At 36.5% G+C, this 144,179-nt stretch overlaps 6 protein-coding genes across 12 annotated transcripts; 2 read left to right on the forward strand and 4 right to left on the reverse strand.

Moving 5' to 3' along the window:
* The first annotated feature begins 621 nt into the window (after positions 1 to 621).
* LOC128211473 (folliculin-interacting protein 1-like) lies at positions 622 to 14,120 on the forward strand. 3 transcript variants are annotated; one of them, XM_052916299.1, is made up of 13 exons: positions 622 to 777; positions 3,477 to 3,594; positions 3,812 to 3,913; positions 4,808 to 5,515; positions 5,808 to 5,980; positions 6,364 to 6,534; positions 7,255 to 8,472; positions 8,721 to 8,828; positions 9,271 to 9,442; positions 10,101 to 10,162; positions 10,433 to 10,568; positions 11,198 to 11,307; positions 11,717 to 14,120. In XM_052916299.1, exons 1-13 carry the CDS (start codon positions 692 to 694, stop codon positions 11,796 to 11,798), a joined length of 3,246 nt encoding a protein of 1,081 aa, XP_052772259.1. In that variant the 5' UTR covers positions 622 to 691; the 3' UTR covers positions 11,799 to 14,120. The 3 variants fall into 3 exon arrangements, with proteins under 3 accessions (XP_052772259.1, XP_052772278.1, XP_052772268.1); XM_052916318.1 differs by lacking the exon at positions 622 to 777 and adding an exon at positions 891 to 1,115; XM_052916308.1 differs by lacking the exon at positions 622 to 777 and adding an exon at positions 1,157 to 1,327.
* Positions 14,121 to 15,767: 1,647 nt separating this feature from the next.
* Positions 15,768 to 34,334, forward strand: LOC128207472 (putative E3 ubiquitin-protein ligase UNKL). 4 transcript variants are annotated; one of them, XM_052910423.1, is made up of 16 exons: positions 15,768 to 15,918; positions 17,945 to 18,154; positions 19,442 to 19,728; positions 20,168 to 20,303; positions 20,622 to 20,739; positions 20,985 to 21,069; positions 23,712 to 23,887; positions 24,407 to 24,499; positions 24,710 to 24,874; positions 25,269 to 25,494; positions 25,866 to 25,991; positions 26,736 to 26,893; positions 27,126 to 27,356; positions 27,910 to 28,005; positions 28,849 to 29,016; positions 29,347 to 34,334. In XM_052910423.1, the coding sequence occupies exons 1-16, from the start codon at positions 15,848 to 15,850 to the stop codon at positions 29,521 to 29,523; spliced, it is 2,523 nt and encodes an 840-aa protein (XP_052766383.1). In that variant the 5' UTR covers positions 15,768 to 15,847; the 3' UTR covers positions 29,524 to 34,334. The 4 variants fall into 4 exon arrangements, with proteins under 4 accessions (XP_052766383.1, XP_052766392.1, XP_052766376.1 ...); XM_052910432.1 differs by having other exon boundaries at positions 15,769 to 15,918; positions 25,866 to 25,979; XM_052910416.1 differs by lacking the exon at positions 15,768 to 15,918 and adding an exon at positions 17,734 to 17,846.
* A 5,514-nt stretch (positions 34,335 to 39,848) lies between these two features.
* On the reverse strand, positions 39,849 to 46,542 carry LOC128203654 (probable methyltransferase-like protein 24). Of its 2 annotated transcripts, none has more exons than XM_052905167.1 (7): positions 46,045 to 46,542; positions 44,923 to 45,098; positions 44,494 to 44,622; positions 44,165 to 44,239; positions 43,268 to 43,415; positions 41,291 to 41,410; positions 39,849 to 40,309 (listed from the first exon to the last, which is right to left on the reverse strand). In XM_052905167.1, exons 2-7 carry the CDS (start codon positions 45,090 to 45,092, stop codon positions 40,118 to 40,120), a joined length of 834 nt encoding a protein of 277 aa, XP_052761127.1. In that variant the 5' UTR covers positions 45,093 to 45,098; positions 46,045 to 46,542; the 3' UTR covers positions 39,849 to 40,117. The 2 variants fall into 2 exon arrangements, with proteins under 2 accessions (XP_052761127.1, XP_052761118.1); XM_052905158.1 differs by having other exon boundaries at positions 45,394 to 46,539.
* A 17,261-nt stretch (positions 46,543 to 63,803) lies between these two features.
* LOC128203664 (uncharacterized) lies at positions 63,804 to 67,781 on the reverse strand. The gene is made up of 6 exons (XM_052905182.1): positions 67,155 to 67,781; positions 66,681 to 66,859; positions 66,231 to 66,356; positions 65,920 to 65,994; positions 65,012 to 65,159; positions 63,804 to 64,302 (listed from the first exon to the last, which is right to left on the reverse strand). The coding sequence occupies exons 1-6, from the start codon at positions 67,233 to 67,235 to the stop codon at positions 64,111 to 64,113; spliced, it is 801 nt and encodes a 266-aa protein (XP_052761142.1). The 5' UTR covers positions 67,236 to 67,781; the 3' UTR covers positions 63,804 to 64,110.
* A 34,842-nt stretch (positions 67,782 to 102,623) lies between these two features.
* LOC128203679 (probable methyltransferase-like protein 24) lies at positions 102,624 to 120,709 on the reverse strand. Its single transcript, XM_052905202.1, has 7 exons — positions 120,384 to 120,709; positions 106,053 to 106,228; positions 105,583 to 105,711; positions 105,253 to 105,327; positions 104,672 to 104,819; positions 103,571 to 103,690; positions 102,624 to 103,262 (listed from the first exon to the last, which is right to left on the reverse strand). The coding sequence occupies exons 1-7, from the start codon at positions 120,471 to 120,473 to the stop codon at positions 103,071 to 103,073; spliced, it is 930 nt and encodes a 309-aa protein (XP_052761162.1). The 5' UTR covers positions 120,474 to 120,709; the 3' UTR covers positions 102,624 to 103,070.
* Positions 120,710 to 129,927: 9,218 nt separating this feature from the next.
* LOC128203687 (probable methyltransferase-like protein 24) lies at positions 129,928 to 138,054 on the reverse strand. Its single transcript, XM_052905214.1, has 7 exons — positions 137,346 to 138,054; positions 136,875 to 137,050; positions 134,599 to 134,727; positions 134,270 to 134,344; positions 133,401 to 133,548; positions 131,544 to 131,663; positions 129,928 to 130,516 (listed from the first exon to the last, which is right to left on the reverse strand). Exons 1-7 carry the CDS (start codon positions 137,424 to 137,426, stop codon positions 130,325 to 130,327), a joined length of 921 nt encoding a protein of 306 aa, XP_052761174.1. The 5' UTR covers positions 137,427 to 138,054; the 3' UTR covers positions 129,928 to 130,324.
* Between the last annotated feature and the right edge of the window lie 6,125 nt (positions 138,055 to 144,179).

A 144,179-nucleotide genomic window follows, 5' to 3' on the forward strand; every position in this document is an offset into this window, starting at 1 on the left:
GCGGAGGGGGGGGGGCATGCCCCCGGACACACTAGAAATGTGCGTATCCCTGATTTAGGCCTAGGCAGGCCCCTGTATGGTCCGAAAGCTGGCAACTATACATTTTGGATATATAAAGCTAATAATGATAATACTACATGAAAATGGTCGTAGCTTACAAGTATACATGTTGGTTTTAGTTTGTCTTATGATTGTTATACTACATTTATCATGATTGCAACTGGCACCTATACTATATTATTCAAGTTACTTAATTATACAATTTAATTAATTGATTCAGTCACGTAGTCTAATAAACATAATACAGAGCACGAATTCCTGGTTTCACCACTACATTGGATCATTAGAATGTCGACTTGGTAGAAAATATGATTCGAATGCATTGTAATGTACTGTTTTAGATTTTAGTGATTATTTTTTTACATTTTAGACACGGCGGACGTTTCAATAAAGAACTGAGTCGGTTTTAGTCACACTATATTATGGAATTACCTTTCTCCCATATTTAGAATGAATTGAACTTAAACCAGTAATACGTATGAACACAAAGTTGAGAAATATTTAGATTATTGATTATTACGGCTAAAATCCTTTATCGAAACGGAAACAATTGACCGGATTAGTTTTTGCCGTTTTGTTTAATTCAGTATCATGTGACGATGAAAAATGGTGGCTCAAAAATGAAAACAGAATGGCATTTTTCCAGAAAATATTCAATTCTTCGAAACTAAGACGTCAAAACAACCAAAAACCACATTTCATTGATAAAAAATCTGAGTAAGTATCCAAGGACATGTCATCTTTACCATGGTGTTTATTATTTTCTTATCGAAGATTAGTGATTAGAAATAGTCACGAGACTATCACAAGATCAGCGAAGATGACTGATAACCACAAAGATACCCGATAAGTATAAACGGCTCTTTACATAAGAAAGCGCAATTTATTTACTGTTTTAACTACTTGGGTGCTTCTTTTTGAGTGGAAACTCGTGAAGAAAACCAGATAATTGCTTTGTGTGTGTCACAATACAGTGTTCTCATACTCATCAATATTGATTATTGACTATATCTGCCCACATCACATGGACTTGATATGGGACAGTCATATGATGTGTGAGTGTTCAGTTACTTTCACCTTAATCCATTGTACATGATATTGTGAATGAATGAACATTTTTGTAGGACAAGGAAATACTGTATTTTCATTATAATTCTTTTCTTTAAATTAAGCTGGACTAATTATATATTGACATGGTGTACTCTTTGAGTAGACTGGAAGAATTCAAAGAGAAGCTTGCTTCTCAACTATCATGTTATTCTAAAAGGTACGGTGATAAAATACATTTATTCATTATTTTTATCTTGTGATGATCAACATTATTAATTATTTAGATGTATAAAAATGAAAACCAGTGTTAGAATACATTGTATTAAAAAGCAATATGTTTTGGTTAATTATTGTTTCTGCTGAAAAGTTGGTGGTGATTTTTTTTAAAAAAAGTCCAGCAATCATGAGCACACAGCTGTTTGTATTTATGTCTTCCTCATTTATGGGGAGACATATTGTTTTTGCCTTCTCCGTCAGTCCCTCAGTCAGTCTGTCACCACGTCACACTTCGTTTCCTCTCAATAACTATAGAACACTTAGACCCAGGTACTTCATACTCAAGTTATGCTAGTTGGTCATGACAAGAAGATGACCCCATTTGTTTTTGGGGTCTCTAGGTCAAAGGTCAAGGTCACCGTGACCTTAAGGTGAAAAAACGGTTTCCACTCAATAACTAAAGATCCTTTTGGTCCAGGTACTTCATACTTGGTATGCTAGTTGTTCATGACTAATAGATGACCCCTACTGATTTTGAGATCAAAAGGTCAAAGGTCAAGGTTACCTTCCAGGGCTTTGTCTAAAGTACCCAAAGCAAAATATAAGATATTTTTCCCAATTATCAGAAAAAATCCCCATCAAAAATTTAAAAAAAAATAAAAAAAATTATAAAGTCTTTTTACATGTACTGGTTCATTTTCAACGTCCTAATAAATTATGGAAATCATTGATTTTCACATTCAGATATCTGAAATATTATCTGTCATGATTGATTTATTGCAATAGATATTTACACCCAAGGATTGATATTTCAGCCATTTTTGGTCTTTTAAAGAAAACAAACTACCGGTACGGTAATATAAAATCAATTCCTAATTTGCAGGAGACTAGACAGCTTTTTCTTATAACTGAAAAATTTACCAATTTCAGCATTTTCACGACGCAAAAATTCCCAAAATGTCCAGGGTCTTTCTCCCAAACTGGGCAAAAAAAGCCCTGCCTTCAGGTAAAAAACGATATATGCTGGCAGTGACCTTAAGCTTAAAAATGGTTTCTGCTCAATAACTAAAGAAAGCTTGTACCCAGGAACTTCATACTTGGTATGCTAGTTGTAAATAACTAGTAGATGACCCCTATTGATTTTGAGATCAGTAGGTCAAAGGTCAAGGTTGCCGTGACCTTGAGGTGAAGAAACGGTTACTGCTCAGTAACTAAAGAACACTTGCACCCAAGAACCTAATACTTGGTATGCAAGTTGGTCATGATCCCTTTTGATGTTGTGATCAGTAGGTCGAAGGTCAAAGTCAGGACGACCTTGAGTTGAAAAATGGTTTCCGATCAATAATTGAATAATGCTTACGCCCAAGAACTTCATACTGTGCAAACTTTGTTTACATTTTCCAAGATTAATCAACGACACTTTTTTCTCTTCACTATTTAATACGGGTGAATAAACCAAACTTCACTGTTGGTTCGTCTCAAGTCCAAAATTACAAATTTCATGTTCATCATTAATTTTTCTCAGCTACGACCACACAATAGGGGAGACAGGCGCTTTTTTAAAAAGCAATCTCTAGTTTGTAATGGACTGTTTATGTTAGAGATTTTTTTATTTGTATACACTAATTGATTTAAGCTCTATTGTGAAGACAGCTGATTGTATTAATCAAAACATTACTGGGATTCCTGGGCAGAAACCAGTACTACGTCTTTTTTGAGGGGCCATTAGAAACGACCCCTGTTGGGGATCAAACTCACAACCTCTTGAGTGAGAGAGAGACCTAAACCACTATATCATTCTCACCCCTTAAAGTTTTTTCAAAAAGCTTTGTCTGCTTTAATGAAAAATATAGTTAATAAATATGAAGCACAATTATACCTGACAGGTTTACTTTGTTAATGCATCTTTTGCACAACCTGGGTTATTGAGATTTTACAAGTTTGAAGGGAGATCAATCAAAAGTCTTGTGGGTGAAGTAAGGACAATGTTCTTCCCTAGGGTGCAGTATAAGTGAATAGCATTGCAATTTATCCACACCATAGATATATAGCGGTTCAGCTCCTCTTTCTTGTAACCTTTTTCATATTGAAGTTAATGAGTAAACAAATACAAAGGAAATACCCTTTAAATGATACAATTTTGATTTTAGCGGGAAGAAACCTCAATTTGATGGGAAATCTTTGCGAATTGTGTTGTTTGTGGACAGTGATGTTAAAGGAAGAAGGCTGATATTTGATTCAAAAGCTGTGGTGAAAGAAGATGATAAGGTATTTATAAGCTGTTTATGTTGTTCTCTCTTAAATCAAGTCAAATTAGTGCTATGGTCGGTGTAGCGATGAAAATATTAAAAACATAGATTCTACTATGTTAATGTTTAAACAAAAACTATTTTCCTCCTGAATATTTTATTTTTAATTAGTACTAATTTAGGCTTATGCCTACAACCTTTTCACTTTTTCTATTAATTTATTTCTTAATCTTCAGGGATGCAAGAGAGGAAAATGTAATGTGAATCAGAAGCTGCGTACAGTGTCAGAGGACCGTGTCCAGAATGCAGTTTCTAGGCAGAAAAACTACAGCTATCAGGTATGTATATATTAAAAGAATAAATCAGCCACACAATGATACATTGTTCAATGTATTTTTGGAATGAATAAAAACATATTTTCTAATAAACTGTGGACTGCTTCATGACTTTGTTGTTGTTTTAACCATCTCACAGATAGAACAATGATTGATAAGTATTTGCTTTTGTCGCACATTTTTACATTACACAATGTATAAATAAATGTTATATTTTATATGAGATTTATAAATAATATAATTAAATACTTCATGTTTTTTTTTTTAATTTGATGTTTGGATTGATGTCTACCATATTCAAATTAGAATGAAAACATTCATAAAATATATGTTAAGTGTATGATACATGCATGGATCATGGTCATTATCAGGTGTTCATAAACTAGTGATTAAACACCTTGTTCTTAAATTGATAAACTAAGATGTCATGTGCTTCAAATGTTATCAGAAATGATTGTTCAATGATATTACCCTATGCATCATTTAAACATTGTTATCAATAAGACAACAAGAAATTGAAATTAAAATGTTATGTTGTAGTATTCACCCCTGCTGACAGCAATTATTGATATAATACTATAATCACATGACATAAACATAGTCACAAGGTAAACATGTGATTTCTTGTGGTAATTTTGGTTAAACAGTATTATGCACATACTGATTGATAAACATTAAAGTCAGTTAATATCTACATATTCATGTAAGGGCCTTGCCACTGCAGACATATTAGAATATTTGCCTTAAGTATGCAATGCACTGACAATAAAAACTGTTGTTTTTTTTCTGAAAAAAACAATCTTATCATGCATTTTACTTTATTAAAATGAAGCATAGTTGTATGTAAGGTTAAACTTTATGAAATGAAGGATTCAATAAATGTTTGTCATTTTTCAGCCTCAGAAGACAGGATCTGACAGCAAGAAGTTGGAGGAGATAATGTTTGGAGCTGTGGGTGTGGCCTACAAGGGCTCATCTTTCAAGGTCCATATCACCAGCTCACCCTCTCAGCTCATGCTTACAAAGGTCTTCATCCCGGAGAAACCAAAGAGGTTGTCCACGGCTGACAGTGAGGACTGCAGTTTCTCCAGTATCACCGACATCAGCATCACCGCACCCAGGGCGATATCTCAGGGAAGTGATGCTAACTCAGGGATAGCTCAGAGTATTCCTGTGGACGTTCCCTCACTCTCTCCACGCCAGAGCTGGATGCGAAGCATCGACCTGCTTGATGAAGACAGTGGCCTTGCCTCCCTCACATCTAGTGGTAGCTTTCAGGGCAGCTTTAGTGGCAGCCAGAACAGCTATCAAGCCAGGAGGATCACCAGGGGCCAGAGCACCTCACTTGATGGCCATGGACGGAGGGGCAGCCACCATGATGTGTTCCCAGAACTCTCAGCTAAAACACCTAAGAGAGTCAAAATTGCCATTGGTTGTATCTTTGACACCCAGGAAGATAGAAATGAGCCAGCCAGTAGACTGTTCGAGAGTTTCTTCTTTTCACATATTGCCCTGCTAGAAAGTCACCTGGAACAGTTACGGCGAGAAGTGGAAAGAGTGTACTACACAGGCCAGAAGCAGATCTTCTACCCAGTTGTTATTGAGGTGAGCAAAACAAATGAATTATAGTAAAAGTACATAGCACCTTACCACAATGTGTTAATATTATATGCAAGATAAAGTGCTGTAGATGAAACCATAAGCCTAGTGACAAATTGAAAATTCAGTCAAATTCTTTTTATATACAAATTGTTTTATGTATAAATTTATCTACATTTGTTAAAAGCTTATAGTTTATAAATGTGATTCAATTTTATTATTTTTTCAAAATGCAAAATATATATTTATGGAAGAAATTTTTAACAAATTGAATTAAGGGATATCATTTTTTATGTAGGCATATGAGAACTTCAAGCGTGACATGTGTGACTTGTACACAGCACAGCGGCTGACTGAGCCCATATGGCTAACCATGATGTCTTATACCAGCTACCGATACATGCTCTGTGACAGATTCCTCAAGGAGTTTGTCGGCCTTGTGAAAACCTTTGAGACAAAAAATAGCAACTTGTAAGTTGTAGTCTTTATAGACTTATTTGTACATTTCAGTTTCCGTTTTCCCCAAAGCTTATATGTTAGATATAGCTATCGTATTACTTCAGCATTTCTAAAAAATATTTCAATTTATGTATATAAAATTTTCTTTTAATCTTGGATATGATTAAGTGAAGTGCTGCATAAATATATGTGTTTGTCTTATAACTGATGTGGCTTCATAGATTGATGTAATAAATGTTAAGTACTATAATGCTTCATTCGCTTCGAAGTAATTGTTTAGTTAATGTCTTAGTGTCTTTTATTACCTTATTTTTATACAAGTTCTTCAAAGTGTTGTCACTCAGTATATATAAAATTATTTGTGTTATTCAGCCAATTCTGATTTTAACTTTCAGTTTTATGAGTTCACTGTTAACAGCAGTTCTGACGCATCACCTGGCGTGGGTTCCCACAGTGATGCCGGCAGGGGGCACACCCACGGGCACGTACCTTGGCAAACACTCAGCCAAGTGGGTTGACACCCTGGCAAAGTCTCATCCATACAACCCTCTCTGGGCACAGCTTGGGTTAGTTTCAGTATGGAATCAGTAGGATTTAAATATGTTTATTATGACATCATTTTGCTAATACCAATTTGCAGTTGATTCCCTTCATACTTACATGTAAATAGTTCAGAAATTTACTAAAGGTATTGGTAAGCATCCAGTGTAAGTCTTATGTAAGTGTACATGTATATTAAATGTTATTTGTAAGCGTCATTGAATTTCTTAATGTATATAGTATTTATTAGCAAGTTCTTATAAAGGTGACTGTATTAGTATTAAGTAACTATAAGATTTAGTTCATTAACTTGCGCATCTCTAACCAACCTAAGTACCTAAGGCCAAAAAAATGGTTTGTTTGGGGTAACATCAATTTCAGGTAGGGTAGGTAGTGTTTTATAAGGCTTTATGTAAGAACGTTATTGTCATCATTGCAGGATTGTAGTGAGTACTTTTCTGTATAAAGCTTTTAAGGTTTTAAACTACATATTGAAGCACACACTTATTTTTTTTTATACCAACTGACTGGAGGGTTGTCGCCTTTTTTGCAGGAAGGGTCGGGTAACCTGAACCTAATGTTTTTTAGGCCTTATATGATGCTTACTTAACTACTATTATAAAAAAAATACTGACTACCTGAAAATGCGAATGTTTACTAAGTAGGACAGATTTAACCATTGTTCTTGCATTATGCTTATACCTCATGTGACATTTGCCTATATTTCTTAAACTACTCCATTACAGTGACCTATACGGTGCCATAGGATTTCCTCTGAAGTTGTCCAGAACTGTGGTAGTTGGTAAGAAAGCTGACATTGTGAAGAAATTTCTGTTTATCTTGAGTTACTTCATCCGCTGTAGTGACATTCTTGAGACCTCAGACGTTGGCTGCCTCGATACCTATCTTGACAAACTAGACTTTGATGTTGAGTCCCCGATGGATAGTGCCAAAACCCTTCCAGCAACCACACCAACCAATGTTGATTTTAGAACTGTTAATATTGGCAGTCCAACTCCAGTGAATGAGGACAAGGGGTTTAACTTTGATAGTTGTGGGTCATGCCACCCTTCCATAAAATCCTTCCAGTCATTGCCATTAGATTCCCTGTTGAGTGTGAACGAAAAGGAATCCAGCCCTGGGACAGACTACAACAGCAATCATGGTTCTGTTGTGATGAACCAGACATGTGAGGCTTGTAATGCAAACAGGACGGGTGGGAGTAAAGTGGGAAACAGTGTTTTTTATCTCCCAAGTGTTTCTTGTATCTGTGATAAAGTTGCTGGTGCTAACAGTGAAAGCAATAACATGAAGGACAGTGATAATAGAGCCATGATTCAGAAAAAGAAGGAGAATTTAAGACTTGTGCTTCCAGAAAGTATATCAACTGAATCTCAAAACAATACTGAAAATAAGGAGTGCAAACTGTCAATGGCAGAACATCTTGATAGTCCCAAGCGTGAGAAAGTTGGTGTTAGCAGAAGAAGTGCCCAGCCCCAAGAATTGGAAAGAACACACATATCTGGTTATGATATAAAACTTCCTGAAAATGTAGAAAAGGTTCTCACAAAGAAAGAAATACAGTCAGTGTTCCTTCAAAACAAGAGTGATAGCATGTTTAATGAGTATTTTGATGATGAAACTATTGAAGCCAAAACTATAGATGAACTAGATGAGAAAGACCTAGTGGTGGACTTGCCAACATCGAAAAACCACCTTAAATCTAGGTACCACTCCGGTGACTCAGCTGTGGCAAAGTTTGATGAAGATCAGTGTAAAACCCCTTCATTACCTGACCTCACAGCAGTAAAACCCAGCCCAACGACTGGAGTAGATGGCCCCCACAGAGCTAGACTGGGATCAATGGGGGCTGAGAATCCTTACAAGTTCAGAAGGTCTTCCATCTCCAGACAGATATCAGAGGCCTCCACCAAGACCGTGAAGAATGTGCAAGGAAAGACAAGGTAGTCATAGTATGGAAGATAGATTTTATATACAAATACTGCAATAGTTGATGACCTTTACCAAAGATATGGGTTATGTAAATAATTGTTTCTAAGATTTGTAAGATGCATTCAATTTGGAAATAGGTTTTAATTTTTGCATTGTTGCTGTTAAAAATATATACTGAAAGAAATAGAGATGAGGAGCCAAATACAGGTGCTTAAATTCAAAAGGAATGTTCTTGATCATTTTCATGTGCATTTTTCAGGCCTTTAACGCCAGCTGAGGTAAAACATCGCCATATATCATCTAACAGCAGCTATGACCTGGACCTGCTGGATCCACGGGCCTACTGTCATGAACTGCCCATGCCAAAGTAGGTACACTAAAGATATACGCATAAAAGAATCACTAAAGATGTACATATAAAAGAATCACTAAAGATGTACATATAAAAGAATCACTAAAGATGTACATATAAAAGAATCACTAAAGATGTACATATAAAAGTTTTTATAAAAGAATCACAGATTTGTTTTCGTTTGTTTGATATTAGTGTGAAAGTTTAGTCTACAATAATAAACACATGTGTTATTAACTTATTACACTTCTAGGATCAGATGAATACAGCTCTCCAGAATAGAGACATTATTAAGACTATCAAATTCTATATGCTTCTTAAGTAGCATGTAGGCTGGTTGTACAAGAATAGTGATGATGCCAACTATTTTATCCAAAAATGTTATAAATCCATTAAATAAATAATTCATTTAGTATATTTGAAATACATCTCAATTTTATTTGTTTACTAATTACAGTCCTGGTGTGGAGACAAGCAATTGTTCTAGCCAGAAGCAGTTTGACAAGAATTTTGGCTGGTCATTGCTGGCTGATTTCTCTAACCACTATATGTCCGACTTCGTACTCCAAGGTACCTCTGATAAACACTACCAGGACAAACTCAACAGGGACATCCGCATGGCAATGCAGGTCTGAGCTCAAGTGTTTCAGTCTTTAATGAATAAATTGCTATGATACTTGAAGTTATATCTGTCCAAGTAAAATATTTTTTGTCCGGCATATGTAACTGCCAGATGAAAAAGCGATGAACTTGAATGTTTGTGCTAATAAACTATTGAATTGTATTGAATTTAATTGATATGTTAAGTAATTAATTTCCTGAAATCAACATATATCAGGGTTCCAACGGTCAGTGAAAAGTCGGGGAAAAATGATTTTATTTTAAGGTCAGGGAAAAGTCAAGGAAATTTTAAATTGATCAGTGAAATTGGCATATGTCAGGGAAATTTGGAACCTGAAATCTGGGACCAACTCTCTCAGGTTGGACCAATCTTATTTCGAGCTGAAATCAATGGCCTTGGAAACAATTTGTAAAATAGAAGAAAGAAAAAAATAAGATGAAAATAAAAAAGCAAATATGAGAAGAGGTGGTTAGAGTTAGTTAGTACGAAGAATAGAGACCAACATGATTAGTTATACTCATAGATGACCTATGAAGCTCCTTTAAAAACCAATAGTTGGGTCTGTCAGGGAAAAGCAGGAAATTTTACTTTATATGATTTGTGGAAACCCTGTATATAGCAATCATTCTTTGGCAAGTGGTATCAATACTGTCTTGATGTTTCAGTATTCTGTCCTAGATGAGCCAATAGCAGAAGCTGTGGTGGTGGTTGCAGACACAGACGCATGGTAAAATAAGCATTTGATGAATTTCATTGTATACATGTGTTTCTTCAAAGAAAAATCCCTACTTACACCACATATTCTGCATTTTTTGGTAGCCAGTAACATTTCTTTTATTTTTTATAAAAGACAAGATTATTGTAATTATAAATGGTGTACCAGTTCAAATCTAATTCATAGTATTATTAGCCATTGGCTTCTGTAAGTTGATTGCTTTATGCTTAAGTTTAAAAACAGCAAAATATAGTTTAATGCAAACTCCTGTTTTCTGTACAGTACAGTACGTGTGTTCAGCAGCCAACATATAGACCGGCCGGAGAAGTATCCCCAGTCGTGCATGTCATCCACTCTTGTCTCAAACCTAATAGACTCCCTCGTCAGTATGGCCAGACTTAAGATGAGCCCAGAATTTGTAAGTTGGTTTGAAATTTTATGAATGGCTTATTATTTATCAATACATTTTTTACAAATTGTATGTTATCCAAGGTACAAAGAAACATTCATAGCAGGTACAAGCAACAGCATGGGATGATTTCAGTTGCATTTTATTGTGTGTTTGAATTGTTGGACATTTAAATCTACCTTATTGTCTAACATTTGCTAGGGTCAATAACTTCACTTCAGTCTGTGTTTTTCCCACCTTTTATGAATCCGTCCAGGACCCTTGGAACTGAAAATAGCGACAAAATGCCTAAAATCATGAATTAATTCACCATAGTTTGTTTCAAACAAAGAAAAAAGGCGCCCTTTTAGCTTCTGTGTTAGAGAATTTTATAAGTTTATGATTGACCTTAATAATATCTGTACTACTTAATAGTTTTTGAGTCTCAATTTGGTGATATATTTTCCTTTTCCAGATTTTTATTTTCAGTTGAAAAAAAACAACAAGAGTATTCAACCACTGTTTTCAAATGTGATTTTTAAGCTACAAGTTTTTCCTATCACATACTAGCAGCTTGGTGAAGTTTGAATGATAAGACAATACTGTCATGTCAGGATGTACCGGAGTGTCTCTTCCATTACATGTCGTCTTTATTTCAGTGTATGTCACATCTAGAGGACAGATTGCAGGAGATCTACTTTAAGTCCAAGATGATGGCTGAATACCTCAAGAAAAACAAAAATGTCAAGGAACTGTTAAAAATTGTTGAGTAGGTGAATTTGTTGTGTTACGATAATCAATGGTACCATAGTATTTACCCAATCTGCAAAATTATCCTTTATGGGGTTTTCAATTAAAAGCTACATGGCCACAAATTTCCCAGTTATAAAAGCGCAGAAATATCGCTAATATTTTTTTTATCTAAACTTAATCATACTTAATGCTTTTATTTTGTTTTGATCACTCAAATTTGATTAAGTTTAACATAATATTGCATTCAAATAAATATCTTCTTTTGTGCATCGATCTAAATTTGATGCTGTTCAGATATTCCCTGATTATATTTTTGCGTACATACAAAGTCTTGTAATAAATTATTGCATTTCTGACACCAATCTTTTTTTCAGAATCACATTTGCTTTTAAATTTATCATTTATTCTGTTCATTTTATCTTTAGGTTTGATCGGAGTGACCTACCTCTGCTTGCAGCCATAACAGGAACACATACGACAAACTTTCCACTTGTCTGTCTGTCATGAGAAAGGCGCCAGATACCTATGCTGGTGGCTTGTGGACAGCTCAGGAGACAAATCATATCCATGGCTCTACATGATTTAAAGGCAAAGAAATACCATGACTATAACAGACTCAGTTGTTTAAATTTCAAACAACTGAGTCCATTATAGTCATTGTATAACTGCCAGCTGTGTTTTCTAGGGGTTTATGGCATGAAATTAATGATATTTAATGTGTTGGATAATCAAATCAATTTTATAATCGAAAATGAAATCTAGATGGACATCAATAATCGATTATCGTTTCGAATCAGAAATAATCAAGAGTATCTTTTCATACTGAATGTCAGCATATAAATGTCATTTATGTTTATTTTGACAACTTCTTTGTGCTGTATATTTCGAAATTGGCAACAGTGTCAAAAGAATAAATTTAAACAAATGGATTTTTTTTGTATGTTCATAGAACCAACTTCAATATATGTTATTATGCCTCAACAAATGTTACACATTGTATGGTTTTAAAAACATTTAGTAAGATTCAGGTGAAAATTGATAATGGAGGTTCAAACTGACTGTCGCCCATGTTGTTCAATAATATTTGATTATTGCTTCATCACTATTTATGATATTAATGCATTTTAAAATGTGGGTATTCAGAGTAAAATAAAGAAGGACGTTCACCACCAGATATCATTAAACAACTACATTCTTCTGCTATGTGCATGTAATAGTTGGAGTGGTCAGTTCCTTGAATAGTTGTGTATGATCTGTGAATTTGAGGTTTGATTGGTGAATAACCTGTAGTGTTGTGTGATTGGTGAATATCTGTAAAACTATATTTTATGCAGTATTGTTTGCAGTATTTATAAAGCGTGCCTTTATGTTGCTTTAATAAGCCATATCTGTATTGTTACATCTGAATGATATTAAATTAGCTTTTTAGCACACCTGAGCACGAAGTGCAAAGGGCTCAGCGTGAGCAGTTGTGGTTGTGTGATTGTCCGTGGTCAACCTTTTCCTTTAAACAACTTTTCCTTCTGAACCCCTTGGGCAATTTCAACCAACCTTTACAAAAATTATTCCTTCATAAATAATTAAATATGGTTCCATGCTGATCTTTGGTTGCTTTGGCAACTAAAATGAAGGACTGAAAATCTTCTTCTCAGAAATCCCTGGCCCAATTTCAACAAACTTTCACAGAATGCTCCTTAAAAGACACTGTATCAAATTCCGTCACCCCATGTTGAGTCATTAAAAAACATGTTGCTAGGGGATGGGGCTACTTTTCATTATATATTTCTATTTGGAAAACTTTGTAAATCTTCTCCTCCCATTTAATAGTTACTTTGTTTTATTATCATTGAAGATATCAACTTCAAACCTCATTAACTTATTCACAGTAACAATGTGCCTTTTGTGACAAGTAATATAACTTCAACTAAAATATTGTAGAGTGATGGCCCTTTAAAACATTTTAACAAATACAAATTCTTCATGTTTTTATAAGCCCATCTTACGGGCGGGAGGCATCCAGTATGTTGTCCGATCAATAACTAAAGAAACCCATAAGTCCAAGCTTGTCAGCAGTATATGGCCATCTTTTGCAATTATATCATTATTTTGGATAGTTAGCTGGAAGTCTTTTTGCATATTTAATTTTGCCCAGTGCTTGATTTTGCAGTAGATAATCTCCATGGGTGGTATTTAATATGCAACCTCAGTCAATCTTATGGTCAAACATCATTCACTCCATTTACTCTATAGGTTCGTTATTTATATCGAGCAATCTTATTAGCTACAGCGTTCAGATCTATATTGAACACCACCCCATATTATCCATATGAAAGTAGCAAATCCAAAAGTATGAAGGCTGTTGTCCTTAACTACTCAGTGCCATTGTACCACTTATTATTTGCTCAATAATGCTAACACAATCAACCACACTGAAACATGTTGCGTGTCTATACCTCAAAGGCAGCATTTATTGGGTGCCCAACACTACCATGTACTTACCTTTCTTACATATAAACTGGTATTTTTAGCATTTCATTATTTTCTGTGATTCTCATGTTGAAACAGAAACTTAAATCTCTGTGCTGAATTAAGTGAGATAGATGATATTTTATTTCCAAAATATACAAGTTTTTGTATACACAAATGTATACAAGTATGTATTTTAATACATTATTGATGTGTTAAATCGTATGTTATTATAGTAATAAGAGTAATGATAAAAACGTTTCAATAATTATGTAAAAGTTAGTGTTAATATCAGGTCTTCTTAATGATTAAGCCAGCACCAACTAATCATTCAGAGAATCAAAAATAAAAGCTTTAAAATTTGCGGGTTGTTTTCATTACTAAATAGAAATTTGCCGTTTGTATTCTGTTTAATCAGGGTGATCTGAGCTCTGATGTGAGTCCGTCCGGTGACCCCATTGGACGAAGCATGGGCTTGACAGTTAATAGAGAATGGACTAAAGATTTTAACATAGAATCTTATAATCTTTGTGATAAACTGGTCTATTTATTTTGCTTGCTGTTGCTAGTTTATTCGTTCATGAATAGTTGTAACTTTGTTTAGAGCAGATATTGTTAAAATAGAATGCTTGAAAACTATATTACCCGGTACATTTTGTGCTTTCCTTTACTGTTTGTAGGTGCAATATTTGAATAAAAATGTATTGTTATTACACTTGTTCATTTTGTATGATAGAGTGCCAAGTTCATTCCCAAGTAAATGTGTTTTTAATCCCCCCCACTCCGTGGGGAGGGGATTATAGGAATGCACTTCGTCCGTCTGTCCGTCCATCTGTCTGTCCGTAACATTTCGTGTCCGGGCTATAACTTACTTATGCATTGATGGATTACCATATTACTTGGTACAAATGTTGTCCTCATTGAGACGATGTGCAGTGACCTTGACCCAGGTCCATACCTCAAAGGTCAAGGTCACACGAGACATTTAAAGGTCAGAGTACACCTGCTCGTGTCCGCGCTATAACTTACTTATGCATTGATGGATTTCTTGGTACAAACGTTGTCCTCATTGAGACGATGTGCAGTGACCTTGACCCGGGTCCATACCTCAAAGGTCAAGGTCTCAAGAGTCATTTCAAGGTCAGGGTACACATGCTCGTGTCCGCGCTAGAACTTACTTATGCATTGATGGATTACCATATTACTTTATCGAAAATACTTAAGGCTTGATATTTCATCGATGTTATAAATCAAGGACTCATTTTCCTTCTTTCTTTAGCCAAAATAACCTTGACATTGATCTTACCAACACTACACACAATATAATTAACTATATAACAAATATCCTTTTATAATATGTTCATATATCCAAGAATATTTAGGTTACCGATCAAACGACTTGTATTTCCTATATTCCCACTGAATAATTTTGGTCAGATTTAACGTACCAGTTAGGTTGCGAGATTATTTTTTTTAAAAACAACGGCCGGGGATTTGGCCGTCCTTTAGACTGCCTTGTTTTAATTAATAGCAACGTGCCACCAATTTTCCCATTTAGAAAAAGCATAGCCATTTTTAGTTCTGATCATTAAAGTCAATTGAGTTATACATATACATCATAATGCACTAAAAATAATTTGGCATCAACCTGTGTTGTGCGCCTTTAATGAAGGTTATGCTAGTAGAGAATAGTATTAGTGCCATACTGACATATGAAAGCAGAAATGTATGTGAACTTATTAGTACATGTTGGCATATGTTGCTCCGCTGTTAACGTCCAAGAGATGATGTATAAAACTGACAAAAGATAACAAATGATTTTATTCACTGTTAGCCTTGATTTCGGGAAAAATAAAACAACTACAAAGTGAATTAACCTGGTTTGGAAAATTGTTATGATTTGTGACCTGCTTACGTGCCACAGAGCATTAATAATTGTAGTAAACAGATCAATGTGGAGCAGACCACAGTAGCATTTTCCGATTGTTACTGATTGTGCTGAATGCAATACAGGGTTAGTTGTTCACGAAAGTTGTTACTTAGTTTTGTGTCGTTATTCTGAACCTTAATGAATTAAAGTCGATAGTTTAATGGAAATGTGTCCGTTAGTAACGGAGTATATATGTAACAAACGGGAGTCCTGCAGCTGTGAACTGCACAGGTAATCAGTAGCATATATAAATATTGAAAATATTGATCTGCAAAGTAAACTGGATGTATATTACGTTTTATCCGAAGTTGGACCAGGTACGATGCTGAATCATACACGATCTATATAACATTGAATGCAATCATAACAATCATTGTTCGTGAAAACTGTTCACCAGAGCTTGAATACTTCTATAGTTGAAGCACATTTTCACCCGCTGATATACAGTTTTAATATCAGCCGTATACATGTTTGTGATTAAGGGCCTTAGTCAGTGGGAAAGACCAAATATTATATGTTTCAAACGTTCCATGTTTTATTTATTATGAGGAAAACTCCTTTTCAATGGGTAAAACGTTAGGTAAATCCTTCGGAAACATGTTTGAGTAAGGATGTAAGTAAAATTTACGAAGGAAGTTTGTATTAAATTTTGGCTCAAAAAGCATAAGCATTAATTCGGAAAAGTCCGTCGACAATATAAATATGTTTAGTGTGTCGAAGTGCTTCAGACCTTGTTGTTTCTTGATGATATGTTTCCAAATAAGAAATATACTCAATAATGTAGTGAAAATAATTAATTAGACTAACTTCCTGGTTACAAAAATGCATTAACAGAAGCAGAGAAAGACTTTCTTTATCATTTATTTTGCTTTACATAATCCTACCCAGGTTTAAACCAACCTTTGTTCTATGGAAGGCCTTGAAGGACACCGTGATAATTTCCTTGATAAAAAAACACTAGAGACAGGATCGCTGATGATATGTAGCGCTAGTCATCCATCAGAGTGCCGGTTAAAAACATGATGAAAACGGGGGCAATCACATAAAATGCTCGCCTGACCCGGCTCATTGTCCCGGCTCATTGCCCCACATTTATGCCTCATACGCTGGGATGGCGTTGATTTTGTAAGACATGCGTCACCCTGTAGTATCACATCCAGTGAAGGGATTATATTGGTTTACAATTATGTAATAGGGTGATAAAATCCTCATGTGCTTATCGGTTTAAAATAAATCAACAATGGAAGCGCTAAGTGAATTTTCAAATGTCCACTTCATTACATAATTATATCATTTCGGTTTTGTTATTTTTACATGTTTTACACTGTCATCTATGGGGGTTTTAAGGTTATTTCTAATACAGTCGTCAGATTACGGGTAATATAACCCAACCAATTGCAAGATGGCAAATTTGGGTAGCATGCCCTCTGCACATTTCGACGGTCTAATCAAATGTGAAGATATAGACAGTGTTGTTGAGCATTGAGCATATGTTTCGAGTTTCAAGTTTTATTTATAATAAACCAGAAGGTCGTAGACCAACGGGGCATAAAGTGCACAATGGTGACAAATACGAATATTATGTACGTGTGCGATAACATATTAACTAATACATTTTATCATGACAAAATTAGATTAAGAACATGCTAAATAATTAAACTGTAGACCTCCGTCATCTTAACAACAATAAATTTCATTTTGAAATCATGTACAAAAAAACATCACGAAATCGGCAATAAGCCGCCCCTAGTTCAAGTTCATCTTCATAAATTAACCCCGAGTTATTGCACGTTAATTAAGGTATACCCCTCGAAAAAGTTCAAGAAAAGGTCAAATATGGCGTTGAACATGCAATATATCTCAAATGACTTATTGCAAAACAAGTAAGTTTAATTTCATGTTAAATCTAACTGTTTTCTTGCGACTGTGTGCGTTATTGCCAAAATGCACGAGAAAATGTACTCAATGACATGAAAAACATATGATCTGCAGGTGCGCGCCCAATTAGTTTGTACCATGTGACTAAAACTGTCCAATGATATTACTCTTTACCCTGACCTGCGCAATTAAGATGCGCCATAGAAAATAATGACAACAACAAAAATGCCGTCGGAGAGTCCGGCTCTTCCGACTCAAACGGAAAAACCACCACATTACACGTAAGTTTGTCGAGATTTTTGCATTTATTCCGTTGTTAACATATTGTTCTTTCGTTATTTTGAGATGTCATGGCTGATCAATGCTTATCTTCTTTCAGGTACTTGAAAGAATTTCGCACACAGCAATGTCCGCTCTTTCTCCAACACAAATGTACACAGCACAGGCCTTTCACTTGTTTTCACTGGCATTTCATGAACCAGCGGAGGCGAAGACCTGTTAGGAAAAGAGACGGGACATTCAACTACAGTCCGGATATTTATTGTACCAAATATGACGAAACGACTGGCATGTGCCCTGACGGCGACGAGTAAGAAACTTTTCATTCATTCTCGTTCAAAACTTTTGGTGGGAAGTTGTTTAAATATAATTGCCGATTAAATTGATACGGAATAATGACAACTTCTTAATATACATCAGCTATGTATAAGCATATAAAACATTCGAAAAAAGAGTGTGATTTAGCGTATAATGTCGTCCATATGATTGGTTTTCTTCGCAAGAAAACTTGACATCTTGTAAACAATGGCCGCCATCTTGTTTTACTCTTGATCGACCATGGCCTACTTCCTTTGTTGTGCAATTTTAGAAAAGACGTAATTTATTTTTTTGGTCATTTGTTGAGATAATCGTGGCTTGCTTTTGTTATAAGTTATATCTTGTTAGGGTTTGGAACTTATTTTACAGACTCTGCTGTGAGAATTTTATCCCTGATTGAAACAAATCTTTTGTAAACAAAGGAATTGATTTGTGTCTATTATTAGATTGAATACAATGTTCTGGTTGACCAAACAAACATTCCCTTCTTATCTTGAAAATTAGGCTTCAGGGAATATTATGAATGCCACTGTACAAATAACTTTACTTGCTCAATACTTGATGATGTCATGAAAACAAAACTTGGCCTTTACCTTGACCTAACTAAGATGTGACAGTTTTAAGACCAGAAGAAATTCTTATTGAGTTTAAGGAAATGAATGAAGTCAAGATAAAAAAATCTTTTTCGCGATATTTGTTAAAATTATTATGTTGTCATCTATTGGATGGCAAAATAATATGCATGTATGAAAAAAATAATCTGACCACATGGAATACTTATTTTCCATAGTACTTATGTCATATCATTAAGAGCTGTATACATCATGTAAATGTAGTTCTGTATTAGTGTTAGGTCATGAAGTCTGTCAATCTTGATATATCTGGTTCATTATCTGTCATGCATTGTGTTTCTATTAGAAATAAAAACAAATTCAGTACAACATATCTGCTGGGCAGAAACATACTGCCTTTGGACACACATATGCAAATCCATATCCAATGACCATGGTTTGGGTACATTCTAGACATTGTATATGGATTTTAAAATTCTTTTAAAACACAACTGTCAACCTTCTTCCCTGACTCTTAGATCTTTGAAATTAAAATTGGTACATGTAACAGTCACATATTGTCATAAATTAATAAACACATATGTCATCAACTTTGAAGATCAGTTAAGTTGCGATTTAAATCTAAGTTTAATTGAATGGCTATTTTATGAACATTGATGCAACTATAAGCTGTTATGTTTAACTATTGTGATTTTGTAATCTTCCAGATGCCCATTCCTGCACAGAACAGCAGGTGACACAGAAAGAAGGTACCACCTAAGATATTACAAGACCGGCACTTGTGTTTATGAGACAGACTCAAAAGGCAATTGTGTTAAGAATGGACCGCACTGTGCATTTGCCCATGGTCCAATTGATCTGCGTGCTCCTGTGTATGATATCCGTGAACTTCAGGCAATGGAGCAAAACTCAGATATATCAAGTAGTCCAGGAACACCTAACAGTGGCAGTTTGGAAAAAGACAGGCTTTTATTGGAGGATCCAAGATGGAATGGTAATCCTTTGGATCATTTTGATGAATAAGCTTTTGTTTTAATGCTGGTAAATAAGTATTATTTATAATTGATAGTAAATTAATGACTTTGATGAATTTATGTTTATAAATAAGTTACATGTAAATAGAATAATGAATACAAATAAGTAATGAAAGTAGCTGTCAGGTATAACTTGAACTTGAGTCCTTGAATTTTGAACTATTTTCGTTCTTATACTAATCAATGCTATAATTTTATGTTCTGATATCTAGTATGTGGCAAATGCTTTATCTAGACTATGTGGATGAATAGTAAACCTGATACATTTACAAAGAATTAATAACATTTTACAAGCATTTTTGAATTACTTGTAACATTTAACAAGCAGTTTTTAATTCCTTTTTTACATGTAATTCAAAAGTGCTTGTAAAAGGTAATAAAATCCTTGTTTATCCCCAGATACAAACTTTGTACTTGCAAACTACAAGACAGAAACCTGCAAAAAGCCTCCTCGTTTGTGTAGACAAGGATATGCCTGTCCTCATTTCCACAATGCCAGAGATCGTAGACGTAGTCCGAAATTGGCTAAATACAGGTAAAATTAATGATGAAAGTAGAATACTAAATAATGCATGCTTCAAATTTGATCTACTTATTCATGTGGGAGTTTAAATAAAGATTCGATCTGGATACACCAAGTAAAAAAGTTCGCTATTGATTGAACTTTTTGCTGCCATTTCAAAGTCTTAAGCCTAGCAGTTTCTTTATTAAGTTAATTCAACTATTAAGATTGTAAATATTCACTGAAAATATAATGATCAATAATTTGATACTGTAGGGACCTTAAATTGATTGAGCTTGTAGAATGGTCATTTTTATGTCTCTTTACATACAATGTATGAACCACGTCCAGGTCAACGCCATGTCCAAACGTGAAGCATGGTGATGACTGGGGTGACCCGACTCAGTGTGAGAATGGAGACAACTGTGGTTACTGTCATACACGTACAGAACAGCAGTTCCACCCAGAGGTAGGCTCACTCTCATGAATTTTCATGCTTTGAAACATAGCTGCATGAAATATTTGTCAATATGTCATTTTGAAGTAAGTTTCCATTTTGTAATTAGTGCCAAGTAACTAAAATTTCCATTTTGTGTGATAAGTGCCAAGATACTAACAGTACCATCCTTAAGTTCATTACTACATTGTGATCAGTACCGGTATTCTTTAACTAATAGTGCAATTTTGATAATCTTTGATATTATTCTTTTTTAGATTTACAAGTCCACAAAGTGTAATGACATGGTTCAGACAAACTTTTGCCCAAGGGGACCATTCTGTGCATTTGCACATGTAGAACGTAAGTATTGCCATGTGTAAGCCAGCCATCATCACTATGTTTAGGTCATTCAGTATCAATATGTGTAGGACGTTCAGGATCACTATGTAAAAGACAGTCAGTATCACTGTGTAGGTCAGCCAGTATCTCTACGTGGAAGACGGTCAGTATCACTGTGTAGGTCAGCCAGTATCTCTACGTGGAAGACAGTCAGTATCACTACTTGGAAGTCAGTCAGTAACACTGTGTAGGTCAGCCAGTATCACTAAGTAGGTGAGTCATTATCACTATGTGTAGGCAAGTCAGTATCACTATGTGTAGGACAGTCAGGACCACTATGTGTATGTCAGTCAGTATCACTCTGTGTAGGTCCGTCAGTATCACAATGTAGGACAGTCAGTATAACTATGTGTTGACCAGTCAGTATCACTCTGTGTAGGTCCGTCAGTATCACAATGTAGGACAGTCAGTATAACTATGTGTTGACCAGTCAGTATCACTGTGTAGGTCCAGCAGTATCACAATGTAGGGCAGTCAGTATCAGTATGTGTTGACCAGTCAGTATCACTATGTGTAGGTCCGTCAGTATCACTATGTATAGGTCAGTCAGTATCACTATGTGTAGGTCCGTCAGTATAACTATGTGTTGACCAGTCAGTATCACTATGTGTAGGTCAGTCAGTATCACTATGTGTAGGACAGTCAGTATCACTATGTGTAGGTCAGTCAGTATCACTATGTGTAAGACAGTCAGTATCACTATGTGTAGGCCAGTCAGTATTACTATGTGTGGGTCAGTCATTATCACTATGTGTGGGCCAGTCAGTATCACTATGTGTGGGTCAGTCATTATCACTATGTGTGGGCCAGTCAGTATCACTATGTGTAGGCCAGTCAGTATCAATGTGAAGGTCAGTTATTATCACTGTGTGTGGGCCAGTCAGTATCACTATGTGTATGACAGTCAGTATCACTATGTGTAGGACAGTCAGTATCACTGTGTAGGTCCAGCAGTATCACAATGTAGGGTAGTCAGTATCAGTATGTGTTGACCAGTCAGTATCACTATGTGTAGGTCCGTCAGTATCACTATGTATAGGACAGTCAGTAACACTATGTGTAGGTCAGTCAGTATCACTTTGTATAGGACAGTCAGTATCACCATGTGTAGGACAGTCAGTATCACTATGTGTTGGCCAGTCAGTATCACTGTGTAGGTCAGCCATTATCACTATATGTTGGCCAGTCAGTATCACTATGTGAAGGTCAGCCATTATCACTATGTGTTGGCCAGTCAGTATCACTGCGTAGGTCAGTTATTATCACTATGTGTGGGCCAGTCAGTATCACTATGTGTAGGACAGTCAGTGTCACTATGACTAGGTCAGTTATTATCACTATGTGTAGGTCAGCCATTATCACTATGTGTTGGCCAGTCAGTATCACTATGTGAAGGTCAGCCTTTATCACTATGTGTTGGCCAGTCAGTATCACTGTGTAGGTCAGTCAGTATCACTATGTGTGGGCCAGTCAGTATCACTATGTGTATGACAGTCAGTATCACTATGTGTAGGCCAGTCAGTATCACTGTGTATGTCCAGCAGTATCACAATGTAGGACAGCCAGTATGTGTTGACCAGTCAGTATCACTATGTGAAGGTCAGCCATTATCACTATGTGTAGGTCAGTCAGTATCACTATGTGAAGAACAGTCAGTATCACTATGTGTGAGTCAGTCAGTATCAGTATGTGTAGGTCAGTCAGTACCACTATGTGTAGGTCAGTCAGTATCACTATGTGAAGAACAGTCAGTATCACTATGTGTAGGTCAGTCAGTATCACTATGTGAAGAACAGTCAGTATCACTATGTGTGGGTCAGTCAGTATCACTATGTGTGGGTCAGTCAGTATCACTATGTGTAGGACAGTCAGTATCACTATGTGTAGGTCAGTCAGTATCACTGTGTAGGTCCAGCAGTATCACAATGTAGGACAGTCAGTATCAGTATGTGTTGACCAGTCAGTATCACTATGTGTAGGTTAGTCAGTATCATTATATGAAGGTCAGTCAGTATCACCATGTGAAGAACAGTCAGTATCACCATGTGTAGGACAGGCAGTGTCACTATGTGTAGGTCAGTCAGTATCACTATGTGTAGGTCAGTCAGTATCACTATGTGAAGAACAGTCAGTATTACTATGTGTAGGTCAGTCAGTATCACTATGTGTAGAACAGTCAGTATCACCATGTGTAGGACTGTCAGTATCACTATGTTAAGGCCAGTCAGTATCACTATGTGTGGGACAGTCAGTATCACTATGTTAAGGCCAGTCAGTATCACTATGTGTGAGTCAGTCAGTATCACTATGTTAAGGCCAGTCAGTATCACACTATATATACAATGTCCTTACATGTTGATTACATTGATAATAGTTTGAAAAAATAACACTTTTAGAAATGGGAATAGTGCAAAACATAGCTTTCTCTTCTAATCATTGATGTGATTGTTTTTAGTCTTGACTCCCCGCTCCAATTCAATTGATCTTTTAATATGTATAAAAGTGGAAGGCTTGAATGTATTATTCTCGTATAATTCTGTTACAAAGTAAAATGGTAACAGTTCAACTCAATTTTTTTACGCTCAGATTTTCTTTCATTTCAGAGGAGATCACAACACAGAGGGAAATTATTCAGCAAGGATCGTCTTTCCTGGCGGCGATGATATCAAACCTGTTACCCTCTTCTAGTGTACCTTCGAGTGTTTCCATGCCGAGTATGGCCAACCTTCCACACTCCCTATTGTCAACTAGTGCTCCTACTTCAGTCTTACAGCCGGTGGTGTGTATTTTTATTTCTTGCTATTGTATTATTGACTTTTAACTTGTCATGTTGTGCAAAAACTTAAACCTTGGCTGTTACACGAAAATACTTTCAAAATAATCAAATATAATTTGATAGATATGTCCTCAGAGACTTTAAGCACTCTTTAAATAAGGCCTTAAAAGTTATGCCCCTTGTTGAACTGAAATAGAATAGAGTTAGGCTTAAATCTGCTTCACCCTTGATTGTTTTACATTGATGATGTTTTATTGATTTTTTTGTGATGCAATATTAATTACTAGATACATGTGTATTTTAGTAATTGACTATTTAAGTCGAAATTATGTACACAGAGTCAAGCAATATTTTCACCTTTCCAAAAGCCAACCACCACAGCCATTATAGTACCAGTTGAACTGTTACCTTGTTTAGTTTCACTACAGACATGTAGAATATATCAAATAAGTGAAATATACTCTGTTTTTGTACATATATTGAATATCTCAGATGTTAATTGGTTTATTTATTCATTTGCAGTTAGAAGAAAGTATAACAAACGGTATATTTACAAATTCTTGGACCAAGATGCCTGACCCAATTGGCAAAGAGAGGACTTACTCTGGAAATTCAGTGAGTGTTGGTGGTATTTAGTAATTGGTTTTTAGACTGTCTTAGGGTTTCTTGGCTGTGTTTGACATTTAATTAACTTAAAATCTTTGTGTGGTCCTACCGGTACACTGTATCTTATAAGAACAGAATTACTTTACTTTTTAAATTCTACTTTGTTAGTCTAGCTGGACAAACTGGCCCATTTCATCACACCTTATTGCTATTGTACAGGTCGTAAGCACAACCAGTATAGGGAGCATGTCCAACCACCATGTGGGAAGTCCCCTGCCTGACCCCATAGGCAAGGGCCGGTCCAACAGTATCTCGAGTAGTGTGGCATCAAATGACAGCTTCTACCAAAGGATTATAGGCTCAGAAAGGGAAGACTTTAATCAGGTACATATGTTTACTATTTAACATACATGCATATCCATTAAATGTTTGTCATAGTTATGTCATCCTTGTTAAGAATGTAAATCTGAGTTTCTTTAATATGATTTTAGGCTCAAGGCCTCATATACTCAAATAACATTATAAAATCTTGAATCTTTTAATGAAATCATGTTTGTTTGGAAGATGCCACTGTATTTTGCTGTCATGTCATGTTGAAAGATGAATTAATTTTCTATTTTGTTGTTGCGATAATTTGTATCTTATCATGATTGTCACTTCTGTTTCAAAATTTTGTACTTTATATATAACAATTCTTTGTAGGTTTGGTGTCACTAAATGTGTTTATAAACTGACTTTTATTTTTTTTTGAAATTTTTCATGCCTTTGTCTGTTACAGATTAAATTACGTCAGCAACTGCAAGCAATAGACAATGATTTTAACCTTGATAGTACAGAAAAGGCGAAGAGAAAGCAGAACCTAATGCTAGTGCACAACATGAATTTGTCATGCAGTGTGGGGCAATCAGGGATGGCAAACTCTGTGACGATTCCCATGGCAAAGTCCATGTCTCCATTCGCTCCCTCATTCTACCCTCCCAGGGATACAGTAGGATCTGTGATAGGTGAGCAGAGATCATTTGATGCAATATGGTGGGAAATGGTTGAAGTAGTTACTAGTAAACCACACAACTAATATTGATATTGATTTAAAAATAAGCCAGAAAATTGTTTTATAATGACGGTTATAATAACACAGCTGGTATGCTGCATTTTAATACAAAAACTTTAGGCTCTCACTTTTCTGAACCTTGTTTAAAAAAATTGGTATTAAATTTAAGAGCCTATATAAATGCCCATAGAGAAAGCCACGTAATAAATGAGCACACTGTTTTACGGACCGCACTTTCTTTAGATAAGTGTTATTAATAATTTATTGCACACCGTATTAAGTTATTACATCGTTAAAGACGTGTGTGTGTGTATGTGTTCATAGAGCAAGCATTAGAGGACATAACACTTGATGATATTGACATCAACGCCCTGGAAAAGGAGCTCGACAACGATACCAATTCTCTCAGTAGCTCCATATCTGCGGGACTCTCATCAGGTATGCAGTATGGTAATTATGTTTGAATATCTCTGTAGAAGTAGTTTAGAAGCCATTTATTTGGCTTTGTTGGTATGGTACATGATGTCAGCAGTGTCGTTTCTATTGGCAATATTGTCCGACGATTCTGATCCACTTGAATGAGTTCAAAAATTATAACATGGCTTAAATTATCAAACTAAAATGACATCGAATCGAAAGTGCATGTTTTAGCTGTTTCAGTTTGAAGATCTCTTTTACGTGACAAAGGTCACATGTGTAACCAGATGTCAAAGGTCACATATGTATCTAGATGACAAAGGTCACATGTGTATCTAGATGACCAAGGTCAGATAGGTATCTAAATGTCAAAGGTCACATAGGTATCCAGATGACAAATACCACATGTGTATCTAGCTGTCAAAGGTGACATAGGTATCAAGATGACCAAGGTCAATTGATATCTAAATGTCAAGGTCACATAGGTATCCAGATGACAAAGGTCACATGAGTATCAAGATGACATAGGTCACATGGGTATCTAGATGGCAAAGGTCAAATAGGTATCTAGTTATCAAGACACATTGGTATCCAGATGACAAAGGTCACATGGTCATCTAGATATTAAAGGTCATATAAGTATCCAGAGGAAGAAGGTCACATAGGATATTTGTATTAGATGGCATAAAGAATTGGCACTTTGATGGCAAATTCATTCATTCATAGGGGCCGAAGGTCACATAGTCAATCATACCTACCATATTTATTACATTCCAGGTTTTGGATCATCGTCCATACCTATTGGGATTCCACCTTGCAGTATCCCACGTGGGAGTGTGGGAAGCCTCTCCCAGTCTCCAACCTCGCCGTATGGAAGTTTCCCACACTCCATCATACCTGTACACACACCAAAGGAGTCACATAATGATTTTAACGTGGGTAGACATTTTTATTTAATGTTTTACAGTACAAATTGAATGCAGAGCTTTTAAAAACAAATAAGAATTAAGTGTAACATTTTATAGGCTGAGAACATGGCTTATTTACATGTATGCCATTTTTTTTAGATTGATGATGTGTCAAATTCTTTACTGACATGTGCTGTATAGGTGTGTAAGTGGTATTCTCAAATCTAATTTACATGTCTGAAATCCATTTCTTTTCCAGAACTACCTAGGCCAACACAATCACATGAAGTTCTCTGGAAGCCCATTTGCTGAGGTGAACTCTATGTCTCCCAGGAGTGGCCCCGGGGGCCCCCACTCCCCCCTTTACTCCCAGACAGTGAGCAACAACCTGTCAAATAACCATTCTGACGTGCAAAAGCTCCAATCAGATGTGATCGTCTACAAGACAAAGCTCGACCACTGGGAACAGGCTTACAACCAGGCCAAGGCGGTAGGAATATTTTGTTAATAATTTGTTGGGCATGTCTTCAAATGACAACCTTAAGAATGTAAAGAAAAATACACTATAAAGAATGAAAGTAGTTTGAACTTTTTCAAAGGATTACACATATGTTTCTATGCATTTAGACAGTTGAGCTGTACTCTTGGGCATGGCTATTGCCTCTCATTATGCAAATAGCTGATTATTACTGTGTGTCACATCAGTTATTCTTTCATACACAGGCTGTTTTTGTAAATAAGGTTAGTAAACTATTCAGAAAAATATGCATGATGGATGGTATTTGCATGATCTGTTAGTGAAAAAATCTCAGTGCATGTGAAGGGTTCAGTTTACTCTAGCGGACATGTATTATAGCATACTGTACTTTAAAATATCCTCTTAATTATATATGTCTTGAATCTAGTACCATATTTAATATTTATTAGTTAATTTGCATGTTATGTTCTTTGTTTATGCCATAGAAACACTCCTTGTTAAGGAATAAGCAGACTGGTTCTGTTGTCACCCAGATCTAATACCTACCAGTACTTGTTTGTTGCAGGCGTGTGAGGCATGGAAAAAGGAGGCCGATGAGAGTTCCCGGAAGGTGAAGACCTTAGAGGATGAGCGAAACACAACAGCTAAACAGCGTGATGAGGTGAGACACTCCATGTTCATGGAAGGCTTTACTTTAAACGGAGCTGGTTTATACTTTGTCTATTTTCTTAACTGAAAATATACTCCAATGTTTGTATTTAATAGAATGATTTATTGCTGGAGTGTAAATAAGTTTTTTCGTGCCCTTGAAGAGAGATATATAGAAGTCCCACTGTCTAACTATCAGTTGGATTTCAATAAAATATTAACAAATAGTAGAGCACCACGGATGTGTGTTGCACATAAAGTTGGTGCTATAATCTTAAAGGTCAAGGTAATGTTCCGAAATGTTGATACTGCAATAGTTTGAATTTCTTTTCATTCAGTGTCTCAGCCATACTTTTTTTTACTATGAAAAGGAATTAAATCTTATTTCACAGTTTGAAGAGCTGATGATCAGGCTTGGCATGCATAAAATATATGATCTGGTCAACAGAAAGGAAAAGGTCACCCTTCAAGCTTAATATTGCCCAATATAGATATAAACCTACCCGGTATTACCTTTAATACCCATAACTTTTATAATGTTTTGAAATCAAACTCACATATCTAAAACTTTATGTCCGTGTATCACACATAACCTTCATCCTTTCACCTCATAGGGCAAGATTACACAAGAAGATATTTTATTGAAATTCTTTAAAACGATAAATAGGAAGTCAATTACACATTGTATTCAAAATATATATTAATTACAAATACAAATTCTAACAAAGACCAGTTGTTTGTTTGCTTCCTGTGAAAGCTCTTGTTCTCTAAATTACTGTACGAGTTAGTTTGTAGGACTTACAAAGTACATATGGAATGACAAAATGAGTTTCTATACCATTGATTGTCTTGCTAGGCCCTTACACAGTGCAAGAAGCTGAAGGAAACCCAGATGAACTCAGGGAAGTCACTAGGCAACTACACACACAAAGTGCCCGCCACGGGCGACCTAGACTCCATGAAGTTACCACAGTTAAGACATCTACAACAACAGCTCCGCACTGACCTTGAGAAAATCGAACAGGTACATTACCAGTTAATAAGTCAGTAAATATTCAATGTGTTTTTCCAAAAAGTTTTTATCATTTTAATATAATAATGCCTGGGATTTTATGACTATTGATACTTTGCATTTATAGAATTATGTTACCATGCATCTGCAAATTAGTTCAATGGATCTTCTGATATTGCTGAAGGAAAGGTATGCCTATAATCGGAAATAAGTACAATATGTTTAGGATTTTTTTTATCATAAGATAACTGAAAGCAGCTATGTACTTCGACTTTGAAAAAATATCCATTATAACTTTGTTTGTTTATTTTCTTAGTTCAGGTTAGACTTATTTTCTTGCAGGTAATTTACAAGCAGTCTGCAGTGAAATGTGTTATATGTTCGGAAAACAACCGGAGTATAGCAACCACACCTTGCAACCACTGTGTTATGTGCGACAAATGTGCCCCTACAAAATCAGAGTGCCCAATGTGTCGGGTCCAGATTTCACAGAGGGCTACAGTTAACTATCATTTGTAATGATGGTGTTTAATAGGGATGTGGTTTTTTTTTCAATTTGAAATTGACTTTTAACAAATTAGCTTCATAAGCTCATAGATGAGTGATTTTTTATTCTATGAGTTTAGAATAACAAATTTTCTTCAAATTTGTATAGGTTATGTAAATTGATTTAGGGTTTATATTATAAATGTAAATTTAATAGGATTTACCAATTTTTTATTCACATGTTACGTATTATTGTTAGATGATGCCATTAATTGACTATTTTAGTTTAAAGTATATTTTTTGTTGAGATGTTTAAAGCTTCACCAATTTGTAGTATTTATGATTTTTTTTTTTTATATCATCAACTAGTGTTATCAAAATGTTCATTGCTTTATTTTTGTAGCATTAACTTTGGCCAGAGAATGATAAAGACAAATATCTAAGGTTGAAATTGTTTTTTGTTTGTTTAGCTTTAGGATAATATTTTGTTCCATTTTGTATGTGTTCTACGTAATTCAAGAAACATGTACATTCTGAATGGAAGGTATAATTTGACTCAGTTATTAACTTACATATTTAATTGAATACTAAAATGAAACTGTGCTGTTTATTATGATTTATTCATTATTTGCATTGTGACTCTCTGTTACAGTTTTAATATAGACTAGGAAGTTTATTAATGAATTGTTTCAAGTCAAAACTGTTTGCCATAAAGTGTCTGTAATATTGTTAAGATTTTCTTCATTTATAAAATTAATGATTTTTGCAATTATCACCTTTCATGAACATGTTTGGGCCATTGTATGTTTCATTTAGGTTGACAGTGTATATCCAAGAACAGAATTTTTTAGCTTGTCTGTTTTGGGAAGAAAAAAGTAGAGTGATTGTGATAGCCTTGCCTTTGTTGGCATAAGCCGCATCTTTTGCTTTTGTTTTTTAACACTTTAACCCGGGCCATAACTCAATCATAAAACAATCATTATATTCACATGAATTTAATGAAACAAATATGTACATGTATTGCAATCAATGCCTGTTACTGTTATAGATTTTGAGTTATGGCCATTTTTGACTGAAAATAAACAGATTAGCGTTTACACCAGCTTATGATTTTTGTTTGAATATTTTATCTGTTTTGTTGGTGTGTCGACATTTAGAAGTTTGCAGTATTTGATTAGCAATATGTTTTCAGATTAGTATTTATAACATCTAGACACCTTATTTTAGTTATAATTGATTTGATATTTAAGTTTGTGCGTTAGATCTAATTTCGATCAATATCATTGAATCTCATTTACACTCATGGACCTACATTGTGCATTGGTTAATTAGGTTTTAATATAATATTTCACTTCTAGCTTTAACTGAACACTTTGCATTACTTTTTCCTCATCTGTTTAATCACAGTTGTGAACATATAGAGTCGTGCATTTGATTTCATTGAAAATTACAAAAAAATATCAAAAGTTCATGTTTGTTTGATTTTAATAGCATCTTGTGCTGATGTATAGTTAAATTTAAAATTTAGAACCATTTTGTACTTTGCTTTCTTACAAATTGGTTTTTATTATTTGTTTGCCATGATGTTTCATTATTTAAAATGCCTTTGTTTTACTGTAATTATGACACTGTTTTGTCATTGTCACATGAGTTAGTTATCATTTTGTTATGAATGAAATAAGTGTTCAAATGTTTTAAGCATTAAAATCAGGTTCATTCTAATTATGCAAGCTCTGATGTTGTTTTGAATGTGGTATCTTGTAAAGAAAGGAGTGGAATAGTTTGTGATTGGCTGATTTTATGTGTCTTGCCTGACCACATTTTGTAACATGCATTTTAATTGGATGTTGAAGAAATGTAACGCTCAGCTGCCGGTCAGCCGAGATGTGAGTGGACCAGCCTTCTTTTGTTTGTGCAATAGATTTTAATATACAGAGGAGTTCATTGTCTTAAACGTTGGTCCTCTTGCCTTATAAATATAATGATTTATCAAAACTTATTTTTGCCTTTCATAAAAATATGGATTGATAACATTTCCTCAATCTCAAATCTAAGATAAATCTGATTTTGTTTCCATATGGGTCTATCAGTTATAATCATAACCATCCACCTCTCCTTAGTCATCGGAACACAAATTTAGACTTAACAACACCTGCAGACCAGGAACCCATGTGTGTACAAGATATAAGTAGAACTAATGAAATGAATAAATATTTAAATGGATAGTGAAATGTATCATTTTATTATAGAAACACTCAGTCATGTGCTTGAAAAGTACTTATGTCATTGATATAATATTATAAATATCTGCCGACAGCGTCACATAGTGGCGAAACTATTATTGAAACCACGAAGAGATAAGCTATGTTTATTTAGCACATTGAATGATGTTGATAAAAAATACAGGGTTATTCATCTTGATAACAAGTAATCGGTAATGGTTATAAGTATATATTTATAAAGAAGATGGTTTAATGTAAAACATGTCACATACCTTTTCTTTTTGTTATTGCGTACTTATAACCCTTAAACCAACTTAGTGATCGAGATTATAGTTTATTTACTGGCCCAACCTCAGTTTGAATATACTGATTCACCTTATTAAAATCCAAAATTTCTGACTGCTGATTTACCAAGATATGGCAGATTTAATAAATACTGCCACCCCATTGGACAAAATATAATGTAGAACCTTAAATGTTGATTATAATCTAGACCACTATGTTGCTTAGTGTTAGAAGTATAGGATAATTTTGATCAGATGTTCCCCAAGTGATCAACAGCTTCAGGTTTTGTCCTATTCAGTCAAATTGCCTACATAGGTTGTAATTGTGATAAGTCTGTATCTGAAATATGCAGCTGGTAAATACAATAAGAGAACATGTATATTTGTCTCATCAGATCTCATTAGTGTAGACCTGGGGCCATATTCCTAAAGCTTCTTACGATTACAAGTACATTTTTCACTTTATTGCATTTTTTAGATATTTTAACAACGAAAATTTTAAGTAACCTTTTTTCATTAAATTCATTTATAAACCTTAATTATTTGGAACTTTCTTGCATACTTTTATTTTTTTTGTGTGAAACACTAGATGTTCTGTAATTTTAATGATTTTTTTCCCACCAAGATGCTATATGAATACGGCTTCTGTTTTAATGCGTGTTGTTGTATTCTCTCTAATGTCGAATTTCCGGAAACTGTATGTTTTGTATGCAAGAATTATGGAGGAAACAAAAGATTCAATTCTTGTTCAGAGTATTGTTAAAAATACATTATATTGAAGGAAATGGAGCAAGATCTAGTTCTTTAGACTTATATTTAATAAATGACAAAATTCTACAAAATTTGATGCAAATCTATGCCTTTCATAACAAACGAAAATCGGTGACATTTTGCATCTAAAATGCATAAGCTAATAATTTAAGGTTGTTGCATACTTCCTCATATGGTAATACAGCTAACCAAAGGTTGTGAGTCGCATTGCTTAGAAATTTGAAAAAATGTGGTATTTTTTTATTTTAGATAAAGCAGATTATTTTTTTACATTTAAGTATGCAAGATTGACAACATCATGATGAAAGTATTTGAACCTTGTGTTATACAGAATTCTGGCTGACAATAGCTTGGTTATTGAAAATGTAATAGTATTACATCTATTGTTCACAGATTTAAAACTAAATAATCAATTTCAATAGTTTCCAGACATAAAATCCAAATTATTTTCTGTTATTGTTTTAGATAAGATTTACAACATTTTATTTAATTTGTTTTGCAAAAAAATGGCATATAATTATATTTATACTGTAATGTCTAAAACACTCTCATAACCCTTTTTCAATTGTGAACTGGTCTAGTATACAATGAGCCAATTTTCTGATAAGCCAGGGTTGAGCCAAAGTTCTGATAAGCCAGGGTTCTTCCAATGTCTCAGGTACATGTGTATTGTGTTGTCCTTCATGTCACAAGAAACTAATGCTGTTGTGTATATTCAATGTACCAGGATTGCACACATTTGTGCAAGAATTGATTAGAGTAACTCATGCAATTTTATTCTCAAATGAAATCATGTAATATCATTCACGATTGTTGGAGTGTTTACGCCTATGTCAACCAATGGAAAGTATATGGTGACATTTGACTCTCATTACTTCATGTTTAAGCCATTTTCCCATTCAAATATCTAAGAACATTTGCAAACTTTTAGCAGGACATTTTTTCAATACCTGGGTTGTGAACGTTTCAGTTGAAGGGAGTTTTTTGAATTTCTTTGAATATCTTTGAATTTCATATAAGTTCATTTTGTTCAGTTTCAAGAAAGGTTGTTAGGAGATATTTCTTAAATTTCACATGTTATGTTTGAGCACTCTTCTATGATAATGGCTTGTTTCTAAGAACACACTTAAAACACTGGTAAAAGAAGTATTTCACACATCTCCTCCACTGTCGTCTGCATGATCGTTGGGACTTGCTTATGGAAATCTGTTCTATAAAATGTTACAAGCATCTAGTTTCTCCGGGTAACATCACTTGAACTATTTAGTTGACTGTGTTAGATGCTGAATATCTGGCTGCTGTATGGTACCAGAATACTTCATTTGCAGTCATGGATTGTTTTGAAACTAGGATATGCTTTACCCTCAATTACTTGTGTGTTTTATTAGCATTCTAATGCTTAAAACAAATGTCTTATGATTATGTACAACGAGTTTAATTATTATTACATATAAAGTAGCAGTTCAGTTTAAGATAACAATCTTCCTGCTCGTGTTTTTTGAGGTTCTATTTTGAATGAGCTATCACAGTTTTTGTTGAAAATAAGAAATAAAATTCAAAATCAGAATGTTTTTGTTTTTCTATAAGACTTAGATTGTGTCATCGTTTCTTGTCAAATGCAGGACTTAATGCATGATGTTGTGAACGATATTCAACATCCTGGACTTCAGCGACAATATTTAAGCATATAACAACATTTGTTGATTGGTAGCAGCCGTCAGTCTTGGTTTTAACACTATTTATGATTTACACACTTTATTTCGTCATACAAAAAGGTGCATTTTACCAAAATATGAGCGAGACCTTTAATTGGTTTAATCGTATTGTATTGTTAATAATCTACACATACCTGATATATATCATTTCGACACACAATATTATTATACAATTGGGTTCGGCCACAAGTTATGACAACATTAGAAAATGGTCCTCCCCGAAATGTGTCCGACTATCGTTAGACTTGAGTAGTTGACAATATCAATTTGCATGTGAATATATAAGTAACTTATGGTAATAAGTTTTAGGTTCAAATAAGTACGAGTTTGACTTGAGAAATAGGTAAACGGAAGAAAGAGAGAGAGGAAGAAAGATAGGAAGAGAAATGGTATCTGAAACGAATCTGTAGTCGCCAAGTCCACGTGGGCTAATCCTACAAGTATGGTAGACAGGCATCCTATTGAACTTCAGTTGTCTTTAATCTTTTAGATGCAACAATATATGTATGCACTCTTTAAAAAATGTATAAATTTATTCCGTTCGTCACTCAGATTAGTGTATCCCGTAGTAATTTATGGGCATTCAGTGGGTGTTATTGCCAAGTCTGAAGGAATAACTGACGCCTTTGTGTAGGAAAACGACTACTTTTGAAAAGGAAGAGTTCAACATCTTCGATTTCTGTACCACAAACACAGTTAGGGGACGTTGCGATATGATTTGTAAAGATCGAAATTTATGTTGCTGCAATTGTTACGCATTCGAGCATGATGGATTGAAGCGGATCTTTCGCCTTCAATATAAAATGTAGGGACTTTGGGAAGGGTCACGGACACTACGGACCATGGACATTACGGACCAGACATTACGGACCAGATTTAGGGACACTACGAACCAGATTTAGGGACATTACGGACCATCTTCAGAAACTTACGGACCATCATTTATTATGTTTTTAAACATTTGTTTGTTTTTAATTTATTCACTCATTGGTCTTAAATTTGTTAATAAATACTTGAATGTTAGTGCTCAGTATGAAAATTATCTTTAATGTAACTGAAAAATCACAGGAAATTCCAATGTTAAACATCAATGTATTTTTAATAAAATATTATAATAATTTGAATAATAATGAACGAAATATGTGTTTATCCTATAATTGTAAATGTGAATATTGTACGTGTTGTTACTGAACGCTTGCACACTTGGAGGAAATAATTGTTCGAGATAAGATGGTAACTTGTTGTGTTTGTAGTTATATACAAATGTCGGTTTTTGAATTGTTCTTCTATCCGTAAGGGACAACCAGCCAATTTCTTAAATTAGGTAGTAGTTCATCTGAGCTTCCGAGTTGTTTGATGAATTTCGTCCGTCCGTCCGTGATCATCTTTCGTAAGTTTGTTTACACTGAGGTCACACTGCTGGCCACATCGTCAATAGTACTTGATCACCCATCGTCCATACGTACGTGATCGCCCATCGTCAAGACGTACGTGATCGCCAATCGTCCATACGTACGTGATCACCCATCGTCCAAACGTATGTGATCGCCAACGTTCATACGTACGTGATAGCCCATCGACAATACGTACGTGATCGCCCATCGTCCATACGTACGTGATCGCACATCGTCTATACGTACGTGATCACCCATCGTCCATACGTACGGGATCACCCATCGTCCATACGTACGTGATCACCCATCGTCCATACGTACGTGATCGCACATCGTCCATACGTACGTGATCACCCATCGTCCATACGTACGGAATCACCCATCGTCCATACGTACGTGATAGTCCATCGTCAATACGTATGTGATCGCCCATCGTCCATACGTACGTGATCGCCCATCGTCCATGCGTAGGTGATCACCCATCGTCCATACGTACGTGATCACCCATCGTCCATACGTACGTGATCACCAATCGTCAATACGTACGTGATCACCCATCGTCCATACGTACGTGATGGTCCATACGTACGTGATCGCCCATCGTCCATACATACGTGATCGCACATCGTCCATACGTACGTGATCGCCCATCGTCCATACGTTCGTGATCACCAATCGTCCATAGTACGTGATCGCCCATCGTCCATACGTACGTGATCACCCATCGTCCATATGTACGTGATCACCTGTCGCCCCAACGTACGTTCGCGAATAACCGGAAATGGTCGAATAACCGATTGGCGAATGTACGAAAATAATAATTTAAAACAGTGTTTGTCACGAATATACATGCATAAAAAACTTCAAGGTGTGATTTCTTCACATGTTACCTTTAAATCTTACAACAATACACAATCTGAATTCCCAACTTCCAACTGGTTGGTAGTTGGATACTCGCGAATAACCAACTGGAAATGTTTGAATATCCGACTGACGAATGTAGAAAACATACTCAAATAGAACAGTGTTTCTCACGAAGGTCCATATGCGTTCATGCATAAAAAATTAAAAATGCATTTGACGTGTGATTTCATTACATGTGTACCTTTTATCCATAAAACAAGACAACATCTGAATCCCCAGCTGGTTGGATATTGCGAATAAAAACAAAACCTGGACATGTTCGAGTACGTAGCTTAATAATTATCAACATCAACATCTATCTCTGATTGTACGAATCTCCAACTGGCAACTAGCAGGCAGCTGGATATCCGAATCCCCAACTGGCAACTGGGAGGTAGTTGAATATTCGAATTGCCAGCTGGCAAGGAGCAAGTAGTTGAATATTCGAATCCCCAACTGGCAACTAGCAGGTAGTTGAATATTCGATTCCCCAACTGGTAACTGGGAGGTAGTTGAATATTCGAATTGCCAACTGGCAACTAGCAGGTAGTTGAATATTCGAATCCCCAACTGGCAACTAGCATGTAGTTGAATATCCGAATCCCCAATGGCAACTAGCAGGTAGTTGAATATCCGAATCCCCAATGGCAACTAGCAGGTAGTTGAATATCCGAATCCCCAACCGGCAACTAGCAGGTAGTTAAATATTCAAATTGCCAGCTGGCACCTAGCAGGTAGATGAATATTCGAATCCCCAACTATCAACTACCTCCCAACTTTACCGTCATCGTAGACCTACGATTATTTTGAAAAATACTAGGTTGACGTCATTAACGCTCTTGACGTCATTCCAATGCCTCCGGTGTGCGCCAGGTCTGCGTTAGTGACCCTGTTCAGACCCCTGTAACTTTTGCAAAATACATACTATTTTCAGGATATTGTCAGTGTTTGTAGTGGATACTATCCGCGTACTGTTAATGTATACTAGTATTTGAATGTATAAATATTACACGATATTTGTTATATGAGAACAATCCTGCTGATTTTGGATCATCCCTCGTACAATACCCGCGAAAGCATAATTCTATTTGTCTTAATTATTAAAAAAATGAATGCTTCCAATAAAACAACTAAATAACGGGATGTTTGACCACAAAGTTCACAAATCACAGCTTTCACGAATTTGTAAATACTGTGGTCACATAATTCACCCGTCGATTTGTTAAAAAAAACATGTGCACGGTCAAATAGTGCACTGAATACTGAATCATATTTTTTCTCAGAAAGATTCCAAGATCTTGCCAGCATCTCATACATGTGTGACTTGTGAAATGTTGAATCAGTTCACAATTTAGCTCATATGTCCATTCGAACGTCTGTCCGTCTATATCTTTGTCTGTCTGCATGTTAATGGTCATTGTCCAAACGCCTGACGAGTTTACTATTTTTCAATTTTCTGTATAATTTGCTTGCACAAGTATAAAACCAATAACACGAAGGCCAATTTCCGCAATATTCGCTGAAATTTCAAAATAACATAGAATATCATAAATTAAAGCTTTAAATCTTTTATCTGTTTATCTCGTGTGTTTTTGTCTTTTTTGTTGTTGTCTAAGCAAATTTTCAAACCCGTATTATCCACCTTGCTGTACATATGCGTTTTGTCTCTAGCAACATGGGAACAATGTTCAGATTGTTAATTGAACGGTTTTAAGGATAAATTGAGCATTCTGATGCATTGGATTATTCATGGTTGTTTTTTTACCATATTACATTAAAACTTCTGTCGACGACTTTGACAATTTGGAGGAGGGAGGGCCTTAGAGCAGGATACATCCCTCCCTCAATCCGCACGACATGTTGCTATGGCGTGACGTGCTCAAAGTCATCATCATTATCATCATTATCATCATTATCATCATAATCATCATCATCATCATCATCGCTTCCGACGCCGCAGGCGTCGAATTTCTTCTTTTATTTTTTTTCTCTTCTTATATTCTTAATCCTATTATCGTTATCATGATTATATGAAGTTAAAATAACTTAACATCACACGGGTTCGATCTATAAAAAAGTATATGAATGTCTGTATTTGTCGCCATTTTGTATAATTTTCGGCAACATGGGTCTCTAATCTTTTGGTTTGCTACAATCTTTTGGTTAATAATTGTTCTGTTCTGTTCTGTTCTGTTATATGAGATGAGTACTCATTAAATCCAAGTTATTCCCATACAAGGCTGAAATGTATCTCTCTCAAATTAATTTAATTATATTAAATACTTGTTATCTTTTCAAAAAATATATGAAATAAACAGAAAGTATATTGTACACAAATCCATGATGAAAAATACATGCTCGAAATATCATAGGGGAAACAAAGTTTATTTTGATGAATCTAGGTCACCATGCAGATGAAACTAGATTATTAAAAAATAACAGAAGAAATGGATTGAACAGTTACACTGTGGGACTGGTTGAATTTAAACTACCTTCACATGTTACACGAATCTATCTGGAGCTTATTAAACCACAAAACTTCATATTTCATTTTCTATGAAAGGAATTATTCATGAAACAGAAATAAAAATAAATAAGCATATGATTACAAGAAATAAAAAGAGGAATTGAGCATTTAAATGATCTTACTTTTTATATATTTTAGATTCAACTACATCTAGATATTGTTTTTCTAATATAATTTTTTTAGTTGTCCAAAGCCGGTGAGTAACACGTACATAAATGCCGGATGCTCGTCTGGGCGGTGGGCAGTGAAGATGAGCAAATGTTGACCTTTCTTTCTTCACCAGCGCTATCCTGGCTAGCAATTGTTTAAACTATCGAAGCCATTGCTCATTTAATCAATATATTCGAGTATTGTCAACAAAAGCAACGACAAAGGGATAATGTCAATATTTGTTAAATGGACTTGTGATTTTATTACATTCCAAACGATCTTGGTAAACAATGTTGAAATTAAAAGTTGTCAGTTAATCTTGCGTAACAGTCATAAACACGTAACATGTGCTTGGACAACGGGAAGAGTAAACACTATAACCACCCCATTGGTAAATGTTCAAGTGTATTTAACTATAAAACAAAACAAACAAGCGCATCAATAAAATTTATAGGCCAAAAATCCTATTTAATATATAAAGCGGATTTGTAACATTCAAAGTACAGCGGAATCGAAACAACACCAACGTCAGAACATGTCCCCTCTGTGTGTGTCTTCTTCAAGACGATCACTGATAGTCTTGGTTCCAAGCTTAATATAACATTATGCCTAATAAATCATACCATGAATAACTTATTCAATCTGCAGTACACAGGGATGGTCAAAATGGATCAGTCACTTTAACAAAGCTGATCTCGTGGCAGTTTGACCGCTGTTCCATTTTACATGCCGACACAAATGCACAGTTAGGATTCTGATGGGTCCAGAATATGCGGTATCCTAGATGGTAGAGGTTTCTCAGGACGGTCAAGGCCCTGTAGTACTGCTCCCATTCTACTTCTGTGCCATCCAGCTGGAAGGAGTACAGAATGCACGTTTTTAACAAGAAAGCTTATGACTAAGCATATGTTTCTACTATCATTTATATACTTTTATTGGTAAATCATGCTAATTTGGCAATATTTCTGTAAAATTTTCGTTTTTTTTCGACCGTACGTGGTAAAGAGAATAATTCTTGAAAAACTTTCGCTTGCTGTAACAGACATAGTCTCAATGACTGGATATCGTGTACGTCCATACCTTTAAATAACTTTACTTAGTTTTAAAAACTATGTACCTTGCACTCGTGACCGTATGAAAAACTATATTTTCACTCGTGGCTTCGCCACACGTGAAAATATGTGTTTTATGTATTGCTACTGAATAAGGAGGGGCTGGCCATGACAAGTTCAACTAAGTGGGAGACGTGAATAATAAACCACAGTCAGTGAAAAGGACATTTATTCAATGTCAAAACTAAATAATAAATACGAGTTTGACATCCTCGTAAGATATTATTCACGACTAGCACATTGGGCTATGCAAAATATTTTGCTCAAAATATGCAAGCACGTATCTCAGAAGATTTTTCTAGAATGGCTGATGCGGGAGGCTAGCGATAGGCTGACACCCACCACGCGATCACTGGTCACGGCTTGGAACGCTGATAAGCCAAGCACAAACCACGTGACCACTGGTCACGGCGTGGAAAGCTGATAAGCCACGCTTTAGATGTAACCGGTTAAACCCGCACATTTAGCAAGGGGTGATTCAGTTCAACCCGCAGATCCATAAAACATTTTATGTCGGCATAAAATAATATTTATACCACTCGTGAAATAAAATACGATCTTACACTGAAATAAACAAATATTCTCTATATCGTGAACGTGCATACCTTAAAATAACTTTTCTTTACTTATTATTTATAAGAAAGTACCTTGCACTCTTATTGGTTCAACCCTTCTTTATCTAAGCGCTCTAAAAATACTTTGTATCTCTGAAAACAACAAACCGCTAAATGGAACTCTATTGCCAGGTTATTGGTTCCCGTCATGTTGGCTGTCTTTACGATGTCGACAAGAACTCTCCATTCGTATAATTCCACGTCCATTTTCAATATAGATATTGTTTTCTGGAAAACCACAAATGGTTGTGTAATCATTTAAAGTGAGTTGAAGTTAAACATTAATCGCATGGAACAAGACATTTTCCGACTACAGTAGCAAACGCATGCAAAAGACACTTTAAAACTTCAGTAACGAATGAAAAAGACACTTTGAAACTTCAGTAACGAATGAAAAAGACACTTTGAAACTTCAGTAACGAATGAAAAAGACACTTTGAAACTTCAGTAACGAATGAAAAAGCCACTTTAAAACTTCAGTAACGCATAAAAAGACACTTTCAAACTTCAGTAACGCATACAATAGACACTTTTAAACGTCAGTAACGAATAAAAAAGACACGTTGAAACTTCAGTAACGCATGAAATAGACACTTTTAACTTTAGTAACGCATGAAAAAGACACTTTGAAACTTCAGTTATGAATGAAAAAGACACGTTGAAACTTCAGTAACACATGAAATAGACACTTTAAACTTTAGTAACGCATGAAAAAGACACTTTGAAACTTCAGTTACGAATGAAAAAGACACTTTGAAACTTCAGTAACGAATGAAAAAGACATTTTGAAACTTCAGTAACGAATGAAAAAGACACGTTGAAACTTCAGTAACGCATAGAATAGACACGTTTAAACGTCAGTAACGCATATAATAGACACTTTGAAACTTCAGTAACGCATATAATAGACACTTTGAAACTTCAGTAACGCATGAAATAGACACTTTAAACTTCAGTAACGTATAGAATAGACACTTTGAAACCTCAGTAACGCATGAAATAGACACTTTAAACTTCAGTTACGCATATAATAGACACTTTAAAACTTTAAAAACGCATAGAATGGACACTTTGAAACCTCAGTAACGCTTGAAATAGATACTTTAAACTTCAGTAACGCATGAAAAAAAAGACACTTTGAAACAACTTTTGTAATGAAGGTATAAAACAAGACACGTTGACACTTAGTGCGTTCAATTTTGATGGTATAAACTTATTTGGGATTTAAATCGGTTTCACGAAATGTGTATTTGTTTTTATCGTTTCAAATAAAATAAAACCAGATACAGCTTTTGTTAAAACGAAAACCGTCTTTCAACCTATTGAGACTCCCTCCGGTGGCAGTTTCGTCGGTTCGTTCAATTTGAAAATTAGTTCACAGTGATCCAACACATATTTAGTTAAAACAGGCAAACCATCATCTGCTGCAGTATCATTCAGAAATAATTGCTACATGCAAAGGCTCCACCAAGTTTTTGAAACTGTGCACAGAACCATGCGTTTGTTACTTCAAGCTTGTTTTCCAAACCACCAAAACCCTTGAAACAAAAAACGGAAACTAAAATGCCCTCGTTGCAGGCACAAAATGCAAGACCCTGAGCAGTCTGTAACCAACGCATGAAACAAGGCACTTTGAAACTGAGTAGCGTGCGCAGAAAAACAGAATACTTTTTTAATTGCAATTACAAACGCATGCACCGAGACATTTGGTAATTTCAGTACTACTGCTGACCGTGGTATTGATCCATATAGATAATTATTCCCTGATCATTATGGTATGGGGATCCTTTTTGTTCTCAGTTATAAACGCATGTGAGAGCACTAGTAGGAATTGTTAACTTCAGTCGTAAACACATGCAACAAGACTTGAAGTCGGCTTAAGGAATACTTACAACAATACAATAGTGCTTACCTAACTAAAATAAGACTTACGCGTCGTCTCTTGTTATTTCAAAACAGTTAGGCCACATACATATTATATGGTTCATATTGCAGATGTTTTAACTGTGTAATGAGTCTAAGCGTTATATAAAATAACTATATTTTACAGAAACCAAAACACAAGTAAATGTGTGAAGTCCGTACATTGGCATGTTGGAGTTTTTGCCGTATGGTGTTGTATGTAAAGAGTTGCCACTCGTCTGTGTTGGCCTTGATCGCCTCATCCTTGTCCGAGATGCCGAGGGAGTGGAAGTAGTTCTTGTCCGACCGCTGGTGATCGTCCATGTGCATGCTAAAATAAAGGTCTATACCGTAAATGAACATTCGCGAGCCTTTATTTAACAAGGGTGTCCGCTGTTCTTGTAAACAGTTTTTATACCCATTTTCTATCTATGCTATTCCCGGACGTTTACAATTGGCTGGTGCATTATTGAAACCTATGTATTAATATTATAACATGTAATATTATGATCTTGAATGCATTGCAGGTCTTTTGTTTGTCTGTTTATATTGGATAATCTATTATGTCGGAAAATAAATAACCGCAAGTGTTATTTTTGTTTATCATAACCGACTTTAAATAAAAATTGTCTTATTTAACTTATCTTATTAGTGATTATGAAAGGCATTGCTTTAATAAAAATCCTCATTTAATCGATACATGTACTTCTTTTGTACTGAATTGTGTTTATTATGCACCAGTCAGTTGTAACAACGCCCCCCAGGCCCAGAGAATAGCGGGGACTTTGACTTTCGGTCCAGCTAACTCCGGGTAAAGTCCCCGCTCTGCAGGGACGAACTTATGATAAAATCCCCGCCAAATGCCCCCGCACCAAAGGGACCTTAGGTAAGGCCCATTCCCTGCTAATTTTCCGCAAAGACAAAACCACCGCATTCACCCGGTACTGCGAGGCCACCTGAAAGGTTAAAACACGGTCCATTTCCCCGGTATACTCCCGGACCTGGGGGGGGGGGGGGGGGCGTAGTTACAACTGCCTGGTGCATAAATTGGAAACTCAAAGCATAAAATCGAAAGATTACCTTGGGTCGAATGAATGCACACTGCAGCCAAAGTGTTTTACTGCCGCATCGTCAAAGCTGAAGTCGTTGTTTATTCTGAAATGTTGAAATGTCTATATGTGTATCCACCATGATGCATGACGTTCTGACTTTTACTAGGTATAAGTAATTCGTGCCTGTCGCAAATGGTATTCAGGCATCCGATCTACAATCACAGATTGAATATGCACGGTGACCTTGTATTATTTAGATATCACTTTAAAGGTCAATATTATTATAATGCTTTTATATATTATGATAAACTTAATTGTATGACGGGTACCTTAAATTAGTTTAATATTAATCCGTACCCGAACGAGTAGATGATGCAGGGCTTAGGTGGCCGGAAGTGTGCGTCGTCACAGATGTCCCAGCCTCCATCTTCATAGTTACCCAGGCGGACCTTCCGGCGACACATGTACTGCACGTTCTCCAAATATCTTCAAACGGAAATTATTCACAATGTTACATGTTGATGGCTGGATGCAAAACTAATCTGATAGACTTTAAAGCAGCTTATCAAACCGTACCATTAAAACCCATTGATATTGAATTCATCTGAGGCTGTTGTCAACATTTTCATATTGTTCCCCGCTCAAGAATCTTCACTACAGTTGGCCGACCCATGGATAACTGTGTAATGCCAAGATAACAACAGTAATTATTGTTCCTTTTTTCCAAGGGCCAGTTTTAAAGATGCTTTGGTTGGTTGATTTGGCAACTGGTCTCAACGGGCTTACCTGTGGTAAAGGGCTGAAAGGTCTTCTCTACTGAGGGTTTTCAATAATAAATCCTCCGGAATAAGAACCGATGCGTTCCGATGAATACCGACAATGAACTGCGTGTCCCGGAAGTCCGCAGGAAGGCACTGTATTTCCGGTTCAGCTTCAGTAACGACCATCGGGAACATTGTTACCTGAATTCAACAAAAACACTTCTAAAGAACTAAGACCATGTTAAGTCCAGATCTAAGACTAAAATAAGATAAACTATTGTTGTAAATAGCGTTCTTACTATTATAGAAAACAGATCATTACAACGTTCATAAAATGGTATAATGTTTGAATACACCCTTTTATCACTTGGTGTTGTCATTGGTATTTCCACGTTTTTTTCATTCGATTTAAAGCCAAAATCTTCCTTTTACTCAATTGATTGATGAAAGACGTGTCAAACCACTACTGTCTATGTGTTGAAATATACACAATTACCTTGTAAGTTACAAATAAGATAGGCACGGAAATCCCTACGATACACCACTGAAGAAGCAAACTTCTCCGTGCGATCGCCATTATGTGTGCAAGCAGCTGATATACATGTATATCTAATTTGAACTTAAATACTTGACGTTCAACACGGTTTTCGCAATTAATGCACAAAACCTTATATATAATATAGTCACCAAAGTTCAGCCTTTACAACACAGTCTCATAATCATGTATCACCGTTCTCAACACGATTTGCTTGAAGCACATTAACGTTTCCAACTTGAATCAACCATCATTCACTTGGCTAGACTATAGAAATAGTTTTCTTTTCTTTTCGTTTCAAAAGTTGGAAATGTATCACAGCACTGCCACAGTCCGTTATGAAATGGCGACGAGTTGAAATTTATTCCTTTGTATGAGCTAATACGCTTCGAGACGGATACGCCAGTTGTGTATACTTTATAAACATCGAACAAAGCATCTGTTTCATATTAATGAACAAAAAAATCGTCTAAGACTTGAAAGAGCAATATATGCATACACTAAATCTGTATATCAGACATTATGCATCCGACAAATCACAATCGATACACTGTATAAGGAAATTTATAGAAACTAGTTTACGGCTGATATGGTGACATATTTCTGCCATACCCTTGTAATTGTAATTGTAGTTCTGGCGCGTATGGAATGGCGCCCTTATACTGTTTTTGTTGTTCCTTGTATATAGTATAGTCACCAAAAATCAGTCATGTATCATCGTTCTCAACACGATTTGAAGCATATTAACATTTCCAACTTGAATCGACCATTATTCACTTTATTCTAGACTATAGAAACATTGTCTTCTTTATCGTTTCAAAAGTTTGAAATGTATCACAGCACAGTCCGTTATGAAATGGCGACGAGTTGTAATTTATTCCTTTGTATGGGCTGGTACACTTCAAGACGGATACGCCAGTTGTCACTTTATGAACATCGAACAATGTTTGCAGAACAAATTAATGGATACCCATGCTGTGAGTTATAGTAAGTGCCTGTTATTAGTCCTCTAAATTGTTCAGAACATCCGACATAAATGATACTATTTGTATTATCCCAACAATCCATCAAGTACACACTCATAAATGACACTTGAACCACGATGACTAAGCTCGTACCAGGAAAGAAAAGAGCATCTGTTTCATGATACTGAACAAAAAGATTCGTCTAGGGCGTGAAAGGACAATATATGCATCATGTGCATACAATAACTCTGTATATCAGACGTAATGCATCCGACAAATGACAATCGATACACCATACAAGGAAATTTATAGAAAATAGTTTACGGCTGATATGGTGGCAGATTTCTGCCATACCCTTCTAATGTTCCTTTCGCCAAACAAATATGTAGCAAAATAATGAAACTGTCCTACTAAGAGAATTTCAATTTACGAATAGCGCCCTAATGCTGTATTTGTAGTTCTGGCGCGTATGAAATGGCGCCCTAATACTGTATTTGTAGTTCTGGCGCGTATGAAATGGCGCCCTAATACTGTATTTGTAGTTCTGGCGCGTATGAAATTGTGCCCTAATACTGTATTTGTAGTTCTGGCGCGTATGAAATGGCGCCCTTATACTGTATTTGTAGTTCTGGCACGTATGACATGGTGGCTTAATACTGTATTTGTAGTTCTGGCGCGTATGAAATGGCGACCTAATACTGTATTTGTAGTTCAGGTGCGTATGAAATGGTGGCCTAATACTGTATTTGTAGTTCTGGCGCTTATGAAATGGCGACCTAATACTGTATTTGTAGTTCTGGCGCGTATAAAATGGCGACCTAATACTGTATTTGTAGTTCTGGCGCGTATGAAATTGTGCCCTAATACTGTAATTGTAGTTCTGGCGCGAATGAAATGGCGCCCTAATACTGTGTTTGTAGTTCTGGCGCTTATGAAATGGTGGCCTAATACTGTATTTGTAGTTCTGGCGCTTATGAAATGGCGACCTAATACTGTATTTGTAGTTCAAGTGCGTATGAAATGGTGGCCTAATACTGTATTTGTAGTTCTGGCGCGTATGAAATGGCGACCTAATACTGTATTTGTAGTTCTGGCGCGTATGAAATGGCGCCCTAATACTGTATTTGTAATTCTGGCGCGTATGAAATTGCGCCTTAATACTGTATTTGTAGTTCTGGAGCGTATGAAATGGCGACCTTATACTGTATTTGTAGTTCATTTATTGAAAACATATCATTAATTCTAATTACCAGGTGAAAAATGGCCTAAATAAGCTACAATAAAACTCTATTCAGCAATCGTAGAACAAACTTGACGTTTATCTTCCCTGCGTTTTTCAAGAAAAAGACAAACGCACATTCTACTCAAATGTGTGATCTTTGGATGCCAGGTGGTCTCATATGCTTCTTGTATCATTTGAAAAGATTTATGTTTACAAATAATATAGCTTTACTGATATTGGTCTTGAAAGAAAGCAGGTATTTGATCGTCCGATATAAGTTGAAGTATTTTAAGATTAAATACACAAACCCTAATAACTGTTTTTATAATATGCTTTTGGTCTTTTCAATCAGCAAGTAATTCTCTCAAACGATACTGAAATTGAATGGGGTCACCCGGCATCAACACGTAGCATTACTGTCATAGTCGGTTGATATTTTTAAAATATGTGCACATTGGGTTAAAATTGTGAATCTGTACACTTGCAGAAAATATGATTTAGTAAAAGCTCAGAACTCACTCTGGATTCATCCAAAATGGCTTCAAATTTCAAGATGGCCGCCATTACCATAATTATGTTAATATATAATTGTGGTGCTTTTTGTGACTTTTTTAACTGAATTTCATTTTACCTATGTATGATGAGGACAAGATGACCGCCATGAATATCTTACTGAATATTATTATCTCTAAATATGGCAGACATTGAAAAAGATACTGTTTAGTTCAATGTATATTGCTCTTGTTCCTAATATATCTTAAATTAAAGTGCTGCATTGACTATCTGATGGAAAAGGTCAAGGCCATTTCAAGGTCATGGAACGAAAATGCCACAACATTTGATTGTTCCTGTATAATTTTCTTGCTTTTGATGCTAATGCAATTTGTGTGTATCCATTTTGTGATGACTTAAATGTAAATTGATTTTTTTTCTATTTAAATCAGTCTACTTTTGTGAAGTCGTTAGCATAATTTAGTAAACTTCTAGTGTTATGGTTTGGGTAAGGACTCTAAATTAGCTAAAAAGTTGCTCCCCACGTGGTCTAAAAGGTACATTAACTTGTTTGGCGGCTTTATAGTGCTGCAAATCAGATCACATTACATGACTATACAGGAGTAACTGGTCTATGTCTGCCAACATGGAGTTTTATATACCAAAATGTTCGCAATGGTATTTAGTTTCTGAAATAGTTAATCTTTTGGCTCAAGACCGATGCAGAGCTGAGAAATCCAAGATGGCGTCCAAGATGGCCGCCAAATAAAAAACATTTAGTGATTATTCGTATTTGCCTATTTCCATTACTACATTTGAGTTTTCAATGACATATATCTACTGATATGTTAGTAAGTATATAACCAATGCAAGATAAGTGTATTTAATTACTATTTTTGTCATTTTTGTTTAATTATTTAGCTAAAATATGCTTAATTTTATGCTTAAAAATGGGTTGGGGTTAGCATTTTTATATGTAGACTGAAACAAACATCTGTGTTTTTCTGTTTAAATGACAATACAGAATATTGGTCTGCATGTATAATGTTTTCCTGAACAAATGTTGTATAAATGTGTATGAAATGACATCGAAAGTCAGATTTAATTTATCACATGGCAGTATATGAGTAAAATTCACGTTTTAAAGTAATTTAGTACTAACTGCAGTACGTTGTGTTATAAATAACGCGTGCTATTTATAGTTATATTACACTGGAAACAAGTAGTGGCATTCTTTTTATTCATCGTCAGAGCTTTCGGTGTCCTTGACCAAGACGGATTCAAGTGTGTTAACGTTCGTGCACATCATGTCGTCTGTGTTAGTGTTTTCTGTGCAAGAACATGCCACTGTGCATGGTTGTCTGTTTGCAAAGCAAACACATGTTTCGCTACATATTTCGCATCTGCAAACGAGGTCGTTCAAGAGTTCCGGTGCAGCGGCTGGCTGACTCATCGTTTTTGGTGTCAACCCATCTTCGTCTATTTCATATCCAAAGTCGGTAAATGGAGGAAGATCGTGTTGTGCTGTAATGGCGTGTCTCCATATCCACAACTGGATCACACATCTTTGCAGATGAAGATTGAGGCTGTCTGCGGTTGGGGGAATGTTCCTGGGATGAACAGAGGACTTGGCTTTGATGCATCGTAAATGGTGAAGAGTTTGTTGCACGTCACTTCCCCCGTACAAACTGATTACAAACCTAGTGCATGCTGTTCTTTGAAGGTCGGAAAGCAGTAATTCGTCGCCCAAGTTGAAGAGAGGTTGGTAGTTCGACGCGCGCTCCGTCAGCAATTTGAATGCTCTTCGCTTTCCCTTTCCGAAAATCCGCTGGTAGTATCACATACTGTGATGCAGAAAACTGACAGCATAATATTTAATTGGTATTTAGGCAGTTTGTCGATCAACTGGTGGACTGGAATAAATCGTCTACCATCCGTGTGTAGAGTAACCCTTCCAGTTGACATATACAGATGAGCAGCGCCTATATATCGATAATGATGCAGCAAGAGCACAAGAACATCTGTGTCTGGAGAGTGGATTGCTATACAAGTTGACCCTTTATCCGCCTCATACTTGGCATGAAGTATCATTACAGTGTCTGCTTCCTCTTGGTTAGTATCGAGTATGGGTTGATTGCAACACCCATTTGTGGTGACAATAACGCATGGTGTGCTTTTACCACCATTGATCAAGAGGACTTCCTGGGCTTTTAATTTAGTACATGCATGTTCGGCCATGTATCCACTGTAAAACTGGATCAGTCTCTCCTTATTCTGCCCGTTACTCAAAAACATTTTCCAGTCCTTCGGTACTCTAAGCTCACCCCGGACATCAACATTTCTACAACCACTTTGGCTACAATCACCTCTGTATTTTCGTGTTTCCGTTTTCAAGCCATTTATGCTATATTTATCGAAAATTATATGGATTTTCGTTACTTTGGGTGATATTTCACGGGCTTTGCTGAGGGTATATTGTTGAAACCTAGCTCCCATGTCAGTGAATGTCCATTTCTCACTGTTCATAGGTAATGTCTGTACAATAGCCATACCATCAAATATGACTACTTCTGGGTTGTCTGTCATTTCTCGTGTGTTTGGCAACAGTTCCTCCAACTTGGTCATGAAGTCTGACTTCTTTGTTTTGATCATATTTCCTCCATCACTGAACATACTCAATGGTACGTTCAGACGGCACCTTCTTGTATGCATTTATTGCCAATAATCTTTGAAACATTGCTGCCCCATTAATGATTTCTGCCTTTTGTTTCTTTGTTTTTTCTGCTTCATGTCTGACATGGTTTTTACATAACTTCTTTGCATTGGAGCAAACACGTTTTTCTCAGGTGGATCTGAGCCGTCACCTTTTGCAATTAGCCTTTCAGACACAAATGTTCCGAACATCTGATATCCTCTTTCTAAACATGTTGTCATCGATTGCTGAACTTCCTCTGTAGCATGAACACCTATCGCAAAATTAACAAGCTTTTCAGGCGCGTTGGTTAGATCGAAAGGGTCGATGACATTGTTGTCAAAAAGGTTAGCCATTTTTGTTACAGTTTTGTCATAGTTGTCTCGTTTTGCTTTCGTGTCATTATGGTGTTTGGTGTTGTCCTCGACGTTTCGGCTGTCTATGCTTTCATGAAATACCGTGGAATATCGGGATGCTAGAGGTCGTCCCAGAAAGCAACGTGGAAGGGCATTTTCTCTTAGTGTCAGTCCGATGATTCCACCGGACCCCTTAAGAGCTTTATTTTGAGTTACCTCGAGCTTGTTGTCTAACCAGACATTGTTAAACTTCCCGGGTGCCTGTTTGGTTGTGTAAAGACCTGCAAGAAATCCCTCTTCGACTTCCGTCGGTAGCCTGTTCATAGTCAGAATTTGAATTGCCATATACTAAGCATAAATTGTAGGATTGGAGGCAAACAGTAAAGGAATAAGCTGTAATTTGGCATGTTGATGTACTTTCCAACTTGGAGACCTTGTAGAAGCCAGGATAAGTTTAATGGGTGTTGATACTCTTGATAAATAATTGTCCAATACCCGTTGGGGATACTTTCCGACCTTCCTCTCTGAATTCGTCGAGCAGAGGCACCACATGAGTCGCAATAGCTTCGCAAAAACTTTCTATTTCAGGCTCTGGATAAGAATCATCATTCATACATCTGAGTGTTGACAAGACCGATGTAACGTCATGATGTAGATGTTTGTTGTTGTTTATACACCAGCTTTCAAAGTTAATGAGCAGACGGCTGTATAACACTTCGTCAATCAACTTGGAGGCTGTCAATGCCGGTCGAAATCTTTCCCAGTCATGATGTTGGCTGCTGTAGCTTGGGCATATGTGCCAGCATCGGTTAAAAGATGCTTCAGACCTGCTTCCCCGTACAAGTAGCCGATTCCAGCTAAAATAGACATGAGAAGGTGCATCCCACCTTCGACGGGAATAACACCTTTCAGAGAAATGTCTTGACGCCATCCAATTTCACAAGCTTTTGACAGCAGTCCCATGTCAACAATTACAGGAATATGACTCTGTCCTAACTCATGCATAACCTCTTTGGCCCGAAGAAGTGCTGTGTACACAGTGCTGTAATATGTTGGTTTGGCCATGATGATTGGGTTGTAGGCGATAGTCGAGATCGTTTGATTGTCTTGCCCAATTGACTTTGCGAAAAAAACACTCCAGTTTAGAACTTTTTTTATCTTCAGCTAAGTCATCACAAAAGACGGATGTCCGTCCAAATGTGTATAGCAACTTCTTCAGTCTCGCACTTTTTACAGCATTGGGCTCTACTGGATTTATTTCGTCTAGTGTTACAGAGCTTTCGAAAACGGGAGTTGGTCTTTGACTCGGTTTCTTGTAAGCAGTGAGGCAGCATAAACTACCACCTGGTAGGCACTTTTTGTCGAATGTCCTTCTGGATGATTTTCCTAATCGTTGACTGATTCTGTTTTCAACACTTGTACTGGACACTAGAATACTGGTCATTGCATGAGTAGTCCTTTTCTCATCAACCGTCCTCTCATTATGGTCCAAATTATCTGCCACTGCGACCACAATTTTACCCCCCCCCCTGTTTGGAAGCAATGTTATCCGGTACAATTCCTCCAGATGGTGTAACTTTCTGTGCGGCAATTGCTTGATGAGCAGCCCAAGGGCTGACATGTCTTCAATAAAGTGGCGGCTGTTGAATTCGTGGTAGAGATGAACTCCTAGCAAGATGCTTCGGTGATGGGGTTGACGTAACTAGAGTAGTAATGTCACAACCGAGTGTTATACATTTTCTGTTTGTGGTTTCCGATGCGGCATTGAAACATTTCCTGTCTGATAGCCAACATACACCTTTATAAAGCAAAAATCTGCTTGGGCAGACATGTTCATTTCATCAGGTGAATAGTATTCAGAATGATAATCCATATCGACTGTAGAATTATAGTCTATTACTCTTCTTCGTATAATTCCAATCGCTTTATGCACAATAATTTCGTCTGTCTGTGATTCTGATTCTGTGGTGTTCTAATAAGAGCATTCGTTGTCATGTTGAATGATTTGTTCGAACTGTTTCGCTTCTCTAATGGCCTCACCTATCGTTTTATTAGACGAACACACTAAATCGGATTTGCCATGCTGGTGGACAAATGCTATCTCAGGCCATATAGCCCCAAGCAGCTTCTTCAAATAAGCTCTATTATAACTATGTGCAGTTGTACACCCCTCATCTGTTGCTACTTGGATGAATCGTTCTCTTAACGTAGACAAGTAATACACTTTATTTTGGACTACAATCGAGTACTGGTACTCTTCTTTTAGCATCTCTGCTGCCTTTTTATATATTTCACTATATTTGTCAGATTCATTGAATACAGTTTTGGGTGGAGTACGGCCATCAGTGCGTGCAAGTGTAGTACGTCGCAAGACAGCCTTTTATCCTGTGAAAGCGGGCTTCAACTGCACAAGATCACCATTTGCAACAGCACTTAACCGATCGATAATTGTTTAATCAGTGATCTGTAGAGCAGTTTTTAACACCTTGTGATATATGGAATTATGGTCTGTAGAAATAGAACTTTCAACATATGACCAACTTCGCGAATAACCTTGTGATGACGATTTACAGTTAGGGTCACATTTACATCCACAAATAAAACAATGTTCTTTCCATTCAAAGTTATCGCTGCAAGATCTTGTTTTTAAATGTGTTCCAATATTTTCCTTGTTGGCCATATTCTAAACCCAGCGTTATTCCAGCCGATGGTTCTGAAAGTAAATATGTTTAGATTGAGAATGATATGCAACATGTTCTCTTATACATGTATGGATGCTCCTCAGGGAGTTTGAGTAAGAGTGTTTTTGCTTCTTTATAACAAACATTACGATCTCTTTACAAAATGAGTTGACATTTATTAAGTTGTCCAACAGGCAACAGTATATGATTTTTTACATAATATTGAGTACATCAAATTTTCTATATATATGAAAACATTGTTTTTCTCTCAACATGTATGAATTTTGTTATAATATTGGTATTCTACAAGTTACTAATGTACTGATAAATTACTAATCTGTATTTGAGTTTATACAAATGTACATAATGCATGAATTATATACCTCCATATGTTATATGAATATGAATCAGTTTTATTCTGTGCGTAAAGTGTGGTGGTGGTCGATTTCTTCATAAGTGTTTGGCTCATCAATGTGGCTATGCTGTTCACAAGAAAGCTTCTAGATGGATTCCCTGAAAATTATATTCATTCATTCTTATTTTACATAGATATAGCTTGACGCCATCTTTCGAACATATTGGATATATATTTTAACGAGTTTTATACAGAAAATACTTCGTCAAGAAGGATAACTCGTATATCCAGCTACTAGTGAGTATCCGATTACTACTCAAGTTTCTTAAAAAAGAGGTCATGGGGTGTATGACAAAAGAAACAAACATACCTAGTTTTTCACCCTTACTACTTTCCTATTTTTTATTTGCTTAAATTCGTATTATTTGAATTCATATATTGTACATTTTAAAATCGCTTATTTCTGTTTCATACTCAATTGACACTCCAAACTGTACTCAAACTGTCTCTTAAAGATATTGAATGTGTAGCAAACAATAAAGAAACATACTTTATCAATTCTATGAAATGATACATACCATAAAAATGACTTGTCTCCAATAATATCAATAGCATCAAATGTGAACACTGACTTACAACCTTACAGTAGATTTTTCCATGGCTTAATTATATCAAGGGGTGGTCGGGGGGGGGGCGCGTAACTGCTCAGATATATTGTAATCACCAGCAAGTAGTTTACTGATAATCTCAAAGGTAAATGTAGCATGCGCCTTCTGTAAAAAGAAATAAATTAAAGAAGCAACACAGTTTTATGAATTATATTCAATCTTTTTTGAAATGTAATATATTATGATGGGTCTGACCTCACATGAAATTATGCAAACTTACCCCCCCCCCCCCAGTATTCTTCAAAATGTAGTTGCCACCTTGGCAAACAAATTATGAATCATTAAAGAGTGAATTTAAATGTTTTAATATGTGTCAAGTATAACTATGAAGTGTGAGAATACTTAAAAACTAATTAAAAATAGTAGATATATAGTAGAAAAAGCGCAGTATGAGGTACCGCTGAAACTCGTTTTAATTACTCCACCCACATCATATACCTTACTGCAACAGGACATCTCACTAATTTTAATTAAAATGCCACATACATGAATGTCCATACTCTGTACTTCCATTTAAACTGAGAAATACATATGTTTGTTTATCCTCTTTCAGTCTGCACATAAAAATGCTAACCCCAATCCCTATTTTGCGCATAATTTAGCATATTTTAGCAAAATAAATAAACAAAAATGACAAAGACAGTATATAAAAAAACGTATATCGCATTCGTTATATAACTTCTAACATATCAGTTGAAAATTGTCATTGAAAACTCAAATGTAGTAATGGAAATAGGCAAATATGAATACTCACTAAATGTTTGTGTTTTGGCGGCCATCTTGGACGCCATCTTGGATTTCTCAGCTTCGCATCGGCATTAAACAAAATGATCAGCCATTCCAGAAACTACAGACCTTTGCGTTATATGAACAACAGTTTGTTATATGAAACTTGCTGTTGGCAGACATAGACCAGTTAGGTGCTCTATACCTCTCGAAATTTGCATTAAATGAGCTAATGGCTGCTAAAAAGTGTCTATCTGACACTGAACATGCTTATGTGTTTGTTTTGCTCTGAATGATCTGTATGTTCTTTACCAAGATATAGTCTATTTCACATTCATTAGACTCAATAAAGCTGCATATGGGTGTGTTGGGCTCTGAATGGGCTTAATGGTTGCCAAACGATAAATTTGGCACTGATTATGCTTAATAAAAGTCCAAATGTGCCGCTCTTAGAAATGAGTAGGCTTTATTCGAAATGAACATATGTAGCTCGGAATGGGCTTATGGTTCCTAAACTATGTTTTTTTTCACATATAAGGCTTAATTAGAGATGTACAGGCATCGTTTGACTCTAATTAAATGGGCATCACGGTTGTCAAATTGTGGTCTGCTTGGCACTGAGTAGCTAAATCGAAGCTGTATACATTTTTGTTTTGTCTCTATAATCGCTGTACGGCTGCCATCAAGTGATCTATTCGATGCATAGTTTGCTTAATCAGAGCATGTTTTTTGCTCCAAATTGGGCTTATGGTTGCCACATGTAGTCTTTTGGCACTGAAAAGGCCTCATTAGAAATGCACAAGTTGGTTTGCTCTGAATCTGCTTCATTGTTGTAAAAATGTGGTGAATTTGACACCTTGGAGGTACATATGCGTTCGTTTGGCTCTGAATGTATGTTATTGTAGTCAACATTAAAACGATAGAGAACTGAGCTGCCTTAAGAATAGAGGTTTGTTTATGCTAGTTTATCAAATGCTTTACTGTCACCACTAAATGAATTGTCAGACGCTGGCCGGATTTGTATAGAAGCTTTATGTTGTTAAAAATGCCGATCGGAATACTGCCTTGGTGTTTACTTGACAAGGGATGGACTTAACTGTTTGTTTGACACTAGCTAAACCTTTTTGGCTGCAGAATTTGGATTAACTGGGCACTTAATTGGCTTGCGAAACTATAAAGGATTTCTTTAGACTTATATATAGGTAAATATATATATATATATATATATATATATATATATATATATATATATATATATATATATATATATATATATATATATATATATATATATATATATATATTGTGAGTTTGGCACTAAATGGACTGGCAAAGGTGTTTTTTTGACACACGATGGGTTTGAGAACAGTTAGTCTATGGTGGCTGTATGGCATATTTGGGTAGATGCATCGTAGCCAAAATATGGACGAATGTATGTATTTTTTCTTAACTGTAATCACAAAAGTGATACAGAGGGCTGTTGGGACATGTTGTGTATGCAATAGACACTTTGAAATTGCGCCCTTATGAGGGTTGAGGCACTCAGTGGATCTGTAAATACGATTTGCCTTTCTAAATACGTATTCGACCTAGGAAAGATGTTGTTTTGGAGTTGTTAGGTACTAGAACAAGAAGACATCGTAAGAAAAAACTGGATGAATTTTAAAAGTGATACCTCCAGATAGAAAGGACTACAGGAAACTCATACAAATACTGTATGGGCTTGTTAAGCAGAATACAAAAGTGTATCAATAACAATTTTCATTCCTTCCTTGTTTACTGTAAAGCCTGCAAGTGTAAAATAAATACCCCGCAATCAATTGTTATGCTTTTATGACATGAAATACCATAGGTAAATTTACCCCGTGTGTACATTAACGTCCATGTGCACATATTTGCACCTGGGGTGTATATGCCCATGAGGGTAAGTTTGCCCCTGAGGGTAAATATTGTTATATAAACGTAACAGTTTACTTAAAGAGTCAAACAATATAATAAATTCATCGTGGAAACTGCTCATATTTGGTAATAACCTTGGGTAACATTCATTTAAATAACACTAAGTTGTTTTCATGGTATCTTAAAAACATTTAAAAGTAACTGAATATATGCCAGTTTCTACAGACCCTTGTGTAAGCAAATAAGTTGAGGTATAAAAACTTCACCCTTAATATTATTTTAATTAGAGGAAAATACTATTTACAAATCGACGCTTTTTGACCAAAAATAAAAAAATAAATGAACTAAAAAAGAAGATAATGATATGGGAAAAATGTGGGGAATTTTTCATACCCTGACCATGAAATGACCATATACCTGACCTTTTAAAGTGTTGTATGTCAACTTAAAGTACCATAGCCATATTCATTCTTACCTAAGTCAAGTAATTTGTCATATTTAATCATAACATTTTCACTGAAATGAAATTTCATGGCAGCCATTATCAACGCCATCTTTGATTTATCGATCCACACCCTGCATTGGCAATTTATGCCATCACTTCTATACAACATGCTTTGCCGAGCATGTTGAATTTTAACATTGCTTGCAACAAACTACTTAAATCAATCACTCTTGACCTGATTGTCACTCCAGACTTATGTGTGGTCATTTCATATAATGATTATAAGCATGAGGTGAAAGAAGCTTTTTGTTGCTATTGGAATCGTTTTATTGTTATTTTCTAAATAGAGTCTCAAAAGAATATTTACTGCATATGTAATACATGTTTATAAAACAAATCTAGAAAATATAAATGAATTTTAAGCAGTTAACAGGATTTGGGTCCATTACATTATCGAACATTTTAAGTTTGAAATTGATGGCTGCCATGCCATAAAAAGATCATTCTGTAAAAAAACATATATGAATTTTATATTGTTTTTTGGTATTTTTTTTTAAAAAAAAGTACATGAATCAACAGGAATAATGTTTTTACTGAGGTAATATAACAATTTATTTATTATGACAATTATACTTTTTACAAGGGTGATGGCGGCCATCTTTGATTTTGGTCGCCATCTTGGACGAAATATAGGTTAGTATTGACTATTGAGCTTTTTTAACATTTACATGCAATTGTGTCATCATGCAAACTTTCATCATTAAAACCAAAAGTGCACAATTTTGATTTTTTTGTAACGATATGAATGAACAATCAGTGTAATCAACAGATAATCAGCCTATTGTGAGTCGGTTACCTTTATAAACTGGTAGTAAAGTATAAATATCATGAACACGACCATTGCCAGACATAGACAGTTCCTCAAATAATGTAGCCGAAAGTTCAACATGCTTAATTAATTCTTAACCAATAAAAAAACGTTCACATTTGATTATTTATTCCAATTCGAATCATCTTCTTAGCTCGTAGTCCATCACGATTTTGTATTGCACATACTAGTATACAAATGTATACGAATGTAAATGTTTACACATTAGCGGTTAAGCTATACCATCCTTCAGAATAATAGCACATGAATATTGCAATGGATAGTTCCGCCACTGTGTGAATGATTCAACAGTCACGAATTGTTTTTCGAATCCATTCCTTAATTATTTATTATTATGACTATATCAACACAAATCGTTATGTGGGCTCCATTCATATTATAGTTGTATAGTCGTATTGTACTCATTCAAATGAGTGGCAGTCTGGTCGAAAGAACAAAAAGATAGATGAAAAGCCACAACAAACTTCAAGAGATGCTATTGTCTGTGCGGCGCGAGTGCGCTCACCACTGTACACAGACGACAAGAGGGTCGTATCAAGCGGACGGTCTCGACTCATTCTCCTAGTAGTTATAACGTATATCGTGCGATCATTGGAGCTACAATACTCTGTTATGTCTTTCGTCAAAGTACCAATGACTGGAAAATGTAGTCAAAGGTTGAGTTTGATCTCTTGTAAAACGCGTTCATTCATTTGTAAAATAATTCTTTCTTGAATTTCATAAACAAATAAGAAAATGAAAGGTTGCAGCTAGGATTGCTGAATCAAGACATATAACTTTGATAAGCAGTAAAAAATCTTCTTAAAAGTAAATATCTCACAAATTTTACAGGAACAAAAATAGTTAGCTAAGCTAAACCGTGTTATAACAGACTAAAGTAGTTTCGAGAAATCGGACCCTGGTGCTTATGAAATGACTCCCTAATACTGTATTTGAGGTTTTGGTTTGTATGAAATAAAGACCTTGTGCTGTTTTAGTAGTTCTGGTGCGTATGAAAAGGCGCCCTAATAGTGTACTTGTGGTTCTGACGCGTATGAAATGGCGTCCTTATGCTGTATGTGTGGTTCTGGTGCGTATGAAATGACGCCCTTTTACCGTGTATTTGTGGTTCTGGCAGGTATGAAATGGCGCTCTAATACGGTTTTTGTGTTTTTGGCGCAAATGTAATGGCGCTCTAATACTGTTTTGTGGTTCTTGCGCTTATGAAATGGTGCTCTAATACTATTTTTGTGGTTCTGGCGGGTATGAAATGACGCCGTAATACTGGTGCGTATGAAATGGCGCCCTAATGCTGTATTTGTGGTTCTAACGCTTAATAAAAGCGCACCAAATGCTGTAATTGTGGTTCTGGTGCGTATGAAATGGCGCTCTAATTATGTATTTGTGGTTCTGGTGCGTATGAAATGACGCACTAATGCTTTATTGGTGGATCCGGTGCGTAGGAAATGCTGCCCTTATACTGTATTTGTGGTTCTGGTGCGTTTGAAATGGTGCCCTTCTATTGAACTTGTGTTTCTGGTGCGTATGAAATGACGCCCTAATGCTTTATTGGTAGTTCTGTTGCGTATGAAATGATGCCCTAATGCTCTTTTTTTGTTCCGGTCCGTATGAAATGGCGCACTATACTGTTTTAAATGTTATCGTGCGTATAAAATGACGCCCTTATACTGTACTTGTGGTTCTGGCACGTATGAAATGACGCCCTAATGCTGTATTGGTGGTTCTGGTGTTGAGGAAATGGCGCCCTTATACTGTACTTGTGGTTCTGGCACGTATGAAATGACGCCCTAATGCTGTATTGGTGGTTCTGGTGTTGAGGAAATGACGCCCTTATACTGTACTTGTGGTTCTGGCACGTATGAAATGGCGCCGTAATGCTGTATTGGTGGTTCTGTTGAGTATGAAATGGTGCCCTTATACTATATTTGTGGTTCTGGTGCGTATGAAATGGTGCTCTAATACTGTATTTGTGGTTCTGGTGCGCATGAAATGGTGCCCTAATACTGTATTTGTGGTTCTGGTGCGTATGAAATGGTGCCCTTATACTGTATTTGTATTTCTGGTGCGTATGAAATGGTACCCTAATGTTGTATTTGTGGTTCTGGTGTGTATGAAATGACGCCCTAATGCTTTATTGGTGGTTCTGGTGTTGAGGAAATGGCGCCCTTATACTGTTTTTGTGGTTTCGGTGCGTTTGAAAAGGTGCCCTTTAACTCTATTTGTGGTTCTGGTGCGTATGAAATGGTGCCCTAATAATGTATTTGTGGTTCTGGTGCGTATTAAATGGCGCACTATACTGTTTTTACGTTGTCGTGCGTATGAAATGACGCCCTTATACTGTATTTGTGATTCTGGCACGTATGAAATGGCACCCTTATGCTGTATTTGTGGTTCTGGCTCGTATGAAATGGCGCAATAATTCCATTTTTTTGTAGTTCTCGCGCATTAGAATGGGTCTTTAATTCTATTTTTGTTGTTCTGGCGCATATGAAATAACGCCCTAATACTTGTGTGCATGAAATGGCGCCCATAAATGCTGTATTTGTTTTTCTGATGCGTATGAAATGGCGCCCTAATACTGTATTTAATTTTGTACCTCTGGTTCGTTTGAAATAGCGCCCTTATACTGTACTTGTAGTTTTGGCGCGTATGAAATGGTTCCCTTATACTGTACTTGTAGTTTAGGCGCGTATGAAATGGTGCCCTAATACTGTATGTGTATTTCTGGCGCGTATAAGATGGTGCCATAATACCGTATTTGTATTTCTGGCGCTTGTGAAATGGCGCCATATTACTGTATTAGTAGTTCTGGCGCGTATGAAATGGCACCCTAATGCTGTATTTGTATTTCTGGCGCGTATGAAATGGCGCCCTTATTCTGTACTTGTAGTTATGGTGCGTATGAAAAGGCGCTATAATTCTGTTTTTGTAGTTCTGGCGCGTATGAAATGGCGCCCTTATTCTGTATTTGTATTTCTGGCGCGTATGAAATGGCGCCCTTATACTGTATTTGTAGTTATGGCGCGTATGAAATGGTGTCCTTATTCTGTATTTGTATTTCTGGCGCGTATGAAATGGCGCCCTTATACTGTATTTGTAGTTATGGCGCGTATGAAATGGCGCCCTTATACTGTATTTGTAGTTCTGGCGCGTATGAAATGGCGCCCTTATTCTGTATTTGTATTTTTGGCGCGTATGAAATTGCGCCCTTATACTGTATTTGTAGTTATGGCGCGTATGAAATGGCGCCCTTATACTGTATTTGTAGTTCTGGCGCGTATGAAATGGCGCCCTTATTCTGTATTTGTATTTCTGGCGCGTATGAAATGGCGCCCTTATTCTGTACTTGTAGTTCTGGTGTGTATGAAATGGCTCCCTTATACTGTATTTGTAGTTATTGCGCGTATGAAATGGCACCCTAATGCTGTATTTGTAGTCCTGGCGCGTTTGAAAGGCAAAGGTTTTCATTGAAAAAACATTTGTGTTAGTACTACCTTAGAACTTGAAATCCACATATTTTAAAAACTTTATTTATAATATACTTGTGGTTATTTCAATCAGCAAGTAATTCTCTCAAACGATACTAAAATAGAATCGGGTCACCAATGATCAAAATGTTACATAAATGTCAGTGGAATCAACATATACTCAACCTATTTTGGAGTCGATTATTGGAAGTAAAGTATAAGTATCATAAACACGATCAGTGCCACATATAGACAGTTCTTAAACGATGTTGCCGATGGTTCAACATGTTTACTTAAAACCTAAGCCAAAAAACAACATTGTTTCTTTTGATTATTTATTCCAATATCGTACTCATCTTCTTAGCTCGTGGTTTACGATTTCGTATTGTACATACATACGTTCATACAATGAATACGAATGTAGATGTTTACCCAGTCCAGTGTCCAAGATATACAATTCTTCAGAGGGATACCGCTTGAATTTGGGAATAATGTATGATAAATGTTGTTTAGTTATTGCACATTTCTCAACAAAAGCTTGATATTTTCGCACGACTTTGTCTGCAATTGGCTGGATATTTCAGTAGCCACCATGCCATCGATTAGTTGAGTAATGTGAGGAAGAAAAAAAGCTATCAATTCGGGAAATCGCACTTCAACATAAAATTTGAGCATTTGATGCACACCAATTGATTTTTCTTTGATAGATCCTTTGCTTCATTATAATATCATTTTTTTATAAAATAGTTCTCCTCAGATGGCTGTAAGTTTCATTCATATCATAGTTGTATTATATGTTTTCAACTTAGTGTGAGCCTAAACGAAAGAATATCTCAACAGCGAAACTTTTTTGTCCAAACACAATGCGGGAGGCATATAGTGTTGGTCTTATAGGTACGTATGCACGTGCGTCCGTGTGCCCGTAGGTACCAAAACATTGTGTGACGAACTATGCGTGCACACTTTGGAGACAGACAACTCACATCATGTGCAGATCAAAATGTTACCAGAATTATGTCCCTTTGTTATTTTACTCCATGTATATGAAATAGATATAAAAATAAATAAGCATATGATTACAAGAAATAAAAAGAGGTATTGAGCATTTAAATGATCTTACTTTTTATATATTTTAGATTCAACTACATCTAGATAATGATTTTCCAATGCATATATTTTTCAGTTGTCCGAAGCCGGTGAGTAACACGTACATAAGTGCCGAATGCGCGTCTGGGCGGTGGGCAGTGAAGATGAGAAAATGTTGACCTTTCTTTCTTCGCCAACGCCATCTTGGCTAGCAATTGTTTAAACTATCGCTGCCATTGCTCATTTAATCAACATATTCGAGTATTGTCAACAAAAGCAACGACAAAGGGATAATGGACTTGTGATTTTATTACATTCCAAACGATCTTGGTAAACAATGTAAATATTGAAAGTTGTCAGTTAATTTTGCATAACAGTCATATATACGTAACCTGTGCTTGGACAACGGGAAGAGTAAACACTAAACATTACATTGATAAATGTTCAAGTGTATTCAACTATAAAACGAAACAAATAAGCGCATAAATAAATACATATCTAACATGTCTATAAAATAAAAATTAAAACTCAAAACTTTTATTAATATATAAAGCGTATTTATAACATTCAAAGTACAGCGGAATCGAAACAGCACCAACGTCAGAATATGTCCCCTATGTGTATGTTTTCTTCAAGACGAGCACTGATAGTCTTGGTTCCAAGCTAAATATATAACATTATGCCTAACAAATCATACCATGAATAACTTCTTCAATCTGCAGTACACAGGGATGGTCAAAATGGATTAGTCACTTTAACAAAGCTGATCTCGTGGCAGTTTGACCGCTGTTCCATTTTACATGCCGACACAAATGCACAGTAATGGTTCTGATGGGTCCAGAATATCCGGTATCCTAGATGGTAGAGGTTTCTAAGGACGGTCAAGGCCCTGTAGTACTGCTCCCATTCTACTTCTGTCCCATCCAGCTGGAAGGAGTACAGAGTGCACATTTTAACATCATGTTGATGACTTAAAGCATTTGTTTCTTTTATTGTTTACATATTGTTAGAGGTGAAATCATGTTATTTTTATGGCAATATTTCTGTTAAACTTTAGGCATCTTTGACCGTGGTAAAGGGAATAATTCTTGAAAACTGTACTTTCACTTTGTTTTAACAGACATAGTCGCATTGATTGGATGTCGTGTACGTTCACCCCTTAAAATAACTGTTCTTTACTTAATATTATCACGGACCTATAAACAGGATAATTTTTATATTGCAATTACACACGCATGCACCGAGACATTTGGTAATTTCAGTACTACTGCTGAACGGGGTATTGTTCTATATCGATTATTTTTCCCCGGCCATTATTGTATGGGGATCATTTTTTTGTTCTCAGTTATAAACGAATGTGAAAGCACTAATAGGAATTGTTAACTTCAGTCGTAAACACATGCAACAAGACTTGAAGTCGGCAATATTCTTAAGGAATACTTACAACAATACAATAGTGCTTACCTAACTAAAATAAGACTTACGCGTCGTATCTTGTTATCTCATAACAGTATGGCCAAATATATATCATATTGTTTATATTGCAGATATTTTAACTGTAAATGAGTCAAAGCGTTAAATAAATTAACTATATTTTACAGAAACCAAAACACAAGTAAATGTGTGAAGTCCGTACATTGGCATGTTGGAGTTTTTGCCGTATGGTGTTGTATGTAAAGAGTTGCCACTCGTCTGTGTTGGCCTTGATCACCTCGTCCTTGTCCGAGATGCCGATGGAGTGGAAGTAGATCTTGTCCGACCGCTGGTGATCGTCCATGTGCATGCTGAAATAAAGGTCTATACCGTAAATGAACATTCACGAGCCTTTATTATACCAGGGTGTATGCTGTCCTTGTAAACAGTTTGTATACCCACTTTCTATCTATGCTATTTCCGGACCTTGACAATTGACTGGTGCATTATTGAAATCTATGTATTATATTATAACATGTGATATTATGATCTTGAATGCACTTCAGGTCTTTTGTTTGTCTGTTTATATTGGATAATCTATTATGTCGGAAAAAAAATAACCGCAAGTGTTGTTTTTGTTTGTCATAACCGACTTTAAATAAAAATTGTCGTATTTAACTTATCTTTTTAGTGATTATGACAGGCATTGCTTTAATAAAAATCCTCATTTCATCGACACATGTACTTCTTTTGTACTGAATTGTGTTTATTATGCACCAGTCAATTGTAACCCTACCCCCCCCCCCCCGGTCCAGAGAATAGCGGGGACTTTGACTTTCGGTTCAGCCAACCCCGGGTAAAATCCCCGCTCTGCAGGGACGAACTTATGGTAAAATTCCCGCCAAATGCCCCCGCACCAAAGGGACCCTAGGTAAAGCCCATTCCCCGCTAAATTTTGCGCGAAGACAAAACCACCGCATTCACCCGGTACTTCGGGGCCACCTGAAAGTTTAAATACGGCCCATTTCCCCGGCCATCCCCAGTATACTCCCGGACCTGGGGGGGGGGAGGCGTAGTTACAATTGACTGGTGCATTTATTGGAAACTCAAAGCATAAAATCGAAAGATTACCTTGGGTCGAATGAATACACACTGCAGCCAAAGTGTTTTATTGCCGCATCGTCAAAGCTGAAGTCGTTGTTTATTCTGAAATATTGAAATATCTATATGTGTATGAACCATGATGCATGGTGTTGAGCACTATTACTAGGTATAAGTAATTCGTGCCTGTCGCAAATGGTATTCAGGCTTCCGATCTACAATGTGACCCTGTACTATCTAGATATCACTTTAAAGGTCAATATTATTATAATGCTTTTATATGTTATGATAACCTCATTCGTACGACAGATACCTTAAATTAGTTTAATATTAATCCGTACCCGAACGAGTAGATGATGCAGGGCTTAGGTGGCCGGAAGTGTGCGTCGTCACAGATGTCCCAGCCTCCATCTTCATAGTTACCCAGGCGGACCTTCCGGCGACACATGTACTGCACGTTCTCCAAATATCTTCAAACGGAAATTATCCACAATGTCACATGTTGATGGCTGGATGCAAAACTATTCTGAAAGACTTTAAAGCAGTTAAACTGTACCATTAAAACCCATCGATATTGAATTCATCTGAGGCTGTGGTCAACATTTTCATATTGCCCCCCGCTCAAGAATCTTCACTACAGTTGGCCGACCCATGGACAGGATGAGAGTATTTTATAACTGTGCAATGACCTAGCATTAAAAAGATAAACAACAGTAACTATTGATCCTTTTCCTAGGGCCAGTTTTAGAGATATTTTGGTTGGTTGATTTGGCAACTGGTCTCAACGGGCTTATCTGTGGTAAAGGGCTGAAAGGTCTTCTCTACTGAGGGTTTTCAATAATAAATCCTCCGGAAAAAGAACCGATGCGTTCCGATGAACACCGACAATGAACTGCATGTCCCGGAAGTCCGCAGGAAGGCACTGTATTTCCGGTTCAGCTTCAGTAACGACCATCGGGATCATTGTCATCTGAATTCAACAAAAACACTTTTACAGAACTGAGACCATGTACATTCTTAGTTCAGATCTAAGACTAAAATAAGGCAAACTGTGAATAGCGTTCTTACTTTTATAGAGAACAGACAATTACTCCGTTCATAAAATATGATATAATGTTTGAATACACCCTTTATCGCTTGGTGTTGTCTTGGGTATTTCCACGTTCTTTCATTCCATTTAATGCCAAAAACATCCTTTTACTCAATTGATTGATGAAAGACGTGTCAAAGCACTACTGTCTATGTGTTGAAATATACACAATTACCTTGTAAGTTACAAATAAGATAGGCACGAAAATCCCTACGATACACCATTGGAGGAGCGAACTTCTCCGTGCGATCGCCATTATGTGTGCAAGCAGCTGATATACATGTATATCTAATTTGAACTTAAATTCTCAATTGACGTTGAACACGGTATTCGCAATTAATGCACAAAACCTTATATATAGTATAGTCACCAAAGTTCAGCCTTTACAACACAGTCTCATAATCATGTATCACCGTTCTCAACACGATTTGCTTGAAGAACATTAACGTTTCCAACTTGAATCAACCATCATTCACTTGGCTAGACTATAGAAATAGTTTTCTTTTCTTTTCGTTTCAAAAGTTGGAAATGTATCACAGCACTGCCACAGTCCGTTATGAAATGGCGACGAGTTGAAATTTATTCCTTTGTATGAGCTAATACACTTCGAGACGGATACGCCAGTTGTGTTTAAATTATAAACATCGAACAAAGCATCTGTTTCATATTACTGAACAAAAAAAATCGTCTAAGGCTTGAAAGAGCAATATATGCATACACTAAATCTGTATATCAGACATTATGCATCCGACAAATGACAATCGATACACTGTATAAGGAAATTTATAGAAAATAGTTTACGGCTGATATGGTGGCATATTTTGCCATAGCCTTGTAATGTTCATTTCGCAAAAAAATATGTCGCAAAATAATCAGACTGTCCTAATAAGAGAATTTCAATTTACGAATAGAACCCTAATGCTATATTTGTAGTTCAGGTGCGTATGGAATGGCGCCCTTGTACTGTTTTTGTAGTTCTGACGCGTATGAAATTGTGCCCTAATACTGTATTAGTAATTCTGCGCGTATAAAATGGCGCCCTAGTACTGTAATTGTAGTTCTGGCGCGTATGAAATTGTGCCCTAATACTGTATTAGTAATTCTGGCGCGTATAAAATGGCGCCCTAGTACTGTAATTGTAGTTCTGGCGCGTATGAAATGGCGCCCTTATACTGTTTTTGTAGATTTGGCGCGTATAAAATTGTGCCCTTATACTGTATTTGTAGTTCTGGCGCGTATGAAACGGTGCCTTAATACTTAATTTGTAGTTCAGGTGCGTATGGAATGGCGCCCTAATACTGTATTTGTAGTTCTGACGCGTATGAAACGGTGCCTTAATACTTAATTTGTAGTTCTGGCGCGTATGAAACTGTGACTTTATACTGCATTTGTAGTTCACGCGCGTATGAAACTGTGCCATTATACTGTATTTGTAGTTCTGGCGCGTATGAAACGGTGCCTTAATACTTAATTTGTAGTTCAGGTGCGTATGGAATGGCGCCCTTGTACTGTTTTTGTAGTTCTGACGCGTATGAAATTGCGCCCTAATGCTGTATTTGTAGTTCTGGCGAGTATGAAACGGTGCCTTAATACTTAATTTGTAGTTCTGACGCGTATGAAATTGCGCCCTAATGCTGTATTTGTAGTTCTGGCGAGTATGAAACGGTGCCTTAATACTTAATTTGTAGTTCTGACGCGTATGAAATTGTGCCCTAATACTGTATTTGTAGTTCTGGCGAGTATGAAACGGTGCCTTAATACTTAATTTGTAGTTCTGGCGCGTATGAAACTGTGACTTTATACTGCATTTGTAGTTCTGGCGCGTATGAAACTGTGCCATTATACTGTATTTGTAGTTCTGGCGCGTATGAAATTGTGCTTTAATACTGTATTTGTAGTTCTGGTGTGTATGAAATGGCGCCTTTGTACTGTATTAATTTTGTATTTCTGGCGCGTTTGAAATTGTGCCCTTATACTGTATTAGTAATTCTGGCGCGTATAAAATTGCGGCCTTATACTGTATTAGCGATATGGTTCGTATGAAATGGTGCCCTAATACTGTATTTGTTGTTTTGGCGCGTATGAAATGACGACCTTATCCTGTATTTATAGTTCTGGCGCGTATGAACCTGGGACTTAATAATGTATTTGTAGTTCTGGCGTGTATGAAATGGCGCCCTTATACTGTATTTGTGGATCTGGCGCGTATGAAATGGGGACCTTACACTGTATTTGTATTTCTGGTGCGTATGAAATGGCGACTTTATACTGTATTTGTAGTTCTGGTTCGTACGAAATGGCGACCTTATACTGTATTTGTAGTTCTGGCTCGTATGAAATGGCGACCTTATACTGTATTTGTAGTTCTGGTTCGTATGAAATGGCGCCCTAATACTATATTTGTGCATCTGGTACGTATGAAAGTGCGCCCTAATACTGTATTTGTAGTTCTGGAGCGTATGAAATGGCGACCTTATACTGCATTTTTTGTTCTGGCGCGTATGAAATGGCGCACTATACTGTATTTGTAGTTTTGGCACTGATGAAATTGTGCACTTATTCTTTATTTGTAGTTCTGGCGCGTATGAAAATGTGCCTTAATACTGTATTTGTAGTTCTGGCGCGTATGAAACTGTGCCTTAATACTGTATTTGTAGTTCTGGCGCGTATGAAACTGTGCTTTAATACTATATTTGTTGTTCTGGTGTGTATGAAATGGCGCCCTTGTACTGTATTAATTTTGTAGTTCTGGCGCGTTTAAAATTGTGCCCTTATACTGTATTAGTAATTCTGGCGCGTATAAAATTGCGGCCTTATACTGTATTTGCGATATGGTTCGTATGAAATGGTGACCTTATTCTGTATTTGTTGTTTTGGCGCGTATAAAATGGCGACCTTATCCTGTATTTGTAGTTCTGGCGCGTATAAAACTGGGCCTTAATACTGTATTTGTAGTTCTGGCGTGTATGAAATGGCGTCCTTATACTGTATTTGTGGATCTGGCGCGTATGAAATGGCGACCTTATACTGTATTTGTAGTTCTGGCTCGTACGAAATGGCGACGTTATACTGTATTTGTAGTTCTGGCTCGTATGAAATGGCGACCTTATACTGTATTTGTAGTTCTGGCTCGTATGAAATGGCGCCCTAATACTGTATTTGTGCATCTGGTGCGTATGAAAGTGCGCCCTAATACTGTATTTGTAGTTCTGGAACGTATGAAATGGCGCCCTAATACTGTATTTGTAGTTCTGGTTTGTATGAAATGGTGCCCTAATACTGTATTAGTGGATCTTGCGCGTATGAAAGTGCGCCTTAATACTGTATTTGTAGTTCTGGCGCGTATGAAATGGCGCCCTAATACTGTATTTGTGCATCTGGTGCTGATGAAAGTGCGCCCTAATACTGTATTTGTAGTTCTGGAACGTTCCAAATGGCGCCCTAATACTGTATTTGTAGTTCTGGCTTGTATGAAATGGCGCCCTAAAACTGTATTTGTGTATCTGGCGCGTATGAAAGTGCGCCTTAAAACTGTATTTGTAGTTCTGGCGCGTATGAAAGTGCACCCTAATACTGTATTTGTAGTTCTGGAACGCATGAAATGGCACCCTTATACTGTATTTGTAGTTTTGGCTTGTATGAAAAGGCGCCCTAATACTGTATTTGTGGATCTGGCGCGTATGAAAGTGCGCCTTAATACTGTATTTGTAGTTCTGGCGCGTATGAGACCGTGCCTTAATACTGTATTTGTAGTTCTTGAGCGTATAAAATGGCGCCCTAATACTGTATTTGTAGTTCTGGCTTGTATGAAATGGCACCCTTATCCTGTATTTGTGGATCTGGCGCGTATAAAAGTGCGCCCTAATACTGTATTTGTGGATCTGGCGCGTATGAAATGGCGATCTTATACTGCATTTATAGTTCTGGGTCGTACGAAATGGCGACCTTATACTGTATTTGTAATTCTGGCTCGTATGAAATGGCGACCTTATACTGTATTTGTAGTTCTGGCTCGTATAAAATGGCGCCCTAATACTGTATTTGTGCATCTGGTGCTTATGAAAGTGCGCCCTAATACTGTATTTGTAGTTCTCGAGCGTATGAAATGGCGCCCTTATACTGTATTTGTAGTTCTGGCGTGTATGAAATGGCGTCCTAATACTGTATTTGTGGATCTGGCGCGTATGAAAGTGCGCCCTAATAATGTATTTGTAGTTCTGGCGCGTATGAAACTGTGACTTAATACTGTATTTGTAGTTCTGGCGCGTATGAAACTGTGCTTTAATACTGTATTTGTAGTTCTGGTGTGTATGAAATGGCGCCCTTGTACTGTATTAATTTTGTACGTCTGACGCGTTTGAAATTGTGCCCTTACACTGTATTAGTAATTCTGGCGCGTATAAAATGGCGTCCTTTTACTGTATTTGTCGATTTGTTTGGTATGAAATGGTGCCCTAATATTGTATTTGTTGTTTTGGCGCGTATGAAATGGCGACCTTATACTGTATTTGTAGTTCTGGCGCGTATGAAACTGTGCCTTAATACTGTATATGTAGTTCTGGCGTGTATAAAATGGCGCCCTTATACTGTATTTGTGGATCTAGCGCGTATGAAATGCCGACCTTATACTGTATTTGTATTTCTGGTGCGTATGAAATGGCTACCTTATACTGTATTTGTAGTTCTGGCTCGTACGAAATGGTGACCTTACACTGTATTTTGTAGTTCTGGGTCGTACGAAATGGCGACCTTATACTGTATTTGTAGTTCTGGCTCGTATGAAATGGCGCCCATATACTGTATTTGTGGATCTGGTGGGTATGAAAATGCGCCCTAATACTGTATTTGTGGATCTGGTGCGTATGAAAATGCGCCCTAATACTGTATTTGTAGTTCTGGCTCGTATGAAATGGTGCCCTAATACTGTATTTATGGATCTGGCGCGTATGAAAGTGCGCCCTAATACTGTATTTGTAGTTCTGGCTCGTATGAAATGGCCCCCTAATACTGTATTTGTAGTTCTGGCTCGTATGAAATGGCGCCCATATACTGTATTTGTGGATCTGGTGGGTATGAAAGTGCGCCCTAATACTGTATTTGTGGTTCTGGCGCGTATGAGATCGTGCCTTAATACTGTATTTGTAGTTCTTGAGCGTATAAAATGGCGCCCTAATACTGTATTTGTAGTTCTGGCTTGTATGAAATGGCACCCTTATCCTGTATTTGTGGATCTGGCGGGTATAAAAGTGCGCCCTAATACTGTATTTGTGGATCTGGCGCGTATGAAATGGCGATCTTATACTGCATTTATAGTTCTGGGTCGTACGAAATGGCGACCTTATACTGTATTTGTAGTTCTGGCTCGTATAAAATGGCACCCTAATACTGTATTTGTGCATCTGGTGCTTATGAAAGTGCGCCCTAATACTGTATTTGTGGATCTGGCGCGTATGAAATGGCGATCTTATACTGTATTTGTAGTTCTGACTCGTATGAAATGGCGACCTTATACTGTATTTGTAGTTCTGGCTCGTATAAAATGGCACCCTAATACTGTATTTGTGCATCTGGCGCGTATAAAAGTGCGCCCTAATACTGTATTTGTGGATCTGGCGCGTATGAAATGGCGATCTTATACTGTATTTGTAGTTCTGGCTCGTATGAAATGGCGACCTTATACTGTATTTGTAGTTCTGGCTCGTATAAAATGGCACCCTAATACTGTATTTGTGCATCTGGTGCTTATGAAAGTGCGCCCTAATACTGTATTTGTAGTTCTCGAGCGTATGAAATAGCGCCCTTATACTGTATTTGTAGTTCTGGCGTGTATGAAATGGCGTCCTAATACTGTATTTGTGGATCTGGCGCGTATGAAAGTGCGCCCTAATACTGTATTTGTAGTTCTGGCGCGTATGAAACTGTGACTTAATACTGTATTTGTAGTTCTGGCGCGTATGAAACTGTGCTTTAATACTGTATTTGTAGTTCTGGTGTGTATGAAATGGCGCCCTTGTACTGTATTAATTTTGTACTTCTGACGCGTTTGAAATTGTGCCCTTACACTGTATTAGTAATTGGCGCGTATAAAATGGCGGCCTTATACTGTATTTGTCGATTTGTTTGGTATGAAATGGTGCCCTAATACTGTATTTGTTGTTTTGGCGCGTATGAAATGGCGACCTTATACTGTATTTGTAGTTCTGGCGCGTATGAAACTGTGCCTTAATACTGTATATGTAGTTCTGGCGTGTATAAAATGGCGCCCTTATACTGTATTTGTGGATCTAGCGCGTATGAAATGCCGACCTTATACTGTATTTGTATTTCTGGTGCGTATGAAATGGCTACCTTATACTGTATTTGTAGTTCTGGCTCGTACGAAATGGTGACCTTATACTGTATTTGTAGTTCTGGCTCGTACGAAATGGCGACCTTATACTGTATTTGTAGTTCTGGCTCGTATGAAATGGCGCCCATATACTGTATTTGTGGATCTGGTGGGTATGAAAATGCGCCCTAATACTGTATTTGTGGATCTGGTGCGTATGAAAATGCGCCCTAATACTGTATTTGTAGTTCTGGCTCGTATGAAATGGTGCCCTAATACTGTATTTATGGATCTGGCGCGTATGAAAGTGCGCCCTAATACTGTATTTGTAGTTCTGGCTCGTATGAAATGGCCCCCTAATACTGTATTTGTAGTTCTGGCTCGTATGAAATGGCACCCATATACTGTATTTGTGGATCTGGTGGGTATGAAAGTGCGCCCTAATACTGTATTTGTAGTTCTGGCTCGTATGAAATGGCGCCCTAATACTATATTTGTGGATCTGGTGCGTATGAAAGTACGCCCTAATACTATATTTGTGGATTTGCGTATGAAATTTGACAAAAACAAAAATAGTGAGCTTAGTATAATCTTGATATTACAGACTGTAGTTTCGAGAATTTGAGGCCTGGCGCGTATGACATGGCGCTCTTACTATGTATTTGTAGACGTAAAGTGAGTGTAAGGAGGTTTAAGTGAGGTTTAAGTGGCTGATTTCGAAGATGGCGGCGAACATGTAGAGAACATTGGTTTTGGGCCATATTTCCAGTTGGTAAGTATTTGCATCTGTAAGGATCACATTCGTCGAAGGTTTTCCGTTTGCGTTAGGACTACCTTAGAACTTGAAATGAAAATCCGAGATAAGTTTTAAGACAGCAGAGCCGAGCTCACCTAATCATTTATTAAAAACATATCGTTAATTCGAATTAACAGGTGAAAAAATGGCCTAAATAAAATACAATAAAACTCTATTAAACAATCGTAGAACAAACTTGACGTTTATCTACCCTGCGTTTTTCAAGAAAAAGACAAACGCACATTCTACTCAAATGTGTGAACTTTGGAGGCCAGGTGGTCTCATATGCTTCTTGTATCGTTTGAAAAGATTTATGTTTACAAAAAATATAGCTTTACTGATATTGGTCTTGAAAGAAAGCAAAACATAGGTATTTGATCGTCCGATATCAGTTGAAGTATTTTAAGATTAAATACACAAACCCTAATAACTTTTTTTTATAATATGTTTTTGGTCTTTTCAATCAGCAAGTAATTCTCTCAAACGATACTAAAATTAAATGGGGTCACCAGGCATCAACACGTAACATTACTGTCATAGTCGGTTGATATTGTGCAAATAATTTTATGTGCACATTGGGTTAAAATTTTGAAACTTTGTACACTTGCAGAAAAAATGATTTAATGAAAGCTCAGAACTCACTCTGGATTCATCCAAAATGGCTTCAAAATTTCAAGATGGCCGCCATTACCATAATTATGGTAATATATAATTGTGGTGCTTTTTTGTGACCTGAATAAATTCCTTGTTTAATGATATTTAATGATTTTAGATGTTCAAAGTGAACTATTTAAAAATTGATGCAGGTACTCCTCGAAACAAGATTTTGGCACTCATAATATCCTGGAAAACAATTGATACACCGGTCATTACAGCAAAGATCCATATAATTTCATAAGATTATGCTAATGCCGACGAAATAATCCATTTAATGTGTTGCAGTATTGCAGATATTTTTAACTGAATTTCATTTTACCTATGTATGATGAGAACAAATAAATACAAGATGGCGTTCAAGATGACCGCCATGAATATCTATCTGAATAGTATCTCTAAATATGGCAGACATTTAAATAGATACTGTTTAGTTCTATGTGTATTGCTCTTGTTCCTAATATATCTTAAATTAAAGTGCTGTATTGACTACCTGATGGAAAAGGTCAAGGCCATTTCAAGGTGATGGAACAAAAATGCAACAAAATTTGATTGTTTCTGTATTTAATTTTCTTGTTTTTGATACAAATGCAATTTGTGTGTATCCATTTTGTGATGACTTAAATGTAAATTGATTTTTTTTTATTTAAATCAGTCTACTTTTTGTGAAGTCACTAACATAATTTAGTAAACTTCTAGAATTTGGATTGACTGGACACTTAATTGACTTGCGAACCTATAAAGGATTTCTTTACACTTAATGATTTAATATATATAGGTAAATAGATATAGCAGAACAAGCGTTTAGGTTGGCACTTGATACAGTTTTATACATGTAGCACATTTATTGTTATTTTGGCACTAAATGGACTGGCAAGGTGTTTTTTTGACACACGATGGGTTTGAGAACAGTTAGTCTATGGTGGCTGTATGGCAGATTTGGGTAGATGCATGGTAGCAAAAATATGGATGAACGATTAATTTTTCTTAACTGCAATCACAATAGTGATACAGAGGGCTGCTGGAACATGTTGTGTTTACATCAGACACTTTGAAATTGCCCCCTGATGAGGTTTGAGGCACTGGGAAAGATGTTTTGTTTTATTTGTTAGGTACTAGAACAAGAAGACATTGTTAGAAAACACTGGATAAATTTCAGAAGTGATTCTTCCGGATGGAAAGGAATACAGGACACTCACACAAGTACTGTTCGGGCTTGTTAAGCAGAATACAAAAGTGTATCAATAACAATTTTCCTTATTTCCTTGTTTACTGTTAAGCCTGCAAGAGTAAAATAAATACCCCACAATTGTTTTACTTTTATGACATGAAATATCATGGGTAAATTTACCCCGTGTGTACATTTACGTCCATGTGCACATATTTGCACCTGGAGTGTATTTGCCCATGAGGGTAAGTTTGCTCCTGAGGGTAAATATTGTTATATAAAAGTAACAATTTACTTAAAGAGTCAAACAATATAATATATTCATCTTGGAAACTGCTCATATTTGGTAATACCCTTGGGTAGCATTCATTTGAATAACACTAAGTTGTTTTCATGGTATCTTAAAAACATTTCATTTAAAAGTAACTGAATACATAAAAATTAGAAAATGCCAGTTTCTACAGACCCTTTTGTAAGCAAATAACTTTAGGTATAAAAACTTCACCCTTAATGATATTTTAATTTAAGAAAAATACTTTTTACAAATCGACACTTTTTGACCAAAAATAAAAAAAATAAATGAACTAAAAAAGAAGATAATGATATGGGAAAAACTTTGGGAATTTTTCATACCCCGACCATGAAATGACCATAAACTTGACCTTATAACGTGTTGTATGTAAACTTAAAGTACCATAGTCATGTGAATATTCATCCTTACCTAAGTCAAGTAATTTGTCATATTTAATCATAACATTTTCACTGAAATGAAGTTTCATGGCAGCCATTATTGACGCCATCTTTGATTTATCGTTCCACACCACGCATTGGCAATTTATGCCATCACTTCTATACAACATGCTTTGCCGAGCATGTTGAAATTTAACATTGCTTGTAACAAACTACTTAAATCAATCACTATTGGCCTGATTGTCACTCCAGACTTATGTATGGTCATTTCATATAATGATTATAAGCATAAGCTGAAAGAAGCTTTTTGTTGCTATTGGAATCGTTACATTGTTCTTTTCTAAATAGTGTCTCAAAAGAATATTGACTGCATATGTAATACATGTTTATAAAACAGATCTAGAAAATATAAATGAAGTTTAAGCAGTAAACAGGATTTGGGTCCATTACATTATCAAACATTTAAGTTTGAAATTGATGGCTGCAATGCCATAAAAAAGATCATTCTGTAAAAAAACATATTTGAATTTTATATTGTTTCTTGGTGAGATTTTTTTTTTAAAAGTACATGAATCAACAGGAATAATGTTTTTACTGAGGTAATATAACAATTTATTTATTTACGACAATTCCACTTTATACAAGGATGATGACGGCCATCTATGATTTTGTTGGCCATCTTGGACGAAATGTAGGTTAGTATTGACTATTGAGCTTTTTAACATTTACATGCAATTGTGTCATCATGCAAACTTTCATCATTTAAACCAAAAGTGCACAATTTTGATTTTTTTGTCACGATATGACTGGACAATCAGTGTAATCAACAGATAATCAGCCTATTGTGGGTCGGTTACCTTTATAAACTGGTAGTAAAGTATAAATATCATGAACACGACCATTGCCAAACATAGACAGTTCCTCAAATAATGTAGCCGATAGTTCAACATGCTTAATTAATTCTTAACCAATAAAAAACCGTTCATATTTGATTATTAATTCCAATTCGAATCATCTTCTTGGCTCTTAGTCCATCACGATTTCGTATTGCACATACTAGTATACAAATGTATACGAATGTAAATGTTTACACATTAGCGATTAAGCTATACCATCCTTCAGAAAAATAGCACATGAATATTGCAATGGATGACAAATGTTGTTTCTTCTACTGTGCCGGATAGTGCCGCCCTTGTGTGAGTAATTTAGCAGTCACCCTGCCATCGATTAATTGAGTACTTTCAGGAAGAAAACATCTATTAATTCGGGAAATCTCACTCTGAACAAGTTTACTGATTAAGTGAAGCGTTCATGCAGTAAATGGACGAGCATCTTTTGTCAACTTTTAATCGAGCAATTCACTCGACCTGATAATATCTCATAACCGTTAGCCCACTAGGCCCAGATCTGAGGGGAAATTCTGAGAAATGGGGTAACTGGGTAGGACTGAATTATGGTTTTACGAATCAATTCCTAATGTTATTCATTATGATGATTATATCAATACAAATAGTTTTGTGAGCTCCATTCATATTAGAGTTGTATTGTACTCATTCTTATGAGTGGCAGTCTGGTCGAAAGAACAAATAGATAGATGAAAGGCCACCACTAACTTATATGGTTGCTTTTGTCTGTGCGGCGCGAGTGCGCTCACCACTGTACACAGACGACAAGAGGGTCGTATCAAGAGGAAGGACTCGACTCATTCTCCTACACATTTAAGAGGAGTTGGGTTTATGATGCATAATTTAGCATTACAAGCTCAAATTTATTGTCAACATTGTGCACACATCCCTTATAAACGGTAAAGTGATTAACCACGGTCTTTGACTCTCTCTCTCTGAAAGGTTGCAGCCCAGTGAGGATTGCTGAGTCAGTCTTATAACACTTGCATTCCCCTATTATATTCGAGGAGCGTTTTATAAGTAGTGGTTACATAGCTTCAAAATCACGGTTTCCTCGGGTGATCTCTTGAACTGAGAATCATAAAAAATGTGTTTTAGTACTCTATGATACACATAATAAACAAATAATCAATCGCTCGACTGGCCAAAAAAGGCAGTCCAAATACCAAGTAACTATGCGTGCGCATGCATGTTTAGCATTCAACTGGAAAGGGTAATGATTTTTTTTTATCGGCCTATCCACATTTTTTTCACGATTTCTAATTGCACAAGTAGTTTAATGCGATTGAACGGGAACATAGCATTTCATACGGAGTCATGCTGAGTGAACTATGTATTACAAGATTCGCGGCTTTCTGTATAAAACGCATAAGAAATCGAAACAGATCTCGCCAACGTGTAAGGCGAAATGGCTCTTCTGTACTGTACGTATCATTGTTTAAGGAAGGAAGAAAGGGCATAAATGATGAGCTTCTGCCCGGCCGGACAAATTCGGGCTTGTACAAAATCTTCAAAAAATGGTGTTTTGGCGCTATAGCACTAACAGTTCGTGTAGTTTTGGCGCGTATGAAATGGCGCCCTATTACTGTCGTTGTGCTTCTAATGTGTAGTATGAAATGACGCCATAATGCTGTATTTAAGGTTCTGGTTTGTATGAAATGACTCCCTAATGCTGTATTTGTGGTTCTTATGCGTGTGAAATAGCGCCCTTATACTGTATTTGTGGTTCTGGTGCGTATGAAATGACACCCTAATGCTGTATTGGTGGTTCTGGTGCGTGTGAAATGGCGCGCTTATACTGTATTTGTGGTTCTGACGCGTATGAAATGGCGCCCTAATGCTGTATTTGTAGGTCTGGTGCGAATGAAATGGTTCCCTAGTACTATATTTCTAGTTCTGTTGCGTGTAAAATGGCGCCCTAATACTGTATTTGTGGTACTGGCGCGTATGAAATGGCGCCCTCATGCTGTATTTGTGGTTTTGGTGCGTATGAAATGGCGCCCTTTTAGTGTAATTGAGGTTCTGGCGCGGTTATATGGCGCCCTTATACTGTATTTGTAGTTTTTTGCGTATGAAATGGCGCCCTATGTTGTTTTTGTTGTTCTCGTGCGCATGAAATGAAGCCCTTATACTGTATTAGTGCATCTGGCACGTATGAAATGGCGCTCTAATACTGTATTTGTGGTTCTGGCGAGTATGAAATGGCGCTCTTATACTGTTTTTTGGTTCAGGCGCGTATGAACTGGCCCTCAAATACTATTTTTGTGGTTCAAGCGGGTATAAAACAGCGCCGTAACGCTGTAATTGTAGTTCTGGCGCGGCTGAAATGGCGCCCTAATACTGTGTTTGTAGTTCTGTTGCGTGTGAAATGGCGCCCTAATACTGAATTTGTGGTTCTGGCGCGTATGGAATGGGGCGCTTATACTGTATTTGTGGTTCTGGCTCGTATGACATGACGCGTATACTGTATTTGTGGCTCTGGCGCGTATGAAAGGGCGTCCTCATGCTGTATTTGTAATTCTGGTGCGTATGAAATGGCGCACTAATGCTGTATTTGTAGTTCTGGCGCGTATGAAATTGCGCCATTACACTGTATTTGTAGTTCTGGCGCGTATGAAATGGCGCCCTTATACTGTATTTGTAGTTCTGTTGCGTATGAAATGGCGCCTTAATGTTGTATTTGTGGTTATGATGCGTATGGAATGGTGCCCTAATATTGTATTTGTAGTTCTTGCGCGTATGAAATGGCACCCTAATGATGTATTTCGTGCGTATGAAATGGCGCTATATACTGTTTTTGTTGTCCTCGTGCGTATGAAATGGCGCCCTACTGCTGTACTTGTATATCTGGCGCTGCTGAAATGGCGCCCCAATACTGTATTTGTAGTTCTTGCTTCTATGAAATGGCGAGCCATACTGTTTTTGTAGTTCTTGCTCGTATAAAATGGCACCCTATACTGTTTTTGTTGTTATTGTGCGTATGAAATTGCGCACTAATACTATATTTGTTCTTCATTGTTCGTATGAAATGGCGCCCTAATACTGTATTTGTAATTTTTGCGCGTATTAAATGGGCCCTTATACTGTATTTGTTGTTCTGGCGCCTATAAAATGGCGCCCTTATACTGTTTTTCAGTTCTGGCGCGTATGAAATGGCGCCCTTCTACTGTATTTGTAGTTTTGGCGCGTACGAATTGGCGCCCTTATACTGTATTAAATTTGTAGTTCTGGCGCGTATGCAATTGTGGCCTAATACTGTATTAGTAGTTCTGGCGCGTATGAAATGGCGCCTTATACTGTATTTGTAGTTCTGTCGCGTATAAAATTGTGCCTTTATACTGTATTTGTAGTTCTTGCACGTATGGAATTGTGCCCTTATACTGTATTAGTAGTTCTGGCGCGTATGAAATTTCGGCCTTATACTGTATTTGTATTTCGGTCGCGTATAAATGTGTGCCCTTATACTGTATTTGTAGTTCTTGCGCGTATGAGATTTTGCCCTTATACCGTATTTGTGGTTTTGGTGCGTATGAAATGGCGACCTTATACTGTTTTGAGGTTCTGGCGTGTATGAAATTGCGCCCTTATACTGTTTTGGCAGTTCTGGTGCGTATGATATGGCGCCCTAATGCTGTATTTGTTGTTCTGATGCGTATAAAATGGCGCCCTAATGCTGTATTTGTGGTTCTGGCGCGTATGAAATGGTGCCATAATACTGTATTTATAGTGCTGTTGCGTGTGAAATGGCTCCCTTATACTGTATTTGTGGTTCTGGTGCGTATGAAATGGCGCCCTAATACTGTATTTGTGGTTTTGGTGCGAATGAAATGGCGCCCTTATACTGTTTTTAAGGTTCTGGCGTGTATGAAATTGCGCCCTAATACAGTATAAGGGCAACATTTCATACGCGCCAGAACTACAAATACAGTATTAGGCCACCATTTCATACGCGCCAAAACTACAAGTACAGTATAAGGGCGTTATTTCATACGAACCAGGCTTACGAATACAATATTAGGGCACCATTTCATACACGCCAAAACTACAAATACAGTATAAGGGCACCATTGCATACGCGCCAAAACTATAAGTACAGTATAACGGCGCTTTTTCATACGAACCAAAACTACAAATACAGTATAAGGGCGCAATTTCAAAACGCCAGAACTACATGAACAGTATTAGGGCGGGATTTTATACGAACCAGAACCACAAATACAGCATACGGGTGCCATTTCATACGAACCAAAACCACAAAAACAGTTTTAGAGCCTCATTTCACACGCACCAAAGCCACAAATACAGCATTAGGGCACCATTTTATACGCACTAGTATCTCAAATACAGCATTAGGGCGCCATTTCATACGCACCAGAACCACAAATACAGAATTAGGGCGCCATTCTATACGCATAAGAACAACAAATACAGCATTAGGGCGCCATATCATACGCACCAGAATTACAAATACAGTATTTGTAGTTCTGGCGCAGCTCAAACGGCACACTAAAACTGTACTTGTTGTTCTGGCACGGTTGAAATTTTGACCTAATACTATACTTGTAGTTCCGTCGTGGTTAAAATGGCGCACTTATACTTAATTTGTAGTTCTGGCGCGGCTGACATGGCGCCCTATACTATTTTTATTGTTCTCGCGCGAATGAAATGTCGCCCTAATGCTGTATAATTTATGTGTTTCTGGCGCGTATGAAATGGCGCCCTTATGCTGTACGTGTAGTTCTGGCGCGGCTGAAATGGCGACCTAATACTGTATTTGCAATTCTGGCGCAGCTCAAACGGCAGTCTAAAACTGTACTTGTTGATCTGGCACGGTTGAAATTTTGCCCTTATTTTTAATTTGTAGTTCTTGCGCGTATGAAATGGGGCCCTAACGCTGTATTATTGGTTCTGGTGCGTATGAAATGATGCCCTAATACTGTATTTGTAGTTCTGGCGCGTATGAAATTGCGCCATTACACTGTATTTGTAGTTCTGTTCCGTATGAAATGGCGCCTTAATGTTGCATTTGTGGTTATGATGCGTATGGAATGGTGCCCTAATATTGTATTTGTAGTTCTTGCGCGTATGAAATGGCACCCTAATGATGTATTTCGTGCGTATGAAATGGCGCTATATACTGTTTTTGTTGTCCTCGTGCGTATGAAATGGCGCCCTACTGCTGTACTTGTATTTCTAGCGCTGCTGAAATGGCGCCCTAATACTGTATTTGTAGTTCTTGCTCCTATGAAATGGCGAGCCATACTGTTTTTGTAGTTCTTGCTCGTATAAAATGGCACCCTATACTGTTTTTGTTGTTATTGTGCGTATGAAATTGCGCACTTATACTATATTTGTTCTTCTTGTTCGTATGAAATGGCGCCCTAATACTGTATTTGTAATTCTTGCGCGTATGAAATGGGCCCTTATACTGTATTTGTTGTTCTGGCGCCTATACAATGGCGCCCTTATACTGTTTTTCAGTTCTGGCGCGTATGAAATGGCGCCCTTCTACTGTATTTGTAGTTTTGGCGCGTATGAAATGGCGCCCTTCTACTGTATTTGTAGTTTTGGCGCGTACGAATTGGCGCCCTTATACTGTATTAAATTTGTAGTTCTGGCGCGTATGCAATTGTGGCCTAATACTGTATTAGTAGTTCAGGCGCGTATGAAATGGCGCCTTATACTGTATTTGTAGTTCTGTCGCGTATAAAATTGTGTCCTTATACTGTATTTGTAGTTCTTGCGCGTATAGAATTGTGCCCTTATACTGTATTAGTAGTTCTGACGCGTATGAAATTTCGGCCTTATACTGTATTTGTATTTCTGTCGCTTATAAATGTGTGCCCTTATACTATATTTGTAGTTCTGGTGCGTATGGAATTGTGCCCTACTTCTGTATTTGTAGTTCTTGCGCGTATGAGATTTTGCCCTTATACAGTATTTGTAGTTCTGGAGCGTATGAAATGGCGACCTAATCTGTATTTGTAGTTCTGGCGTTTATGAAATGGCGCCCTATACTATTTTTGATGTTCTCATGCGCCCTAATACTGTACTTGTATTTCTGGAACGTATGAAATGGCGCCCTTATGCTGTATATGTGGTTCTGGCGCTTATGAAATAGAGCCCTAATACTGTATTTGTTGTTCTGGTGCGTATGAAATGGTGCCCGATCTGTTTTTATTGTTCTCGTGCGTATGAAATGGCACCCTAATGCTATATTGTTGGTTTTGGCGCGTATGAAATGGCGCCCTAATGCTGTATTGGTGGTTCTGCTGCGTATGAAATGACGCCCTAATGCTGTATTGGTGGTTCTGCTGCATATAAAATGGCGCCGTTATGCTGTATTGGTGGATCTGGTGCGTATGAAATGGCGTATTATACTGTTTTTGGTGTCCTCGTGCGTATGAAATGGCGCTTTAATGCTGTACTTGTAGTTCTGGTGCTACTGAAATGGCGTCCTAATACTGTACATGATTGTAGTTCTGGTGCGTATGAAATGGCGCCCTAATACTGTATTTGTAGTTCTGGTTCGTATGAAATACTGCCCTTATACTGTTCTTGTAGTTTTGGCGCGTATGAAATGTTTCCCTAACACTGTACTTGTAGTTTTGGCGCGTATGAAAAGCCGCCCTAATACTGTATTTGTAGTTCTGGCGCGTATGAAATTGTGCCATAATACTGTACTTGTAATTCTGGCGCGTATGAAATGGTGCCATATTACTGTATTTGTAGTTCTGGGGCGTATGAAATGATGCCTTAATACTGTATTTGTTGTTCTGGCGCGTATAAAATGGTGCCATAATCCTGTATTTGTAGATCTGGAGCGTATGAAATGGCGCCCTTATTCTGTACTTGTAGTTCTTGCGCGTATAAAATGGTGCCATCTTAATGTATTTGTAGTTCTGGCGCATATGAAATGGTGCCCTAATTCTGTATTTGTATTTCTGGCGCGTATTAAATGGCGCCCTTATTCCGTACTTGTAGATCTGGCGCGTATGAAAAGGCGCCATAATACCGTATTTGTAGTTCTGGTGCGTATGAAATGGTGCCATTTTACTGTATTTGTAGTTCTGGCGCGTATAAAATGGTGCCCTCATTCTGTATTTGTATTTCTGGCGCTTATGAAATGGCGCCCTTATTCTGTACTTGAAGTTCTGGCGCGTATGAAAAGGCGCCATAATACTGCATTTGTATTTCTGGCGCGTCTGAAATGGTGCCCTAATTCTGTATTTGTATTTCTGACGCGAATGAAAAGGCGTCATAATACTGTATTTGTAGTTATGGCGCGTATGAAATGGTGCCCTTCTTCTGTACTTGTATTTCTGGCGCGTATGAAAAGGCGAAGGTTTTCATTGAAAACGTTTGTGTTAGTACTACCTTAGAACTTGAAATCCACATATTTTAAAATCTTTACTTATAATATACTTTTCGCTATTTCAATCAGCAAGTAATTCTCTCAAACGATACTAAAATAGAAACGGGTCACCAATGATCAAAATGTTACATAACTGTCAGTGGAATCAACATATGCTCAACCTATTTTGGAGTCGATTAGAGGATGTAAAGTATAAGTATCATAAACACGATCAGTGCCACATATAGACAGTTCTTAAACGATGTTGCCGATAGATCAACATGTTCATTTAAAACCTAAGCCAAAAAACAACATTGTTTCTTTTGATTAATTATTCCAATTTCTTGCTAATCTTCTTATCTCTTAGTTCATGATTTCGTATTGTACATACATACGTTCATACAATGAACACGAATGTACATGTTTACCCAGTCCAGTGTTCAAGATACAATTCTTCGAGTAATACCGCTTGAATTTGGGAATAATGGATGATAAATGTTTTTTAGTTATTGCACATTTCTCTTCAAAAGCTTGATATTTTCGCACGACTTGTCTGCAATTGGCTGGATATTTCAGTAGCCACCATGCCATCGATTAGTTGAGTAATGTGAGGAAGAAAAAGAAGCTATCAATTCGGGAAATCGCACTTCAAGTCCATGCAAAATAATAAACTTCATTAATATTTCAACATGAAATATAATGTTTCACATGTTTCATAAATTGTTTTGCCTTTTCTTCTCATTTTCCGATTTATTTATATAAACATACAACAAATACCGGCTGGTGTAAATACAACAGCCCCTTTCAATCCAAAACATGTTCGAGTTTCTAGTCTCATAAATAAACTACTGAAATGAGAGAGCGCTAACATAAAATTTGAGCACTTGATGCACATCAATTGATTGTTCTTCGATAGAGCCTTTGCTTATTATAATATCAAATATTTATAAAATAGTTCTCCTCAGATAGCTGTAAGTTTTATTCATATCATAGTTGTATCATGTTTTCAACTTAGTGTGAGCTTTAACGAAAGAATATCTAAACAGCGAAACTTTTTTTCCCCAACACAATGCGGGAGGCATATAGTGTTGGTCTTGAAGGTACGTATGCACGTGCGTCCGTGTGCCCGTAGGTACCAAAACATTGTGTGACGAACTATGCGTGCACACTCTGGAGGCAGGCAACTCACATTATGTGCAGATCAAAATGTTACCAGAATTATGTCCCTTTGTTATTTTACTCTATGTATATGAAACAGAAATAAAAATAAATAAGCATTTGATTACAAGAAATAAAAAGAGGTATTGAACATTTAAGTGATCTTACTTTTTATATATTTTAGATTCAACTACATCTACATAATGATTTTCCAATGCATATATTTTTCAGTTATCCAAAGCCGGTGAGTAACACGTACATAAGTGCCGAATGCGCGTCTGGGCGGTGGGCAGTGAAGATGAGCAAATGTTCACCTTTCTTTCTTCGCCAACGCTATCTTGGCTAGCAATTGTTTAAACCATCGCTGCCATTGCTCATTTAATCAACATATTCGAGTATTGTCAACAAAAGCAACGACAAAGGGATAATGGACTTGTGATTTTATTACATTCCAAACGATCTTGATAAACAATGTTAATATTGAAAATTGTCAGTTAATCTGGCATAACAGTCATAAACACGTAACATGTGCTTGGACAACGGGAAGAGTAAACACTAAACATCCCATTGGTAAATGTTTAAGTGTATTTAACTATAAAACGAAACAAATAAGCGCATAAATAAATACATATCTAACATGTCTACAAAATAAAAATTAAAAGTCAAAAATCCTATTTAATATATAAAGCGGATTTGTAACATTCAAAGTACAGCGGCATCGAAACAGCACCAACGTCAGAATATGTCCCCTCTGTTTGTATTTTCTTCAAGACGATCACTGATAGTCTTGGTTCCAAGCTTTATAACATTAATATGGCAAATAAATCATACTATGAATAACTTATTTAATCTACAGTACACAGGAATGGATCAGTCGCTTTAACAAAGCTGATTTCGTGGCAGTTTGACTGCTGTTCCATTTTACATGCCAACACAATTATGGTTCTGATGGGTCCAGAATATCCAGTATCCTAGATGGTAGAGGTTTCTAAGGACGGTTAAGGCCCTGTAGTATTGCCCCCATTCTACTTCTGTGTCATCCAGCCTGAAGGAGTACAGAATGCACATTTTTAACATCAAAGTTAATGACTCAAAGCATTTGTTTCTTTTATTTGTTACATACTGTTTTAGGTAAATTCATGTTATTCTTGAAAACTATACGTTCACTTTGCTGTAACAGACATAGTCGCAATGATTGGATGTCGTGTACGTTCATACCTTAAAATAACTTTTCTTTACTTATTATTTATAACTTAGTACCTTGCAGTCTTATTGGTGCAACTTTTAAACACTTCTTTATCTAAGCTCTCCAAAAAATACATTTTATCTCTTAACACAACTTCTATAACAAACCGCCAAATGGAACTCTACTGCCAGGTTATTGGTTCCCGTCATGTTGACAGTCTTTACGATGTCGGCAAGAACTCTCCATTCATATAATTCTACGTCCATTTTCAATATAGATATTGTTTTCTGGAAAACAACAAATGGTTTATGTAACCATTTAAAGTGAGTTCTTCAGTAACGCATGAAATAGACAATTTGAAAGTTCAGTAACGAATGAAAAAGACACTTTGAAACTTCAGTAACGCATGAAATAGACACTTTAAACTTCAGTAAAGCATAGAATAGACACTTTAAACTTTAGTAAAGCATAGAATAGACACTTTAATCTTCAGTAAAGCATAGAATAGACACTTTAAACTTCAGAAACGCATAAATAGACACTTTGAAACTTCACTTACGCATGAAATAGATACTTCAAACTTCAGTAACGCATAAAATAGACACTTTGAAACTTCAGTAACGCATGCAAAAAAGACACTTTGAAACAACTTGTGTAATGAAGGTATAAAACAAGACACGTTGACACTTAGTGCGTTCAATTTTGATGGTATAAACTAGTTTGGGTTTTATATCTGTTTCACGAAATGTTTATTTCTTTTTACAGTTTCATATAAAATGAAGCCAGATTGAGCATTTGTTTCAGGAAAACCGTTTTTGAACCTATCGAGCCTCACTCCGGAGGCAGTTTCGTCGGTTCGTTCAATTTGAAAATTAGTTCACTTTGAAACAGAATTGCGGGCAGTGATCCGACACATGTTTAGTTAAAACAGGCAAACGATCATCTGCTGCAGTATCATTCACAAATAATTTCTATATGCAAAGGATCCACCATGTTTTGGAAACTGTGCACAAAACAATGCGTCTGTAACAAACGCATGAAACAAGGAATTTTGAAACTGAGTAGCGTGTGCATGGAAACAGGACACTTTTTAAATTGCAATTACAAACGCATGCGCCAAGTCATTTGGTAACTTTAAAACCGGACATTTGGTAAATACTGCTGACCGTGGTATTTTTCTGTATAGATAATTATTCCCCGGTCATTATTGTATGGGGATCATTTTTTCTATATAACTATATTTTACAGAACCAAAAACATAAATAAATGTGTAAGGTCCGTACATTGGCATGTTGGAGTTGCCGTATGGTGTTGTATGTAAAAAGATGCCACTCGTCTTTGTTGGCCTTGATCGTCTCGTCCTTGTCCGAGATGCCGATGGAGTGGAAGTAGTTCTTGTCCGACCGCTGATGATCGTCCATGTGCATGCTGAAATAAAGGCCTATACCGTAATTAACATTCACGAGCCTTTATTATACAAGGGTGTATGCTGTCCTTGTAAACAGTTTTTATACCCATTTTCTATCTATACTATTACAGGACCTTTACAATTAACTTGTGCATTACAGAAACCTATGTATTAATATTATAACATGTGATATGATGATCTTGAATGCTTTGCAAGTCTTATGTTTGTCTGTTATTGAATAATCTATTATGTCGAAAAATAAATATAAGCTAGTGTTATTTTTTGTTTATCATAACCGACTTTAAATAAAGATTATCTTATTCATCTTATCTTATTAGTGATTATGAAAGGCATTGCTTTAATAAAAATCCTCATTTTATCGATACATGTACTTCTTGTGTACTGAATTGTGTTTAATAATTGGAAACGCGAAACCTTAAATCTAAAGATTACCTTGTGTCGAATTAATGCACACTGCAGCCGAAGTGTTTATTGCCGCATCGTCAAAGCTGAAGTCGTTGTTTATTCTAAAATGTTGAAATGTCTATATGTTTATGCATCATGATGCATGACGTTGTGTGCCATTACTATGTCTAAGTAATTGGTGCCTGTCGCAAATGGTATTAAGGCATCCGATCTACAATCACTAATTGAATATTCATGGTGATCCTTTATTATTTAGATATCACTTTAAAGGTCAATATAATTATTATGCTTTTATATATTATGATAAACTTAATTGTACGACGGGTACCACAAATTAGTTTAATATTAATCCGTACCCGAACGAGTAGATGATGCAGGGCTTAAGTGGCCGGAAGTGTGCGTCGTCACAGATGTCTCAGCCTCCATCATCATAGTTACCCAGGCGGACCTTCCGGCGACACATGTATTGCACGTTCTCCAAATATCTTCAAACGGATTATTATCCACAATGTAACATGTTGATGGCTGGAGGCAAAACTATTATGATAGACTTCACAGCAGCTTATGAAACCGTACCATTAAAACCCATCGATATTGAATTCATCTGAGGCTGTGGTCAACATTTGATATTGGCCCCCACTCAAGAATCTTTACTACAGTTGGCCGACCCATGGACAGGATGAGAGTATTTTATAACTGTGCAATGACCTAGCATGAAAAAGATAAGCAACAGTAACTATTGATCCTTTTCCAAGGGCCAGTTTTAGAGATATTTGGTTGGTTGATTTGGCAACTGGTCTTAACGGGCTTACCTGTGGTAAAGGGGTGAAAGGTCTTCTTTACTGAGATTTTTCAGTAATAAAACCTCCGGAAAAAGAACCGATGCGTTTCGATGAACACCGACAATGAACTGCGTGTCCCGGAAGTCCGCAGGAATGCACTGTATTTCCTGTTCAGCTTAAGTAACGACCGTCGGGATCATTGTTACCTGAATTCAACAAAAACACTTCTACAGAACTCAGACCATGTAAAGTTCAGATCTTAGACTAAAATAAGACAAACTGTGCTGTAAATAGCAGATAATTACACCGTTCATAAAATATGATATAATGTTTAAATACACCCTTTTATCGCTTGGTGTTGTCTTGGGTATTTCCACTTTTTTTCATTTGATTTAAAGCCAAAAACTTCCTTTTGCTCAATTGATTGATGAAGAACGTTTAGAGCACTACCGTCTATGAGTTGAAAAAGACACAATTACCTTGTAAGTTACAAATATGATAGTAACGAAAAGCCCTACGATACACCATTGGAGGACCGAACTTCCATGAACACACTTCATATCTAACTTCAAAAACAACTCAGAACGCTTATATCATTTCAAGCATTTCAGATTTAATACTGGTTTAAGCACTTGAGCAACCAACTGTAAATGTACACATAAAATCATACACAATGATATATTCAAACTGAATTAAACATGATTATTTTGTTTTACTTAATCATATTAACATAATATAATATAATATATTTAATAACTTATGTTCATGTTAAACACGTATTTTTACCAATCCATTAGTAACTTTCAACACAAAAAATTTCAAACTTTGATAAAGAATAAAAATATTTGAAGTTAACACGTCGACCGCCCAAAGCTGAATGACAGTTACACTTTATTCCTCGTGCACGAAACCTTCTATTATCCGCCACCTAGCGGATATTACGCTACATTTAAACGGAAATTAATATTCTACTAATTCATATACATTCAAACTTAGAAAATTATATTTCCATGAACACTCTTCATATCTAACTTCAAAAATAACTCAGAACGCTAATATCATTTCAAGCATTTCAGATTTAATACTGGTTTAAGCACTTGGGCAACCAAATGAAAATTAAAGAACGGAAAAATAAATACTAATGGATTGATGGAAAACACTTCAAAATGTCGAAATAAATACAACATCACTGATTAAATTATGCACATTCTCATAGTCCCAAACTTAAAGAAACTGATAATCTTTCATTTAAATTGTCCTTTACGTATCCATCCTTAGCTGTTTCACTCGACCAACGTCCATTCTATCTTTTACTCCACTATTCGCGGCAGCTGTTGCATCGCCCAACCTTAGTGAATGTAAACAGTACTTCGAAACATCCGTGACATGAGGTTTAATAGCGTCCAAAATCAGTTCACGCAGATTAGTATATGACATTTTTACACTTGTATTTCTTGGTTTATAACCATATTTTATCTTACTCAAATTGCAGAATACAAAATCATCATTCTTAAACTCACACCAATCTATACACTTTATAACATTTTCAACAGGACACAATTTTGTTCCAGTTCGGGCTATGATAACCCATGATCCATCTCTATATTTATCCGTTTTACTGCTGTCTATAAACAATGACATATGTGTTTCATAAAATATAATAACACATGTTCTAATGCTTAGTAATTCCGAACTACGCAAAAACCCTGAAAAGGCCACCAAACAAGCGCATATAATACGCTGGTTTTTGATATTTTTATTAACGTACAAAGTATCATAAATCTTTTCTAAAATATCGACAGTTAAAGGTTCTTTCCTCAATTTAACCTTTCCTAGAATTCTTTTAGCCGATTAAAGAAAAATGTCCCCCATCCCGATCCCACTACACAATGCCCACTTTTTGAATCGTTTAAATGCAGACTCGTATTTGCTATTGGTACTATCCGCTCTGGACTTCTGTAGTAGGTCCGGGAGAAGGTCCACCTTATCTGCCAGAACTTTCGGAAGATCATCTATCTCATCCTTATGAACCTGGAAAAATAAACGTGTATAAAAACCAACTGTAATACATTATTGATCTCAGCAAAAACTAAACTGTCAAAATGCAATAAGTATTCAAAATATACAAACAAAACATACCTTCGGAACAAACAATTCATAATAAACAATACTGGCGATGTCACCATACAATACCGACATTATACTTTCAGTAGTATTGAAGACATAAATGTGTATGAAACCTATCAGTTTCATTGCTAAAGGCGATGCCGCCGAGCAATTAACAACATAACTGAGACTCGGCCGCGTTTGCGCAACATTATGCAACTCGTCTGGTTGCTATAAAACTCGGCCGCTTTGCTGCTATTCTCCGTTCATCCCATGTACAACATGTCTTATGAGATATTACTTTCAGCCAGTGCCGAAATATACTCCACAAGGGAGGCAATTCAATATTGTTTACATAGCTGTACAAACTGCATTTACACGCCTTTGCTGAAATCAGCGTTAAGAGCAACCATTCTAAAATGCAAATCTTTGTTGCCAAAAATGCCACTTCCATTCTTACACTTTACATAATATTCCTTCTTCATCGGCAAATCAAACCAGTCAATTACATTACAAATGAAATGTCCATTCGGACAGAGAAATGGCCAAAATACAGCTGACTTCCAGCATGGCACAACAATCACACCCGACGCTTTGTCAACTATCATTTTGTTTAAAACTCTCAGGATAATAGAAATGGGTGGAACAAACAAGCCAAATGATCCACCCCAGTTTTCTGTAAACGCATCAATACCAGTACATGATGGTGTCCGAAATCTGGAATAAAACGTCTTTAGCTTCGCATTGTGCTCAGACGCAAACTAATATACCTCATAAGTGCCAAATCTTAACTGTAACAAATGCAGTGTTTGAAACGAAAGTCCCCAGTCATCATAATCTACAATTCTTGAATAATAATCAGCCAACTCCTTTTGAGATATTGGAATCCACTCAATCTCAAGTAATGGACTTTTCCATACATATCTTCAAATATATCTCATAACCAATACCCTGTAGCTCAGGTTTCATAGAACCTTTGATGACTATGGAACTTACAGACTGATTGTCAGAAAACCATTTTAGCCTTTGGTTTTCAAGAATGTGCAAAATTGAAAGCAGTACTCTATACACTGAAACTTATTCTCGCCATGTGAAGGATTTTTGACACTCATTCGCAGACCACATACCATGTGAAATACCGTTAACCGAATTTACCTCGTCACCACCGTAACCTGTAGAGCTAGCATCTGGATAAACGATCTTTGAACATTTGTGTGAATCAAACATATTCTTACTATTTAGTAAATGCAGGTTAGCTTGCCCAAACTTCAACTGCTCGATGCTTTCAGTCGAAAATTGAATTAACGACTCCCAGTAAAGAGCTTTAAGAACGTCTACACTCAGATTACGGGTCATGATTTGGGAAACATGACCAATGACAATGGACATAGATATTAACTGGCCAATTAAACTGGCAATTTTTCTGACGTGCACATTCCTATATTGCTTGACAGAACATAACATATTTTCTATCGCTTCTTTTGCCTTATTTAAACGGCGATCAGGAATATACAAAACCCTAAGCATTGAGTTCAATAAGACGTCTAAATATTCTTATTCTTGAGCTGGTACCCAAACACATTTCGTAGCATTTGGTACAAACCCAGACCTCAAAAAATCACCTTTAATTTGTTGTCCCATACTCAATGATTTATCAAAATTATAGGAACACCCAAATCCGTCATCAAGAAACATGGACACCAGTTTTCCTCCCCCCTCCATTTCCTTACTAACGGGCGTGTTACCTTGAAAAAATGTAACATGCACTTGACAATCCAAACGGAAGAACTAAAAACTTTTCTGCACCATTTTTGTCAGTCCAAGAGAAACCAAGAAATTCTGTGTGTGGCCTAAATATCACTATAAAATGTTACGCGCTAGTCAAATCAAATTTAATCATCTAATAACCTTTGCGCAAAAATGAAAGAGCAACCTCGACATCTTCGTACTTAACCGACTGCTTCCAAAGATGTTTATTGACAACTCTTAAATCAAGTAATTATCTCTTTTTACCTGAATTGTGTACAGAAACCGTCAGAGGATGAACAAAATAAGGTGCACTTCCACACTTTTCGATCAAATTTCTGTCTAAAAGATCCTGAATCGCTTCAGATACAAAAACAAGCTCCAAAATAGCAGATTTGTTATTTTTATTGAATGATTGAAAAGGTTTAGAATAGAAGGGAATTTTATACCCATTCTCTAATACATTATCTCGTCAAAATTGAACATGCTTTCTTAACCTGCCCCTAACAATAACATTCCTTTGACCTTGTTTATATTAAAAAAAATCGTGTTTAAATGTCTCAAAGTCATAATTATACTCATCTTTCAAAACTGAAGAACTAACGGAACCAGAACTTTCATTTTTGGACTGCTGACTGGTTCCCGGACGTAACTGTGGCAGATGATGGGGTTCTTGCAGTGTATGGACTGTTTCTGCGGAAATGACTGAATTCGCCACACGCAAAACAGGGTCCCGTGGGTCTGGAAGATGAACTGGCGGCGAATCCTGATCCGTATGAAGCTCCGTAGGGGCCTCGAAAAAGCCGACCCCTGCTGACTGACTGATGCCCCGACGGCCTGACGACGGAAGCAGGAGCTCCCTTTGACTTATCAGTAAAAGCAGGAACGTAGTCAGAACTACGTCCCAACGACCTGCAGCGTGATGAAGACTTTTTCCTCTTGAGAGGACGACTCTCCGCCTTGTGAATTCTAGCCTCATCATCCACTGGCTACTGGAATACTTTCATATTGCCGGACTGTTTCCCATCCACCGGAAGAAGAGTCAGCGATACGAATAAGTTTGTTGCGCTTATGCAATTTGTCAAGAAGTTCCTTCAGCTGCTCCTGACAATATTCTGGCTTAAAATGCCCTGTCGCCAAGAGTGCCTGCTTGGCGATATCTTGAAATTCGCTATTGAAATCAAACTGCAGTTTATTGCCCTGATATTTCCAAGATATGTCTTTTCCTGATTTTATTTTTTTACGTCATTAACAACATTCACTGAATTTCCACGAACTTCGTCTCTTAGAGATAAATAGTCCTGCCTCTGTTGCTTCAGCTCAGCTAACACTTGTTCGAGCGCATTCTGGTCAGACCGGTTTTCGTCACTAGCCATTACAGGTACATGTACAATCGATAGAAAACTATTTGAAGTTATCACGTCAACTGCCCAAAGCTGAATGACAGTTACACTTAATTCCTCGTGCACGAAACCTTCTATTATCCGCCACCTAGCGGATATTACGCTACATTCAAACGGAAATTAATTTTCTACTAATTCATATATATGTTCAAACTTATATTTCTCTGTGCGTTCGCCATTATGTGTGCAAGCAGCTGATATATATCTAATTTGAACTTAAATTCTTGACGTTCAACACGGTATTCGCAATGAATGCACAAAACCTTACAATATAATATAGTCACCGAAGTTCAGCCTTTACAACACAGTCTCATAATCATGTATCACCGTTCTCAACACGATTTGCTTGAAGCACATTAATTCTACTAATGCATATACATTCAAACTTATATGTCTCCGTCCACTCGCCATTATATGTGCAAGCAGCTGATATATATCTAATTTGAACTTAAATTCTTGACGTTCAATACGGTATTCGCAATGAATGCACAAAACCTTACAATATAGTATAATCACCAAAGTTCAGCCTTTACAACACAGTCTCATAATCATGTATCACCGTTCTCAACACGATTTGCTTGAAGCACATTAACGTTTCCAACTTGAATTGACCATTAATCAGTTTATTCTAGACTATAGGAACATTTTTCTTCTCTTTACGTATCAAAAGTTTGAATCGTATCACAGCACAGTCCGTTATGAAATGGCGACGAGTTGTAATTTATTCCTTTGTATGAGCTAGTACACTTCAAGACGGATTCGCCAGTTGTGTTTACTTTATGAACATCAAACAATGTTTGCAGAACATATTAATGGATACCCATGCTGTGAGTTATAGTAAGTTATTGGTCCTCTAAATTGTTCAGAACACCCGACATAAATGATACTATTCTGTAATATCCCAACAATCCATTAAGTACACACTCATAAATGACACTCGAACCACGATGACTAAGCTCATACATGTACCAGGAAAGAAAAGAGCATCTGTTTCATGATACTGAACAAAATGATTTGTCTAGGGCGTGAAAGGACAATATATGCATCATGTGCATACAATAACTCTGTATATCAGACGTAATGCATCCGACAAATGACAATCGACAAACCATACAAGGAAATTTATAGAAAATAGTATACGGCTGATATGGTGGCAGATTTCTGCCATACCTTTCTAACGTTCCTTTCGCAAAAAAATATGTAGCAAAATAATGAAAGTGTCCTACTAAGAAAATTTCAATTTACGAATAGCGCCCTAATGCTGTATTTGTAGTTCTGGCGAGTATGAAATGGCACCCTTATGCTGTTTTTGTGGTTCTGGCGAGTATGAAATGGCGCCCTTATACTGTTTTTGTGGTTCTGGCGCGTATAAAATTGAGCCCTTATACTGTATTTGTAGCTCTGGCGCGTATGAAATGGTGCCCTAATACTGTATAAGCAATTCTGGCGCGTATGAAATGGCGCCCTAATACTGTATTTGTAGTTCTGGTGAGTATGAAATTGCGCCCTTATACTGTATTTATATTTCTGGCGCTTACGAAATTGTGCCCTAATACTGTATTTGTAGTTCTGGCGCGTATGAAACGGCGCCCTAATACTTTATTTGTAGTTATGGAGCGTATAAAATTGTGCCCTAATGCTGTATTTGTAGTTCTGGCGCGCATGAAATAGCACCCTAATACTGTATTTGTGGTTCTGTTGAGTATGAAATGGCGCCCTTATACTGTATTTGTAGTTTTGGCGCGTATGAAATGGCGCCCTTATACTGTATTTGTAGTTCTGGAGCGTATGAAATTGTGCCCTAATACTGTATTTGTAGTTCTGGAGAATATGAAATGGCCCCCTAATACTGTATTTGTAGTTCTGGGGCGTATGAAATTGTGCCCTAATACTGTATTTGTAGTTCTGGAGCGTATGAAATGGCGCCCACATACTGTATTTGTAGTTCTGGAGCGTATGAAATGGCGACTTTATAATGTATTTGAAGTTTTGGCGTGTATGAAATGGCGCCTTTATACTGTATTTGTAGTTCTGGCGCGTATGAAATTGTGCCCTCATACTGTATTTGTAGTTCTGCAGGCCCCAATTTCTCGAAACTTCTTAAACTTAACAGGCTTGGGTAGCTCATTTTAATTGACCAAAATACATACTTGAATATGATTCTGATCAATGGAAAATGGTTTATTGTGATTATCAGAAGGATATTTCCTATTTTAAGTCTAAAACCTCTCAAAGAAGTTATATTATTGCAAATTTGACAAAAAACAAAAAATAGCATAATCTTGATATTGCAGACTTATGTAGTTTCGAGAATTTGAGGCCTGGCGCGTATGACATGGCGCTCTTACTATGTATTTGTAGACGTAAAGTGAGTGTAAGGAGGTTTAAGTGAGGTTTCAGTGGGTGATTTCGAAGATGGCGGCGAACATGTAGAGAACATTGGTTTGGGGCCAAATTTCCAGTTGGTAAGTATTAGCATCTGTTAGGATCACATTCGTCGAAGGTTTTCCGTTTGTGTTAGGACTACCTAAGAACTTGAAATGAAAATCCGAGATAAATTTTAAGACAGCAGAGCCGAGCTCACCTAATCATTTATTGAAAACATATCATTAATACTAAATTACCAGGTGAAAAAATGGCCAAAATAAAATACAATAAAACTCTATTAAACAATCGTAGAACTAACTTGACGTTTATCTACCCTGCGTTTTTCAAGAAAAAGACAAACGCACATTCTACTCAAATGTGTGATCTTTGGATGCCAGGTGGTCTCAAATGCTTCTTGTATCATTTGAAAAGATTTATGTTTACAAAAAATATAGCTTTACTGATATTTGTCTTGAAAGAAAGCAAAATTGGTATTTGATCGTCCGATATCAGTTGAAGTATTTTAAGATTAAATACACAAACCCTAATAACTTTTTTATAATATGTTTTTGGTCTTTTCAATCAGCAAGTAATTCTCTCAAACGATACTAAAATTAAATGGGGTCACCAGGCATCAACACGTAACATTACTGTCATAGTCGGTTGATATTGTGAAAATAATTTTATGTGCACATTGGGTTAAAATTTTGAAAATTTGTACACTTGCAGAAAAAATGATTTAATGAAAGCTCAGAACTCACTCTGGATTCATCCGAAATGGCTTCAAAATTTCAAGATGGCCGCCATTACCATAATTATGTTAATATATAATTATGGTGCTTTTTGTGACCTTAATAAATTTCTTGTTTAGTGATATTTAATGATTTTAGATGTTCAAAGTGAAATATTTAAACATTGATGCAGGTACTCCTCGAAACAAGATTTTGGCAGTCATAATATCCAGGAAAACAATTGATACACCGGTCAGTACGGCAAAGAACCAAACAATTTCATAAGATGATGCTAATGACGACGAAATATTCCATTTAATGTGTTGCATTATTGCAGACTCTTTTTAACTGAATTTCATTTTACCTATGTATGATGAGGACAAATAAATACAAGATGGCGTTCAAGATGACCGCCATGAATATCGAACTGAATATTATCTCTAAATATGGCAGACATTTAAATAGATACTGTTTAGTTAAATGTATATTGCTCTTGCTCCTAATATATCTTAAATTAAAGTGCTGCATTGACTACCTGATGAAAAAGGTCAAGGCCATTTCAAGGTCAAAATGTGTAGTATTTGGCACTGAAAACGCCTAATGTGAAAAACATATGGGTTACTTTGGCTCTGAATTGCCTAAATTGTTAGAGATGTACAGGCATCGTTTGACTCTTATTAAATGGGCTTCACGGTTGTCAAATTGTGGTCTGCTTGGCACTGAGTAGCTAAATCGAAGCTGTATACATTTTTGTTTTTGTCTCTATAATCGCTGTATGGCTGCCATCAAGTGATCTATTCGATACATAGTATGCTTAATCAGAGTATGTTTTTTTGCTCCAAATTGGGCTTATGGTTGCCACATGTAGTCTTTTGGCACTGAAAAGGCTTCATTAGAAATACACAAGTTGGTTTGCTCTGAATCTGCTTTATTGTTGCAAAAATGTTGTGAATTTGACACCTTGGAGGTACATATGGAGGTGCGTTTGTTTGGCTCTGAATGTATTTTATTGTAGTCAAAATTGAAACGATAGATAACTTAGCTGCCTTAAGAATAGAGGTTTGTTTATGCTAGTTTATCAAATGCTTTACTGTTACCACTAAATGAATTGTCAGACGCTGGCCGGATTTGTATAGAAGCTTTATATTGTTAAAAATGCCGATTGGAATACTGCCTTGGTGTTTACTTGACAAGGGATGGACTTAACTGTTTGTTTGACACTAGCTAAACCTTTTTGGCTGCAGAATTTGGATTAACAGGGCACTTAATTGACTTGCGAAACTATAAAGGATTTCTTAACACTTATATATAGGTATATATAACATTTATTGTTAGTTTGGCACTAAATGAACTGGCAAAGGTGTTTTTTTACACACGCTGGGTTTGAGAACAGTTACTCTATGGTGGATGTATGGCAGATTTGGGTAGATGCATGATAGCCAAAATATGGATGAATGAACTTATTTTTTCTTAACTGCAATCACAATAGTGATACGGAGGGCTGCTGGGACATGTTGTGTAAACAAATTGCCCCCTTATGAGGTTTGAGGCACTCAGTGGATCTGTAAACACGATTTGCCTTTCTAAATACTTATTCGACCTGGGAAAGATGTTGTTTTGGAGTTGTTAGGTACTAGAACAAGAAGAAATCGTTATAAAACACTAGATAAATTTTAAAATTGATACTTCCGGATGGAAAAGACTACAGGTAACTCACACAAATACTGTATGGGCTTGTTAAGCAGGATCAAAAAAGGGTATCGATAACAATTTCCCTTCTTTCCTTGTTTAATGTAAAGCCTGCAAGAGTAAAATAAATACCCCGCAATCAATTGTTATGCTTTTATGACATGAAATACAATGGGTAAATTTACCCCGTGTGTACATTTACGTCCATGTGCACATATTTGCACCTGGAGTGTATTTGCCCATGAGGGTAAGTTTGCCCCTGAGGGTAAATATTGTGATATAAACGTAACAATTTATTTGCCATAATACTGTATTTGTAGTTCTTGCGCGTATGAAATGTTGGCCTAATACTGTATTTGTATTTTTGGCGCGTATGAAATGGCGCTATTTTACTGTATTCGTAGTTCTGGTGCGTATTAATGGTGCCCTTATTCTGTACTTGTAGTTCTGGCGCGTATGAAATGGTGCCTTAATTTTGTATTTATAGTTCTGGCGCGAATGCAATTGTGACCTAATACTCTATTAGTAGTTCTGACGCGTATGAAAAGACGCCCTTATACTGTTTTTGAAGTTCTGTCACGTTTAAAATTGTGCCCTTATACTGTATTTGTAGTTCTGGTGCGTATGAAATGGCCCACTTTGCGCCCGATCTGTTTTTATTGTTCTCGTGCGTATGAAATGGCGCCCTAATGGTATATTCGTGGTTCTGATGCGTATAAAATGGAGACCTAATACTGTATTTGTGGTTCTAGTGCGTATGAAATGGCGCCCTTATACTGTATTTGTGGTTCTGGTGCGTATGAAATGGTGCCGTAATGCTGTATTGGTGGTTCTAGTGCGCATGAAATGGTGCCCTAATACTATATTTGTGGTTCTGGTGCGTATGAAATGGTGCTCTAATACTGTATTTGTGGTTCTGGTGCGTATAAAATGGTGCCCTAATATTGTATTTGTGGTTCCGGTGCGTATCAAATAGTGCCCGTATACTGTATTTTTGGTTCTGGTGCATATGAAATGGTGCCCTAATATTGTATTTGTGGTTCTGGTCCGTATGAAATGACGCCCTAATACTTTATTTGTAGTTGCGGTGTGTATGAAATGGCGCCCTTATTATGTACTTGTATTTCTGGCGCGTATGAAATGGTGTCCTAATACTGTATTTGTAGTTCTGGCGCTTATGCAATGGTGCCCTAATTCTGTATTTGTAGTTCTGGCGCGTATGAAAAGGCGAAGGTTTTCATTGAAAAACGTTTGTGTTAGTACTACCTAAAACTTGAAATCCACATATTTTAAAAAACTTTATTTATAGTATACTTTTGGTTATTTCAATCAGCAAGTAATTCTCTCAAACGATACTAAAATAGAATCGGGTCACCAATGATCAAAATGTAACATAACTGTCAGTCGAATCAACATATAATCAACCTATTTTGGAGTCGATTAGTGGAAGTAAAGTATAAGTATCATAAACACGATCAGTGCCACATATAGACAGTTCTTAAACGATGTTGCCGATAGATCAACATGTTCACTTAAAACCTAAGCCAAAAAACAACATCGTTTCTTTTGATTAATTATTCCAATTTCTTACTCATCTTTTTATCTCTTAGTTTACGTTTTCGTATTGTACATACATACTTTCATACAATGAAAACGAATGTCCAAGATACATTTCTTCAGAGAAATACCGCTTGAATTTGGAAATAATGGATGATAAATGTTGTTTAGTCTCTTCAAAAGCTTGATATTTTCGCACGACTTGTCTGCAATTGGCTGGATATTTCAGTAGCCACCATGCCATCAATTAGTTGAGTAATGTGAGGAAGAAAAATATTAATATTTCATCATGAAATATAATGTTTCACATGGTTCAACATTCATCTATTGTGTTGCCTTTTTTGGCTCATTTTCTGATTTATTTATATAACCATACAACAAATACCGGCTGGTGTAAATACAACAGCCCCTTTCAATTCGATACATGTTCGAGTTTCTAGTCTCATAAATAAACTGCGGAAATGAAAGAGCGCTAACATAAAATTTGAGCACTTGATGCACATCAATTGATTGTTCTTCGATAGATCCTTTGCTTATTATAATATCAAATATTTATAAAATAGTTCTCCTCAGATAGCTGTAAGTTTCATTCATATCATAGTTGTATCATGTTTTCAACTTAGTGTGAGCTTTAACGAAAGAATATCTAAACAGCGAAACTTTTTTTCCCCAACACAATGCGGAGGCATATTGTGTTGGTCTTGAAGGTACGTATGCATGTGTCTCTGTGTGCCCGTAGGTACCAAAACATTGTGTGACGAACTATGCGTGCACACTCTGGAGGCAGGCAACTCACATTATGTGCAGATCAAAATGTTACCAGAATTATGTCCCTTTGTTATTTTACTCTTTGTATATGAAACAGAAATAAAAATAAATAAGCATATGATTATAAGAAATTAAAAGAAGTATTGAACATTTAAATGATCTTACTTTTTATATATTTTAGATTCAACTACATCTACATAATGATTTTCCAATGCATATATTTTTCAGTTGTCCAAAGCCGGTGAGTAACACGTACATAAGTGCCGAATGCGCGTCTGGGCGGTGGGCAGTGAAGATGAGCAAATGTTCACCTTTCTTTCTTCGCCAACGCTATCTTGGCTAGCAATTGTTTAAACTATCGCTGCCATTGCTCATTTAATCAACATATTCGAGTTTTGTCAACAAAAGCAACGACAAAGGGATAATGGACTTGTGATTTTATTACATTCCAAACGATCTTGATAAACAATGTTAATATTGAAAATTGTCAGTTTATCTGGCATAACAGTCATAAACACGTAACATGACCTTGGACAACGGGAAGAGTAAACACTAAACATCCCATTGGTAAATGTTCAAGTGTATTTAACTATAAAACAAAACAAATAAGCGCATAAATAAATACATATCTAACATGTCTACAAAATAAATATTAAAAGTCAAAAATCCTATTTAATATATAAAGCGGATTTGTAACATTCAAAGTACAGCGGAATCGAAACAGCACCAACGTCAGAATATGTCCCCATCTGTGTGTGTTTTCTTCAAGACGAGCACTGATAGTCTTGGTTCCAAGCTTAATATTACATTAATATGCCTAATGAATCATACCATGAATAACTTCTTCAATCTGCAGTACACAGGGATGGTCAAAATGGATCAGTCACTTTAACAAAGCTGATCTCGTGGCAGTTTGACCGCTGTTCCATTTTACATGCCGACACAAAGGCACAGTTATGGTTCTGATGGGTCCAGAATATCCGGTATCCTAGATGGTAGAGGTGTCTAAGGACGGTCAAGGCCCTGTAGTATTGCTCCCATTCTACTTCTGTGCCATCCAGCTTGAAGGAGTACAGAATGCACATTTTATCATCAAAGTTAATGACTCAAAGCATTTGTTTCTTTTATTTGTTACATACTGTTTTAGGTATATTCATGCTATTCTTGAAAACTATACGTTCACTTTGCTGTAACAGACATAGTCGCAATGATTGGATGTCGTGTACGTTCATACCTTAAAATAACTTTTCTTTACTTATTACTTATAACTAAGTACCTTGCAGTCTTATTGGTGCATGTCTTAAACACTTCTTTATCTAAGCTCTCCAAAAAATACATTTTATCTCTTAACACAACTTCTATAACAAACCGTTAAATGGAACTCTACTGCCAGGTTATTGGTTCCCGTCATGTTGACAGTCTTTACGATGTCGGCAAGAACTCTCCATTCATATAATTCTACGTCCATTTTCAATATAGATATTGTTTTCTGGAAAACAACAAATGGTTTATGTAACCATTTAAAGTGAGTTGAAGTTAAATATTAATCGCATGCAACAAGACATTTTCCGACTACAGTAGTAAACGCATGAAAACAGACACTTTAAAATTTCAGTAACGCATGAAATAGACAATTTGAAACTTCAGTAACGAATGAAAAAGAAACGTTGAAACTTCAGTAACGCATGAAATTGACACTTTAATCTTCAGTAAAGCATAGAATAGACACTTTAAACTTCAGTTAAGCATAGAATAGACACTTTAAACTTCAGTAAAGCATAGAATAGACACTTTTCAACTTCACTAACGCATGCAAAAAAAACACTTTGAAACAACTTGTGTAATGAAGGTATAAAACAAGACACGTTGACACTTAGTGCGTTCACTTTTGATGGTATAGACTAGTTTGGGTTTTATATCGGTTTTACGAAATGTGTATTTCTTTTTACAGTTTCATATAAAATGAAACCAGAGTTAGCATTTGTTTCAAGAAAACCGTTTTTGAACCTATCGAGCCTCCCTCCGGAGGCAGTTTCGTCGGTTCGTTCAATTTGAAAATTAGTTCACTTTGAAACAGCATTGTGGACAGTGATCCGACACATGTTTAGTTAAAACTAAGCAAACGATCATCTGCTGCGGTATCATTCACAAATAATTTCTATATGCAAAGGCTCCACCATGTTTTGGAAACTGTGCACAAAACAATGCGTCTGTAACAAACGTATGAAACAAGGCATTTTGAAACTGAGTAGCGTGCGCATGGAACCAGGACACTTTTTAAATTGCAATTACAAACGCATGCGCCAAGTCATTTGGTAACTTTAAAACCGGACATTTGGTAAATACTGCTGACCTTGGTATTTTCTGTATAGATAATTATTCCCCGGTCATTATTGTATGGGGATCATTTTTTTCTATTCAACTATATTTTACAGAACCAAAAACATAAATAAATGTGTAAGGTCCGTACATTGGCATGTTGGAGTTTCTGCCGTATGGTTTTGTATGTAAAAAGTTGCCACTCGTCCGTGCTGGCCTTGATCGCCTCGTCCTTGTCCGAGATGCCGATGGAGTGGAAGTAGTTCTTGTCCGACCGCTGGTGATCGTCCATGTGCATGCTGAAATAAAGGCCTATACCGTAATTAACATTCACGAGCCTTTATTATACAAGGGTGTATGCTGTCCTTGTAAACAGTTTTTATACCCATTTTCTATCTATACTATTACAGGACCTTTACAATTAACTGGTGCATTACTGAAATCTATGTATTAATATTATAACATGTGATATGATGATCTTGAATGCTTTGCAAGTCTTATGTTTGTCTGTTATTGAATAATATATTTTGTCGAAAAATAAATATCAGCTAGTGTTATTTTTTGTTTATCATAACCGACTTTAAATAAAGATTATCTTATCTATCTTATCTTATTAGTGATTATGAAAGGCATTGCTTTAATAACAATCCTCATTTTATCGATACATGTACTTCTTGTGTACTGAATTGTGTTTAATAATTGGAAACTCAAAGCCTAAAATCGAAAGTTTACCTCGGGTCGAATGAATGCACACTGCAGCCGAAGTGTTTTATTGCCGCATCGTCAAAGCTGAAGTCGTTGTTTATTCTGAAATGTTGAACTGTCTATATGTGTATGCACCATGATGCATGACGTTGTGTGCCATTACTATGTCTAAGTAATTGGTGCCTGTCACAAATGGTATTAAGGCATCCGATCTACAATCACTAATTGAATATGCATGGTGATCCTTTATTATTTAGATATCACTTTAAAGGTCAATATAATTATAATGCTTTTATATATTATGATAAGCTTATTTGTACGACGGGTACCACAAATTAGTTTAATATTAATCCGTACCCGAACGAGTAGATGATGCAGGGCTTAGGTGGCCGGAAGTGTGCGTCGTCACAGATGTCCCAGCCTCCATCATCATAGTTACCCAGGCGGACCTTCCGGCGACACATGTACTGCACGTTCTCCAAATATCTTCAAACGGAAATTATCCACAATGTAACATGTTGATGGCTGGAGGCATAACTATTATGATAGACTTCACAGCAGCTTATGAAACCGTACCATTAAAACCCATCGATATTGAATTCATCTGAGGCTGTGGTCAACATTTGATATTGGCCCCCACTCAAGAATCTTTACTACAGTTGGCCGACCCATGGACAGGATGAGAGTATTTTATAAATTTATTTTTCGTAACTGTGCAATGACCTAGCATGAAAAAGATAAGCAACAGTAACTATTGATCCTTTTTGAGGGCCAGTTTTAGAGATATTTTGGTTGGTTGATTTGGCAACTGGTCTCAACGGGCTTACCTGTGGTAAAGGGCTGAAAGGTCTTCTCTACTGAGATTTTTCAATAATAAATCCTCCGGAATAAAAACCGATGCGTTTCGATGAACACCGACAATGAACTGCGTGTCCCGGAAGTCCGCAGGAAGGCACTGTATTTCCGGTTCCGCTTCAGTAATCGGGATCGGGATCATTGTTACCTGAATTCAACAAAAACACTTCTACAGAACTCAGACCATGTAAAGTTCAGATCTTAGACTAAAATAAGACAAACTGTGCTGTAAATAGCGTTTTTACTATTATAGAGAACAGATAATTACACCGTTCATTAAATATGATATAATGTTTAAATACACCCTTTTATCGCTTGGTGTTGTCTTGGGTATTTCCACGTTTTTTCATTTGATTTAAAGCCAAAAACTTCCTTTTGCTCAATCGATTGATGAAGAACGTTTAGAGCACTACCGTGTTGAAACAGACACAATTACCTTGTAAGTTACAAATATGATAGGCACGAAAATCCCTACGATACACCATTGGAGGACCGAACTTCCATGAACACACTTCATATCTAACTTTAAAAACAACTCAGAACGCTAATATCATTTCAAGCATTTCAGATTTAATACTGGTTTAAGCACTGGGGCAACCAAATGAAAATTAAAGAACGGGAAAATAAATACTAATGGATTGATGGAAAACACTTCAAAATGTCGAAATAAATACAACATCACTGATTAAATTATGCACATTCTCATAGTCCCAAACTTAAAGAAACTGATAATCTTTCATTTAAATTGTCCTTTACGTATCCATCCTTAGCTGTTTCACTCGACCAACGTCCATTCTACCATTCACTCAACTATTTGCGGCAGCTGTTGCATCGCCCAACCTTAGTGAATGTAAACAGTACTTCGAAACATCCGTGAAATGAGGTTTAATAGCGTCCAAAATCAGTTCACGCAGATTAGTATATGACATTTTTACACTAGAATTTCTTGGTTTATAACCATATTTTATCTTACTCAAATTGCAGAATACAAAATCATCATTCTTAAACTCACACCAATCTATACACCTTATAACATTTTCAACAGGACACAATTTTGTTCCAGTTCGGGCTATGATAACCCATGATCCATCTCTATATTTATCCGTTTTACTGCTTTCTATAAACAATGACATATGTGTTTCATAAAATATAATCACATGTTCTAATGCTTAGTAATTCCGAACTACGCAAAAACCCTGAAAAGGCCATCAAACAAGCGCATATAATACGCTGGTTTTTGATATTTTTATCAACGTACAAAGTATCATAAATCTTTTCTAAAATATCGACAGTTAAAGGTTCTTTCCTAATTTTTACCTTTCCTAGAATTCTTTTAGACGATTCAAGAACATTAGAAACCAAAGTGGAATTTGTAGGAGATTGTAGGCCTACCAATTCATGAATCCATTTAATCGAATAGAAAGCAGTAATCACAGGACTAGGAGTATTCGCGGTTTAAATTAAAGACATTAAATACAAAGCAACCGGTAAAGCTTTTGCAGGTAAAATGTCCCCCCATCCCGATCCCACTACACAATGCCCACTTTTTGAATCGTTTAAATGCAGACTCGTATTTGCTATTGGTACTATCCGCTCTGGACTTCTGTAGTAGGTCCGGGAGAAGGTCCACCTTATCTGCCAGAACTTCCGGAAGATCATCTATCTCATCCTTATGAACCTGGAAAAATAAACGTGTATAAAAACCAACTGTAATATATTATTGATCTCAGCCAAAACTAAACTGTCAAAATGCAATAAGTATTCAAAATATACAAACAAAACATACCTTCGGAACAAACAATTCATAATAAACATTACTGGCGATGTCACCATACAATTCATAATACCGACATTATACTTTCAGTAGTATTTAAGACATAAATGTGTATGAAACCTATCAGTTTCATTGCTAAAGGCGATGCCGCCGAGCAATTAGCAACATATCTGAGACTCGGCCGCGTTTGCGCAACATTATGCAACTCGTCTGGTTGCTATAAAACTCGGCCGCTTTGCTGCTATTCTCCGTTCATCTTATCAGACATTACTTTCAGCCAGTGCCGAAATATACTCCACAAGGGAGGCAATTCAATATTGTATACATAGCTTAAAAACTGCATTTACACACCTTTGCTGAAATCAGCTTTTAAAGCAATCATTCTAAAATGCAAATCTTTGTTGCCAAAAATGCCACTTCCATTCTTACACTTTACATAATATTCCTTCTTCATCGGCAAATCAAACCAGTCAATTACATTACAAATGAAATGTCTATTCGGACATATAAATGGCCAAAATACAGCTGACTTCCAGCATGGCACAACAATCACACCCGACGCTTTGTCAACTATCATTTTGTTTAAAACTCTCAGGATAATAGAAATGGGTGGAACAAACAAGCCAAATGATCCACCCCAGTTTTCTGTAAACGCATCAATACCAGTACATGATGGTGTCCGAAATCTGGAATAAAACGTCTTTAACTTCGCATTGTGCAGTGTTTGAAACGAAAGTCCCCAGTCATCATAATCTACAATTCTTGAATAATAATCAGCCATCTCATTTTGAGATCTGGGAATCCACTCAATCTCAAGTAAAATGGACTTTTCCATACATATCTTCAAAATCTCACAAGCAATACCCTGTAGCTCAGGTTTCATAGAACCTTTGATGACTATGGAACTTACAGACTGATTGTCAGTAAACCATTTTACCCTTTTTTTTCAAGAATGTACAAAATTGAAAGCAGTACTATACACTGAAACTTATTCTCGCCATGTGGAGGATTTTTGACACTTATCCGCAGACCACATACCATGTGAAATACCGTTAACCGAGTTTACCTCGTCACCACCGGAACCTGTAGAGTTAGCATCTGAATAAACGATCTTTGAACATTTGTTCGAATCAAACATATTCTTACTATTTAGTAAATGCAGGTTAGCTTGCCCAAACTTCAACTGCTCGATGCTTTCAGTCGACAATTGAATTTACGACTCCCAGTAAAGAACTTTAAGAACGTCTACACTCAGATTACGGGTCATGATTTGGGAAACATGATCAATGACATTGGACATAGATATTTACTGGCCAACTAAACTGGCAATTTTTCTGACGTGCACATTCCTATGTTGCTTGACAAAACATAACATATTTTCTATCGCTTCTTTTGCCTTATTTAAACGGCGATCAGGAATATACAAAACCCCAAACATTGAGTTCAATAAGACGCCCAAATATTCTAATTCTTGAACTGGTACCCAAACACATTTCGTAGCATTTGTACAAACCCACACCTCAAAAATCACCTTTAATTTGTTGTCCCATACTCAGTGATTTATCAAAATTATAGGAACACCCAAATCCGTCACCAAGAAACATGGACACCAGTTCCCCCCCCCCCCCTCTATTTGGTTACTAACGGGTGTGTTACCTTGGAAAAAAATGTAACATGAACTTGACAATCCAAACGGAAGAACTAAATACATATAATAAATTTCTGCACCATTTTTGTCAGTCCAACAGAAACCCAGAAATTCTGCGTGTGGCCCAAATATCTCTATAAAATGATACGCGCTAGTCAAATCAAATTTAATCATGTAATAACCTTTGCGCAAAAAAGAAAGAGCCACCTTGACATCTTCGTATTTAACCGACTGCTTCAAAAGATGTTTATTGACAACTCTTAAATCAAGTAATTATCTTAATAATGAAATCGGGTGTAACTATATTTTGGGCTAAGTATACTAGTTTTGGAAAAAGTAATGACTTTATAACAGTTATCTTCCCAAAAAAGGTGAGTTTTCGTTTACTCCATGAATTAATAAGTTGTTTACATTTTTCGATTTTTTCAGTCCAACTTAAATTTACACATTTATCTTTATCATTGCCAAAGAAAACCCCCAGAGATTTTATGTACTCAGTTGTAAAATTAATACCATGAATCAATTTGATACTTTTGTATTTTGATCTACCTATCCAAAGACCATGCGTTTTTGTCCGATTAAGTTTAAGACCTGAATGTTTTCCAAAGGTATCTATTATTTCAAGAACAATAGGTATTTCATTTTGGTTTTTAAGAAATAATGTTGTGTCATCAGCAAGCTGTGTAACTTTTATATGTTTTTCCTGTATCTTTATACCTTCGTATATTTCACAACTTTTTAATTTCATTGATAGAACTTCAACAACTATTATAAAAAGCAAAGCAGATAGAGGACATCCTTGACGGACTCCACGATGTAGATAGAATGAGTCAGATATCCATCCATTATTTGAAATTTTTGATGTTATATTGCAGTAAAGGGTTTTAACCCATTTGATAAAAGATTCTTTAAAGCCAAATTTAGTCAAAATATTAAGCATGAACGGCCATTCAACTGTGTCAAAGGCTTTTTTAAAATCTAAAAATAGTATTGCTCCTTCTTGATTGAGAATATCAGTATAGTCTATTACGTCTTCTATTAATCTAATATTAAAACATATATTTCTATGTTGTATGTACCCTTGCTGATCAAGGCTTATAATACTCGGAAGAACCAATTGAAGACGATTTGCTAGAATTTTTGCTGCGAGTTTATAATCTATGTTTAAAAAAGATATCGGACGCCAATTCTCAAGATTTTCTGGATCGTCTTTTTTATACAGTAATGAAAACAAACCTTGTTTCTGAGTATAAGACAGTTCGCCTTTATTGTAACTTTCATTTAGTGCCAAAACTATTAAATTACCAATAATATCCCAAAATGCTCTATAAAATTCGACAGTTAGACCATCTAGGCCAGGGCTTTTGTTTAGCTTCATGTCATTAAGAGCTGCTGTTGCTTCTTGGAGTGTTATTTTACCTTCGCATTTGTCGGCTAAATCAGATTTTAAAGTAGACTGAATGTTGATACTATTTAAATAATGCTCATATTCTACATTATCATTTAAAACACTTGTATATAAATCATTGTAAAATTTTACTTCTGCGTTTAATATTTCCTCAGTTTGAATGATTCTGTCTCCGTTTATTTTTAAGGAATTTATAACTTTTCTGCTTTGGCGAGATTTTTCTAGATTCAGAAATAATTTAGAATTAGTTTCGCCCTTTTCAATGAAGTCAACTTTAGAACGTAGTTGTGCACCTGCGGCTTTGTGTTTATATATATCATTTATTTCTGATTCAACTGAGTTAATTTTGCGTTTAGTGTCTTCATTTTGATTTTGAGTATCATACAGAAGTTTGAGTTCTTTTTCTAAAATGTTCAAATGGTTATGCTGTCTTCTTGAAAATTGTTTAGAGAATTCTATTGTTTTTTCCTTAATTTCAATTTTACAAAATTCCCATTTAACTTGCGGATTAATATTCATTTTGATTAATTGGGTAAGGAGAGTTTTAAGTTTGCTTTGGTATTCTTAAGACAATTAACTCGATGATCTTCGAATTTTTATGGAACGGAAAAAGAGACAAAATAAAGCGCACAACAATTATTGGAAATAAACTTGAGGGTGGTTTAGATATGCCAGACTTTGGACTTTTCTCTAAAACTATGAAATTAAAATGGGCAACACATCTTATAAGCAAAACTAATGCTAACTGGAAAATTATACCATCTGTACTGCTTGACCAGTTCGGAAAGAATTTCCTCATCTTTTACATGAACATAGAATCTATCAAATCTTTACAACCTATCACATATAAACTAACCAAATTTTATAATCAACTACTTTCAACGTGGATTCATTTTAAACAACTGAATGCCAACCAAACTAAAATACCCAATACCTTTTATGATATTAGAAAAGAAATTATCTGGGGCAATAAATTTATAAAACATAAAAATAAAAGATTGAATCGGATTTAATATTCGTAAACGACATACTTTCAAATACTGGCACTATAGACACCAATCTGATTCTAGATAAACTTAAAAACAAAACTAATTGGATAGCGGAACTAAATATAGTTAAAAAAGCCATTCCGATCCAATGGAAAATATCTGTGAAATCAAATGAATCAATAAATACTAATGTCAATTCAAAACTTTTAATAAGGTTTGGGAACAAACTAATTAACGAAATGACAAACAAGGAAATATATCAGCTCTTTGTCCGGCAAATTTTCGAAACACCGTATATCCATAGATACTGGAATAAACGTGTACAAGAAAGTATCGAGTGGAAATCATGGTATTATATAGTTCATGAATCTATCGTTGACAACAAAGTTAAACAATTCAAAATTAAATTATTAAATAATTTAGTGGCGACTAACTTAAATTTATTTACATGGAAATTGAGAGACAGTCCCCTGTGTATGTGTTGCAAGGAAGTTGAAGATTATCAACATTTTTTTATCCATTGTTCTTCATTATCAAATGTTTGGTCGACGATAAATGCCTTATTTAAAAAATGTGGTATAAAGAAAATGTTTAATGATATCAAATATATTGTAATAGGATATAAGATACACCAAAAAGAATACAACTGTGTGAATATTGTTTTAAGTCAAATATGTTACTGTATTTATAAAACATACTTCATATGCGACCGGAGAATGAAGCCCATAAACATATTGTCTTATTTATATTACGATCTGATTGCTTTAGAAACATACCTACGAATACAAAATGTCAATTACCGATTCCTAAATGACTTTATAAAAAACCTTAAGTACATTCAATAGATACTTTGAGTGTATATATTTTTTTTAAATCTTTGTCTATGTATTACTTTATTACCTGTGACATTGTTGCTTTTATTATCTAATAAACGGACTGTTATACTTTAGCAGTTCCAAAAAGAAAAAAAATCAAGTAATTATCTCTTTTTACCTGATTTGTGTACAGAAACCGTCAGAGGATGAACAAATTAGGTGCACTACCACACTTTTCAATCAAATTTCTGTCTAAAAGATCCTGAATCGCTTCAGATACAAAAACAGGCTCCAAAATAGCAGATTTGTTATTCTTATTGAATGATTGAAAAGGTTTCGAATATAAGGGAATATTATACCCATTCTCTAATACATCTAATATAAAATCATAACAACCAATATCTCGCCAAAATTGAACATGCTTTCTTAACCTGCCCCTTACAATAATATTATTTTGACCTTGTTCATATTAAAAAAAATCGTGTGTAAATGTTACAAAGTCATAATTATACTCATCTTTCAAAACTGAAGAACTAACGGAACCAGAACTCTCATTTTCGGACTCATGACTGGTCCCCGGACGTAACTTTGGCGGATGATGGGATTCTTGCAGTGTATTGACAGTTTCTGCGGAAATGACTGAATTCGCACCAGGCAAAACCGGGTCCCGTGGGTCCGGTAGATGAACTGGCGGCCAATCCTTATCCGTATGAAGCTCCGTAGGGGCCTCGAAAAAGCCGACCTCTGCTGACTGACTGATGCCCCGACGGCCTGACGACGGAAGCAGGAGCTCCCCATGACTTATCAGTAAAAGCAGGAACGAAGTTAGAACTACGGCCCAACGACCTGCCGCGTTATGTAGACTTTTTTCCTCGTGAGAGCACGACTCTCCGCCTTGTGAATTTTAGCCTCATCATCCGAGTCACTGGCTACTGGATTACTTTCATATTACCGGACTGTTTCCTATCCACCGGAAGAAGAGTCAGAGATGCGAATAAGTTTGTTGCGCTTATGCAATTTGTCAAGAAGTTCCTTGAGCTGCACTATTTGTGTTCTATGTCTTTGGCGTTGCCCATTGCCACTAAACCGGGTTTATGTTTAAACCTTTTGCTACTGAGCATGTTTCTGTAGCTTTTTGCATATATAGTGCTCCTGACAATAGTCTGGCTTAAAATGCTCTGACGCCTAGAGTGCCTGCTTGGCGATATCTTCAATTTCGCTATTGAAATCAAACTGAAGTTTATTGCACTGATAGTTCCAGGATATGTCTTTTCCTGATTTTAATTGTTTACGTCATTAGCAACACTCGCTGAATTTCCACGAATTTCGTGTCTTAGACATAAATAGTCCTGCCTCTGTTGCTTCAGCTCAGCTAACACTTGTTAGAGCGCATTCTGGTCAGACCGGTTTTCGTCACTAGCCATTACAGGTTCATGTACAATCAATAAAAATTATTTGAAGTTTACACGTCGACTGCCCAAAGCTGAATGACAGTTACACTTAATTCCTCGTGCACGAAACCTTCTATTATCCGCCACCTAGCGGATATTACGCTACATTCAAACGGAAATTAATTTTCTTCCAACTCATATACATTCAAACTTAGAAAATTATATTTCTCCGTGCGCTCGCCATTATGTGTGTAAGTAGCTGATATATATCTAATTTGAACTGAAATTCTTGACGTTCAACACGGTATTCGCAATGAATGCACAAAACCTTACAATAAAGTATAGTCACCAAAGTTCAGCCTTTACAACACAGTCTCATAATCATGTATCACCGTTCTCAACACGATTTGCTTGAAGCACATTAACGTTTCCAACTTGAATTGACCATTTTTCAATTTATTCTAGACTATAGGAACATTTTTCGTTTCTTTTCGTATCAAAAGTTTGAAACGTATCTCAGCACAGTCCGTTATGAAATGGCGACGAGTTGTAATTTATTCCTTTGTATGAGCTAGTACACTTCAAGACGGATTCGCCAGTTGTGTTTACTTTATGAACATCAAACAATGTTTGCAGAACATACTAATGGATACCCATGCTGTGAGTTATAGTAAGTGCCTGTTATTTGTCCTATAAATTGTTCAGAACATCCGACATAAATGATACTATTCTGTAATATCCCAACAATCCATCAAGTACACGCTCATAAATGACACTTGAACCACGATGACTAAGCTCATACATGTACCAGGAAAGAAAAGAGCATCTGTGTCATGATACTGAACAAAAAATCGTCTTGGGCGTGAAAGGATTATATGCATCATGTGCATACAATGACTCTGTATATAAGACGTAATGCATCCGACAAATGACAATCGATACACCATACAAGGAAATTTAAAGAACATAGTATACGGCTGGCAGATTTCTGCCATACCCTTCTAATGTTCCTTTCGCAAAAATATATGTAGCAAAATAATGAAACTGTCCTACTAAGAGAATTTTGATTTACGAATAGCGCCCTAATGCTGTATTTGTAGGTCTGGCGAGTATGAAATGGCGCCCTTATACTGTATTTGAAGCTCTGGAGCGTATGAAATTGCGCCCTCATATTGTATTTGTAGTTATGGCGCGTATGAAATTGTGCTCTCATGATGTATTTGTAGTTCTGCAGGCCCCAATTTCTCGAAACTTCTTAAACTTAACAGGCTTAAGTAGCTCATTTAAATTGACCGAAATACATACTTGGATATGATTTTGATCAATGGAAAATGGTTTATTGTGATTATAAGAAGGATATTTCTTATTTTAAGTCTAAAACCTCTCAAAGAAATTATGATATTGCGAATTTGACAAAAACAAAAATAGTGAGCATAGCATAATCTTGATATTACAGACTAATGTAGTTTTGAGGAATTTGAGGCCTGGAGCGTATGACATGGCGCTCTTACTATGTATTTGTAGACTTAAAGTGAGTGTAAGGAGGTTTAAGTGAGGTTTCAGTGGCTGATATCGAAGATGGCGGCAAACACGAAGAAAACAATGGTTTGGGGCCATATTTCCAGTTGGTAAGTATTAGCATCTGTAAGGATCACATTCGTCGAAGGTTTTCCGTTTGTGTTAGGACTACCTTAGAACTTGAAATGAAAATCCGAGATAAGTTTTAAGACAGCAGAGCCGAGCTCACCTAATCATTTATTGAAAACATATCATTAATTCTAATTGCCAGGTGAAAAAATGGCCTAAATAAGATATAATAAAACTCTATTAAACAATCGTAAAACTACCTTGACGTTTATCTACCCTGCGTTTTTCAAGAAAAAAGACAAACGCACATTCTACTCAAATGTGTGATCTTTGGATGCCAGGTGGTCTCATATGCTTCTTGTATCATTTGAAAAAATTTATGTTTACAAAAAATATAGCTTTACTGATTTTGGTCTTGAAAGAAAGCAAAATAGGTATTTGATCGTCCGATATCAGTTGAAATATTTTAAGATTAAATACACAAACCCTAATAACTTTTTTATAATATGCTTTTGGTCTTTTCAATCAGCAAGTAATTCTCTCAAACGATACTAAAATTGAATCGGGTCACCAGACATCAACACGTAACATAACTGTCATAGTCGGTTGATATTGTGAAAATATGTGCACATTGGGTTAAAATTTTGAAACTTAGTACACTTGCAGAATATATGATTTAATGAAAGCTCAGAACTCACTCTGGATTCATCCAAAATGGCTTCAAAATTTCAAGATTGCCGCCATTACCATAATTATGTTAATGTATAATTGTGGTGCTTTTTGTGACCGGAATAAATTTCTTGTTTAGTGATATTTAATGATTTTAGATGTTCAAAGTGAACTATTTAAACATTGATGCAGGTACTCCTCGAAACCAGATTTAGGCAGTCATAATATCCTGGAAAACAATTGATACACCGGTCATTACAGCAAAGATCCATACAATTTCATAAGATGATGCTAATGACGACAAAATATTCCATTTAATGTGTTGCAGTATTGCAGACTTTTTTAACTGAATTTCATTTGACCTTTGTATGATGAGGACAAATAAATACAAGATGGCGTTCAAGATGACCGCCATGAATATCGAACTAAATATTATCTCTAAATATGGCAGACATTTAAATAGATACTGTTTAGTTAAATGTATATTGGTCTTGTTCCTAATATATCTTAAATTAAAGTGCTGCATTGACTACCTGATGGAAAAGGTCAAGGCCATTTTAAGGTCAAAATGTGTAGTATTTAGCACCAAAAACGCCTAATGTGAAAAGCATATGGGTTACTTTGGCTCTAAATTGCCTAAATTGTTAGAGATGTACAAGCATCATTTGACTCTAATTAAATGGGTTTCACGGTTGTCAAATTGTGGACTGCTTGGCACTGAATAGCTAAATCGAAGCTGTATACATTTTTGTTTTTGTCTCTATAATCGCTGTATGGCTGCCATCAAGTGATCTATTCGATACTTAGTATGCTTATTCAGAGCATGTTTTTTTTCAAATTGGGCTTATGGTTGCCACATGTAGTCTTTTGGCACTGAAAAGGCCTCATTAGAAATACACAAGTTGGTTTGCTCTGAATTTGCTTCATTGTTGCAAAAATGTTGTGAATTTGACACCTTGGAGGTACATATGCGCTTGTTTGGGTCTGAATGTATTTTATTGTAGTCAAAATTAAAACGATAGATAACTGAGCTGCCTTAAGAATAGAGGTTTGTTTATGCTAGTTTATCAAATGCTTTACTGTTAACATTAAATGAATTGTCAGAAGCTGGCCGGATTTGTATAGAAGCTTTATGTTGTTAAAAATGCCGATTGGAATACTGCCTTGGTGTTTACTTGACAAGGGATGGACTTAACTGTTTGTTTGACACTAGCTAAACCTTTTTGGTTGCAGAATTTGGATTAACTGGGCACTTAATTGACTTGCGAAACTATAAAGGATTTCTTTACACATATATATAGGTATATATATATATATATATATATATATATATATATATATATATATATATATATATATAGTAGAACTAGCGATCATTTGACACTTGATACAGCTTTTTAGCACATTTATTGTTAGTTTGGCACTAAATGGACTAGCAAAGGTGTTTTTTTAAACACGATGGGTTTTAGAACAGTTAGTCTATGGTGGATGTATGGCAGATTTGGGTAGATGCATGGTAGCCAAAATATGGATGAATGAACATAATTTTTCTTAACTGCAATCACAATAGTGATACGGAGGGCTGCTGGGACATGTTGTGTAAACAACAGACACTTTGAAATTGCCCCCTTTATGAGGTTTGAGGCACTCAGTGGACCTGTAAACACGATTTGCCTTTCTAAATACTTATTCGACCTGGGAAAGATGTTGTTTTTGAGTTGTTAGGTACTAGAACAAGAAGACATCGTTAGAAAACACTGGCTAAATCTTAAAAGTGATACTTCCGGATGGAAAGGACTACAGGAAACTCACCCAAATACTGTATGGGATTGTTAAGCAGAATTCAAAAAAAGTTTATCAATAACAATTTCCTTTCTTTCCTTGTTTACTGTAAAGCCTACAAGAGTAAAATAAATACCCCACAATCAATTGTTATGCTTTTATGACATGAAATACCATGGGTAAATTTACCCCGTGTGTACATTAACGTCCATGTGCACATATTTGCACCTGGGGTGTATTTGCCTATGAGGGTAAGTTTGCCCCTGAGGGTAAATATTGTTATATAAACGTAATAATTTACTTAAAGAGTCAAACAATATTATATATTCATCTTGGAAAACGCTCATACTTTGTTATAAACCTTGAGTAGTATTCATTTGAATAAGATTTTTTTCATGGTATCTTAAAAACAGTTCATTAAAAAGCTACTGAATATATAAAAATATAGAGATTTTCAGAAAATGCCAGTTTCTACAGACTCTTATGTAAGCAAATAAATTGAGGTATAAGAACTTCACCCTTAATGTTATTTTCATTGAAGGAAAGTACTATTTACAAATCGACACTTTTTGGCCAAAAATAACAAATAAATGAACTAAAAAAAGAAAATTGGGGGAAAATGTAGGGAATTTTTCAAGCCCCGACCATGAAATGACCATAAACGTATTGGCGTGTGACTTCATTTTCTTCGAATATTTTACATTTTCAAATCATTTGGAAGAAAAGATGAGCGAATACATGTCGCTTTTGTTTTTAATAATGTTTTCCTTGTTTGTTCCCAGTTTTAGTACAATGATGCTTTTATTATGAAACTCTATGATCACACAGTTTTAAACCTTTTATTTTACAAGGCAGACTGTGAGGGATGTTTATAGTTTCTAACAATGTCTGCATCGTATCTTTGAAAAGTTTTTGCATTAGGTGCTCTGAATTGTATCCCTCCGTCTGCAGATAGAGTTGGGATCTCTAATCATAGAAGTAATAGGGGTTTACCTATACGTTTATTATTATTTGTTTTATTGATAAGTTTCATCAAGTTAATGCATGCTTTGATAAAATTTACCTTTTGCGTTTTATCTTTATTAAGGATTGTTGGGATAAGAGTGAGGTTTATGCACATAAACTGGTTTAAACCCCCACTAAATTTACATTTTACTGACCGTTCCAAGGCGGTACCTTACAATTCTTGATAAACATACCTATTATATATATATATATAGTATGTATGAACTGTGCTGTTTGTGGAGTTTTGTGCTGTTCTTCTATGTTTCTTGTTTGTGATTTTGTGTTCTTTGTCTTTGGCGTATGCCCCGTGCCATTAAACCGGATTTATGTTAAACTTTTTTTTTACTGAGCTTGTTTCTGTAGCTTTTTGCATAAATATTGACCTTATAAAGTGTTGAATGTACACTTAAGTACCATAGCCATGTGAATATTCATCCTTATCTAAGTCAAGTAATTTGTCATATTCAAACATAACATTTTCACTGAAATGAAATTTCATGGCAGCCATTATTGACGCCATCTTGGATTTATCGTTCCACACCACGCATTGGCAATTTATGCCATCACTTCTATACAACAAGCTTTGCCGAACATGTTGATATATAACATTTCTTGCAACAAATTACTTATATCAATCACTCCAGACTTATGTGTCCTCATTTCATATAATGATTATAAGCTTAAGCTGAAAGAAGCTTTTTGTTGCTATTGGAATGTTTATTGTTATTTGCTAAGTAGAGTCTCAAAAGAATATTGACTGCATATATGTTATACATGTTTATTAAACAAATTTAGAAAATGTAGTAAACAGGATTTGGGTTCATTACATTATCGTACTTTTTTTTTAATTTGAAAATGATGGCTGCAATGCCAATAAAACAGATTATTGTATAAAAAATATATTTGAATTTTATATTGTTTCTTGGTGAGATTTAAAAAAGGTACATGAATCAACATGAATAATGTTTTTACTGAGGTAATATAACAATTTATTTATTTACGACAATTCCACTATATAAAAGGGTGATGGCGGCCATCTTTGATTTTTGTGGCCATCTTGGACGAAATGTAGGTTAGTATTGACTATTGAGCTTTTTTAACATTTACATGCATTTGTGTCATCATGCAAACCTTCATCATTTAAACCAAAAGTGCATAATTTTGATTTTTTTGTCACGATATGACTGGACAGTCAGTGTAATCAACAGATAGTAAGCCTATTGTAAGTCGGTTACCTTAAACTGGTAGTAAAGTATAAGTATCATCAATACGACCATTGCCACATATAGACAGTTCCTCAAACGATGAAGCCGATAGTTCAACATGCTTAATTAATTCTTAACCAATGAAAAAACGTTCACATTTGATTATAAATTCCAATTCGAATCATCTTCTTAGCTCGTAGTCCATCACGATTTCGTATTGCACATACTACGAATGTAAATGTTTACACATTCGCGTTTAAGCTATACCATTCTTCAGAATAATAGCACATGAATATTGCAATGGATGATAAATGTTGTTTCTTCTACAACGCCGGATAGTTCCGCCACTGTGTGAATAATTCAGCAGTCACCCTGCCATCGATTAATTGATTACATTCAGGAAGAAAACAGCTATCAATTCGAGAATTCTCACTCTGTTTACTGATTAAGTGAAGCGTTCATGCAGTAAATGGGCGGGCATATTTTCTCAACATTTCATCGAGCAATTATAGTTTTACAAATCCATTCCTAATGTTATTCATTATTATGACTATATCAGTACAAATAGTTATGTGAGCTCGATTCATATTAGAGTTGTAAAGTTGTATTGTACTCATTCAAATGACTGGCAGCCTGGTCGAAAGAACAAAACGATAAATGAAAGGCCACAACAAACTTAGAGTTGCTATTGTCTGTGCGGCGCGAGTGCGCTCACCACTGTACGAAGACGACAAGAGGGTCGTATCAAGAGGAAGGACTCGACTCATTCTCCTAGAAATTTGAGAGGAGTTGGGTTTATGATGCATAATTTAACTTTACAAGCTCAAAATTATTTAACATATCGCACACATTATTGCACACATCGCTTATAAACATCTCTCTCTCTCTCTCTCTCTCTCTATCTCTCTCTCTCTCTCTCTCTCTCTCTCTCTCTCTCTCCGAACATATATTTTTTTAATCATTATATGCAGCCTTTTTATTAAGCAGTTTTAATATGTTAATATTTCAGTTCAAATTTCTGTATTGATTTTCCACTCTCTATTTGACTCTAGAAGATTAGGACTTTCAAACCTAGAACGGTGTGTTTTGTTAGTTATAATTAAAAGTATATGGTGCGATCATTGGAGCTACAATACTTTGTTATGTCTTTCGTCAAAGTGCCAATGACTGGAAAATGTAGTCAATCGTTGAGTTTGATCTCTTGTACAACACGTTCATTCATTTGTAAAAGAATTATTTCTTGAATCTATAAACAAAGAAGAAAATGAAAGGTTGCAGCTAGGATTGCGCTGAATCAGTCTTATAACATTGGCATTCCCCGATTATATTCGAGGAGCGTTTGATTAGTACTGGTAACATAGCTGCAAAATCACGGTTTCCTAGTGCACATGCATGTTTAGCATTCAACTGGAAAGGGTAGTGATTTTTCTATGGGCCTTTCCACATTTGTTCACGATTTCCAATTGCAAAAGTAGTTCAATGCGATTAGACGGGAACATAGCATTTCATACGGATTCATGCTGAGTGAACTACGTATTACAAGATTCGCGGCTTTCTGTGTAAAACGCATAAGCTATCGAAACAGATCTCGCCAACGTGTACGGCGAAATGGCTCTTCTGTACTGTACGTATCATTGTTTAAGGAAGGCAAAAAGGGCATTAACGATGAGCTTCTGCATGGCCAGACAAATTCGGGCTTGTACAATATCTTCACAAAATGGTGTTTTGGCGCTCTAGCACTAACAGGTTCGTGTGGTTCTTGTGCGTGTGAAATGAATCCCTAATGCTATATTTGTGGTACTGGTGCGTGTGAAATGGCTCCCTAAATCTGTATTAGTGGTTCTGGTGCGTGTGAAATGACTCCCTAATACTATATTTGTGGTACTGGTGAGTGTTAAATGGAGCTCTATTACTGTAGTTGTAGCTCTGGTGCGTATGAAATGGCGCCCAAATACAGTAATTGTGGTTCTGGTGCGTATGAAATGGCGCACTTATACTGTATTTGTGGTTCTGGCGCGTATGAAATGGTGCCCTAATGCTGTATTTGTAGTTCTGTTGCGTGTGAAATGGCGCCCTTATACTGTGTTTGTGGTTCTGGTGCATATTAAATGGAGCCCTAGTGCTGTATTTGTGGTTTTGGCGCATATGAAACGGTGCCCTTATACTGTATTTGTAGTTCTGGCGCGTATGAAATGGCGCGCTTATACTATATTTGTGGTTCTGGCGAGTTTGAAATGGTGCCCTAATACTGTTTTTGTTGGTTTGGTGCGTATGAAATTGAGCCCTTATACTGAATTTGTTGTTCTCATGCCTACGAAATGGCGCCCTAATGCTGTATTTGTGGTTCTGGAGCGTATGAAATGGAGCCCTAATGCTGTATTTGTTGTGCTGGCACGTATGAAATGGCGCGCTTCTTCTGTACTTCTGGTTCTCGTGCGTATGAAATGGCACCCTAATGCTGTATTTGTAGGTCTGCTGGGAATGAAATGGTTCCATAATACTGTATTTGATATATTTATTGTTCTGGCGCGTATGAAATGGCGCCCTTATGCTGTATTTCTGGTTTTGATGCGTATGAAATGGCGTCCTTATTCTGTTTCTGAGGTTCTGGCGCGGTTATATCGGAGCCTTTATACAGTATTTGTAGTTCTGGTGCGTATGAAATGGCGCCCTATACTGTTTTTGTTGTTCTCGTGCGAATGAAATGACGCCCTAATGCTGTATTTGTGGATCTGGTGCGTATGAAATGACGCCCTTATACTGTATTTGTGGTTCTGGCACGTATGAAATGGCGCTCTAATACGTTTTTGTGGTTCTGGCGAGTATGAAATAGCGGTCTAATACAATTTTTGTGGTTCAGGCGTGTATATAATAACGCACTTATACTGGTGCTTATGAAAAAGCGCCTATACACTGTATTCGTTGTTCAGATGCATATAAAATGGCGCCCTTATGCTGTATTTGTGGTTCTGGCGCGTATGAATTGGCGCCCTAACGCTGTAATTGTAGTTCAGGAACGGCTGAAATGGCTACCTAAAACTGTACTTGTAGTTCCGCCGCGGTTGAAATTGCGCCCTTATACTTAATTTGTAGTTCTGGCGCGTATGAAATGGCGCCCTAACGCTCTATTTGTGATTCTGGTTCGTATGAAATTGCGCACTTATACTGTATTTGGAGTTCTGGTGCGTATTAAAAGCGCTCTGATGCTGTATTTGTGGTTCTGGCACGTATGAAATGGCGCCCTAATGCTGTATTTGTGGCTCTGGTGCATATGAAATTGTGCCCTGATACTGTACTTGTAATTCTTGCGCGTATGAAATGGCGCCCTTACACTGTATTTGTAGTTCTTGCAAGTATGAAATAGTGACATCTACTGTTTTTGTTGTTCTTGTGTGGTGTATGAAGTGGCGCACTTATAATATATTTGTGATTTTGGTGAGTATGAAATGGCGCCCCCATACTGTACTTGTGGTTCTAGTGCGTATGAAATGGCACCCTAACGCTGTATTTGTGGTTCTGGTGCATATGAAATGGCGCCCTTATACTGTATGTGAAGTCTAGTGCGTATGAAAAGGCGCCCTGATGCTGTATTTGTGGTTCTGGTGCGTATGAAATAGTGCTTAATACTGTACCTATAGTTCTGGCACGTATGAAATGGCGCCCTAATGCTGTATTTGTGGCTCTGGTGCATATGAAATTGTGCCCTGATACTGTACTTGTAATTCTTGCGCGTATGAAATGGCGCCCTTATACTGTATTTGTAGTTCTTGCAAGTATGAAATGGCGACATATACTGTTTTTGTTGTTCTTGTGCGTATGAAATGACGCCTTATTACTGTATTTGTGATTTTGGTGAGTAATAAATGGCATCCCCATACTATAATTGTGGTTCTCGTGCGTATGAAATGGCACCCTAATGCTATATTTGTGGTTCTGGTTCGTATGAAATGGCGCCCTTACTGTATTTGTAGTTGTTGCGCGTATGAAATGGTGCTCTAATACTGTATTTAATTTCCGGTGCGTATGAAATGGTGCCCTAATAATGTACTTGTAGTTCTGGCGCATATAAAATGGCGCCCTAATGCTGTAGTTGTGGTTCAGGAGTTACTGTATTATTGGTTCTGGTGCGTATGAAATGATGCCCTAATGCTTTATTGGTGGTTCTGGTGCGTATGAAATGGTGCCCTTATACTGTATTTGTGGTTCTGGTGTGTATGAAATGGCGCCTTATAATGTATTTGTTCTTCTAGTTCGTATAAAATTGCGTCCTAATACTGTATTTGTGGTTCTGGTGCGTATGAAATGGTGCCCTTTTATTGTATTTGTGGTCCTGGTGCGTATGAAATGACGCCCTAATGCTTTATTGGTGGTTCTGGTGCGTATGAAATGGGGCCCTTACACTGTATTTGTGGTTCCGGTGCGTATGAAATGGTGCCCTGTTACTGTATTATTGGTTCTGGTGCGTATGAAATGATGCCCTAATGCTTTATTGGTGGTTCTGGTGCGTATGAAATGGTGCCCTTATACTGTATTTGTGGTTCCGGTGCGTATGAAATGGTGCCCTGTTACTGTATTTGTGGTTCTGGTGCGTATGAAATGATGCCCCTATTTTGTATTTATTGTTCTCGTGCGTATAAAATGACGCCCTAATGCTTTATTGGTGGTTCTGGTGCTGCTGAAATGGCGCCCTAATACTGTACTTATAGTTCTGGAACGTATGAAATGGCGCCCTTATACTATATTTGTAATTCTTGGTCGTATGAAATTGCGCCTTATACTGTTTTTGTTGTTCTTGTGCGTATGAAATGGCGCCCTTATACATGTACTGTATCTGTAGTTCTGTCGCGTACGAAATGACACCCTTATGCTGTATTTGATGTTCTAGTTGGTATGAAATCGCGTCCTAATGCTGTATTTGTAGTTCTGGCGCGTAAGAAATGGTGCCCTTATATTATATTTGTTGTTCTAGTTCGTATGAAATTGCGCCCTAGAACTGTATTTGTAGTTCTGGCACGTATGAAATGGGGCCCTTATACGTATTTGTTGTTCTAGTTCGTATGAAATTGCGCCTTAATACTAAATTTGTAGTTCTGGCGCGTATTAAATGGCGCCCTTATATTGTATTTCAGTTCTGGCGCGTATGCAATTGAGCCCTAATACTGTATTAGTAGTTCTGGTTTGTATGAAATGGCGCCCTTATACTGTATTTGTAGTTCTGTCGCGTATAAAATTGTGCCCTAATACTGTATTTGTAGTTCTGGTTTGTATGAAATGGCGCCCTTATACTGTATTTGTAGTTCTGTCGCGTATAAAATTGTGCCCTAATACTGTATTAGTAGTTCTGGTTTGTATGAAATGGCGCCCTTATACTGTATTTGTAGTTCTGTCGCGTATAAAATTGTGTCCTTATACTGTATTTGTAGTTCTGGCGCATATGTTATTGTGCCTTTATACTGTATTAGTAGTTCTGGCGCGTATGAAATTGCGCCCTTATACTGTTTTTGTAGTTCAGGCGCGTATGGAAGTGTGCCCTGAAATTGTATTTGTAGGTCTGGCGCGTATGAGATTGTGCCCTAATACCGTAGTTGTAGTTCTGGAGCGTATGAAATGGCGCCCTATACTGTTTTTGATGTTCTTATGCGTGTGAAATGGCGCCCTAATGCTGTATATGTGATTCTGGCAAGTATGAAATAGAGCCCTAATACTGTATTCTTGGTTCTGGTGCGTATGAAATGGTGCCCTAATGCTATATTTCTGGTTCTGGTGTGTATGAAATGGTGCTCTTATACTGTATTTGTGGTTCCGGTGCGTATGAAATGGTGCCCTTATACTATATGTTTTGTTCTGGTGCGTATGAAATGGTGCTCTAATACTGTATTTGTGGTTCTGGTGCGTATGAAATGGTGCCCTAATATTGTATTTGTGGTTCTGGTGCGTATGAAATGGCGCCCTTATACTATATTTTTTGTTCTGGTGCGTATGAAATGGTGCCCTTACACTGTATTTGTGGTTCTGGTGCGTATGAAATGGTGCCCTAATATTGTATTTGTGGTTCTGGTGCGTATGATATGACGCCATAACGCTTCATTGGTGGTTCTGGTGCGAAGGAGATTGCGCCCATATACTGTATTTGTGGTTCCGGTGCGTATGAAATGGTGCCCTTTTATTGTATGTGTGGTTCTGATGCGTATGGAATGGTGCCCTTATATTGTATTTGTGGTTCTGGCACATATGAAATGGCGCCGTAATGCTGTATTCGTGGTTCTGTTGCGTATGAAATGGTGCCCTAATACAATATGTGTGGTTCTGGTGCGTATGGAATGGTGCTCTAATACTGTATTTGTGGTTCTGGTGCGTATGAAATGGAGCCCTAGTACTGTATCTGTGGTTCTGGTGCGTATGAAATGACGCCCTAATGCTTTATTGGTGGTTCTGGTGCGAAGGAGATTGCGCCCATATACTGTATTTGTGGTTCCGGTGCGTATGAAATGGTGCCCTTTTATTGTATGTGTGGTTCTGGTGCGTATGAAATGGTGCCCTTATATTGTATTTGTGGTTCTGGTGCGTATGAAATGGTGCCCTTTTATTGTATTTGTGGTTCTGGTGCGTATGAAATGGTGCCCTTATATTGTATTTGTGGTTCTGGTGCGTATGAAATGGTGCCCTTTATACTGTATTTGTGGTTCTGGTGCGTATGAAATGGTGCCCTTATATTGTATTTGTGGTTCTGGTGCGTATATACAACGAATGCTGTTCGTATGAATGACGCCCTAATGCTTTATTGGTGGTTCTGGTGCGTATGAAATGGCGCCCTAATGCTGTATTTGTGGATCTGGTGCGTATGGAATGGCGCACTATACTGTTTTTATTGTTATCGTGCGTATGAAATGACGCCCTTATACTGTATTTGTGGTTCTGGCACGTAAGAAATTGCGCCCTTGTGCTGTATTTGTGGTTCTGGCGCGTATGAAATGGCGCAATAATTCTATTTTTGTGGTTCTGGCGCGTATGAAATGTAGCTTTAATACTATTTTTGTCTTTCTAGCGCATATGAAATGACGCCCAAATACTTGTTTGCATGAAATGACGCCCATAAATGCTGTATTTGTTTTTCTGATGCGTATGAAATGGCGCCCTTATACTGTATTTGTAGTTCTAGTTCGTATGAAATAGCGCCCTTATACTGTACTTGTAGTTTTTGGCGCGTATGAAATGGTTTCCTAATACTGTACTTGTAGATTTGGCTCGTATGAAATGGTGCCCTAATACTGTATTTGTATTTCTGGCGCGTATAAAAAGGCGCCTTAATACTGTATTTGTAGTTCTGGCGCGTATGAAATGGTGCCCTAATACAGTATTTTTAGTTCTGGCGCGTATGAAATGGTGCCCTAATACCGTATTTGTATTTCTGGCGAGTATGAAATGGCGCCATATTACTGTATTTGTAGTTTTGGCGCGTATTAAGGGTGCCCTTTTTCTGCACTTATAGTTCTGGCGCGTATGAAATGGTGCCTTAATAGTGTATTTGTATTTCTGGCGCGTATGAAATGGTGCCCTATTACTGTCTTTGTATTTCTGGCGCGTATGAAAAGGCGCCATTAACTGTATTTGTAGTTCTGGATCGTATGAAATGGCGCCCTTATACTGTATTTTGTAGTTCTTGCGCGTATGAAATGGTGCCCTAATGCTGTATTTGTAGTTCTGGCGCGTATGAAAAGGCAAAGGTGTTCATTGAAAAACCTTTGTGTTAGTACTACCTTAGAACTTGAAATCCTCATATTTTAAAAACTTTATATATAATATACTTGTGGTTATTTTAATCAGCAAGTAATTCTCTCAAACGATACTAAAATAGAATCAGGTCACCTATGATCAAAATGTAACATAACTGTCAGTGGATTCAACATATAATCAACCAATTTGGGAGTCGATTATAGTGGATGTAAAGTATAAGTATCATTAACACGATCAGTGCCACATATAGACAGTTCTTAAACGATGTTGCCGATAGTTCAACATATTCACTTAAAACCTAAGCCAAACAACAACATCGTTTCTTTTGATTTATTATTCCATTTTCTTACTGATCTTCTTAGCTCTTAGTTTACGACTTCGTATTGCACATGCATACGTTCATACAATGAATACGAATATAGATGTTTGACCAGTCCAGTATCCAAGATATACAATTCTTCAGAGTAATACCGCTTGAATTTGGGAATAATGTATGATAAATGTGGTTTAGTTATTGCACATTTCTCAACAAAAGCTTGATATTTTCGCACGACTTTGTCTGCAATTGGCTGGATATTTCAGTAGCCACCATGCCATCGATTAGTTGAGTGATGTGAGGAAGAAAAAGAATCTATCAATTCGGGGAATCGCACATCAAGTCCATGCAAAATATTAAACTTCATTAATATTTCATCATGAAATATAATGTTTCACATGGTTCAACATTCATCTATTGTGTTGCCTTTTTTGACTCATTTTCTGATTTATTTATATAACCATACAACAAATACCGGCTGGTGTAAATACAACAGCCCCTTTCAATCCGATACATGTTCGAGTTTCTAGTCTCATAAATAAACTACGGATATGAGGGAGCGCTAACATAAAATTTGAGCATTTGATGCACATCAATTGATTGTTCTTTGATAGATCCTTTGCTTCATTATAATATCAAATATTTATAAAATAGTTCTCCTCAGATGGCTGTAGGTTTCATTCATATCATAGTTGTATTAAGTTTTCTACTTAGTGTGAGCCTAAACGAAAGAATACCTAAACAGCGAAACTTTTTTGGCCCTAACACAATGCGGGAGGCATATAGTGTTGATCTTGAAGGTACGTATGTACGTGCGTCCGTGTGCCGTAGGTAAGAAAACGTGCACACGTTGGAGGCAAACAACTAAGATCATGTGCAGATCAAAATGTTACCAGAATTATGTCCCTTTGCTATTTAACTCCATGTATATGAAACAGAAATAAAAATAAATAAGCATATGATTACCAGAAATAAAAAGAGGTATTGAGCATTTAAATGATCTTACTTTTTATATATTTTAGGTTCAACTACATTTAGATGATGATTTTCCAATGCATATATTTTTCAGTTGTCCAGTGAGTAACACGTACAAAGGTAGCAGGGGTAACCTGCCGTAATCATTTAATTATCAGGCCTGGCACAAGCTAGAAATTGCTGCCCTCTGTGTATTCTTTATCTTATAGGGAAAAACATATCTTATGGACCATCTCTTTAAAACTCTATAAGGTATTTCACTCTTGTATTGATGTATTGAAAACTATCGTTAGGTAGTGTTGGTAAGCTTTGGTTTGTTTGGAAATCGGATGTTGTGCAGAGTACGCTCGGAACCAGACAAGTACATAGCTGCAGGATACGCGTCTGGGCGGTGGGCAGTGAAGATGAGCAAATGTTGACCTTTCTTTCTTCGCCAACGCTATCTTGGTTAGCAATTGTTTAAACTATCGATGCCATTGCTCATTTAATCAACATATTCGAGTATTGTCAACAAAAGCAACGACAAAGGGATAATGGACTTGTGATTTTATTACATTCCAAACGATCTTGGTAAACAATGTTAATATTGAAAATTGTCGGCTAATCTTGCGTAACAGTCATAAACACGTAACATGTGCTTGGACAACGGGAAGAGTAAACACTAAACACACCATTGGTAAATGTTCAAGTGTATTTAACTATAAAACAAAACAAATAAACGCATAAATAAAATTTAAAGTCCAAAAATCCTATTTAATATATAAAGCTGATTTGTAACATTCAAAGTACAGCGGAATCGAAACAGCACCAACGTCAGAACATGTCCCCTCTGTGTGTGTCTTCTTCAAGACGAGCACTGATAGTCTTGGTTCCAAGCCTAATATACTATTATGCCTAATAAATCATACCATGAATAACTTATTCAATCTGCAGTACACAGGGATGGTCAAAATGGATCAGTCACTTTAACAAAGCTGATCTCGTGGCAGTTTGACCGCTGTTCCATTTTACATGCCGACACAAATGCACAGTTAGGATTCTGATGGGTCCAGAATATCCGGTATCCTAGATGGTAGAGGTTTCTCAGGACGGTCAAGGCCCGGTAGTACTGCTCCCATTCTACTTCTGTCCCATCCAGCTGGAAGGAGTTCAGAATGCACGTTTTTAACAAGAAAGCTTATGACTAAGCATTTGTTTCTACTATCATTTATATACTTTTATTGGTAAATCATGCTTATTTGGCAATATTTCTGTAAAACTTTCGGGGGGTTTTCGACCGTGGAAAAGAGAATCATTCTTGAAAACTTTCGCTTGCTGTAACAGACATAGTCTCAATGACTGGATATCGTGTACGTCCATACCTTTAAATAACGTTACTTAGTTTTAAAAACTATGTACCTTGCACTCGTGACCGTATAAAAAACTATAGTTTCACTCGTGGCTTCGCCACACGTGAAAATATGTGTTTTATGTATTGCAACTGAATGAGGAGGGGCTGGCCATGACACGTTCGACTAAGTGGGAGACGTGAATAATAAACCACAGTCAGTGAAAAGGACATTTATTCAATGTCAAAACTAAATAATAAATACGAGTTTGACATTATCGTAACATATTATTCACGACTAGCACATTGGGCGTCCAAATAACCGCCATAAGTGTAACCACACGACGCCCAAAGAGAGGTAAAATTATGCAAAATATTTTGCTCAAAATATGCAAGCACGTATCTCAGAAGATTTTTCTAGAATGGCTGACGCGGGAGGCTAGCGATAGGCTGACACCCACCACGTTGCCACTGGTCACGGCTTGGAACGCTGATAAGCCAAGCACACACCACGTGACCACTGGTCACGGCGTGGAACGCTGATAAGCCACGATTTAGATGTAACCGGTTAAACCCGCACATTTAGCAAGGGGTGATTCAGTTCAATCCACAGATCCATAAAACATTTTATGTCGGCATAAAATTATATTGATACCACTCGTGAAATAAAATACGATCTTACACTGAAATAAACAAATATCCTCTATATCGTGTACGTGCATACCATAAAATAACTTTTCTTTACTTATTACTTATTAAGTACCTTGCACTCTTATTGGTTCAACCCTTCTTTATCTAAGCGCTCTAAAAATACTTTGTATCTCTGAAAACAACAAACCGCTAAATGGAACTCTACTGCCAGGTTATTGGTTCCCGTCATGTTGGCTGTCTTTACGATGTCGGCAAGAACTCTCCATTCGTATAATTCCACGTCAATTTTCAATATAGATATTGTTTTCTGGAAAACCACAAATGGGTTGTGTAATCATTTAAAGTGAGTTGAAGTTAAACATTAAACCCATGGAACAAGTCATTTTCCGACTATAGTAGCAAACGCATGAAAAAGACACTTTGAAACTTCAGTAACGAATGAAAAAGACACTTTGAAACTTCAGTAACGAATGAAAAAGACACTTTGAAACTTCAGTAACGCATGAAAAAGACACTTTGAAACTTCAGTAACGAATGAAAAAGACACTTTCAAACTTCAGTAACGAATGAAAAAGACACTTTAAAACCTCAGTAACACATGAAAAAGACACTTTGAAACTTCAGTAACGCATAGAATAGACACTTTTAAACGTCAGTAACGAATGAAAAAGACACGTTAAAACTTCAGTAACGCATGAAATAGACATTTTGAAACTTTAGTAACGAATGAAAAAGACACGTTGAAACTTCAATAACGCATGAAATAGACACTTTAAACTTTAGTAAAGCATAAAATAGACACTTTGAAACTTCAGTAACGCAAAAAAAGCCACGTTGAAACTTCATTAACGCATGAAGTAGACACTTTAAACTTCAGTAACTCATATAATACCCACATTGAAACTTCAGTAACACATGAAATAGACACTTTAAACTTCAGTAAGGCATAGAATAGATACTTTAAAACTTCAAAAACGCATGAAATAGACACTTTAAACTTCAGTAACGCATAGAATAGACACTTTGAAACCGCAGTAACGCATGAATTAGACACTTTAAACTTTAGTAACGAACTTATGTAATGAAGGTATTAAACAAGACACGCTGACACTTAGTGCGTTCAATTTTGATGGTATAAACTTATTTGGGTTATAAATCGGTTTCACGAAATGTGTATTTGTTTTTATCGTTTCAAATAAAATGAAACCAGATCCAGCTTTTGTTAAAACGAAAACCGTTTTTGAACCTATTGAGACTCCCTCCGGAGGCAGTTTCGTCGGTTCGTTCAATTTGAAAATTAGTTCACTTTGAAACAACATTGTGGACAGCGATTCAACACATATTTAGTTAAAACAGGCAAACCATCATCTGCTGCAGTATCATTCAGAAATAATTGCTACATGCAAAGGCTCCACCAAGTTTTTGAAACTGTGCACAGAACCATGCGTTTGTTACTTCAAGTTTGTTTTTCAAACCACCAAAACCCTTGAAACAAAAAAGGAAACTAAAATGCCCTCGTAATAGTTTGCAGGCACAAAATGCAAGACCCTGAACAGTCTGTAACAAACGCATTCGACAAGGCACCTTGAAACTGAGTATCATGCGCAGAAAAACAGCATACTTTTTAAATTGCAATTACCAACGCATGCACCGAGACATTTGGTAATTTCAGTACTACTGCTGACCGTGGTATTGATCTATATAGACAAATATTCCCTGATCATTATGGTATTGGGATCATTTTTGTTCTCAGTTATAAACGCATGTGAAAACACTAGTAGGAATTGTTAACTTCAGTCGTAAACACATGCAACAAGACTTGAAGTCGGAAATATTCTTAAGGAATACTTACAACAATACAATAGTGCTTACCTAACTAAAATAAGACTTCCGCGTCGTCTCTTGTTATCGCATAACAGTATGGCCACATATATATTATATTGTTCATATTGCAGATGTTTTAACTGTGAATGAGTCAAAGCGTTAAATAAAATAACTATATTTTACTGAAACCAAAACACAAGTAAATGTGTGAAGTTCGTACATTGGCATGTTGGAGTTTTTGCCGTATGGTGTTGTATGTAAAGAGTTGCCACTCGTCCGTGTTGGCCTTGATCGCCTCATCCTTGTCCGAGATGCCGAGGGAGTGGAAGTAGTTCTTGTCCGACCGCTGGTGATCGTCCATGTGCATGCTGAAATAAAGGTCTATACCGTAAATGAACATTCACGAGCCTTTATTACACAAGGGTGTACGCTGTCCTTGTAAACAGTTTGTATACCCATTTTTATCTATGCTATTCCCGGACCTTTACAATTGACTGGTGCATTATAGAAACCTATGTACTAATATTATAACATTTGATATTATGATCTTGAATGCTTTGCAAGTCTTTTGCTTGTCTGTTTATATTGGATAATCTATTATGTCGGAAAATAAAAACCGCAAGTGTTATTTTTGTTGATCATAACCGACTTTAAATAAAAATTGTCTTATTTAACTTATCTTTTTAGTGATTATGACATGCATTGCTTTAATAAAAATCCTCATTTTATCGATACATGTAGTTCTTTTGTAATGAATTGTGTTTATTATGCACCAGTCAGTTGTAACCACGCCCCCCCCCAGGTCCAGTGAATAGCGGGGAAATGACTTTCGGTCCATCCAACCCCGAGTAAAATCCCCGCTTTGCAGGGACGAACTTATGATAAAATCCCCGCCAAATGCCCCCGCACCAAAGGGACCCTAGGTAAGGCCCAGTCCCTGCTAAATTTTGCGCAGGCCACCTGAAAGGTTAAAACACGGCCCATTTCCCCGCCCATCCCCGGTATACTCCCGGATCTGCGCGCGGGGGGGGGGGTTACAATTGACTGGAGCATAAATTGGAAACTCAAAGCATAAAATCGAAAGATTACCTCGGGTCGAATGAATGCACACTGCAGCCAAAGTGTTTTATTGCCTCATCGTCAAAGCTGAAGTCGTTGTTTATTCTGAAATGTTGAAATGTCTATATGTGTATGCACCATGATGCATGACGTTCTGACCATTACTAGGTATAAGTAATTGGTGCCTGCCGCAAATGGTATACAGGCATCCGATCTACAATCACTAATTGAATATGCACGGTGACCCTGTATTATTTAGATATCACTTTAAAGGTCAATATTATTATAATGCTTTTATATATTATGATAAGCTTATTTGAACGACGGGTACCTTAAATTAGTTTAATATTAATCCGTACCCGAACGAGTAGATGATGCAGGGCTTAGGTGGCCGGAAGTGTTCGTCGTCACAGATGTCCCAGCCTCCATCTTCATAGTTACCTAGGCGGACCTTCCGGCGACACATGTATTGCACGTTCTCCAAATATCTTCAAACGAAAATTATCCACAATGTTACATGTCGATGGCTGGGTGCAAAACTATTATGATGGACTTTAAAGCAGTTGATCAAACCGTACCATTAAAACCCATTAAATTATTTTTATTGAATTCATTTGAGGCTGTGGTCAACATTTTCATATTGGCCCCCGCTCAAGAATCTTTCATGGCAAGAAATCCTATCCAATTTTCGATTAAGAAGGAAACCCCTGTATGCCAGCATATACCTGGATTTTAGCAGCATATGCATTATGTTCCATTCAGTGGTTTTGTGCTAAGGGTTAAAGGGCTGACTTGGTTCTCCGTGTAACTTTTATCAGTTATCTGCTGTAACAGATAATTCATTTCATTCAATGGCCATTACGACCAGCATGAAATTCAGGGGAGCAATGATTTTGGTCATTTTTTGGAAAAATGTTTATAGTGCATGTTTCTTAGGTTTAACGCTTCATCTCATTTTGTATATTACGACACTTGTCAAAAATAAAACAAAAAATTCAAAAATAGTTTATGATTAAGTATTGACATGATTTTCTCAACTATAAAAAGTATAATTATTAATCAACTTAGCTAAGCATTAAATCTTTGATATTGTTTATGAACAATCTCCTTGATAACAATATTTAACTATCTAAACCACACTCTTGAATTATGTTTAAAGATTGAAAACATCAAGTACAAATGTACTTACTATATTTCTTAGTTTCCCAACAGCTAAATATTTTCCTCACGCCGGCCAAATCCTAATAGCCTCTTATAGAACAATACCGTAATCAAGTTGTTAAATTAAACGACTTGATTACGGTATTGTTCTATAAGAGGCTATTAGGATTTGGCCGGCGTGAGGATGTATTTTGACCCAAATAGAATCACGAACCCCAGTCAAACTTATAGACTATCGGCTCAAAATGTTATGACTCATGTATATTTAATAAAATGATACCTGGGAGTCGTTTATCTGTGGATGTCGAAAATATGCTTAAAGGGGCTGTACTCCGTATGATAAAATAGCGGGAAAAAAAGAGAAAATTGTCGAAAACTGACATAAACTTGGCATCGATGAGTACAATGCTAGTCGGTGTTATCACGTGATATTACCGAGGTACGTGTATAGCTTAATTATGTAATTAATAGATTAAGCCGTCGTAGCTCAGTGGATACGACTCTGGACTGCAATTTTGGCGACACGGGTTCGAACCCGGTCTCCGACACATTTTTATTTTACATTTTGGTACCTGTACCTTTTATACAATTATGATATCAAAGCGTAACACATTCCATTAGATAATTGTCCTGAGATTCGTTACAGAAAAAAACTTTTTTGGTGCAAATCTGGTGTACTGTCCATTTAAGGGTTTATTTACTTTGCGCTCATTATAAATAGATAAATGAAGGGTCTTCGCATTGATACAAAAAGCTTAGTTCCTTCATTCACAGCAACATATAGTTGATTAACGCGAGATTAGCAGCATCAGTAGTAGTTATATGATAGTTAGTAGAAGGAATAGTAGTAGCTGTTGTTGTAGAAGTGGCAACAACAACATCAACAATTCAGCAGGAGCGACAGTAGTTTTAGGGGCATCATCATCATCATCATCATCATCATCGGTGGTGGTGGTGGTTGTGGTGGTGGTGGTGACGGTGGCGTTGTGGCGGTGGTGTTGACAGTGGCAATAGCAGAAGCAGTAGTGGTAGTATCAACAGCAATAGCTGCAGCATTACCACCTGTCTAACTAAGACTTAAGAGCACACGTATTAAATGACCAATATAGTCGGTTTTGTTCGGTGGAGTTAAATACCTATTTACAGTAACGATAGTTGGGAGTCATGTTATTTTTTGGGGTGTGGGGGGGGTGTCAATATTTTACAGAAAAGAGGTCACTCAAGGACAGCGACCATTGTCGTGATTTTATGTGGGTCAAAATATGTTCTTTCACCGGTCACGGTATGAAGACAATGGCTGGTATTTCTTGGCATGATTACAGTTGTCCGACCCATTGACAGGATAAGAGTATTTTATAACTGCAATGACCTAGCATTAAAAAGATAAACAACAGTAACTATTTATCCTTTTCCAAGGGCCAGTTTTAAAGATATTTTGGTTGGTTGATTTGGCAACTGGTCTCAACGGGCTTACCTGTGGTAAAGTGCTGAAAGGTCTTCTCTACTGAGGTTTTTCAATAATAAATCCTCCGGAATAAGAACCGATGCGTTCCGATGAACACCGACAATGAACTGCGTGTCCCGGAAGTCCGTAGGAAGGCACTGTATTTCCGGTTCCGCTTCAGTAACGACCATCGGGATCATTGTAACCTGAATTCAACAAAAACACTTCTACAGAACTCAGACCATGTAAAGTTCAGATCTTAGACTAAAATAAGACAAACTGTGCTGTAAATAGCGTTTTTACTATTATAGCGAACATATAATTACACCGTTCATAAAATATGATATAATGTTTAAATACACCCTTTTATCGCTTGGTGTTGTCTTGGGTATTTCCACGTTTTTTCATTTGATTTAAAGCCAAAAACTTCCTTTTGCTCAATTGATTGATGAAGAAAGTTTAAAAGCACTACCGTCTATGTGATGAAAAAGACACAATTACCTTGTAAGTTACAAATAAGATAGGCGCGAAAATCCCTACGGTACACCATTTGAGGACCGAACTTCTCCGTGCGCTCGCCATTATGTGTGCAAGCAGCTGATATATATCTAATTTGAATTTAAATTCTTGACGTTCAACACGGTATTCGCAATGAATGCACAAAACCTTACAATATAGTATAGTCACCAAAGTTCAGCCTTTACAATACAATCTCATAATCATGTATCACCGTTCTCAACACGATTTGCTTGAAGCACATTAACGTTTCCAACTTGAATTGACCATTTTTCAATTTATTCTAGACTATAGGAACATTTTTCTTTTCTTTTCGTATCAAAAGTTTGAAACGTATCACAGCACAGTCCGTTATGAAATGGCGACGAGTTGTAATTTATTCCTTTGTATGAGCTAGTACACTTCAAGACGGATACGCCAGTTGTGTTTACTTTATGAACATCGAACAATGTTTGCAGAACGTATTAATGGATACCCATGCTGTGAGTTATAGTAAGTGTCTGTTATTGATCCTCTTAATTGTTCAGAACATCCGATATAAATGATACTATTCTGTAATATCCCAACAATCCATCAAGTACACACTCATAAATGACACTTGAACCACGATGACTAAGCTCATACATGTACCAGGAAAGAAAAGAGCATCTGTTTCATGATACTGAACAAAAAGATTCGTCTAGTGCGTGAAAGGACAATATATGCATCATGTGCATACAATAACTTTGTATATCAGACGTAATGCATCCGACAAATGACAATCGATACACCATACAAGGAAATTTATAGAAAATAGTATACGGCTGATATGGTGGCAGATTTCTGCCATACCCTTCTAATGTTCCTTTCGCCGAAAAATATGTAGCAAAATAATGAAACTGTCCTACTAAGATTATTTCAATTTACGAATAGCGCCTTAATGCTATATTTGTAGTCCTAGGGCGTATGAAATGGCGCCCTAATACTGTATTTGTAGTTCTGGCGCGTATGAAATGGCGCCCTAATACTGTATTTGTAGTTCTGGCGCGTATGAAATTGTGCCCTAATACTGTATTTGTAGTTCTGGCGGGTATGAAATGGCGCCCTAATAATGTATTTGTAGTTCTGGCGCGTATGAAATGGCGCCCTTATACTGTATTTGTAGTTCTTGTTCGTATGAAATGGCGCCCTAATACTGTATTTGTAGTTCTGGCGCGTATGAAATGGCGCCCTAATACTGTATTTGTAGTTCTGGCGCGTATGAAATTGTGCCCTAATACTGTATTTGAAGTTCTGGTGCGTATGAAATGGCGCTCTAATACTGTATTTGTAGTTCTGGCGCGTATGAAATGGCGCCCTAATACTGTATTTGTAGTTCTGGCGCGTATGAAATGGCGCCCTAATACTGTATTTGTAGTTCTTGCGCGTATGAAATGGCGCCCTAATACTGTTTTTGTAGTTCTGGAGCGTATGAAATGGCGACCTTATACTGTATTTGTAGTTCATTTATTGAAAACATATCATTAATTCTTATTACCAGGTGAAAAAATGGCCTAAATAAGCTACAATAAAACTCTATTAAACAATCGTAGAACAAACTTGACATTTATCGTACATGCATTTTTCAAGAAATAGACAAACGCACATTCTACTCAAATGTGTGAACTTTGGATGCCAGGTGGTCTCATATGCTTCTTGTATCATTTGAAAAGATTTATGTTTACAAAAAATATAGCTTTACTGATATTGGTCTTGAAAGAAAGCAAAATAGGTATTTGATCGTCCGATATCAGTTGAAGTATTTTAAGATTAAATACTCAAACCCTAATAACTTTTTTTATAATATGCTTTTGGTCTTTTTAATCAGCAAGTAATTCTCTCAAACGATACTTAAATTGAATGGGGTCACCAGGCATCCACACGTTACATTACTGTCATAGTCGGTTGATATTGTGAAAATATGTGCACATTGGGTTAAAACTTTGAATCTGTTCACTTGTAGAAAATATGATTTAATAAAAGCTCAGAACTCACTCTGGATTCATCCAAAATGATTTCAAAATTTCAAGATGGCCGCCATTATCATAATAATGTTTATATATAATTGTGGTGCTTTTGACAAAAGGGGGTATATTGGAGTGACCCTGTGGTCGGTCGGTCGGTCGGTCCGTCGGTCGGTCCGTTGCACTTTACCTTGTCCGGAGCATAACTTAAAAACTACTGGATGGAATTGAAATAAACTTCATAAAATGATAGAGCATAATGAGAGGAAGTGCAGTGTACAACAAACATAACTCTATTCTTGCGTATTACTGAGTTATTGCACTTTGTTACTTTTTTTGTCCGGAGTATAACTTGAAAAGAACTGGATGGAATTCATTGGAACTTCATACAAAGGTAAAGCACAATAAGAGGAAGTGCAGTGTTCAAAAAACCATAACTCTACTTTTGCTAATTACTGAGTTATTGCCCTTTATTTGTTTGTTATTTTGCTGTCAAATATTTTTCCAGACATTAACTTGCAAACTTTAAGATGGAATTTACTAAAACTTAATACAATGGTAAAGCACAATGAGAGGAAGTGCAGTGCACAAGAACCATAACTCTATTTCAGCTAATTTCCGAGTTACTACCCTTTGTTGTTTTTTTCTTGTCCGGAGCATAACTTGAAAACTATTGGATGGAATTTAATAAAACTTCATACAGTGATAGATCATAATGAGAGGGATTGCAGCGTACAGGAACCGCAATTCTATTTCAGCTAATTACAGAGTTACTGCACTTTGTTATTTTTTCTTGTCCGGAGCTTAACTTGAAAACTATTGGATGGAATTTAATAAAACTTCATACAGTGATAGATCATAATGAGAGGGATTGCAGTGTACAGGAACCGCAATTCTATTACAGCTTATTACACAGTAACTGCCCTTTGTTACTTTTTCTTGTCCGGAGCTTAACTTGAAAACTATTGGATGGAATTTAATAAAACTTCATACAGTGATAGATCATAATGAGCGGGAGTGCAGCGTACAGGAACCGCAATTCTATTTCAGCTTATTACACAGAAACTGCCCTTTGTCACTTTTTCTTGTCCGGAGCATAACTTGAAAACTATTGGATGGAATTTAATAAAACTTCATACAGTGAAAGATCAAAATGAGAGGGATTGCAGCGTACAGGAACCGCAATTCTATTTCCGCCAATTACAGAGTTACTGCCCTTTGTTACTTTTTCTTGTTCGGAGATTAACTTGAAAACTATTGGATAGAATTTAATAAAACTTCATACAGTGATAGATCATAATGAGAGGGAGTGCAGCGTACATGAACCGCAATTCTGTTTCAGCTAATTACAGAGTTACTGCCCTTTGCTACTTTTTCTTGTCCGGTGCATAACTTGAAAACTATTGGATGGACTTTAATAAAACTTCATACAGTGATAGATCATAATGAGAGGGAGTGCAGTGTACAGGAACTGCAATTATATTTCAGCTAATTACAGAGTTACTGCCCTTTGTTACTTTTTCTTGTCCGGAGCATAACTTGAAAACTATTGGATGGAATTTAATAAAACTTAATACAGTGATAGATCATAATGAGAGGAAGTGCAGTGCACATGAACCGCATATCTATTTCAGCCATTTACAGAGTTATTGCCCTTTGTTACTTTTTCTTGTCCGGAGCATAACTTGAAAACTACCGGATAAAATGTAATAAAACTTTATACAATGGTACAGCACAATGAGAAGGAGTTCAGTGTACATAATTACACTATTTTAGCAAATTACAGAGTTATTGCCTTTTTCTGTGTTTCATTTTTTTTGTCAAACTTTTGTCCAGACAGTAACTTGAAAACTACTAGATGGAATTTCATACAATGATAAATCATAATGAGAGGCGGCGTTCGGGGGTATAAATCACCTTCAGTGATAGCTCTAGTTGTGACTTTTTATAGCTGAATTTCATTTTACCTATGTATGATGAGGACAGATAAATACAAGATGGCGTTCAAGATGACCGCCATGAATATATAACTGAATATTATCTCTAAATATGGCATACATTGAAATAGATACTGTTAAGTTCAATGTATATTGCACTTGTTCCTAATATATCTTAAATTAAAGTGCTGCATTGACTACCTGATGGAAAAGGTCAAGGCCATTTCAAGGTCATGGGACGAAAATGCCACAACATTTGATTGTTCCTGTATAATGTTCTTGCTTTTGATGCTAATGCAATTTGTGTGTATCCATTTTGTGATGACATAAATGTAAATTGATTTTTTCTATTTAAATCAGTCTACTTTTGTGAAGTCGTTAACATAATTTAGTAAACTTCTAGTGTTATGGTTTGGGTAAGGACCCTCTCAGGATATATCCGATATGTCCACCAAAGCTAATTGACTACTTGTCTAAATCATAGAGCTGTACATTGGTTTGGTTTGGCTTTGAATGAGCTTTAAGGTTGTCAAAATGTGTAGTATTTGGCACTGAAAACGTCTAATGTGAAAAGCATATGGGTTACTTTGGCTCTGAATTAGCTATAAAGTTGCCCCCCACGTGGTCTAAAAGGTACATTAACTTGTTTGGCGACTTTATAGTGCTGCAAATCAGATCACATTACATGAATATTTAGAGGAGTAACTGGTCTATGTCTGCCAACATGGAGTTTTATATACCAAAATGTTCGCAAAGGTATATAGTTTCTGGAATAGTTAATCGTTTGGCTCAAGACCGATGCAGAGCTGAGAAATCCAAGATGGCGTCCAAGATGGCCGCCAAATCAAAAACATTTAGTGAGTATTCGTTTATTCCTATTTCCATTATTACATTTGAGTTTTCAATGACATATATCTACTGATATGTTAGTAGGTATATAACCAATGCAAGATAAGTGTATTTTATTACTATTTTTGTCATTTTTGTTTAATTATTTAGCTAAAATATGCTTAATTTTATGCTTACAAATGGGTTGGGGTTAGCATTTTTATATGTAGACTGAAACAAACATCTGTGTTTTTCTGTTTAAATGACAATACAGAATATGGGTCTGCATGTATAATGTTTTCCTGAACAAATGTTGTATAAATGTGTATGAAATGACAGCGAAAGTCAGATTTAATTTATCACATGGCAGTATATGAGTAAAATTCACGTTTTAAAGTAATTTAGTACTAACTGCAGTACGTTGTGTTATAAAAGCGTGCTATTTAAGAAATGCGTTATAGTTATATTACACTGGAAACAAGTAGTGGCATTCTTTTTATTCATCGTCAGAGCTTTCGGTGTCTTTGACAAAGACGGATTCAAGTGTGTTAGCGTTCGTGCACATCATGTCGTCTGTGTTAGTGTTTCCTGTGCAAGAACATGCCACTGTGCATGGTTGTCTGTTTGCAAAGCACATATTTCGTATCCGCAAACGAGGTCGTTCAAGAGTTTCGATGCAGCGGCTGGCTGACTCATCTTTTTTGGTGCCAACCCATCTTCGTCTATTTCATATCCAAAGTCGGTAAATGAAGGAAGATCGTGTTGTTCTGTAGTGGCGTGTCTCCATATCCACAACTAGATCACACATCTTTGCAGATGAAGATTGAGGCTGTCTGCGGTTGGGGGAATGTTCCTGGGATGAACAGAGGACTTGGCTTTGATGCATCGTAAGTGGTGCAGAGTTTGTTGCACGTCACTTCCCCCGTACAAACTGATTACAAACCTAGTGCATGCTGTTCTTTGAAGGTCGGAAAGCAGTAATTCGTCGCCAAAGTTGAAAAGAGGTTGGTAGTTCGACGCGCGCTCCGTCAGCAATTTGAATGCTCTTCGCTTTCCCTTTCCGAAAATCCGCTGGTAGTATCACATACTGTGATGCAGAAAACTGACAGTATAATATTTAATTGGTCTTTAGGCAGTTTGTCGATCAACTGGTGGACTGGAATAAATCGTCTACCATCCGTGTGTAGAGTAACCCTTCCAGTTGACATATACAGATGAGCAGCGCCTATATATCGATAATGATGCAGCAAGAGCACAAGAACATCTGTGTCAGGAGAGTGGATTGCTATACAAGTTGACCCTTTATCTGCCTCATACAGTACTGTTAAGACCAAACTTTACACTCTTGTTCACTAGGAGTGCACTAGTAGTGAACAATTTGTGCACTATGGATAAACTAATGTAGTCTGTAGTTTATTAGATAAGCCAGTATAGATTTTCCTGGTCCACTCAGATTGGCCTTACTATATTGATTTAATTTAACTGATAAGATCATTTCCTCTAGCAGATTAACTTGTGATAAAACATTTTAGTATACTGCATTTATTGATGACTTTATGATGATCATCATTTAATGGGCCAGTAACTAAAGACAAGGGGTTTCTACCCAGCATTTACTGGTCATATTTGTCAACTTTTTAATTCTAATGTAGGTGAAATAAGAATAAAACATTTCTTAAATAAATCCAATAAATATTCTTTGTAAGCCAATATTTGAAAATAGGGGTGTTATCAATATCATTGTGCTACTATTGTAACATCCAAACATTTGTTTTGGTAATTCAGACATTTAATTAAAGTCAATTAGTGATTACAAAATAATAATTCAGAATCCTAAGTATATAAGTGAACAGCACTATTATATATTCAAACAGTGAATGCAAAACCAATGTTTATGATAAAAAAGGTAACTGTAATTTAAAAGTAGAAAAAAAATGCATGCAATGTTGAAAAATACCTTGCCTTAATTAGATTTAAAAATAGAAGCTCAGGCTATATCTTCAGAAACAGATTTTTCATATATGCATTACATTATAACTTCATCAAAAAGTTTATAAATACTAATCTAGATG

This window comes from Mya arenaria, chromosome 2, assembly GCF_026914265.1.
Source record: "Mya arenaria isolate MELC-2E11 chromosome 2, ASM2691426v1".
In the NCBI taxonomy this organism is placed as follows: domain Eukaryota; kingdom Metazoa; phylum Mollusca; class Bivalvia; order Myida; family Myidae; genus Mya; species Mya arenaria.

Excerpts from the sequence above, each read along its gene's own strand:
- LOC128203664 (XM_052905182.1), bottom strand. The coding sequence starts at position 67,235 with ATGGCGATCGCACGGAGAAGTTCGCTCCTCCAATGGTGTATCGTAGGG. Across the intron at positions 66,357-66,680 it reads TCAGCCCTTTACCACAGATA|TTTGGAGAACGTGCAGTACA; the intron begins AGCCCGTTGAGA and ends CGTTTGAAGATA. Across the intron at positions 65,160-65,919 it reads GTGTATTCATTCGACCCAAG|CATGCACATGGACGATCACC; the intron begins GTAATCTTTCGA and ends CCTTTATTTCAG.
- LOC128203687 (XM_052905214.1), bottom strand. The coding sequence starts at position 137,426 with ATGGCGAGCGCACGGAGAAGTTCGGTCCTCAAATGGTGTACCGTAGGG. Across the intron at positions 137,051-137,345 it reads TCTTATTTGTAACTTACAAG|GTTACAATGATCCCGATGGT; the intron begins GTAATTGTGTCT and ends TGTTGAATTCAG. Across the intron at positions 134,345-134,598 it reads TGCATCATCTACTCGTTCGG|AATAAACAACGACTTCAGCT; the intron begins GTACGGATTAAT and ends TCAACATTTCAG.
- LOC128203654 (XM_052905158.1), bottom strand. The coding sequence starts at position 45,474 with ATGGCGATCGCACGGAGAAGTTTGCTTCTTCAGTGGTGTATCGTAGGG. Across the intron at positions 45,099-45,393 it reads TCTTATTTGTAACTTACAAG|GTAACAATGTTCCCGATGGT; the intron begins GTAATTGTGTAT and ends TGTTGAATTCAG. Across the intron at positions 40,310-41,290 it reads CAATAGAGTTCCATTTAGCG|CTGGATGGCACAGAAGTAGA; the intron begins GTTTGTTGTTTT and ends TACTCCTTCCAG.
- LOC128203679 (XM_052905202.1), bottom strand. The coding sequence starts at position 120,473 with ATGTTGAACTATCGGCTTCATCGTTTGAGGAACTGTCTATATGTGGCA. Across the intron at positions 106,229-120,383 it reads TACTTTACTACCAGTTTAAG|GTAACAATGATCCCGATCCC; the intron begins GTAACCGACTTA and ends TGTTGAATTCAG. Across the intron at positions 103,263-103,570 it reads CAGTAGAGTTCCATTTAACG|CTGGATGGCACAGAAGTAGA; the intron begins GTTTGTTATAGA and ends TACTCCTTCAAG.
- LOC128211473 (XM_052916299.1), top strand. The coding sequence starts at position 692 with ATGGCATTTTTCCAGAAAATATTCAATTCTTCGAAACTAAGACGTCAA. Across the intron at positions 778-3,476 it reads TTCATTGATAAAAAATCTGA|CGGGAAGAAACCTCAATTTG; the intron begins GTAAGTATCCAA and ends TTTTGATTTTAG. Across the intron at positions 5,516-5,807 it reads TCTACCCAGTTGTTATTGAG|GCATATGAGAACTTCAAGCG; the intron begins GTGAGCAAAACA and ends TTTTTTATGTAG.
- LOC128207472 (XM_052910423.1), top strand. The coding sequence starts at position 15,848 with ATGGAAATGTGTCCGTTAGTAACGGAGTATATATGTAACAAACGGGAG. Across the intron at positions 25,992-26,735 it reads CTCATCAGGTATGCAGTATG|GTTTTGGATCATCGTCCATA; the intron begins GTAATTATGTTT and ends ATTACATTCCAG. Across the intron at positions 27,357-27,909 it reads CTTACAACCAGGCCAAGGCG|GCGTGTGAGGCATGGAAAAA; the intron begins GTAGGAATATTT and ends TGTTTGTTGCAG.